The sequence below is a fragment of the Halichoerus grypus genome, chromosome 5, assembly GCF_964656455.1.
Source record: "Halichoerus grypus chromosome 5, mHalGry1.hap1.1, whole genome shotgun sequence".
NCBI lineage: Eukaryota > Metazoa > Chordata > Mammalia > Carnivora > Phocidae > Halichoerus > Halichoerus grypus.
Window position 1 is genome coordinate 109,081,670 of NC_135716.1, and position 144,077 is coordinate 109,225,746.

Sequence of the window (144,077 nt, forward strand, 5' to 3'; positions counted from 1 at the left end):
GCCTTGACATCTCACTAGCAGGATTGAAGAGTTAAAATTCCTCTCCCCTGGCCTGGACCTACTTACAGCAGGATTGAAGTGAGCGCTGGTGGGACACTCATGCACCACTTCCTCTCCAGACCACTGCTCATTGACAGAGCGGCCAATTCAAGGAGACTCTGCTTAAAATTAATTATCCACCCCTTCTTGAGTCTTCTTGGCCCAATAGAGTAGTCTCTATCCCCCAATATAACCCATTCTCCTTTCCCCTCACCACCCTCCAGACTCTTCCCTTGGGTCTTCTAGAACTCATGGCTTGTCAGGACTAACCTCTCTGAATACATTACTTTCTCACTCCAGCTGCTATCTCAAGTAGATCCCAAAGGCACTGCTTTCTCTGCAGCTCCCTCAAGTGGTGGTTGTCTGTTCTCTGATACCATTTGTCTTGAAGGAAGGGGTAGATCTCATTTCTCATTGCCACAGCCAGATGAATACTCCTGATTCTGCCCTGCAAACTTCAGCTTTACCACCCTGCACTTTTCATTTCAATGATCTACTTTCCTCTCTGCCAACTGAAAGAATTTTTCCCTTGCTCACTCTCTTTCTCTCCACTTCTATTTCTGTAATATTTTTTGGTGGTTTCAATAGCCACATAGATCCTTAATTTTTTTTTTTTTTTTTTTTTTTGCCGGCCACTGTAATATTCCATATCCCACCCCAACCACTCACTTTCATGAACACAGCCTCTCTCTTCTCATCACCAATAACTTTCACTTCAAATTTCTGGTTTCAAGTATCTCTTTCGCTAATTATAACCCATGATCTTTTCAGCTCAATTCTTCTTTTACTTCAACCCCAACGCTTTGGCTCCCTTAGGCTATCCAAATCATTGGTCTCACTGCTCTTGTACTGTCCATCAGATTCTCACTTCCCCCCATGCCCCAGCTTAAATTCCATGGTCCATGTCTAAAATCACCCCCTCATAAACTCTCCTGGCTTTCCTGCTCATCTTTCCCACCAGAGACTCAGCTGACAAAATGGCAATCCTGGCTAAATTCAGCTTTCTGCCTACTCCAGGCCTACACCCAAACCAACACTAAATGTCAGAGAAAAACCTATAACCCTTCTAACTAAGCCCACTTTAAAACCATGACCACAAACTTCAACTATGTCCTCCACAGTAACCAGGAATTCCAGCATACTGTCCTAATCAATTCATTCTTCTGCCCTCTGAGACAAGTATATCTCACATGCTCTTCTTCACTTAGAACTCCAACACATCCTGTACCTTCTTCTCTCAGGTGGTAACTTCTTATTTTACTGAAAAAAAAGAAACACCCAAAAGAGAACCTTCTCAACCTGCAGCCAATTGTACATCCTATCTCCTGCTGTGCACACATTTCACCTGCCCTCCTATAACGGTGACTAACTCTATGTCCTTTCTAAGGCCTCTCCCTCCCCTTAGGCAATGGACCCATTCCCTCTTGCCTGCTCAAGGACTTTGGCACAGCAATTATGTCCAGTCTCTCCTGAGTAAGCATGTTTGGCCACCTACCAGGTCACACACATCAGCAAACATACTGTAGTATTTTCCTTTTGAAAAAAAGAAGCCCTCCCTTGGCCCTACATCTTCCCCCTGGTCCTATTAATGCCACTCGCCATTTCTTGGCTCCCATCCACAACAAAATTATTTAAAAGAGTGTGCATGCTCTCTATACCCAATTTCTCACTTCCCATTCTTTCTCGAACCCCTTCCACTCGGGTTAACATCTCCTCCGTGTCACTAAATAAACTCCTTTTAAGGCCTCTAATGAGCTCTGTATTGCCAAACTTGGAAGTCTTTTCTTGGTCTTCATCTAATTTGGCTTTCCAGCATCCTTTGATAGTTTATCACTCTCTCTTTCTTGGAACACTTTTTTTTCCCCTTATACTTGGAACATCATGTTTCTGGCTTTCTTCTTACCTCCCCGTCTGTTACCTCCCACTTTCATTTACTGGATTCCTCACTCTTACCCAAGGCTCAGTCCTCAGACCTCTTCTCTATCAACACTCATACCTCTCAAATGATCTTCTCTCTTCTATTGCTTTCAGTACTATCTATGTGTTATGGCCCCAAATGCATATCTGCATCCTCTGGCTTCTCCCATAAACTCCACATACATCCAACTCTGTACATGACATCTCCACTTAGATGTCTAACAGAAATCTCTGCTGACTTCAGGACAATCAAAGAATCTGTGCCATTGAGGACCACTAACCATGAGAAGGTGCTTAACATCACTAGGAATCAGGTTGTGCCAAACAAAAAATAAAACACATTTTTCCCATCACATCATTATTACCAATTATGCTACCATGAATATTTATGTGTATGCCTTCAGTGCACATGTGCGTGCAATTCTGTTGGGAATTATGGGGTCACAGGGTCTGTAGAAGTTCAACTTGAGATAAAACCAAACTTTTCTAAAGTATTTATATATATATTCTCAGCCGTGTTTCAATTTCCTGTCTTTAACTTCCCTGTGGCCACTGCCAGTCATTTTTGTTTTCAACAGCCTGCTGTGTGTGTAGTGTTGTGACTTCATGTTTTTAATTTGCATTTTCTTGATTACTGGTGAGGTTCAACACCTTTTCCCTAGAGGCCAAGCAAACTCAACTATGATATTTAGGGATGCAAGCTCAGGTGGTTGAACTATAAAGAAAACCAACCAGGCAATTATCATAAAAATCAGGGGGATGGTTACCGTTGAGGGGAATGGAAGATAAACAACTAGAAGAGGGCGTGTAGCGGGTGAGGGGCCTTCAGAACGCTGGGGGTACTGGATCTCTCACCCTGCGCAGTAGTGACACAGAGTTCACTCTGTGATCAGACATTGGCCTATAAAATCTTGTCTTGTACACTCTTCTGTATTGGTTTTATTTCACAGTAAAAATTTCAAGTAAAAGGTTAAGTAACAAAATTAATATTATTTGAGTACCTACTATGTGCAGGGTCATACGACAAATATTGGGGATTCAGCGATTAATGAGGAAGGTTCTTTCCCTCGAGGTGACTGTGAATCACACAACTAATAGGTGGGCAGCATGAACTGCTCCTAGAGGACTGAGAACCTGTGAAAGATGTTGAAGAGGAGGGGGATTTGTCATGGGCTGTCAAATGTGAGTAGGATTAGATAAGCAAAGAATAGGAGGCATGATGGACACCTTTCAATTTATGACTGGAGTCAACTCTCGATCTACACACATGCGCACACACACATGCGCACGCGCACACACACACCGATACTCAGATGCCCGTAGTCATACACTACTCTCTGTATTAGTTTGCTAGGGCTGCCATAACAAAATCCCACAGACTGGGTGCCTTAAACAATGGAAACGTATTGTCTCAAAGTTGTGGAAGCTAGAATTTGGAAATCAAGGTGTGGGAAGGGTTGGTTCTTTCTGAGGTCTGAGAGGTAGAATCTGTCCTGGCCTGGAGATAGCCATCTTCCCCTTGGATCTCTTCACATTATCTTCCTTCTTTGAGTGTCACTGAGTCAAAAAGCTTCCCATTCATAAGGATACTGGTCATATTGGATTAGGGCCCACCCTAATTACCTTATTTTAATTTGATTACCTCTCTAAAGACCCTATCTCCAAATAAGGTCACATTTAATTGGGACACAATTAAACCCGTAACACTTACATATACATATATACTCACAAATTCACATATACATGTACTCCCATACACACACACAATCACACATACACAAACTCCCATTCACACAGACTCATACACATACCCTTACACACACACGTGTATGAATTGCTCCAGGAGAGCAAACTCTCCAACTTACTCATAGACACACCCACATATTCACAAAATACACTGACACACACATACACACCCAGATTATACTTTCCCACACATCCTCATACACACTCACGTGTGAGCATCACATACACACACGTACACATGTCACATCTGTAGGGGAGATGCTCTTTCTCCCACTCTGCTCCTCATGGCACCCTGTCTCCTTGGAGAAATCTACCTAAGCCAAGGAAAGCAGAGCCTTCTCCACGGGTAACTCAAATCGGAAGTAAGAGAAGACCACCTCTCTGGTGGCAAATTTGGGAAGGGTACAAGTAGGTACTCCCAGGCTGCTACTGGAAACACTACTTCCTGGTCATCTGTGGAATAAGCCTGTCCACTGGAGGGAAATGAAGGAGACCCATGTGAGAGAAGAAGAAAGGGAGCCTCAATGACCCTTATCCCCAGGTTCCAGTCACCCATCTTGGAGTGAGCTGCATCCTGACTTGCTAACAATTCAGTAACTCCCCTTTACCCCCCAAGTTAGTTTGGGTTGGGTTTCTGTCATTTGTAATGTAAAGAAACCAGATTCCCTATAAGGGCTTTCCAATGGAAGCCTAGGGAGTGTGAAGGGTACTTGACGATGGGTGAGTAACCAAAATGGAACTTGTGGCCATAGTTGGGTTTTCTTTTCTTTTTGTTCCATTTTGTTTAACTGTTCCAGAGGCATACAGTTCTCCAACCATACTGCCTTCTTTCAATACTTCACCAACCTCTCCCCCAGCAGACTTTGCAAATCTCCCTCTTGCCTTACAGCACATCTGTTTGTATGTCAGTCTCTCCAAAAGCATAGCCCTCCCACTCTATGAAAGTCATGTACTTTCATGGGATCCCCTAAATCAGAATTTCAATTGTTTTCTCCATAGCACTTTATCACGCTTTGGAATTATTTTGGGTGTTATTTACTTGGGCCTACCTTTCTTCTCCCTTACACTATAAGGCCCCTAAGGAGAGGAATTAGGGGTGTGTTGTTCCCCCTTTTATTTCTGGAACCCAGCATCCAGTGTGGTGCACTGCTGGGTGATCCAAGGCCAGTGGGAGAAACAAGGACGAGGCTGATGGATTCTCCATCACTGCAGTAACTGTGGTCTCCAATCCAGGCATTTTGAAAACACTATTTTCAATTGGCAGTTTCACCTTGGATTCCTACGCCTCTTGCTCACTGAGGTTGTGCTGCTTTCAACTCCTCCGTGACTCTTTCCCTTAGTCTCCCAGGCTTCACCCCACAGAAATCTGCCGCATGACCTGTTTGCTTAAAGGGTGTAGTGCCTGGGCCCCTTATTTTTAGCACGGCCACCAGTGGGTCACTTTGTTTTGGTTTTGGCCAAATGAGAAAACATGTTGAGAATTTTAAAGTGACTGGACAAGTTTTAATGTTTTAATTCCCGTCCCCCACCTCCATTTTTTGAATTTCTTAACCCCTAAGGCTTCCTTAGAGGGCATGCCACAGGCAATGCTGGATTTCTTGGGACGGAACAGTGAAAAGCAACGTCTTGCTGAGAAACGCGCATGGTGACGTGCAGGCAACTTTCTGCCTGGAGAGCCCTCTTTGGGGCTAAGGAGAGACGACTGCTCTAGAGTCCCTACTCACAAAATCCTGTTCGAGGGAAAACAACTGTTTTTCAAAGTAACACCCGTAAGAGAAGTGACCATGGTTTATTAACATTCCAGAGTCTTAGATACCAGAACTCTCATTTACCACAGAGAGTACTCCAGGGGAAAAAATAATTAACTGTGGTGTATTTAACACACCTGAAATCCACATTTCCTCCTCCCTTTCCTTTCAGACACTCCATCTCTGGAAAACCAAACTGACAAGTTATTGGCAATTCAGTACCGTGTTACCGCGTGTCAGAAATCAGTATGGAATGTTACACTTGCTTTGCCTGTAACTTTTTACAGCCTTCATATTGCCATCTCTCTAACTGCATTTCTTCAAACAATATTGCCATTTGAGTGGTATCAATCAGACAGGATTGCCCTTGGACATCAAAACTCTCAGAGTCGGCCCTCGTGAATAAATTCTGATTACTCCTGTATTCCAAAGAGAAAATGTATTTTTTCAGATGGCTGTGAGCTGTGAGTGGGCATTTAATAAAAAAAAATAATATTGACTTCTCATCTGTAGGTGTCTGATGCTCAAATTAGGGAATTTTTCTACCACAACCACCCCAGGCCTAGCTCCTTCTTAGCCACGGCCTTAACACTCCGTTGCTTTGCCTAATTCCTAATTCTAAGCAACTCTCATGACCTAGTTTGTTTTGTTGATTAAAAAAACACATCGGTTTAAACTTCACATTTCAAGTTTGATTGCTGTGGGACAAACTGGCTCATAAATCTTCGCTAGGCTACTAGTAACTAGGGAGAAGTCGCTTTCTTCAGTAAACATCCCCTGCTTCTCAGTAATAGGGTGCCTTCCATCACCCAGAGGTTTTTTCCTTTTAATTGAGTGTTTGTTGAAGCATGACTCTGAGATAGGAGGCCTATTCAGGAATAGAAATTGCAGCCCAAAGTGCCCATTACTTACCTGAGACAGGGCCTGAGACCAGCTACACCCTACAGAGCCAGGATGCCTGGGCATGCGGATTTGGGCTGCAGGGCCAAACAGCAACATTGCCAAACACTGTGGAGGCGCAGGGAGATCAGGGCAGCCTGGGTCTGGGTAGCCTCTCCACCTCCTGCAAAGCTGAGGGTTAAAAAATAATAATGCAATCACTCTATGTTCACTTCCTCCTCACCTCCCACCCCACCCCCCCAAAAAAATTCCTCTCCCCAAATGGAAAATTCAACTTCTCTGCACACCAGAACCACACATCTGTGTTTTTCCCACCCATTTTTCCTCTCTAGAAGTCTGGAGTCTGCTTTCAAAGCTTCCCCTACTCTTTGAAAGGAGAAGAGAATGAATGCTTTTTGAATCTCCATTTTGCGCCCGGCATTCTATTAGCTGCTTTCCAACAAGGCAATTCGCTTGGTCCACAAGTTACGGCTACTGAGAAGACATTTGCTCTCTCTTAGCTCTCCCAGTGTTGATCTCATGGGCCCCATTTTTCATAACCCAGAGTTCTTCTTACACATCAATATGGATAAGGTTTTACTTTAAACTGCTCATTCTTCCAGGAATGGCAGATGTCAGATTAAACTGCAAAACTCCCAACTTTACATTCCCTGCATTCACCTCCAATCAATAAATGCATCCTGGTGCTTCTCAGCGGGAAGAACTCCTCATTATGGCCCTCCTCAGCAATGCCAGGGAACTGCTCCTCCCAGCCCTTCAGAGCTTACACTATTTTGCTCATATACTTCTCACCCTTGATGTGAAGCTGTATAGTGTCTTCAAATGTGATTATTTGAATTCTAGCAGAAACATTTGAGGTATATCTGGGTAGCCCCCTGTCCTGAGCTGAACCTTGCCGTGCTACAGAAATGGGTTATTACGGATACCTAAGAATAGCTACAGCTTTTCTCTTGGCCGGGATAAATTACAGTGTGACCCCTCCCTGGTATCCAGCATGTTGTGAGCCCTTCGCCTTCAGACAAAATGGCGCGAAAATCACAAATATTTGCCTCACAGAAATAACCTGAAGGTTATTCTTCTCTCTACTCTCCAACATAGCAAAATCTCGGCTTTGATACTTGCTTGTCTTCGCTGCCCTATTCCTTCGCCCACACCTTCTCTGTCACTGGGCTCCTCAGAGTCTCTGTTTTCCCTCCCTATCAACTATCCACTCCTCAATAACAGCCTAAAACCCTCCCGAAGAAGGGGACTGGCTGCTGAGCTGGGTTTTCAGAGAACAGGAACATGCAGAGCACTGCAGGTGGGAGAAGCACATGCGTGCGAATGAGTATATTTAAATACTCATTGGAGATTGAGTCTTTGGGCCTCTATGATAATAAAACGTTAACATTTTATTACAATTCAATAAACAACCATCTATGACATGTGTTGGCCACCGTAGTTGTGGTCACAAATTGCAGAAACCAACCTAAACTAACTTAGGCAACAAGTGAGAATGTGTTGGGAATATATTAGAGGATACCTCATCTAAATCATGGAAAGGATAGAGATGTAAGGTGACAAAGGTCAAGAGGATTCACAGAGTCCAAAAGAAGTCTCTCATTTTCTCTCCACCTCCCTCCCTATCCGTCTCCCCCTCGCCCTCTTCTTCTCTCTGGCTTTCTCTGTGTTGGTTTTCCCTCACATTTACTCCTGATGGTTTTGACTTAACATCTTTCATCTTCCACCACTAGAGAAGACCTGACTATCTCTCTTGGTTTGACTTCTTAAATCCTGGGATAGGATACTAGTTGACTCAGTTTAGGTCAGATGCCACCTTTGAATCAATAAAGTATCTGGGGATGGGGATGAGCTGTGGAGTTTAAGAACATGGCTTTGCCTACATGTGTGGAGAAGAAAAGCACTTCCCAAAAAAGAAGATATTTAAGTTAGGGTAATGCTAATTACTGGCAAAAGATAAACCCCTATATCTCTGTGGTTTAACATGATGAAAGTTTATTTCTTGCTTATGACACAGTTCTGGTCAGATGACTCTTCTCCCCAAGGCGAACAGGAGGAAGAGGAAATGGGTTTTGGTGAAATCGTCCAGTCTCTACTATAAGACGTGTACTATCCCCTAGAAAGGGGGATCGAGGAAATGGTATTCTCGGTCTCCCAAACAATAGGCGTCCATTGTGCTGGACATAACATATCGGTGTGTAACATAGTTGCCAAGGAACAACTATTTATGAAAAAAAACTACAAACAGACAAAAAATATATAAATACACAACAAAACTGAACATGACATCATGAGAAACCTCAAGGGAAACAGGAAAAATGGAGGTTTTAAGAAAATGTGTCATACTTTCAGATGGACCTTCATGAGGAATGTTCTTGTTTGATTATCCTATGGTCTTACAGAGTACCAGGTTTCTGTTTCCTCCTCCACCGCCCCAGAAAACAATGAAGTCATTTTATTTGTATATATATCCCCACCAGAGATCTTCATTAGTGTCAGAGATTGCAATGAGCTAACACAGTAAAAGCTGGAATCAAGACCTTTCCTTGTTCCAATTCCTTGATCCTAGGCTTAACTGCGTTTCCTCATAGGATCTTTATTTGCCACAAAGAGACTGCAGCTGATTCTTTCTTTTTCCTAGCCCTGACCTCATCATTTCAATTAAGCAGCCTCTTGGAACAAAGCATACTACAATCTTCATCAGTCTCTTTTAGTTATGTCCAGGTCAAGAAGCTGCCTTTGACTCCCACCTGCAGTTTTCTATGATGCCTTTGGGCCCTGCTCCCCTTCGTTTTCTTCTTTTCCTTCTCTTCCTCCTGACAGAACATCCACCAGGTCTACCATTTCCCTATGTCACTGGTGAGATCCATCCATACCGTACCCAGGCAGGTGCCTATGGCCGCCTGTATCACCTTCTTTCTCTTACCTACGCCAAAGTAACTGTTGGGACAGTCCTTGGGGAGGGGGCAGAGTAAACAGGGCAATCATGGAGGAAGCTAAAAACTGCAGGACAGAAAGAAAATCTACCTAACTACAACGATAGCTCCAAGGAAGTCTTCAAGATGGGTGAATGGGTCCAAATCTTTGTAATTCAGGGAGAACCTCAAGTCAAACTTTAAACTCACAAAACCATCCCAAATGAATGCTTCTAAGTCATGGTTCATTTTTAGGACTCAGAACTTGAGTCCAACCTGAAATAGGGCACAACGAGCATCAAATCAGTGTTCCTCCTTTAATCTTCCACATTCCCACAATGCCTTCCCAAAAGAACCTGCCAGATATGTCATCCGCTTGCCTCTCTTTGATTGGAAACATTGAAGCAAGGCAAAGAGTGGAGTGAACCACCTACCACATGACAGAATAGTAGAGAGAGTTCAGGAAATAAAACTGAGGATTTCCTCCCTGGCGCCTACCTTAGCATGCAGCCATTCTGCTGCACATGTTTTTCATAATGGACCTCAGGGGTTTGAATTATTGCTGGGTTTTGCTTTTTTAGGTGGATAGGGAGAATTCAGGTGGAGAACACCAGTAAAATGCAAGAAGTTAAAGCATTATTGGTATAACAAATAGAGAATGTTTTGTTCCAGTTGAAAGAGCTCCAATATTTCATCCCAAAGTCATCTTCTGGGAAAACCGAAATGTAAGGAGTCTGACACACACTGAATAAGATTTAGTAGGCACATTTCCAGGGTATGCACAGAGCCCATGTTTTGCTGATTTTACACTTCCTCCGTAACCTTAGGTCTACCTGGCCAAATATCTATAGTGCCTCATGCGAGCAAACTTTCAGGGCAATGTAGTCAATAGAGCACAACATTTTTATTATATATTAGTTTCTCTTTTCACATGCTTGTATTTGCAAGACATAAGCCCTGATCATAGTCAACTTTCTCCTCAAATTATACAAAAACAGTTTCAAAGGTATTTTGTTCTATAGGAAAAAGGACTGGAAGAAAAAATTGCCCACATATTAATAATGATTGCTAGATGAAGGTATTATTAGGTGTGGGGTTTTTTTCTACTTCTATTTTCTATTATTTCTGAAATCTCTGCCAGGGGTTTAGATTGCTTTTTATTTATTTATTTTTTTTAAGATTTATTTATTTCGAGAGAGAGAGAGAGCACACAAGCGGGGGCAGAGGCAGAGGGAGAGAGAAAAACAAGCAGACTCCGTGCTGAGCCCGACAGGGGGCTGGATCCCACAACTCTGAGATCATGACCTGGGCCAAAGTCAAGAGTCCCACACTCAACCGACTGAACCACCCAGGGTTCCCCAGATTGTTTTTTTAATCAGAAATGAAACAGGGGTGCCTCAGTGGCTCAGTTGGTTGAGCATGGGACTCTTGACTTCCGCTCAGGTCAGGACCTCAGGGTCATGGGATCGAGCCCCTAGTCAGCTCCGCACTCAGCACGGAATCTGCTTGAGATTCTCTCTTTCTCTTTCCCTCTGCCCCTCCCCTTGCTCACACTCTCTAAATAAATAAATAAATAATAAAATCTAAATTAAAAAAAATGAGGGGCACCTGGGTGGCTCAGTCGTTAAGCGTCTGCCTTCGGCTCAGGTCATGATCCCAGGGTCCTGGGATCGAGCCCCACATCGGGCTCCCTGCTCAGCGGGAAGCCTGCTTCTCCCTCTCCCACTCCCCCTGCTTTGTTCCCTCTCTCGCTGCGTCTTGCTCTCTGTCAAATAAATAAAATCTTAAAAAAAAAAAAACATAAAAAATAAAAAAGAAATGAAACGAAGTTACCAGCTATGAAGGAAATGTACAGTTTCAAGTTTGCCCATGTCACCTCCAAGGACAGGCCCAAGCCCTCGAGCGGCAGGTGAGGAGCTCTTGGAGGCTGCCGTAAGAGGCACGGTGACATAGGGTCAACCTGAGCGCCTGGCTTTGAAGCCCAGCACAGCTTCTAGCTAGTTGTTTGGCCTTGGACTGACTGCATCATACCTCGGTGCTTCACGTTTCTCCTTGCTCATCTGGAAATCCATTAGAGCAGGCAGTTAGGTTCTGACAGGGTACCGGAGGTCAGCATGAGGAAGTCAGGCCAGCTATGGGGAAGGTCAGGGGTCTGTCCTGGCAGCACTTCACAAGAAGCCGCGTCAAACCAGACAGGACCAAGATGGTGGATGCCACGCCAGGAAACCCCTGACCAAATTAGGAAGAAAAAGCGCGGAAAGCCAGCTTCCCGCCCCAAGCAATGAATATTCTGCTGCCTACTTAGCAACTGTCAATAAAAGATAGAAACCAACCCCCAGGGCGCCGGGCTCTCTCGAGCTTACGGGTTCTCACATCTCCTGAGAGTGTAGTTTTCGCTTTAATAAACTTTCCCACTTGTGTCACTTGTCCACGGTGCTGCGTGTCTATCCTTGAATTCGTTCTCGTCACAAGACCAAGAACCTTCCACGACTCCTTTGGGTTTGGCTGGGTCAAGGCCCAAGGGCCCATGGTCTCCCCAGTTCACCCGGCAACAAATCAGGCTAAATAATCATAGTAACTATGAAAGGGAGAAGCCGAAGGGACCTCGTGAGAGAAAAAGCTGTGTTTTTGGGTTTGTTTGTTTGTTTCCCTTCGCTTCTTATCCGGCTTCTCTTCTTGCTAGGACCTGCACCTGCCCTCCACTCTACACAGGCCTCCGAATGCAAATAGTGTCTGTCCTTGTCAGCGACAAGGAGTTAATGGTTTCTCTAGAATAGACAACATCTGAGGAAGGACCAGGTGAGAATGACCGGTGAAGCTATCATACGTGTATTCCAGCCCCCTGTTAAACATCTCGAGGCCAAGACCCCTGGCTTCAGGGAATAAATGACTTATGGTGGACAGCTGGACCTTGTCCTCGTTCTGGCCAGTTCCTGGATGCCCAAGAGGACACGTGCACCAGATCACAATCATCAGCAAAAACCCTCAGTCCTGGAACAAAGACGAGACCCATGCTCCTTTCCTTTCCGAGTCTCCCAGACGATGGTCCATCTGTATCTGCTCTCTATGTCTTTAATAAACTCTGCTTTCACCTCCTGCTGCTTGCTTTTGACTTCCATCCAGTGTGAAGCCAAGCACCCTCGGGGCTGGTCCTGCAGGACCCCCTCTGGGTATTCGGAGCCGGCCTGCCTACATCAAAGTCTCTTTATAAGCTACGAGGCCCAGGAGCCAGCAAGCTGTAGTTTCCTCCTATGTAGGTCAGGGTTTAGAAGGGCAGGGAATAAAGTTGAAAGCAAATGGGCAAATGATTGGCATAGCTCTTATCCTTATTGCCAAGAAATAGCTCTTCAAATGCACTTCAAATTTGCTTAAAACCACATTAGGTAGTATTCCGTACTGTTACCTTTTTTAGCTTCATCCAAAGCAAACTTTGGGAATACACTAACCTCAGGGTCAGGTCCAGTGACTAGCCCCAGAGCATAGTCTTCCATCCCCACACCAAGACTCAAGCCTGTGATTCTCTTGAAGTGCTGCAAAGGACACGGACTCACTTCTGGGAGAGTGTTCGTAATGGGTTCCTGCTTTCTTCCGGTGCCCTTCAAGGCGTGCGCAACACAGACATTCTTATGCATATGGAGACTTCCTGTACTTCAGTTTCCATATCTTTGGCATGGAATACTATTACCTATCATATCCTGAAGCCCAATTTTCGCAAAGTACCTTATAAACTGTGAAGTGTTTTACACAAATGACTTCATTATCTTTTGATTCCTGTTCTTTTTGGCTACCCCATGCCACTCCTTTTACCAGGGACAACTTGGTCCTCCTGACATGTTAAAAGACATCCTGAACATGTGTCAAAAAAAGCCAGTCACCAAATAGAATAGCTTCTGCTAAATTTCCATGTGATCCCAAACCAAATCAGCCTAAGGTATGCTGATATAGAAAATGAACTTGTTCACATATTAGAGTTCTCAGCCAGCCTGACCACACAGATGCATACACGTTCAGGGTCATCTTCCAAAATATGACAATTGATGGATCTACAAGCATGCTCTTGCTATCTCAAAAGCATATTTGAGCACATTTTAAAACACAAGGTATTGAGCAAACAGAAAATCTAAGTCAACCCTGAAACAGAGTCACAAACACTGCCCCCTTATGGAATGTCTGCTCCGTGATAGGCAGAGCACAGACGTCATTTCATTTTATCTTCCCAGCATCCTGCAGGATGAGTATTATTATCCCCATTTTACTGATGGGGAAACTGAGGTTCAGAGATCTAAAGCATCTTTCGCAAGGCCATTCGGCTAAAAGTTGGACCAATAATAATGCGCTGGCATTCTACCCACTCACAGCATTGCATCCTAACAATAGAATGTGTATGTCTTCAGAGATCTCTGTTTTCCCTTCATTTCCCTGTTGGCCATGCCAAATGCAGGCTATGGCCCTGGCAGCTCCGCTCCACACCATGTGGCCCGCACACAGGAAGAGCTCCAAGCGGGCTTCCCTGACCACGACAATGCGCCCCTCAGATCTCTGCTGCTGCGGGCAAGGTGCAAAAATGAGCAATGGTCTAGCGGCTGCTCTCAGAAATCCATCACCGCATTCACACGGAAGCCATGCTTCCCACTGCCTGCTCCCAGCTCCCAGCGGACCACAGCAGGTAAAGCAGGCCATTCCTGGAAGACAGGGCACTCCTCTGACAGGCTCCCCAGTGGCCTAAGATTCTTCCACCGAACTTTCCTTCCTTCTCTCATTCACTCAGGTCAGACCAGGCTCACGGTCTGCTGGCTCTCCTGCGTGCCCACATAAACATTTCCTCCAGTCAGTCTCTGGTTTGTCCAATCCAGTCTGGGGTCTGTTCCTAAGAGGACCCAGACTAAACAGCATCTCTTACTTAGTTCTAGTTCTTTCTCTTCCCTTATGCCTCCCGGTCTCCTGTTCCAGGCCTCAGGGCCCCAGCATCCAACTTCGGCATCAGTGCACCCAGCCAATCCAACCATCCCACCCACACCGCTACTCCCAGGCCCCAAACTGGGGGAGGGACTAAACGTTTTCCCCATTTTCAATACCTCTCACTGCAAGCATCAATTCAATCCTCCTTTGCTGCTTGAATGGCCCCTCATCAGACAAGAAGAAGAATGTTATAAATCTACTGCCGCTAAGGTGTAAATATTAACAGCTTAATGTGCTATCTCCCCAGGGAGCCTACATTTTAAAGAGGCCAAATGAGAGGGCAATCACTTAACCCAAAGAAATGAATAAATCTACAGATATTTCTTGAGTACCCAAGTCAGGGAGCTCAAGAGAAGCTGAATTCAAATTTAAAGAGTGTAGCTCCTGCATGGAATTTAAATAATGCTGCCCCTTGGCTGGGAGATCTTTTTCTCACCAGAGCAACTTACCCTGCTCAACAACACTTCGAAGATCATCCTAGATAAAACCTTCTCTCCTCCAAAGTGTTTTTTTCTTAAAGGTCAACCTGGACAAGATCTTGTTCCTACAGGGGATAGAGGAGTTTCAATCCAGCCCGAGACCATCCAAACTCCAGCAGGTGAGGAGAGTCAGGATAATTTTCTACTCTTGTCTTCCCCTGGTTCCTTCAAGTTACAGCCTTTTAGTTACAACAAGCTGGAGAACTCTGCCGTGACATGTTTTATCACAGAGGGGACGCCATCCTGGGTCTTACAAAGCACTAGCCAGGCTCTTCACTGAGCACCGGGGGCAGGCTGTTTCATTTACAAAGGCTTGCTCCCCTGAACATAATAAACAACACCGTCATCTTCCTTAAAGCTGAGAGTGAAGAATAAGTTAATACTTTCGAAGTACTTTAAGATATATGACACAGTAAATAACTTCTTTTGTTGGCTAGAAGGTGTCATGGGTGCTTGAATATTAAAACAAAATAAATACCCTCAAAGCACTTAATAGGGTGAGTAATTATGCAGTCACTCAAATGAATGCCCTCAGTGTAGAGTCTCCAAGTCAAGCATATTACATGCACACAGACCTCTTTTTTCACTCAAAAAAAAAAAAAAAACCCTCACACACACATGCACATACACATAAAAGCAACAAAAAACCATGTAATGCAAATTAATGCATCATTATTTTTCTGCATTTTAAACACAGAAGGCTAGAAATTTGCAGTTATTATAAGTCAAGGTCTTTGGCTCCAGGCCAGCTAGCACAGGGTAATGGACAATGACCCCCAAGTTATTAATCTGCAGATCTGCTCCCACTTCAGTCATCAGCTTACCATGGGACACTAGCAAAGGCATTTACCCAACCTGTGTCTCCATTTTCCCATCTATAAAAGTAGAACAATACATTCAAATGATTTCAAGTTGGCTATTAGCTTCACAGGAAGGTTGTGAATATTCAAGAGATGTGGCTCAAAATTCTTTTTTACCCTTAGAACAAAAATCTCATTGTGAATTGAAGACATTCCAAAACTATAGGGATGCCATGTCCCCTGAAATAATTCTCCCTGAGTTATTGGAGTCAGACTGCTGAAGAACATTGGTTGAATAGAAAAGGACATTCCAATGGGGAAAGAAAGAACTGAGCCAAGAAACGGCTTAGGCTGATGACCACGTCCCTCCCAGTAATGGGACCCAGGGCTACAGCAGCCTGAGCTGCTCACAAGGGCCTTTGACAGTTTTAAGTAGCCTTATTCAAAAGCAAAGAGGCTGCACCTTCCCTCCCCCACCCACACCCCTACACTATAGGAGAGTTACCTCAAAATATGATCTCAATAAGAGAGAATTCTCCAGTGGACTCTCGGTGCAGTTCAATCATCACCTCCTCCTGAGAGTCTTCCCTGATCACAACTGTCCCTTTTCTAGTTCCCCCATTAGATAGCCTATGTTCCAATGATACCTTTTATATTGTGCTGTAAATACTGGCTTTGCTCATATATCTTCCTGTAAATGATGAGTTCCTTGAGAGTAAAAGGTTGTAGGGAAGGAAAAATAATTTTCCCTCTACCTCTGAGTTTTTGGCTGAAACCCCTCCAATAAAAAACAGATTAATAACAGAAAACAAGTAGACACTGATTAACAGCTATACCCCATGTTCACATGGGAGACACATAGGGGAAAATGAATAACTCAAAGAAGTGGCTTAGAATTCAGGCCTAAAAACCATCTTAATATGGAAAGGGGAGGGGAGCTTATAGGCAACTTAGAGGACAGTGAATGGTTTTTAGGGAAGAAAAATAATTAGAAAAATAATTAGAAAGGTGCGGTAGTTTGTGACAAAGTTTGTCTGGGTGTGGTGTTAACTTCCAGTCTCCTCTCCTGTGACAAGAGGCAATCTTCCCTGGTTGATGAAACTCTTAAGAGACCATTAATGACAATTGAGCTCTTTTTGGAGGTACTATCTTTGGGCAGATAAGGGATGTTCAGAGAAAGGCCCTCCCTGCATTTGCGACTTTTCAAGTATCTACAGCTCAGTATAATCAATATGCCAAAGTAGCATACTTTGGGTGGCATATTTTGGGGTGATATAACTTTTAGGATTATACTCTTTAATAGGGGCCTAGTACAGTTCCAGGCACATAGTAAGTGCTCAATAAACTTCTAATGGATAAGTGAATGAATGAGATTACAAAGGGGGATAAAGTACAGTTGTGCCCTTAAATAGCTAAAAATCCAGAAAAGGTGAATAAGACTAGAAACCAAAGATTTAGGACAAAGCAGAATATTAAAAGGTGCAACTAAAACTCAATATGAATTTAAATGAAGAAACCATCTCAGGAGTGAAGGAAAAACACAAGGCTTTAAACAGGGTCTTAAACAGGGAATGACATCTAAGAAGCGGCAGGACCCCTGCAGTCCTTACCGTGGCGCCCAAGGCCCCCAACCACATCTCCTACCAAACCCCTCACTCCCTACACACCAGCCACACTGGCCTCTTGCCTTTCTCTCAAGCTCACCGGCAATTCTCTACCTCCGGGCATTTGCACGTGTGATTCCCTCTATTTGGAATGCTTTTCCCGCAGATACTCGCATGGCAAACTCCCTCACTTCGGTCCCATCTTTGCTTAAATGTTACCTGCTCTAACCTCCCTGCTCTAAACTGAAACCTGCTAACACCCCACCCATGCTGCCAGTGCTTTTACCCTTCTCTGTTTTTGGTTTTTCTGTTTTTTAACAACAGGTCTCATTAAACGAATGCAAAGCAACTTTTTAGGCTACTTAATTGTAAACTCGGGCCCAAGTGTTATTTCAAACTTGCCACAAGGGAAAGGGCTCCTGAGAAAGCCAATTCCAAGATTTCTCTCTTGTGAGACACATTTCTAGCCAGGGAAAGTGGTTAGATAATATTGTTAGACTAGGTACAATAAAGGATGTCTGGTTAAAAGTTATTAGGCCTGTCACAAGACAGATGACTAGCCGAGCAGATAAATCTAACTTTCCAAAAGGGAACCTTAGTCTCATTCAAGTGCAGTGACATAACTAGTGTATTTAACACTCAGAGCAGATCATTTTTTCTCTCTCCTCCCTACAATAATCATAGATTAATAATAATAATCATGAGATTAATAATAATAATGACCAGAGGAGAATCAGAAACTGTGAATATTTTCTTTCATCGATCTTTCTATCTATATGCATACCAGTAATACAATTTAACAATGAACAAAGAAAAAATAAATATCACTGTACAAAAAAGGAATGAAAGCAATGGGTTAATAACTTCATCACATTTATGTACTTTGGGAAAAAAAAGAGAAAAATTATACCCACACAATGTTTCCCTCAGAAATGAATAAATTCCAGTTTAATGCAAGTGATAAGAATTTTCTAGAAAATGAGGCGGGCATTGGAAATCGCCTGGGTGCAGTGATGGTGCATCTGCAAGTGAGGGGCAGGGTGGACAACCCACACCTTCCGACCACCTGACCCAGGATTTGACCTGGATTTCCCGTCAGTCAGTGACTGAGACCAGAGCACAGGATCCTTCCCTGAACACTTTGGATCACCACACCATAAAGATGAGAGACAGAAAAAAAAAAATAAATAAGAATTTTTCTAAAAACAAATTTCTATTTTAAAGATACTATTCACACGCGGCAGAATATCTCATATATGAACTAAAGTTTTCACTTAGCAAGCAAAAACATGCCGCTTCACTACTCACACTCTGTTTCGTCGTTTTAAATTGCAAACACAGAGAAAATCTTCAAGTGGTCCTAAGGAAGGACAGAACTGATACAACCAGAGTTCTATTTCTTTGTCTCAACCATCGCTCAGCTCTTGTTGTTTATGTCAAACCTACTATTTACACACAAGCCCGTAGACTAAGCTGGGGATAGAAGATAAAAGCACACCCTAATAATTCTGCATTTCCTTGTTCAGGAGGGCAGGGCAGGACACTTTACAGGTAGGAATTGTCTACATTAATTTCCATGTTACAATACAATGTTTATTAAAGAATAGGTAGTGAGGGGCCGCTGGGCGGCTCATTTCGTTAAGCGTCTGCCTCTGGCTCAGGTCATGATCCCAGGATGCTAGGATTGAGCCCTTGCTCCAGGGGCTCCCTGCTCAGCGGGGAGTCTGCTTCACCCTCACCCTCTTGCCCAACTCCCCCCACCCCTGCTCCCCGGCTCATGCTCTCTCTCAAATAAAAAAGTAAAATCTTAAAAAAAAAGAATAGGTAGTGAGTATGTGCTCCTTGGAGCTTACATGTATATTAACACTGAACAGTAACCATATTAATTGTTTAGAACTTAGATCAACAAAAGGTTTTTCTCAAGGAAGAACATCCTGTGTTGCTGGCATTGTTTAAAAGTCCCAGTCTATGCTGATCATTAGAAGCAGACCAGCTTTTTGTCCATTCCATCACTGTTTTGTTACTCTCTGGACAGGGGTGCCCTTCTGGCTTGCCCTGCGGTGGATCTTCCCCTTGTCTCACCTTTGCTATGCCTCAGCTCTCGTCTAGCAAAGTATTCTGGAAGCATTTTATCAGAGATCTAAAAAGTTGGGTTGCAGATCATTCTCTTTCCCACGTAATAGGTAATTCACTTAATTATTTTGTTTATTGCTCATCTCCTCCATAAGGGCAGGAATACATGTCGGTTTTACTCATTGTTATGTTCCAAACATCTAGAACAGCATCTGGCACAAAGGAAGTGCTCGACATTTATTTGATTAAACTGAAAAATCTCCCCTAATTTTCAGCTACCATTAAGTTATGGATAGATTCTCATCTGTGTTGAATTAACTATCTTTCTCTCCAAAGAGCGATGCCAAAGATCCAGCAAGCAAACTGCTTCCTCAGTTTTTGGAGTATGGTGATTAAGAGTTCCTGTCCCCAATCACGCAGGCCCAGTGTCCCTTCCCAGAATTGTGGAGCTGTGTCAGCTAATCCTCCAAGTTTGTTCTGAGGACACTAATTCTGGGAGGTAGTAATGCTGTTCTGCAGGAAGGAGCAAGGGAAAGTGGCCCCAGGATCAAATTATTTTAGGAAATTTTTGAGTTAACAAAATTAAGGAAAGATTATTGTGGTGTTTTGTTTTGTTTTGTTTTTTCACTGCAACACTTTTCAGGGCTTATATTATATTGTCATTGTGACTCTCCAGTATTATATAATAAGCAGGACTTCCAAAACTTATTTGATCATAATTATGAGAATTTCTGAAAAATTCTGTACGTCACTAAAGTGATCGCCTGACCTCTTAGCACTGTGGGCTCTTACTCCAAACATGAATATGATAAAAGTGGCTGCCACACGGAACAGTTGTGAGAAAAAACAAACCCACAGGCAGCACACTGAGCCATTGAACGGTGCCTGACACATGATCAACACGCAGTGAATGTCAGCTATTGCTCATATAATTTCGTGTGGTTACCTTAATCTAAGGAACCATAGTGTTTTTCTGGTTGCGTTTTATAAATGGACAAACCAAGGCAGAGGAAAAAAATGGCTTAAAAAACAAAAAACTCAAATCTGTTGCCAGTAAGATAACTTTAAGCATAATTAATTAATTAGGCAATGGAAATCATAAACAATGACGATACGAGTGTTTCCTCAAACTTAACGTAATACTTTACAGTCTTGTTTATCACCTTAGTGTTCCCATCAACCAGCGAACTGTGACAGAATGCCAGGGTAAACAGGGTTCTTGTTCTTTGGAGTATCCATTTTGTGTCAAGATTTGGGGATAAAAAAGTGAATTAGGGGCGCCTGGGTGGCTCAGTCGGTTAAGCGTCTGCCTTCAGCGCAGGTCATGATCACAGGGTCCTGGGCTGGAGCCCCGAGTCAGACTCCCTGCTCAGTGGGAGAGTCTGCTTCTCCCTCTGCCCCTCACCCTGCTCATGATCTCTCTCTCTCTGTCTCTCTCTTTCTCTCTCACTCTCTCTCTCAAATAAATAAACCAGATTTTTCTTAAAAAGTGAATTGATTTAACTAGAAACTTTAAATATATGTATTTTTAAATAGGACTATTTCAGAATTGAATGCAAACTCGGGGGAAATTTGAAGAAAAATATGAACATGCAAGGAAATATTTCCTGCCTGCAGGAGGCGGCGTTGAGCAAAACCCCAGAGCGCTTGAGCCATCTTCCTCCCTCCTCAGACATGAGGGATACTGACTGCCACTGCAGCCCTTGGACGCACTGCCCAGTACTGAGCCCTATGCATAAACGAAGCAAAGAGAAAAGAACATATGCTATCAAATGTGATTCACGATTCAAATACATTGTAATTTCTTATTCTTTTCACACTCTGAGAAACCATCTGATAATGTGCTTGTTTTGTAAAAGAGTAAAACTCTTCGGATAATATAAAGATTTTATAGCTACTGCACAGATTTAATAAGCAAAAAACTTGCTAGCATGAACCAAGTTCAAGCCAAACCACTGTACAATTTAATTCAGCACAATATTCCTCTGTTTAAAGTGCATGTAATTGCCAATTTATATAGTCACCAAGACCAAAGGTTTGCTAAATAGAGTTCTGCAAACAAACATAGTATGGAAAGCTTTATCCCCAAGTACCATACACCAAGAATGAATGAAGCTAATCATTAATCAATCATGCATCTAATTCATTCCAAGGGCTTCTTTCAACTGCACAATTATATCAATGAATAAAATCAAACCCACCTATGTTAACATTTCTCTAGATCTTATCACCATAAAGTTTTTAAAAATCCTCACAAACTCAACAGAACATGTAAAATGAAAGTGACATTATCTTAAACAGTATTAGATCATTATTTTCCCTCCATTATAAAGATTTCCTTTATGGAGAGTTATTCTTAAATAGCACTGATCTTTCTGAAACTTAATCCACGAGCTCTCTTCTGAACTTAAATAAGTTTCAATTTAATGACTGAACAAGAAATAGTTGTGGGTGTGTATTTCAAGTAAGTACATTATACTATAAAAATTCATTCGGCAACTTTCTTTTTTGCATCAAGTTTTGATTTTTGAGATGCATAATGCTGCATGTAATAGACAGATTTATTTGCACTGACTAGAAGAAAATACTCAACATTCATGACAGAGGTTTTTTTTCTCTGGGGAGCTGGGGAGGAGAATAAGACAACAGGAATGGGAACTTTACAATTTTATTTATTGTATTAAATATTAAAGTAAATCTGACAAAATGGCAACAATGGTTAATTGTGTGTGATGTATACCTGGGTGATTTCCTTGTGCTTTTCTGCCATTTTTTGACTTCTTAAAATTAAGTAAATATATTAAGGGTTTGAAAATATATTCTTATTTTCTCACTTAAGTAAACAAAAACAAATTTTCTTCTATTTATAAGAAAATCTGGGTTTACAAGATAGCAGAGTCCTTGACTTTGCTCCCTCCTTCCCTCCTTGTCTCCATTCCTTTAGAAACTACTTTTTAAGGGCCTGCTGTATGGCGGACACTGTCCTAGACCCTGGGAATATAGTAGTGAAAAGATGACGAGCCATCCTCAGAGTTGACACTCTTACAAAAGAGCGGGTAGATAGACAATGAACAAATTAAATAAGTAATTGCCTGGTATATTACAGGGTGATAAACACTATGGAAAGTAATAGATACAGAGTGCTAGGGGTAGGAGTGGTCAGGAAGGTGTCACTGCAAAGGTGACATCTGAGCAGGTTGAAGGAAGAGAAGGTGTGAGTCACATGGCTATCTTAGGGATGAAAGCATTCCAGGCAGAAGAGAAAGCAAGTGCAAAGACCCCAAGGTAGGATCATGCATGGAGTGCTCAAAAAACAGCAAGGAGGCCAGCTCCTTGGAATGGAGTAAGCAAGGGGTGTGTAGCAGGAAATTATGTCAAATGTGTAATACGAGGCATGAGGGGGAGGTGGCTAGAAGGAGGCCCAACTGCATGGGAAATTGTAAAGTTTACTCTACCGTCTATGTCAATGCTAGTTAACATGTAATCAGCAGATCAGCAGCAGCAGCATCACCTGGGAGTTTAGAAGAAATGCAAATTCTTGGATGTCACCCAGACCTACCGAATCAAAATATGTGGGGATATTTGAACTCTCCATGTGATTCTTACTTATGATAAACCCTGAGAAACACTCTGTCATAAAAAGAAGAACCCACCAATCTTAGCTTCGAAACTCCTGAGCTGAAAATCCAATTCTGTCCCTTACGAATCATCTAGCATTAGACTAATTGCACAATCTGTCCAGACCTCAGCTTCCCCATCTGTAAAGCAGACAAATTCATGTCTGCCTCCCTTTTCATCAAGAGAGTTTCTTTTAAAAAAATTTTTTTAAATCAAATTTGATGGTAAATGTTAAAGAAATGTGATGACTGTAAATCTTTTGACAAATGTCTTTATTATTATGAACATGAGCCCCTAAGCGCATCCAGTCTCAGGGGTTTGCTCCTTCCTGTGCCCCGCAGCCCCATGCTGTTGGGCTGGTTAAGATACGTGCGTGAAAGGCCTACAGTGAGTCTGGTTTGGTTTTGTTAAACTTGGCATAGAGCCTCGACATTTGAGACCGCAGCTGGTGTGATGCCATTATGATGTATATGGTACCTGGCCTCACTTTGGCAGGCAAGACCCGCTCAGCCAAGCATTTCAGACTAGGATAATGGGACAACAGAGATGCTGTGGGATGCTTAGCCCAAAATGCTTCCATCACTCTTTCTACCCCAAAGTATTTGTTATGTTTTATGCAAACAGCACTTGTTTGCTGTGACTTGGTATATGCAGTGCAGAAGACACTGAGATTTGGAGTCCGAGGAGAATGGCTCAAGTCCCCAGGCTGACTATTTATAAGCTTGATGACCCAGAGAGCTCACATCACCATGATAGTCTGCCTTACTTCTCTGCCCCCACCCCAAGTTGGTGGGAGGTGAAGCAAGATGATGTGCATGAAAGCTCTCTGTAAAAAAATAAAGCAGCACATAGGAGAATAGGACATTGTTATCTCCAGTTTCTCAGTCAGGGAGTCAATAAACATTCAACAAACATGTACTGAGAACACAACATGCCTGGCTCTGTGCTAGGCTCCAGGATGCAGCAATGACTAAGACAGAATAAAATCACACCCCGTGTGGCACTTACATCCTAGCATGGGAACAGAGAGAACACGGGGCATGAGGGGGAGGTGGCTAGAAGGAAGAACAAATACACAGGGCAGAACAAATACACACTACAGTTTGTCAAATGGTGAGAAGTGAATTAGAGAAAACTAAAGGGAAAAAAATGGGCAGAGGGAACATTGAGAGGAGGGGGTTACAAATCAGAGAGGGTGGCCAGGGAAGGCCTCCTCAGCGAGAAGGCGAATTTGACCAAAAACCTGAAGGACGGGATAAAGTCCACCTTCCACCTTGTTCAGACCAATTCTAGAAGAAGCTGGTTTTTATGCAGCTGTGATCCAAAATACTTGCAGAAATTTCCTTCTTTGCTAATACTTCTCCCCTATTATATCACCTCTGGGGGAGTCAGCTGAGTATTAATCTGTGCCATGGGCAGCACAAAGACACAAACTTGAGCCATGTGAACATCTTATCGGAGAACATTTTGTTTACTGAGGTGTCTGGAACAGTGCACGGTTGTTGAATGAGCTCCTCTTCCGCCGACCCCAGAATCCAGCAACCTTCCCTCGATGTCAGCATAGGAACCACACACTCTGTAGACTAGAGACAAACTCCATGTCTGCCTTGTTTTTATTGTTAATATTATTGTTTTCATTCTATGATTAGCTCTCATTTTCTGAGCATCTACTGTAGGCTTCGTATTTTGCAGTTGTAATGAGTAGAGGACCAACTACTGTTTTATAGAAGAAAGGACTGCAGCACTTTTACATAGGAAAGGAAGGACAGGCCTTCATTACGGGGTAGATGGATTCCTAGGTGCATTTTTAGATTCCAGAGCCCAGTGTAAAATGGGAGTATTAAATGCACTACATAATCAAGTGAGAAAATGCTCTTGCTTTCCAGTGGCAGATGTGGAGATGGGGATTTAGGAGACCTGGAAATATGAGCATCCGAAAAAAGGTGGAAGGGACCATGGGAGTGGACCCCAAGAGATGAGGGGCTACCGAAGTTGAAGAAGCAAGACAGCAAATGGGAATTCCCTGGGCCAGAATGGGCAGGGAGTTTGAGACCAGTAAAAACAAATATTTCATTTGAAATATATTTCCTATTCCATGCTGTAGCTCTGCCCCATGACCCAAACCTTCAGTAAAATCTGGAGGCGTGTGGTATTACCTTTAGGGAAAGAAGGAGAAAGGACTATATCTGTAACAGCAGCTGTGGAAAAGAAGATGGCAGACAAGGTCTTAGCAGGAACCAGAATTGAAAGCAGGAGACAACCAGGCAAATGTGAGTCCCCACCAACCACCCCAGAGAATCCTAGGAAACATGAGAAAGGAGTTGGTCTTGCCTCAATCCAAGGGATGGTAGCTCCAGTCGTTTTCTGTTTACCTTAAAGTTAAGGTAGGTCTCGGATAACTGGAGGGTGTGGGGACCAGAATTTCATCGCACAACTCTAGAAGGCACCATTCGTATCACAGTCTGTGTCCAAGATGGCAGCCTTATTGGAGACACGTATACATCATCTCATTTAATCTTGGAAGAAAGGCATTATTATCCCTGTCTTACAGATGAGGAAACTGACACTCTAAGAAAAAGTCATTTGTCCAAGTTATCATGTGTCTAATAATTAGGTGGAATCAGTGTTGAAATTCAGTTTATTCCAACACCCAAGTTCGTTCTAATTCCATACGTCCCCTGCTTCCACGAAATGATGAATGCAAGATGGTCTTCTACACACAGTGCCTTGCTGCCACTTTAGAACTATACTCCTCAACCTAAAGTAGAGCAGCAAGGACCAAAAAAAAAAAAAAAAAATCCACAAATTTTTAATCACAGCACCCTGGCTAATGCAAATTTGTGCAACTATGTACACATAGATTTGAATAAAAAACAGGCAAAGTTAATGCCAGAAGTGTAGAGGAGTTAATAAATGAAGGGAAATTGTGGCATATGAAACACCCCACTTGGTGCTTCTACCTTATTCCTAAATCTAAACATCACTCCATTTTAAATATATAATGCAGTTTCCTAAGACAACTCCAAAGGATCAGTACATTCTCCTGTCTTCTTTTCCCCTAAGAAAGCTACTAATGCCACTTATTTTAAATGTCACCCAAGTGTTAGACTGACCTTAACCAATCAAACCCCAGCACCAGGCGAGGAGTCCTGAAAGCAAGTCAAGTCTTATTTCCCCGGAGCTTTTCCCCTTCTCCATTACCTTCTTTCACCAATAACATCCTGATAGCTTCCATTTTGCTCACAGTCAGCACGCCTGTCTCTGTACACCTCCATGCCAAGCCTTCTCTGCATTTCCATTTTCTTGGTTATATCTTCATTTTCATCCAGTCTTTAGATACCTCTCCATGTGACTCAACCTTCAATCAGACAAACTCTTCTCTGCTTCTTTGATGTTGTGAGCCCAGAGGAAATCAAGTGGCAACAGAGAAGTGTTCTACATTTGTCACTCTAGTTAGCCAACAAGAATTTAGGTTTGTGACAAGTTGATCTCTTAGGATAAATCAAATTATGTCATACTCTGGAGCACTCACTCTGCTGGACACTGTGACCCGGGTTCTGGAGAAGCTTATCATGATCCGGGAGACTTCACCAAAGGAAAAACAGGGGGCGCTATTCACGGTAACTGGGAAGGGGGCATCGCTTCTTCCTAGGCTAACTCCTGGCCGTTCCTAGCCCACTCAAATAGAAGTCTGAGATCTTACAGAAATTCTGATGCCTATCTCTGGGGCGAAAATCTGTTCTTGATAATTTAAGTTTCCCCAGCTTATTTTTTGCAGTAAGCTTTTTGCAATATTTGCAACATCAAAACAAATGTAAAAGGAAGTAACTGGGAGGACAAAAGAGATGTGTTTCTTTTCTTTCATACAACTGTTGTTGACAATCTAGGTGTTTCTGTGCTATAATAATCCAAGCCATGAAGCTCCTCCCACACCATGGGGACATATCTGCAGGGGCTGACACCTAGATCACCAGCATAGATCTTTTCTATTTTAGTTCAATTTGACAGAGAAGTCATTATATCCCTTCTCTGACTATTCTCCACTGGAGCTGCATAGTGAAAGATACAAGAAGCACTTTGGAGACTGAGAGAATGCCTGTCTCTGACATTTACTAGCCCTCTATTCTGTGAGGTGCAATGATCCCGAAGCTAATCAGGAGTCCTGGTAGGTGGATCTGTTAGCAACCAAAATGTTTGAGACAAAAAGGAAATGTATAGGTTCATGTCAGTGAAAAGCTACAAGGACTGGCAAGGCTGGATTCAGGTGCTCCAACACTGTTGTCAGAAAGCTGCCTCTTTCAATGCCATCCGCCCCGCACTGCATAGCAAGCAGCTTGTCAGCAAGTCCACATCCATTTTCTATCACCCCATAACCCACTTGGAGGGACTCCTCCAAGAAGCTCAGATGCAAACCTTAGGATTGTACATCATTGCCATAACCCAGGGGGGTAAAATGGCTAGAGCATGAGCCCACCCCCGGAGCTGACAGTGAGGTTATAAACCAAACCACATAAACTGTGAAATGGTCCCAAATGAAATCAAGTTGTTGTTACCAGAAAAAAAGTGAGCAAATACTGGACAAAGACAATAATTCCCTACAGGGAGATGGATGAAGGTGGACAATCAGCCCACCCACAGGCATTTACCCATTTCCAGCTGACCCTAGAATTTGTCAAGGATCCCATACTCAGTGTTTTGGAGGATCTGCAGAATCTGTTGGTAAAGAGAGGAAGGAAACAGTGTACACTGCCCAGCTGTGCTAGAAAAGGATAGATTTTCCTTGTTGAGGAGCACGATCACACCCTCAGCCCCAAAGACCGCCACCATTCCTAGAAAACCAAATGGAACAACTACTCTTCCTTTTCCAGCCCAACTTCCTCACCCTAAAGCTGCAGAATCGGGCTTTTTTGTTGCTACTTTCTTTTCCCTTCCAAGTTGTCCTTGATGATCATCAAATCTAATATTCTTTTAATGTAAATCCCCTCTTTATTGATGGTGGGTCAACAAGACCACAGGCAAGCTCAGCTATGCCAGTAACTAAGTGAATTTTAAATTCAGAACTACAGAATAAACATCTGAAACCAGTCATGTCAAACCAAATTCTTATATACACCAACACCAGAGCAAAGATCAAACTCAACTGATGAGCCAGAAGTCTCACTGTATAACATTGGGGAACGCGGAAAGAAACACCACAGTTTGCTGCAGATGTTATGCCTCCTTATAGAAGATTTCAGGCTCCACACTCTGGGGGGAGGGGGGGATAGCCCCAATGTCCACCACTTATTAAATAAGGATCAAAATATGATTCCAATGATATGCTTGTTGAATGGTTATTAAGAGACCCAAAGCCTAAATTGACAGAAAGTAGACTTGACAATTATGGTGAATATTCCAGGTACCTTAAGCAGTCGGGGAGGAAGAGCTATTTTGGGGGTGCTCAAGGTGATCAGGGAAGGTCTGTCACGCGGATATGGGATGGAGGTCAGTGTTACTAGTTCTATCTGACAGGATTCTTTGTTTACAAACTATTGAAAGTCACCCTGGCTAGCTCAACCAAAAAGGGGATTTATCGCAAAGCTATGGTGTGGCTCACAGAATTGAAAGAGTAGCTTAAGAATGGATGCACAAGGGCGCCTGGGTGGCTCAGTCATTAAGCGTCTGCCTTCAGCTCAGGTCATGATCCCAGGGTCCTGGGATCGAGTCCTGCATCGGGCTCCTTGCTCGGCAGGGAGCCTGCTTCTCCCTCTCCCACTCCCCCTGCTTGTGTTCCCTCTCTCACTGTGTCTCTCTCTGTCAAATAAATAAATAAAATCTTTAAAAAAAAAAAAAAAGAATGGATGCAGAAGGGGCAGAAGTAAAGGTTGCTCCAGGGATCAAGACAGCAGCAGCAAATTGATATCCTGACAAGACACAGCTCGGATAAATCATCCCCAGCTGCTTTTCCATCCAGGTACCATTCTCCCATGGTTTAGTGTCTTAAGAGAAAAACTGATTGGCCCAGACTGGTTCACACATCACTGGAGGGCTGGAGCAAGTGACAGCATGGGCGAAGGGGTAGAAGGGCCCTCGATTGACTATTTCACCAATGCTGCACCCAATGTGGGGGAAGGAATTCTGAATGCCAACAGGGAACTAACTCTTAGCTACAAAAAAGGGCAATAGTGTTTAGTAGAGAAAGAAGAGAGAGAGAGAGAGGAGGAGGAGGAGGGAGGGAGAGAAGGAAAGAGAGGAGAAAGGGAAGAAGGGAGGGGAGATGGAGAAAAAGGAAAGGGAGGGAGAAAGGAAGGAAGGGAGGGAGAAGAGAGGGGAGGAGAGACAGAACAAGAGAGTGGGGAGAAGAGAAGGAAAAAAAAAAACCCTCTGCCATACTATAGTCCTTATTCCTGCAGATCATCTCCTTGCATTTTTCCCACCTCTGTAACATAGAGATAGTCATAGTACCAACCTCCCAAAGTATTGCAGCATTAAATGAGATCATGTCTGGCATGTAGTAAGAACCCTATAAATGCTAGCTCTTTTTATACTGTCGTTACTATTAGTTATCTCTGCCACATGAAGTTCAAGCCACCAGTGAGCAAAGCCTTGGAGGAGGGGAGAATAGGGGAAGGCACGTGAAAGGGGAACCCTCGGAGCGGAGGCACGGAGGCAGGAACACAAACAGTGTGTGCGGAGAGCCAGGAGGATGGTCATCTAGCTACCGGGCAGGGGTGATCAGGGGGCCAGAATCCTTTGCCCTTCAAAGTGATGGATGCTGTTGAGCATTTTTGCCTCTATTTAAATCCTCTGGGTGACCTTAGGGGCCTCCAGAGCCATCAGACCACACATGAGGAAAACACTATCTGAATCAGGTTTTGCCTAAAATGGCTCCATTGCATCACGGTCAACAGAACGAGCTTGGGAGTCAAAGTTCAGCTTGAATCCCAGCTCTACCTCTAAATGGGTGTGCATCCTCAGAGAAATCGCCAAATGTCCCTCATCCTCAGTTACCTCAACTGTCAAATGTAAGAAAAGGAAGAATGCCTTTCCCATTGGTTATTGTGACAATTAAACGGGAGAATGCAGAAGTGACATTAGCTGTAATGACTAGATCAGCTCTCATTATGAAGAAGCTAGGAACCCCTAGCCAACCCTTAGAATGGAGCAGGGGTAGAAGAATCACAAACGTATCTAAAACCCATGTTGGGAACTCCAAGTGCCACTGAATTTGCTATTCTTCCATTTGCCCTGAGATATTATGATTCTTCACTTTAATTTGCCTTCTGGTCCATTCACCACATATTTATTACCTTCTATAAGTCACACGCAGGCCTGAGCACTGGGGATTCAAGGATAAACAAGACATACTCTTTGCCCTCAGGTAGCTCTTATTCTTTCAGAGTAGCATGTAACTGAAAAATTCGAAAGGCATGCTAAGTATTCAGACAGAAATGAAGGGAAACCCAGAGGAGGAGCAAAAATCAGGCCCAATTTGAGAAGCTCCACCATAGGAAAAGACCCCTGAGCTGAGTGTCAAGGGAAGAATGAAAGTTGGCCAGGTACAAACTCCGGGGAAAGATGTTTCAGCCAGGAGAAGCGAAGCCCAGGCCACGGAGAAGTGAAACGGCATAGGGTCTGGGGAATCACAAGCAGTTAAGCATCGCGTCAAGTGCAAAGCACTGCATCCGGAGCCAGGGGAGACCGGATGCATCCTTCCTGAAGACACTTTTATGCCTCCAAGAGATCTGTTCCTGCTCATGTCCAGCTCACATCTCTCATTGCTTCCCCTCCACTCAGTACACTCAGTGACCTGCTTTGTAGTATTGAACACAGCACATGTATTCCCCCCACATGGCCTTGGCCTTTGCAGTTCGCTCCTTCTTCCCACAAACTGGTGTGTCTGGCTCCTTCTCATTATGGTCCAAGTTCAAATGCCATCTCCTGAGAGATATCTCCTCTAACCACCCTATCTACTCATTCTCTTTCTACCAGGCACTCAAGGTTTTTATACTGGTTTTTTATACTTTCTTATTCCTATTTAAAATTATCTTGTTTGTTTGTTTGTTTGATGTCTGACCTCCCTCATACCCCTAGGATGAAAGCTCCATGAGATATTTGACCTATTTTAGGTGTAACTCTAACAGCTAAATCAGAATCCAAATATTTGTTGTGCCTGACAAATGCCCTGCCAAGGAGCTCAAGTAGGGGTTAAGAACTCAGACCCCAAGGTCAAAATGCTTAGATTTAACTCCTTCTTTACCATTCACAGCTGTGTGACCTTAAACAAGTCACTTAACCTCTCTACGGCCTAGTTTCCTTTCTGTAAATGGAGATAATCACTACATCTACTTCATAGGAGTGTTATGAGGACCATGTGAAAGGCTTAGCATAGTGCCTGAAACATAGTAAATGCTCAATAAAGTTTAAGCATGTGTTTTATATGAAAAGCCACTTAAGGAACTATTATCAAAAAGAAATAGGAAACCATCTGCTCCTCCAAAATAACTGCTAAATTCTCTGTATAGACTTAACTTACTTAAAGTAATCAAGTGATCCATCATCCAAGATAACAGCAGAGCAACGGAAAGAGACACTAATGTCCTCAAAACGGAAAAAACTCAGGAGTGCCTAGGCATGGAAGGAACGACACCTGACAGGACGCTGTCTAACCATGAAAGTGGGATAGCTATCCTTAAGGTCTGCACCTGAGTTTTCAGCAAGCATTTTAATGCAGAGGTGAAGACTCAGGCCAGGTGAAAAGTCCCAGATGACTGACATCTTGGATACATCCAATGAGCAGGTGCACGCTTCATCACCACAGCCTCTGCACCGTCCATTAGCGCACCTTCCCTCCGCTACACCAGCACACATTCCCCAGGTCTGTCACGCTTGGCTTCTGCTTCAGTCTGCTCCGAATGACGCCAATCAGGGTCCCACACTGCTTGGCAATCCCTTCTGCGCAGCTGACCCAAAGGAAACCTCCAGCAGAGTGGAGGTGTTATCAGAGTCGAACCAGCTCCCAGTCTGCTCTGTTCTTAAATGCCAATTACTCACAACCCAGAGTCAATTTTGACCAGGGGGAAAGAAAGGATATTTGAGGTAAGAACCCTGAAATAAATACAACCTCCAACGAAGCAAGCTGTCCTGCTAGGAACTGTGTCCCTATTCTGGTACATCTGCTACACAGACTGCCAACTAGCTAGCCTCTTCTCCGCACAAACATATGCATATACATAATAGCAGTGAGTTTCTGATGTGCATTTCTCAGCCAGCAAGTGTATTATTGAAAAAATAGAGATTTGGGTTGCGGGGAAATGGGAAAGGGGGAGGCATCCCCATCAGCCTGCTACGTTTTCATCGCTAGTATCAGCTGCTCTGTTCCAGCCTAAAAGGGAACTGCGCTCTTCCTCATCATCATGTCATTTTTATTATGCCAACAAATGATAAGGCAAAAACCCATCATCACAAACCAACCTGTGAAAAACCAACTAACAATATGAAGTTGAAAACGAAGAAGAAAGTCTTGCATTTCCTTTTACCTGTAGGGGGAAAAATGATGAAGCCCAAGGCCAGCCCCCATCACCATTCAGCAGTCCATCTTACTTTAAAATATACAGCACACAGGCTGAACAGGAAGATTTCTGCTATGCATGGCAATTGTTCCATTTTCTGTATTTCATAACCTGCAATTTTGAAGCCATGCTTGGTACACACGCTTGTAAAATAGTCATATCAGATAAAAGCAGAGGGATGCTAAACTATTGGAAAATAAATCAAATTCTCAGCAAGCAGTTATATCCATCATGTTGCAGCAAGCACACGTATAGTTTAAGCTCTGCGCGCACAGTCTATCCATTGTAATGATTTGGGGTCAGGATCCTGCCACATGCATTTAGCATTCACTAAGAAGTAAGCCCAGGAGTGTAGCAGGAAAGAGTGCAGAGCTGTAGCTCATGGTCCTGGAAGTTGCCCTCGGTGCATTCGTTTTGAGTACAGCCACTGTATCTAAGTAGCAAGGCAGAGAAGAATTAACACACACATAGAACTTGACCATTTACAAGGTGCTTACATGAGCATTATCTCACCTGATCCTTAAAAGAACCTCAGGAGACAAATGGAAAAAAGCATTCATGTGTTAGAGCAGCAAAAGACATTTGGGAACATCCATAAAATGTTGAGAAAGAATTCTGAAAACACATCCACCGTCACTCCCCTTCAAAATCGCGGGGGGAAGTGTGGGAAGGATATGTTTCAGCAACATCTTGTCCTGGATCCAACAGATGCACATTCAACTAAATGAATCTTCCATGGCTTTGACTTTTTTTCTTGTAATACAAATAGCTAGTTTATTAAATTAATTAAATAAGGCTAGTTTATTAGACAACCACACAGGACTTTGCAATGCCTCATTTAAGCACCAAATAGGAAAGTTATTCAGAGAGAGGATCCATAGCTTAGAAATACCATTAAAAAAAGAACCTCACATCACACAGTGTCCTATTACGGGGTCCTAAAAACTATTTCATAATGTACTAATGTAAAAAATAGAGAAATTGAAAAGCCATGGGTTTTACTTGGAAAAATGAAGCAAACATAAAGCTTCAAATTCCAAACATGAATATCACAGGAAAGCCTCATGACCTCATCTAAACCTAAGTATTGCCCAAAGGCCCCATCTCTAAATACCACCATATTGAGAGTTAGGGCTTCAACATATGAAGGGGTGGGGGTGGGGGGGGAGACACAATTCAGTCCATAGCAGCCCTATTTCTAATTCCTTTTTTTTTTAAGATTTTATTTATTTATTTGACAGAGAGAGAGACAGCAAGAGAGGGAACACAAGCAGGGAGAGTGTGAGAGGGAGAAGTAGGCTTCCCCCTGAGCAGGGAGCCCGATGTGGGGCTCGATCTCAGGACCCCGGGATCATGACCAGAGCTGAAGGCAGACGCTTAACGGCTGAGCCACCCAGGAGCCCCTGCCCTATTTCTAATTCTTGATGTACATCCTCTTCAGGACCTTCAAGGCTCAACAGGAATTCTTTTACAGATACCTATCACACCCCATCTCTTAAATTTATATATGAAACCGAAGAGTTGACCTGGTCATAGCTGAGGTTATATAAGAATAACGTACTAGCACACTTGTATAAAACCATCAAAAAACAAGAGCTGATGTATTAAAGAGCCCACATAACGAACCCTTTTAATGATCCTGAAAACCCCTTTCAGGTGTTCTTCTAAAGTTTTAAAAATTCCCTGCTAATTAAAATCCTTTTTCCCAACATGTAGCAATTAATATAAATAAATATTGGTTTCTTTTTCAATCTTTACATTTTTAGTCTTATTTGTTATTTCAGTAATTGTGTTCTTCTCTACTTTTCAATATAAATGTGCAGTATTTCAGGTGCATTATAGATGAAAATAGCTCTATGGAAAACTCACCATATTTATGATATTTCTTTGGGAAAAGTGCTTTCTGAGTTCCAAATAAGCATTTAAAAAATAAAGAAATAAACTTATATGGAAGAAATAATCTGTAAGTTGAAGACTATCCTGTAGAAGACATCACATTTATCAACATAATATTTAAGTTTGAGGCAATGGGGCGCCTGGGTGGCTCAGGCGGTTGAGTGTCTGACTCTTGGTTTTGGTGCAGGTCATGATCTCAGAGTCATGGGATCAAGTCCCACATTGGGCTCCGAACTCAGTGAGGAGTCTGCTTGGGATTCTCTCTCTCCTTCTACCCCCCCCCCCCCCCGTTCATACTTGTGTGCACTCTCTCTCTCAAATAAATAAATAAATAAAATCTTTTTTTTTTTAATTTATTTATTAGAGAGAGAGAGAATGAGAGAGAGCATGAGAAGGGGGAGGGTCAGAGGGAGAAGCAGGCTCCCCGCTGAGCAGGGAGCCCGATGTTGGACTCGATCCTAGGACTCCAGGATCATGACCTGAGCCGAAGGCAGTCGCTTAACCAACTGAGCCACCCAGGCGCCCTAAATAAATAAAATCTTTAAAAAAAAAGATTTGAGGCAATATAATAAAATTTAGAAAACATATTTTCATATTTAATGAAAGGGAGGGAAATATAGCCAAGAGTCGGTGACAGCAAGTACCAATGAATAATTATTGACTCTTATGAAAGTGATTGTAATACCAGGGTTGCCAAATATGAATTGAAGAATAAATCTGTCCAACTTATTAGAAAAGTCGACACTTGCCCAAAACAATTTAAAAAAAAAAAAAGTGTTTTAGGAACCAACATTATTTCTGCAGCATTTAGAACCAAGAAGAGCAATCAACCAAAATGAAATCAACCGGAGAGATCTAGAGATGAACTTTCCCTAAAGAGTAGATGTGGTCTGCTCGAAACTCCCCAGTTCTCAGTCTGAAACTATAAGGCAATTCCAAGGACTCCCACCCAGTCTCTTCTAGTCTTAGAGCAGACCTTCCGCTGCCCAGGGGTAGCCAAGATATGTCATGGACCCACTGGTCACATTAAGAAATTAAAGGACACATCAGGTCCTGCTGAAGAGGATGTTCAAATAAATCTATTACTGTTTCCCACACCCTACTCCTTCCAACCCCACCTTTGAGTTCTAAAAAACTACTAGCAGATCTAAGATCATCTTTGGTGGTAATGCCCAGCACTGATGAACAAGTTATACATGACCTACACGATTGCTACTTACCGTGTCTTCTGTTTCTACAAATTCAACTCCAACCTCTACAAAGAAGCAGACCCAGGGTATGGGCACCATGAACTGAATCTTCGCAGGATCCTGATGAATGTTTATCCCCCATTTTTGAAATCATCTTTCCCAAAACCCTCACATATAAATCAAACAAGGTCACTGAACTGGGAAGAGAGCAAGTTGAAAGGAAAACCCTGTGATATAGGACAAACAGGGGATGTCTAAACCCTTTGGGTTACTCCATCATTTGAAAGCACTGCCCCACTGGGATAGTTGCACTCCCCCTTCCTGGAACTTTTGATCCAGTATCTAAGAGGGTGAGAGTCACTGCTCTTTTTAAAAAGACATCAGGGGATGGCAATGTTAGTGACATTAATAAAGTAGTTTATATAGCAACTGTAGTCCAATGGGTTGTAGGATCATATTACAAGTCTTTGGATTTTAGAATTTTGGGATTTTAAATTTATCCTCTTTACAGGTTTTCATTCAAATGTGAAGTGTAATGCCTACACACTAAAAATGTGCCATATAAGTTATGTTAAAATTTACAGTAAATATTCATACTGGAAGGAAAAATCTGTTCTCCAAGAAATTAATGCCTGAAACTTAGTAGAGACTCAATAAATACATCTCAAATGGATGAATGAAGTGTTATTTAAAGGGCATTAAGTTGTGCTAAACCTAATGCTGTGTCCCTGCACATTATCCCATCAGTCAGGCATTGCTCTTATTTTATGAACGAGGAAAGAGTGTCATGCCCAAAGACACAGAGCTGATAAATGGTAACACCGGGCCTTGGGGAGACACTGGGTGTAGTTGGAAAGTCAACACAGGGCCAGGGTCCCCGAACCTAGGTTCTCGCTCTGGCCATTCCTCCAATATTCTGTGACCTTGTGTATGGGGTCTTAACTCATCTTGTCCTCAGTTTCCCTAGATGAGGTTCTCTTCCAGTTCTCAAATACTACGATTCCATAAATGCATGCCATCCTGCACCTGCATTCCAGTTAAAGATCCTTTCAGACAAGTGGCTGGATGAAACTCTCCCAGATGCGATGTGAACCCACGCAGTTCTTCTATCGTGCAACACTCTCGTGTTAGTCATGCCTTGAGTGCACTACCTCCATTTTCTAATCCATGCAAGTGCTTAATTTGTTGTATGTAATTTGTTCTCTTTCAAGTTAATATCCCTGTATTATAAAAATCAATAAACACACATTGAAAATAATTACAAAGATATAAACCTCTTACTTTGCAAAAATACGTGGTAATGCATGCATTTTTCTACTCAGCAACATTTACTATGTGTTAAAATGATGCTCGGTGCAATCTTAGGCAGAAGAAAATGTTTCCTAGGGAAATTTCAAACATCTACATGAAAAAAGAGAATACACATAATCAACATAACGATCTCAAGAATGGAATCAACAGAAATAAAATCGCCTCCTTTGGTTCTTCGGGGAGAATAGCTAGTTAAAGATAAAAATCAATGCTAGCAAGAGGGGTGGCTTCACTAGCCAGCATCAACTTACTGCTGTTCAGTGGGCACATTTGTTTATGGCTTCGCTACAAAAGCATTGCAGGATCAATGAAGTTGTTTGCGGGCCCTGGATTTCCGACTCTATAGAACTCGAGTGCCAACGCCATGTGGGCTAGCGAGGTAGGCAGCTGGGCAACACAGACCCACACGGTGGAAGCTTCTTTCCTGGGCTCTGACCGCGGAGGCTGAGGAAGCCTGGAAGCCAGACTCCAGTGGATTCGGCATTTTCAAGAGTGTGTTTCATAAGACACTCATTCAGGTCAATTAAATGTGAGGACTATTGCATCTCAATTCCTTTTTGAAGAGCCAGGAGGCACATTAGCATATTAAGGTCTCTAAGAAGTCCTTCGTAAGGACAGATGCTTACATTGGTTCAGGTCGCAATCTCCAAATTTCTTTGCCCATAGGACCCCTGCCACCCTGATATGTATTAACACCTCACGGAGCATTCCAGGGAACACACTCTTTGTAGCCACTTCTCGAGCAACCGATTCTCTGACATGAAGACTGAACAAGGGAGGGAAGAGGGACCTGATTCCTGGATAACCTACTGTGGGCCCAGTTTTCCTCTCTGGGCTTTGCCTGCCCAATTTCACTTCATCCTCACAACAATCCTGTGAAATAATATCTTAACCCCACCTGACAAATAAGGGAATGGAAAATTATATGTAAGATTGACTAAGAAGGATGCTCACAAAGAAGTTTTAAAAAAACAGATTAAAAAATACATATACATATATATATATTAAGATAGATAGAGAGAAATGGGGGAGGGGCAGAGGGACAGAGGGAGAGAGGAGAATCTTTTTGTTTGTTTTTATTTTTTTATTTAAATCCAATTAATTACCATATAGTGTATTATTAGTTTCAGAGGTAGAGGTCAGTGATTCATCAGTCCTACATAACACCAATGCTCATTACATCACATGCCCTCCTTAATGTCCATCACCCAGTTACCCCATCCCCCCAACTCCCTGCCCTCCAGCAACCCTCAGTTTGTTTCCTATGATTAACAGTCTCTTATAGTTTGTCTCCCAAGGACAGAGAATCTTAAAAAGGCTCCACACCCAACACGGAGCCTCACGTGGGGCTCCATCTCACAACCCTGAGATCATGACCTGAGCCGAAATAAGAGTCAGGTGCTCAACAGACTGAACCACCTGGGTGCCCCCAAGATATATATTGTTAAATATATGCATATATTCATTATATATAATGTAAAGATTAATTAGCATCCTATAGGGGTTTTTTTAATTAGAAAAAGATTAGAAAAAATCCAGGAGATTTCAAATTTAAGAAAAAAAACGGAATTTTTAGCAATGAGAGGCTACTTCCTCTGGGTAATGTTCTGTTGATGTAAAGTAGTAGCTGCCCCTTTAGGAAAGGCCCACAGTCTTCACTTCCCCAGATCCCACCGACTGACTTGCCTCATATATGTGAGCTATCTCGTCCATACAGACATTCAAGTATGTGATGTCTGGTCTAGAATGATATATACCAAAATGCTCTTGAATAAAACGTACCGTAGTTCGTCCTAGGTTACAACCAATCAGAACATCTCCTGCCCTCTTAAAACTCATACTCCAGCAGGAAAGACAGACAATTAAACAAGGAATTTCTTAATTGTTTGGAAAGTATTAAAAGATAAGAAAACCAAGGGGGACCTTGAGAGCTCAAGACAGGAGCACAGAGAGGAAGTGATTTTTAAGCAGAGAACTGAAAGATTAATAGGCAGTGTCCAAGAAAACAAATAGGAGGTAAAGAGTATTACAGGAAGACCCCATCAGAAAGCACCTACTGAGCCACTTCTAGGAGCTGATAATCGTGTGGGGAGATAAGACGACTAGGCCATCAAAAAGACACACAGGATGTTGATGATTGGTATCAGGGTTAAAAATTTGAGCTGGGTCCTGAGGCAAGGAGGTGTTCTTTCACAACAAAGTCACTGAGACTGGCAAGAAGAAGGCTGAGAAAAGAATATGATATGGTCATAAGAGCAGCGTGTCCCCAAGTGCATTGCAGACTCCAGTCTCTGTCACACACGGGATCCCTATATACAAGCCCCACATCCATAGGGATCCCCCAAGCTGAACTTGCACAGAAGGAATGTGTTAAGTGAGCATATACAAGGGAGGTCAAACCGCTGTGGGAACAGGGAGACCAGAGAAGTTAGATATGTCAGCAAGGGATATATCTTTCCCACTGCAGCTCCTGAAAAGTTGAATCCTCAGACTTTTCAGTCTTGCCAGGACTTATCTTCCCAACCAAAAATAAGGTTTGGGCCTTATGACCACTTATAATGTTTCAGGAAATATGCCTGGCAATTTAAATTTATATATATACACACACACACACATATACATAATTTTATTTATATATTTATACATCTATTCAAATGCTTTTATATTTATATGTGTTCTCATTTAATCCAATTTAATTACAAAATAAGTCATTAGTATCCCATTTTATAGAAGATGTAACTGAGGCTCACTGGTTATACATCTTACTGAATGTTACACAACAGTAGTGGTAAGAGGAGGGGCCAGGAATGAACTTAGGCATTCCAACCCCAAAGCTTACACCCTAAGTCAGGGTTTTGCAAACTATAGGTTAAGATCCATTACTGGGTCATAACATCTACTTAGGGGCTTGCAATAAGTGTTTTTAAGTGAAATAAGTGAAATAAAGTGAAATAAAAAACAGTCATGCTTCACACATAGTAACCCTAAGTATTGTTTCATGAAGTTTTTGTTTCTGGTTGATGTGTCTACTAGGTCCTAATGTAAAATTATTTCCTACTATATATCACGGCTAGAAGAGTTTTAAAGCCGTTGTTCTAAGATCTTACGAAGGTATATAAAAAGCAAGTCACATCTACTTTTACATTTCATAATTGACCCCTTTTGAAAGGATAAAATTACCTGAGATGGGTCTGCTCTGAAAAATTAGTGGATTTATAATCACTAAGTAGAGGAGGGGTTGGAGATAAAGATTTAAGAATTATATTAGTTGGAATGGTAGGCTATGGTGTGGTAACAAACACCCAGCTTAAAATCACAAAGGTTTACTTTTCAAAATCACTACATGCCCACGTGTTCTGTGTCATACTCCCTAGGACCCTTGGCTGAGGAAGGCTGTGCCTCAGAAAGTATTTTCACAATCCCTTTGTCACTGAGGAGGAAATGTGGAGAATAACATAAGCTCTCTTAAGCTTCTACACTGAAGTTACACATGTCACTTCTTGGATTTTATTAGCAAAGCAAGCCACATGGTCACACCTAATTTCAAAAATGCAGCAAGTGCATCCTACCATATGTCTGGGAAGCAGAAACCCAAAATATTGGATGACCAGCACTGATGACTGCCATAGGAATCACTGTCATGTAAACAATAGTTGAAACTATAAAAATGAATGAGATCTTCTACTCCCAAGAAGGAAAAAATTACAAAATATATTTTAATAATATCACCCCTAGACTCTTATTTCCAAAGACCCTACTGGTAGCTTAAGCTCAAGATGTCCTAAATCAAACTCATTATCCTCCCTACAGGGTGAGTTCCTTTTACTGGGATCTCCATTTTGATTAATATCATCACCATTCACTTAGTTGCCCAAGTGAGTCACCTTGGAGTCATCTTCAACTCTTCCTTTGCCTTCAGTGGCATAGCCAATCAATCACAGCCTTACCTCCAATAAATACTCACAAATCCACCCTTACTTCATTATTCCCTCTCTCCTGCCTTGATACCAGTCCCCATCATCTCAACTAAGGCTAGCTATCTGAATAAGGCTCTATTCCTTTTATGTAATATCAAATTGGAAATCTGTCTTTTTAAAATTGACTTGTTCTTATGCCATATAGAGTTTCTATGATTTTTCTTTTTTTTTCTTTTTGGAATTTTGCAAATATTTTTTCTTGAAAATTCCCCCTATTGTGGAAAAATCCAGGTCTGGATATGATTAAAGAAGAAGAAAACATTTAGAGAAAACTTAAAGAGAAGAAAAACAGGGAAAGAGGAATAAGAGTCAGGGATACATACATAGCTACCCTTCCTCAAAAGAAAGTCACTTTTTAAAGTTCTTCTCTTTGCCTCTAATTCGGAGGGTTTATAGTTTTAGAGAGAGAAGGTGATTCCTTGTGGAGAATCTTCTATCGTGTTCCAGGAGTTGAACTGGTGAGACTGAGTAAAATCTCCAAGGAAGAAAATGGCACAAAAGAACAGAAATATAAGGAGTAAACTTTGGGATGTGCATATGCTGATGAGTGAGAAATGAAAAGAAAGCAAAGCAGAAAAAGACAGGAAAGAAATGGACAGAAGTGGGGTAGAAATAAGATAATGAAGTGTGCACCAAAAGGATAATCAACTACTAAATGCACGTGCAGTCCAGGAGCAAGACAATTCCAAGAGCTTTTGATTTGGTCATTGGGTGATTGTGTCCTTGAAGTCAACAGATGCAGTTGGAGTGTGAAGAGGGGAGCTAGAATGCAGGCAGTAAGAAATAAGGGGATGGGCCTGTGGCGGCAAAGGTAGCACACCCCACCAAAAAGTTTGCTAGTGAGGTCAGAAGGAAAGACAGTTCCATGAGACAATGAGACGAAAGAAGGATGTTGTCCAAGACAAGGAAGACATGAACATTATGATTTTTTTTGACCAAAGGGAAAGAGAGAAGAGGATGAGATTGAAAATGGTAGAGAGAAAGGGTACCTAATGGAAAAATATTCATTTCCTCTAGTCTACCCAGCCACAACATAACCCATTAGTAGCATAGCAGCTAAGGAGGAGTAAAATAGTATTTTTATCATTCCATTTTTTTTCTGCCATAGCTGTTTAAATGTGCCCATTACTGTACATAAAATTTTTTATATAATAACTTAAAAAAAAAAAGACTTATCCACATTGATAAGAAATTTTCTAAGTGGTATTTTTGGTAAGGTTTTAAACTCTGTCCCCCTCCTGCCCCCCAAAAATCTCCACTGTTTTATGATATATAGATATGGTTTGAAATAATAATATTATTAGCTAACATTTATTTCATCCTATCTTGCATCAAGACTCTTACTAATTCTCAACACAAACTTACGAAGTGGTTACCATGCCCATTTCCTGAATGAGAAAACTGAGGTCAGAGTTGTTAAGTGACTTGCTAAGGTCATATTTACTCCACTGTCTAGGGTTTTCATCCACTGTGGTATAATGACTAAGTTAGCAATTCATCATTATACAGAAGAGCTAATAAAAACTTGGGAATTTTACTGGTTTCAAAATATTAAAAAATTCAAGAGGAAGGTATAGAGTTTCTTTTCTTAGCTATCGAGACGAGAATCAAATAGAAGTTACAATATTTGTATTCATCTTCCCCCAGCAATTGATGAGATTCCCTATGATTTCATCAACACGGTGTGTCATCGAACATATGGAATTTTGCCAGTCTGAAGTTAAGAAATGTCATCTCAGAGCAGATTTAATTTGCATTTTTCTGTGCACAAAGTCTAGGATGTTTTTATATGTTGAAGGGCCATTGGGGATTTCACTTTCTGTAGTCTACATGTATCCTTTTTCCATTTTTGACTATATCACTGGCCTGTTTCTTATCCATTTCTTACTCTTACTCTTATATATTAGAGTGATTAACCCTTTATAAGTTGAAAAATTTTGCAACTTATATTGTCTTGTGACTTTGATTATGGTGTTTTATACATGCAAAAGTTTTGTTTTTAATGTAGTCAAATTCATCATGCTTTTCTTTTCAATTTTGTGTTATTGTCAGGAAGATTTTCCATTCTAAGGACTTCAAGGAATTTCCTTCACCCTCATGTTTTCTTCTAGTACTGTCAAGACTTCCTTTCTTGACTGAAATCTTTGATCCATTTGGAATGTATTCTACCATAATGGTTGAGAAGAGCTAACTTTTTTTAAAGATGTCTATAAAGTTGAAACACTAATTTTTGAATAGTCTACTTCCACCGTGTACTACATTATCATATATATTGAGGTTTATTTTTGTGGATATCTGACTACTTTGTGATTTTCTGCTTTGTTTCATTAATCTCTTTCTATTCATTTACCTACCACACTGTTTCATCTATTTAAGCTTTAAAATATGCGTTGATATATGGTATCACCTGACTCATTTCCTCTCCCCGCCCCACCACCATTGTTCTTCCTTCTCAGAGTTTTGTTGGCAGTCTTAATTTTCAATGTGAACTTTGAAATTGAACTATCTAGTTTCAAAAACCAAATTCTTATTTTTATTAGAATTAACTTCAGAAAAAATGACATCTTTATGATGTTAAGTATTTCTATCAACTTGTTCAAGGCTTTCCAGCAGACTTGTTTCAATTTCCTGAGGAGTGTTTTAAAGCTTGTTGTTATTTTTGGGCGCCTGGGTGGCTCAGTTGGTTAAGCGACTGCCTTCGGCTCAGGTCATGATCCTGGAGTCCCGGGATCGAGTCCCGCATCAGGCTCCCTGCTCAGCGGGGAGTCTGCTTCTCCCTCTGACCCTCCTCCCTCTCATGCTCTCTGTCTCTCATTGTCTCTCTCGCAAATAAATAAAATCTTAAAAAAAAAAAAAAATTAAAAAAAAAAAAAGCTTGTTGTTATTTTTATTGTCATTTTAACATTTTAACATAGATTCTTAGGTAATTAATATTATGACTTGCTACTATATGGGGTATTTTTTTCCATCCTCTCTTCTGTTTGTATATGAAAGCTATTAATTTCTTTGTACTAATTTTGTTCCCACTAATTACTGAATTCTCTATTTGAAATATTTTTTCAGCTAATTCTGTTGGAAATTCCAGGTAAGATTATATATTATCTACAAATAATGTTAGTTTTATTTCCTTCTTTTCATGTACTTGCTTTGGCTAGTACTTCTCAAGTAATGTTAAGTAATATTAGTAATAGCTGACATCCTTAACTTTTTCTTATCTTTAAAAGGAATGCCTCTGCTGTTTGCCATTCAACTTGATTCTGGCATTTTCACTGAGCCAAATATATTTTATCATATTAAGGAAATATTAATCTATTCTTATATTATTGAGTAACTGCTTTTTTAGACTGAAATTTGAATCCTTTAACACTGTGGCAGATTTAAAACATGAGCACAAATTCTTTGATACTCCTTCCTCTACCTTCCTCTAGGGAAGTGGGGTCTCTGCCTCCTATCTTGAGTCTGGGTGGACCTGTGGCTACTTTAGCCCATAGACCACAATAGAAGTGATGCTACGTGACTCTGGGGCTAACTCAGCAAGGGCCAGGCAGCTTTCTCCTTGTTTCTGGAAACACTTGCTCTTGGATTACCAATGCAAGAAGTGTGGTGATCCCGAAGCCGCCATGCTGTACGGAAGCGCAGGCAACATGGAGATATCACACTTTGGGGCTCTGGTCGAGTCCCAGCTGAACCCAGCCTTGGATCATTTCAGCCCATAAGCCAACCATGTGAGTGAAGAATCTCCCAGATGTTTCTAGTCCCCAGCCATTCAGATGAGGCCCCAGATATTGTGCAGCAGAGATAAGTCACCTCAGCTGTTTTCTTACTCACTCTCTTTTTCTTTGTCCTCCTCCTCATTTCTCTTTCCCCTCCATCACCCAGAGATATATTATTATTTTTCTACTTGTTATCTTTGTACTGCTAAATAAGCATTTCACCTTTATTACTTTCTCTCTCAGCTTTAAATAAAATAATTTGTCAGTTATTACCCATAAAGACTCAGCAAAGTTATTCTGCATTTCAGCTCATCTTTCATGTTTTCCATTGACTCCCCACCTCCCTTCTGTGTTCTTCTATTTCTGCTTTGTGGTCTTCATTCATCAGGGTAATTGCTTCATTGAGTCTATTTTTATTTTAATTCATGGAAAATTGTTAGGACAAGATTTTTATCTACTTAGGAGTGTTCTCCATCTGCTGGTTAGTTTTGTTGCTTTTTCCCACTTTTTTTTCATTATAGGATCTTTCTATCAATGCCTTTTCCTTTTTAACTTATCATCAGTGAATGAGTTACAATTTCCCAAATCAGCTATTTTCAAGAGGTTCTTTTCCCTGGGAGGGGCCACGATGGCCTTCCAGACTTCATTATCCTTCTCTGCTGCCCTAGAATTGGGCTGTTCTCTGCAAATACAGCTCATCTTCGCATTCTTTGTTCAGCCTTTTACTGTATTTCTCAGAGCCAAAGCAGGAGAGGAGCACTCCCGCACCAGCCCTGCTAACCTGAATTCCTCAACCATTTTGTTAACCTTAGCACTTCTTCAAGTGAGCCCTTCCCCTTCAGGAAGAGTATTTTTGCCGGCACTCCCTGCATTCTGCCGTCCCTGGGATGTCTCGCCGCCATCTGTGCTGGTTCTTTTTGTTTCCTCCTCTACAGCTACTACACAGTATCAGCTTCTCTTGGCAGCTCTCACAGGTGTTGCAGTCTGTGGTTTATATTTGTCTCCCGGTTGAAAACGACAGAGGCTCTTCCTTTTCTGTTTTTTTGTTTTTTTTTTTCCTTTTGTATGATCCCTAAGACAAGAAGGGGAAAAGTGCGGCCACGCGCACAGCCGCATGCGCCCCAGAGGTCTGACAACATTATTCAGGATATACTCTTGAGAAGCTTTATGCCTCCCATTTTATCATGGTTGACTTTGGTTTTGTTGCTCTGGTTTTAATGAATTTACCCTCGATAAAAGTAGTTCACGTTCTTCTCACTCAGGGTGTGTATAAAACTTGTTTAGTCCATCGGAGGCTTTCTTAGCTAGAGTAAACCATCTCATCTGGGAAAGCATAAAAATAATGTAAAGGGGATGATAAGCCCAGATGCAATAGAATTCTTCCACTCAGTCAATCCTGAAATGGAAGCAGGATTATTGCAAACCAACTTCTGATGCCTTACCAGCTGCTGAATTGGATCCTGCTTTAACTCTGCAAAATGACAGGATGAACTTATTTTCTTTCATGTAATGAAACCGGGATCTTTCATGGTCAGTAAGAGTGTGGAAGCATCTGGATTCATTGACTGCAACAGACCTTAATAGTGTGTAACTCGCTGGGGGAAAATTGTGTGTATCATATTGTCATTTTGCATCTGTTACTCTGATTAGGATCATTGTAATACATTCAAATTCATTAATGGTGGCTACTTTGGATCCCCAAATAATTAATGGAATCATAGGTGTCTCCCTGAGCAACAACCCGATGGCACTGTGTATTAGGCAGTGCTGTGAGCTCTGAATAAACAGCCCTGACACGGCTGCATCTGTTTCTCCAGGCACCTCCTCTTGCACAGGCTTTCTCAGCCAAGCCTGCAAAAATGGGCAGAGCCAAGAGTAGGAACCAAGGGAGAAGGAGAGCAGACCCTGTGCATCCTCATGGTTTTAGACATAGGCTGCCAGGCCCCAATGCATCCAGTGACTGACTCTCTGGGATTTGGCATTTTAATAGCTACCCCAGTGATTCTTATGTGCCCTAAAGACCAAGAAGCTCTAGATAGAGATCTTTTGCCCAGGAAAAAAAAAAGTAAGCGAGATGAGGAAAACATGTTGTGAATCTTAGTCCGCTGGGCTGCTATCACATTGTACGTGATTTTTCCTTACCCCCGCCTCACAGGGTTTCAAGTCTTGAAGGAAAAGAATTTCTCCTACTTCTTACTTACAAAAAAATCTCTGCCTCCTCCACCTGATTTTGTCGTTTGCTCTCCCCAGTTCAGCCCATACTCTGAGGATAAATAGTTGACCACATGCAAAGCCATAATGTTAATATTCTGAGATTTTGTTCTGAGAGTGAATTTAAAGGCATAAAAAGAAAAGCCAATTTATTAGGCCACGATTAAAAACGCACACACAATTAACTATGGAAGTGCTTGTTTCCCAGTATCCCGAGGACAATGATTCTTCGCAGATTTTTCAATTTATCTGCATTTCATCAAAGTAGAAGACTACAAATAAATGGCCCTGGCATATCCTGGGGCTCTGCAGAGGTCATGAAAGATCTCTAATCTACACAAATTGCAAAAGTTAATAAAGATAATGCCCGAGTCGGGAACTGTGGAGTTAATGTGTATTTGTAAATGTCTCAAAGACTAGATGGAAAGAGGAGGAAGAGAGAGAGAATTGAAAGTAGAAAGTGGAGGTGGGGGAGAGGAGGGAAAGAAGGAATCAAGGAACTCTGAAGCAATTTACATGCCCCAAATCACCGTGATCCTGTGGAAGGAAGCCAGCATAGGTTAGCCTTCCTCAAGGTTGCACTTCCAGATGCCCTCCAGAAAGTAGCCAGAGATGAGCCCAGGAGCCCCACTCACGCTTACCACTAGAAAATCAAACAATTAGCAGCATATCAAAGTAGTCAAAGGGAGCCAGAAAATTCTTGCTGACTCCAGTTGTCCAAGTTACTACTCACACTGTAAAATGTCACGGGCACATGAAGCTAATACATGGCAGGCAAGAGACATCACTTGCAAATGGAAAGGAGCATTGAGAGAAGAACAAATTTTAGCAAAATGCTACTGGTTGGCCACCATTTGTCAGGCCTTAAGTGTCACGCATTAATTTATTTAAATGTCATCCTCACTGCGAACTTTCCAGATTACACTCATTTTACTGATGAGAGAACTAAATATGTAGTAAGGACATTCATCTTGTGAGTGGCGGAACCAGCCATATACAACTAACTCCAAAGCCTAGGCTTGTACCCACAATCCTACTACAGACGATGCTGGATCCCTTCAGTGGGTTAGGCTTGAAAACTGCCCTTCTGGGAAGATACACAGGAGGAAGAGTCTCCATCTATGGGTTTACACTCAATTTGGCTAGATGAGAGATGCCGAGAGAACTAGGGAAACTAACCTGGCTTTGGACGTGGGCAGCACAGCTGACTTTCTGGATGAGAACCAAGAAGAGAAGTCAAGAATTTCTGGTGCCATCGGATTACAACTTCCACGTAGTGGATATCCATTAAATAAGTTACTTTATTTTTACTTTGCCAATCTGTATTCCCAGTGCTGAACACACTATTGCCTGGCACGCGGTAAATGTCCCATAGATGCATGATGAATGAGTCAGTAAATACACGAACTGCTGAATGAATGAATCAGTGTACAAAGAACTAAACATATCCATACTTACCCGTAGGAAATCACTGCACATAGACCAACACACCAACCCTACCATCATCAGTCCTTTTTGTAGACATTGGTCCCCAAGCTCTACACAAGTGAAGTATGGTCATCGTCATAGCTGTCTATATAACAGACTGTGCCAAGAGCAGGAATAAATGAGGCTTAAGCCACTAGCATTCCCAGGCTAATGACACACACCACCAAGGTTTTTGTCCATACACATGCTTTTTTAGCATTTCCTTGCACTGCCCTTTTACACAAGAATCAATGTGGACTTTTAATCACTTGCTCTTTGACCTAAAGCGTATAGATTTACAGCATACTTTCCAGGGCTATGGGATCTTTATCTTGGATTTTCCCAGTTTAAAAATCAATCTTAGCAATCAGAGCTAATTAGAGATCAACGAAACCTTCCAATCTCTCTCTAGGACCTATGAAAGTATTTTAAAACCTATACCATTTCCAACTGAGTCGAAGTTCATTTCATGGGCAAGTACAGGAAGAACCCATATTTAGCAAATAGTTCTTTAGTTGTACAGCTTTTAATTAACAGACGCCTTCGTGATGGAAAAAGACAAAGGACAAGAAGTTAGACCTCCTAAGTTTGAAACATGTTTTCACCACTATTAGGTGTGACCTTGAACAAATCACTAAGCCACACTAGAGCTGTTTGCCCCCCTGAGAAATGAAGTGTTGATCTCTCTGCTAGTTCTATAAACACACAGTATTATTTATTATAGTCCATCTCATTCAGTAAAGTTTGCCTTGTTTCTCAACAAGATTGTGAATAACTTGAGGATGTGAAGTAAACTTTCTTCTTCCATCTCTTCCATTGCTTCCAGAACAGTTAAACACAAAAAGAGGATCAACGGTCAACTGGATTGAAGTAAGTCAAGGTTCCGCATGTTTGCCTAAAAAGAATATGAAAACCTTCCCAAGTTCATGTAAAGAAAGCACTTCAGTAATCAGAACAGTATGCTGCATTGCGGGGGGGGGGGGGGGGGTTCTTTTTTATTTCTCACATATGTGTGATCCCGTGTGTGTGTTTAAAACAATCCATGCTTTTTTTCACCCTTGTTTAAAAATTTTAATGGTTTTGTACATGATTTCCCCAAGTGAAATTTCCATAAAATGGAAAATACTCAATTTCTGTTTGCACTAAGTGGTTCAAAATGCATGACAATTAACAAATGAGTCGCAGGCAGCCTCTTCCTGTAACTAATGCGCTGCAAGCCAGATTCATCAATTACGGCAAGGATACAATATCCACCTTCCAAAACAGCCAGGTGTCTTAGACTTTGTGCCTTTCTATTTGTTTGTTTGCCTTCCTATTCTCTTTCTCTCTGCTCTATTCATAAACTGTCTCCAGCAAATTATAGCAAAGGTGTCTCTCTTCTCTATTGCCATTTTGCAATCTACACTTAACTGCGGGGTAACAGCAATGAAAGCCGTAACTAACAGCGCCAACCCCAGCCTTCTAAATCTGCAACTACAGCTTGGGAAGAATCTTGTATCAGGGTGTTACATGCTAGATTTAATGTGGATGTTGTAGTCTGAAGCGAAAATTATTTGTACAGCTGGAATATAGCATTTGCATAAGTTACAATTAAAAGCGAAAATATAATTACAAATTTTCAACTTAATTTGAATGGTTTTTAAAATGCTCATTTGGCACAGGCAACAGCTTGCAGGCAAACAGAACGCACTCTCAGAGTTGCGTCCCTTTGTCTGAGTAGCAGTAGTGAACTCATTCTGAAGGGTTTGCTTTAACCCCTGAATCCCGACATAACCAGCAATGAGAACCTCAGGTACCAGGCACTGTTTTGTTTTCAAAACAGGATTACAACATACGCAGCAATTCACAAATATTTGCATCTTTTAATTGTTTCTAAAACTGAAGTGGCAAGTGGCATCGAACAGGAATGTTCTTTCTCTTGTGGAGTGAATGAGCAGTGGAATTTTAACTAGTTTCATCTCCTTTCAGCTCTCAGATCTGAGATCTGTGGTCACATCTCCTGTGCAATGTGTTCCTCATATCACAGTCTCTTTAATGGCTCCAGTTTCTGATTTTTTTCCCCCTCCTTAATTACACGTCTTTTCCTTGTAGCTACTTCATGCTGAAGGCATGTCATTCTTCCCAGACGCAGGCTCGGGTAGGTGTCCGTGCACTGAGTCCGTTTGTTCGTTTGTTTTCAGGGTTTCTTTCTAAGAAGCAAAGGAATCCTTTTATTCTCCTCAAACATGAGAATCAAAATTTTCATAAAATCCTTTGTACAGCATGTGTACTTGAAACCCTGCTTCCCCAAAGTCATGGTAACTGTGATTATTATGTAACATGCATTGTGTCGCATCAATAGTTTTGAAAAGGAGAGAAAAAGGAGAAAATTATTCCATTCAGTCTTTCTCAGAAGAAAAAAATGCATCCAAAAAGACCTGTGAACAGGAAAAATTTGCTATTATTATGAATTACACAATTAACTATGCCTTTCTATGTTTTTGATACTAGTTTTCACAGCAATCTCCAAATAATGAGACACCAGAACATACTCTTGGAAAAAAACAAATTATAAAAACCGATCCTTTGTTCTATTTGCCCTGGAATCTGAAAAGGAAATTCTATGGCAAACAGAAAAACATAAAGTAATAATATAATCTTATTGTATCTTTTTCCTGAGGAACTACAAAGGTGCTCCATTGATTGAGAGTATTATTAAGTAGCGTGATTTTTTTTTTTAATCACAGAACCCTGTCTATTTATGGGATAACAAATACAGGACGATGAGAGGACCATCACACCACCTTCAGGACAATGAGTTGCTACGTGGAAGGACTGGCTGAAACTACCAAGGAAATTACCTAAATGATGCTCTCGTGCAGTCATCTTCTGTGCCATAGACTTGGAATAACTTTATCACTTAAAACTGGGGTACAAATTGAAAAAAATATATATACATATATATTTTATTTATGTTGAATACACGTACATTTTATTTATATTGAAAAAATTTCAGGATTTTAATAAATTTTATACTGGGTCCTATCGGTTCCTGGCAACCTCCCAGTCCACCAGCTTTACCATTTCTTTTCTCGTTGGTGCATACTGGGAAATTGTACCAGACCCCAAGTTTATATTCAAAGTCATAAGCCAGAAGCAGACCATTTACTAGAATGAATGGTATTTCCCAAATGGTAGAACATTTACCACTGGAGGGATCATTTTAGTTGCCTCACATCCAAATATTTTCATTGTTATCTATTTATTTTTCTAAACTATAACATCACATCAAATGCTTGATTTCACCTGTTTTATTACTTAGAATTATTGCCTTTTAAATTGATTTAAAGAAAAATGTGGAGAAAAATATCACAGGTGGTATGCAAGCATAGCAAAGTCATGAAAGAGAAATAGAAATGACAAGTTTAAGAAACAGTATCCTAGAAAATCACTTCTCCATCAGGGCTGAGTTCTTAATTTTTAAAAAGAAAGGCATTTCTTACAAAAATTTTCAAAGAAAATGAAAACCTCAAGAAAGGACAAACTATTTTAATTTTTACTTTTCTCCTGGATGCATGGAAAACATTTCTCAAAAAGAGGAAAAGCACCACAGCACAGTGATTTTCCTTGAATGCTGAGAGTAGATTCGGAGCAGACATTCTCAGGAAGATAGGGGAATTTTTCCAGAAGGTACCTCACAAGAAGCCAAGAAAGGCAAGGATAAAGAAGAGCCTTGGCCAAGTGGTAGACATGGTACAGGTTGTTCCTAGTAGCTCAGCAGGTCACATCAGGGCAGGATCGGGCTGATGCTGACCATGAGGTGAGGGCCACCCACAAGGAGATTCTGGATGGGGTCCCAGAGGTAGAAGCAAATGAAGGTGCCTGAACAGGCCAGCCATCCTCCTCTCCCCATGCTCCATGCACTCCACATCTTGTGCTTCCCCTCCCTGCCCTTCTACCCTCCTCCTGTCCTTTTTTCTTTTTTTAAGATTTATTTATGTATTTGAGAGGGGGCAGGGAGGGGCAGAGGGGGAGGGAGAGAGAATCCAAGCAGACTCCGCACTGAGCTGGGAGCCCAACGCAGGGCTCGATTTCACAAGCCTGAGATCAGGACCTGAGCTAAAGCCAAGAGTCAGAGGCTCAACCAACTGGGCCACCCAGGACCCCGCTCCTCCTGTCTTTCACCAACTGAACTGACTATAGCAGCATAGAAATCTATTATTTCATTATTTACTCTCTTTATATAAAGTTTTTTTGTTTTTTCTTCCAAGTTTGAAATGCAGATGATTTTAAAGCTTTATATTTCCAGTTCTCCAAAAAGGCAGGATTAGTCTAAGAATAACCCTAAGTTGGTTTTCACTTGTATATGGTTCTAGGATATATATTCTGTATGATTCAGTGCCTCTCCCACCCCCAAGATTGAAAATAGAGCAATAATTAGTGCTGGAGCAAAGGGACCCTTTCCCCCTGTTGGTGGGAAGAGTAATAAAGGTAATATAAGAATAACTAATGGACTGGAAGAAGACAAAGACCTACGGGAGGGATGCTTCTGAGAACCATTGCATTTTGGTGTTCTTTGCAGTATTTGAAAGAAGTCATGGCATTTCAAATGGTAATCAAGGGAACTCTAGAGTAATTCACTATGATGGGAAAATAGACCATTCTTAGAATGCTTCTTTAAACCCTTTTCCATGTGAGCTATACCTCCTAGAGCAAATGTTGGAATGAATGGATGGGATAGAGCTGGGATACTCACATCAAATTCTTCAGAGCCCTGCAGGAGCTGGAGGTGGGGGGGGGGGGGCGGGGAGGAGCTGTGGGGTAAGGAAAAAGGCATTATGGGACAAGCTCCCGGGACTCCACCATCTCCCCTCCTCCCCCCACCCCCACCCCCGACCACAGCAACTCCATCGTTCCCTGTTTTCTGTATATGGGAATCACTGAAGATTCCATTTTTTAAATAAAAGGATCCCCCTGTTTTTAAAACTTGGAAAATCAGGGGAATAGAAAAATTCATGTTCCTGGATTGACCCTGGGAAAACAGAACAACTCTAAGGATGGTGAATATTTCTTCAGACTGATCATTTCTTTTTGATTCCTCAAAAGCCTCATTAAGTTATATCCTGCTCCTCTGTGACCTTGGAAATCACTTCCCACTCCCCATACCCCCTGCTCCTCGCAAGGTGGAAGGGACACATAGATCAGATTGATTGGGTTACTCTCCCTACAATTTTATGTAAATTTGCCAAAGAACTAAGATCTCTGTTCTGACGAGAGTCAGGCAAGTTTAAATAGTTCTCACAGACAGAGCTGACAAAATTCACAAGTAGTTTGGGTACAAGAGACTCATTAATTTCAAATGGGCGTTTGATTCCCAAAAGGAAGACATATTTCATCAGTTGGAGCATTGTGATGTCACAGAGGAGCTTCATTAGTGTGCCAGTTAGAAGGTAGTCACGAGAGTAAGTAAAATGAAATGTAAATAACTGCCTAATTAGGTGTCCATGAAAACTGAAGAGCCTCCAAAGTCGTTAGAGATGACCGTGCAAGGCAGGCAGCTACTCAGACTAAGAATTAGTGCTTTTATAACCTTCACAGCAAGAAGGTAGCTGGGGGATTCCACATAAGTCCCCAGAAGCCTCGTTAACCTGGATGAAGCGATTCAAGGCAATCAGGTGTGACATCATCCACATGGTTGAGGTCCTCTATAGCAGTAATTCTAGAACTTCTTGGGGCCATTCTAGTAGAATAGAATACTCAGGGGCACCTGGGTGGTTCAGTCAGTTAAGCATCTGCCTTCAGCTCAGGTCATGATCCCAGGGTCCTGGGATCGAGTCCCGCATCGGGCTCCTTGATCAGCAGGGAGCCTGCTTCTCCCTCTGCCCCTCCTCCCCACTCTCTTTTGCACTCTCTCTCAAATAAATAAAAAAAATCTTTAAAAAAAAATAAAAAAAATAGAATACTCAGGAATCACCTCCATGCCTGCCAAGGCGGGGGTGGAAGCAGGAATAATGAGAGGAAATTTTATCAAAAGGAATGAGTAAAATGTAACTGATTTTGACAAAGGGCATTGCAAGTATTTAGTTCACATTAGAACCATGCAGATATAGTCTTGTGCCAATCGATATTACAAAAGTTAACCCACAGACCAAACAGACATCAAGTAGACTTTAAACCGTAAGTTGAAACCTTCCACTCAACTGGAACATTAGAGAGCTTTTTTCTCCTGCACTCGGGTGTTAAAGCTGTTGCTATTTCTCCCATCTTTCCACCCCCATCCTTGTCTACAAAATAATGTCCAAAGTTCCTAGCATGCATCGAGGCCCCTTCCAGATCTCCTCTCCCTGCCTTACCTCTCACCATGTCTTAGGCTGGTCCCTTATACATCTTGCAGTCTGTGCTTAGTCTAGTTATGCCCTTTTATCCAAAGTCTCTGAATGGCAAAATCATATTTATCTTTAAGAGTATAGTTCAAATTTCACTTCTTTCCCTGAAGAGTTCATGATTCTTCCATTGTGTTACAGACACATTTCAAGCATCTACTTTAGCATCTTATTCGACCAAGGGTGTGGGGAGAGCAGTTCTCCCTTGTGCCTATGGTCAGATGTATTGGCACAGATCTAGAAATCAACGGTGTGCACCCAGGAATTGTGCACGCGGGGCATTGAGAGGGGTCACTGAGTAGGTGGCAAGCCCCGGGATGACGGGAAGGGAGGGTCAGAGGCCAGTGTGGGGTTGGCCTCCTGCATCTGTCCCCAGCCTACGCCCATGGATACATGTCTAGGTCATATCGACTGGCCTTGAGAGTGCGAATTCTAAAGCTCAGTGCCTGCATTCAAATTTCAATTCTGTTACATACTAGTTGCCTTGAGTGAGTCAGTTAACCTCTCTAGCTTCAGTGGAGATGGTAATAATAGCATTCCTGCCTCATGGTTCTGTCATGAGAATTATACAAGTTAATGAATACAAAGCTCCCCAACAGTGCCTGTCACACAGTAAGCATCATATAATAAGCATCAGCTATTATACTTAGGAAGAGAGATGACAGTTAAGTGAGAAACTGAAAATGCTGTAAGGCCTTGGGGCACATGCAGCACTAACTTGGAACCACTGAGTTGAGAGAAAACAAAAAATAGGTGTTCTTCCCACCTCTACCATTGACCGGAAGCAGCACGGCACTTTGAAATGGTGGCCTCCAGTGGGACAGGAAGCCGAAGGCTCCAGGGCTTGACAGGGGCAGCAGCAATCAGAGAGATCGATTGTCAGCAGCGACAGCAGCAGTGACCATCAGGAGCCGTGGCCATCTCTGCGTGGCCTTTGTGGTACCCAGAGGTGAGGTGGCAAGACGTCCAAGGGGTCCAGTGAGTGCAGAGCAATGTAAGTGACAGAGGAGCCTGGTTGAAGTAAAGCCACCCGGGGGACATGGTAACTGTCAGCAAAGGCAGCGATGGCAGCATAAGAAGGGTCAGTACTCAGTGGACACCACAGGGTAAGACACCGGACTTACCCACATGCCCATGAGAAGTATTCCCCGGGTCAACCAGAAATACTCGGGAGGTGGGGTTTTGCCAGGACACAGAGGTCCTCTAGGGGTCCAACGTGCTCAATTCCTCAGATTATCATGGGTGTGACTTTATGTTTACAGAAAGGGAATACTGAGACATCATTAAAAGCACAAGCTTTGGTTTCAGACAGGCTTGTACTTCAACTCAAAGTATTTACTAGGCATCTGTCCTGTGCCTCAGGCTCTGCTCTAGTCGGTGGAAATACCACAGTGAACAAGGCAAATACGATTCCTCCTCACATGGAGCTACCTTATAGAGCGGGCACAGACAGTAAGCAAGTAAGAAAACAAATCAATGGGATCTTGCCTGTTTAAGAGCTATGAAGGCGATAAGACAGGTGATATGGTTTACAGATGGCGTAGAGAGTGCTACTTAAATATGGCAGCCAAGTTGAAGTCTCTCATTCACAGTGAGGGCTAATAGCCAGGGAAGATCTGGGAACAGAGTGTGGGACCCTAAGGTAGGAAGACTTGACATATTAGAGGAACAAAGGAAGGATAGTAACTCCAAACAATGGTCAGCAAATGATGGCGCAAGGGCCAAATCCAGCCTGCTACCTGTTTATTAAATAAAGTTTTATTAGAACACAGCCACCCTCATGCGTTTGTCTACAGCAGCTTTCATGCTATAAAGCAGAGTTCCCACAGAGACTGTATGGCCGGAAAAACCTGTGAGAGTTACTACCTGGCCCTCTATAGGGAGCGTGCCCATCTCTGGTCTAAAGCCTGGTGAGCAGGCTGGGTGAAAGCAGTAGGAACTGAGTTGATGGGGTGTTGGCAGGCCACAAACTGCAGACACTGCAAACTTGCATTATGTCCCCATGTGATGGAGAGTCCCTGGAAGGGCCCAGGCAAGGGAGACGCGTGATCTGCTTCATGTCCTCCACTCGGGGAGCCGTGTGGAGACAGGCGGCGGGGGCCAAGTGGCAGCAGGGACGCCAATTAGACAGACGCTGCTGAGCCCAGTGAGAGGCGAAGGTGCCTCGGAGGAGGATGCCATCAACGCAGATGGGGACAAGTAGTCAAGACGTAATGTCCCCAGGTATAACGGGCGTGAGAATCCCAACTCGGCCGGCAAATGGCCGGCAAGTGACTCCGACGCTCTCAGCCTCAGTTTCTCTTCAGTAAAACCCTCAGACCGCTGTTGTGTGGATTAAATGACAAACGCACCTGAGGTATCTGTCAGAAAGTAAGTGTTCAGTAGACGTTGGCTGTTACTGCTCTGCTGTCGAGTCGCTGATGTTGACTGGTGAGGCCCACGGAGCGCTAGGTCCCACCACGGCCCTCGCTGGGCTGGTTCGTGGCTCGCTTCTCTCCCTGACTAGATCCGTGAGTCCCCGGAGACAAGGAAGCTCTTATTCATCTTTCTATCCCCCAAACGGTGCCTGGCACGTGGTAGATGGTTAATAAATGTTTATTGATTAAACTATCAAGTTGTTGTGTTTTGTTGTTTTTTTTTTTTCAAAAAAAGGAAAGGTATTATTCATTCTGCCCTTTTCACCAGAAGTGTTTTGTTTTTAGGGTTGATATAGCATATTTTGATGACACAGAACATTCTGGATACAGAGGTAGTTGTCTCTAAGGAGAACTAGTACCCAGCATCCTCTCTGGTGCAACGGGAAACCCAGATACTGCTCCCCAAGAACCTCTAAGCTGACAAAGTATGTCAACGATCATAATTATATATTAAATCCGTACTAAAAAGTCACCATGCACAGGAAATTCAATCATATCAGAACATCCACATATCAAAAAATCTCTGCCACAAAGTGGACCCAACAAAAATCAAAAACCGTTGTTCTAAGTGTCAAGTTGTTTTCCGACTTTTACTTCGAACCAGTTGGACATCCCGATGCCTCGTCCAGCCATATCAAAGGAGCCCCCTTTTTACATGATTACCTTGTTTCTTGTATGGATTCATTTTTCTGCCTATAAAACTAAAAGGATCTCTCCCAAAATTGAAATTTCAGAATTTTTGGTCAACTTTCTTGTTCTTTGACACACCACTTAAAAGAAAGACTGGAAATCTACCCTCCACAAAGGAGTTAAGTTTTCCCGTCATGAAAAGATCAGTGCTGTCTAAACAATTGTTTCAAATGAAATTAAGTCTGACATACACATTTTCAGATAAAATATGATATTCATAAAGTAGATACATACTTTGTGACATTTTTATTTTTAAAAAAGGGGTCAAATACCACAATGGTTGTACAATACATATTTCAAAACCCTGAAAGGGCCAGCCCAAATTAACCATTACTAGGCATATCACACTTATTGCTCTATCTAAAAAATTAAGTAGAATTCCTTAAAAATCAAAGTGAAATGGAGAGAATGTCTCAATAATGATCACCAAATCTGGCAGTGCTGTGCAAACTTATTAATTTAGCCAACAAACTCCGAAAGTATAGGAAACTGAAAATAAGAAAAATATTTAAAATAACAGAATATTAAAATGAGAATCCCCAACAATAGTAAAGGAAAAGGTGGAATCCTTGAAACATCAGTGAGTAGCCACGAGGAGGGAGTTGTTTTTTTTTAACACGAAGCCTGGCATCTCACAAATAACGTATGTTCCATATTATGTGGCAGTTGCTATAGTAACAACCTTTATTTTCTGAAACAGTACACAGATGTGTACAACATACTAACTTGCTGGTTATAAATTACAGCTTTTCCCATAGTTCAATAACTTAAGAATTCTACGTTTTTGAAATCTCAGAAGTTCTGTTGTTATTAAATTTCTTTTATGAGATAATTTTCCTTGTACTTTCAAAATGAGAGTGTTCCCAAACAGGCCAAAAGAAAGGAGGGATGAGAAAATGGGGTATTTCAGAGAGTAGCAGCAGACTGAGGACTGTTTTCTACAGAGCCTGGATGAAACCCACTAAAATGAGAACATTATTTTAATGAATTAGGCGTCATGTACAATAGTGATGAGAAATCAGTCGCTAGCAAAATGATGTTACAAATAAAGTTATGAATTGATTTTTTATTGCAAAGGTGCCATATTTAGTTTTAAAATAAATGAAGATTATTTCTTAGAAATGTTACGAAGATTAATATAATTTTACAAGCGACAACAGTGTGGGGGAGTGAATTAGGCTGGTTACTTGACTTCAAATGAAGTTTTTTTGAATCTTAAGAAGGCCTGAGTCTGGGAAAAATGTCTATTCCTATATTTAATAACAGATTAGCATTCCTTTGTCAGGCTACAAAACAGAAGACAGAGTTTTACTGATTGGGATATTTTTCTTTTTATATTTTAACCTTAATCAACAAATATTTATCAAGTGCCTTCCATGTGCAGGGAGCTAACTGTCCATGCCTAGATGCATATAGATATGTGTAGAAACATAAATTACAGGAAAACTGAGTTCTGTAGATGTTTTTTTCCTGTTCTGAAAATTTACATATGTTTTCCATGTGCTGGATCTGAATACTTTCTTAATAGACGGTTCACATTGTAGATTTATAAACCTTGTCAAAAAGATTCATCTCTGCAGCATCAGGCTAAAGTTTATCACCTGGGAAACACATTTGAAAATAAGGTTATACATTTAGCATTTACAGTTAAAAGTCAACTTTCCAAAATGGTGTGTGTGTGTATATACACATATATATATTTCATATACATATACATTTATACATATATATACATATATGTATATACAAATATATATGTATATATATTTGTATATATGTATATACAAATATATATGTATATATACAAATATATATGTATATATATTTCTAGATATAAGGAAGGGTGCAAGTATCCTTCGTAGAAAGTAACAAAGTAACAAAGCACCCCTGATTTAGAAAGTCCCGCAATTACAATGCTAATAGATTTACCTAACAAACACAAAACACTTGGAAATGCTATTTCAAGTGACAATACAGTTACATTCAAATTCAAAATTGTCTTATAGCAGCAATGACAGGATGAGAAACAACTGAATACTGTGCAGACAAGAACAAATCATTCTGAAAAGCTTGCACCATTAAGTGGTTGTTTAAAATTTTTGCTAATGCTTTCCACACACACACTCCTTTCTGTAGCATTCTGAGATATATTAAAAACAGGACCATGACTAATCCATTCAAGTCCTTACGTTATCAGAGAGAGAGAGAGAGAAAGATTTAAGTTATCACGGAATGGGGGCTTAGAGGCTAGAACTCGGAACCCAAAAGAAAAAGAGTACTTCTGTTAGATGCATTTTAAAAGTATTACTTAAATTACATTTAAGTCATCAGATAATTATGAACTTTCTTCTCTTTTATATTTATATGGCATATTTATTGAATTGCACAGTATGCTTTTACAATAAAGTGCTTTTTACGTTGCCGCCTTTGTTCATCCAAAATAAAACTGACAGTTATCCTTTTATAAGCTATTCCGAGAACATTTTCTCTTCTTTGAAGCTGATTGATGCACTACTTTAAATGTTCCTGCAAATATCTTTTCAATTCAAGTTTTTGCATAATGTAATAAGAAGATAAAAGAATTCTATACTTCAACGAGAGACATTACAAAGCAAGTAGAGACATTATCAAGGGCATTAACATGCTCCTAATAGCAATAAAACCTTTTAACTGTCTGATGTAGAACATGCTCCCACCAAACCACCACATATTATGGTAATTGGCTCCAATTTCTGAATCTTACATTGTAAAGTTACAAAGAGTTAGGTAGAACTGAAAAACAAATCCAGGATGCTCATCTTGTTAGCGTTCCGGCTATAAGATGTTTGCCTGCTACCTTGAACGAGGACTGGTCTGGTCTGTGGAGCTGTGCTTTCCTGTGCTATCATATTTTTGCATCCTGTCTCATTTTTATTCCTCCTGACTCTGATATAAATACACATTTTTCCCGCAAATAACCCTTTTCTAACTCCAAAACATCATAGTAACACAAACAGCATTTTTCTCGGAATTTCAGTGTAACAAATGGGTTCTCTGTTCATGCCTGTGTCACCTCTCATTCACTTTATGTGTTCTCTCATCACAGGAAGATGCAATCGGGGAAAATATTCCATGAGGACGCTTTGATTTTTCTTTACGACACACTACTAAATTACGTGAGTAGCCTCTCCATTGTGGCCGAGAGGAAATATAATTTCCAACTAAAGTTGAGCCCAGATTCTGTTAAATTAAATAGCATAGAAAAAAAAAGTTCTTGGCTTTATTCCTCTTAGATGGGAAGCAGGGCAGTGGAGAATTGACACGAGTCGGTCCTTGGTGATTAACCTGCAGTTTATGGTTGTGTTTCCAGGTGACGTGCCCATCGCGCAGGAAGGTTCTCGGAGGCTGTGGAGAGCAGCCTGTCTGCTTTGAGAAGTGCAGATCTATCAGGATCCAGAATCGGGCTCTGAAAAAGCTGTCATTTCATGTCTCTAAAACAGCCTCTGATTTAATGTACAAGATGTCAAGAAGTAAAGGACAATAAAATAAAAGCCAAAAAGGAGAACTATTTCAATTAAGAGGCATTTCTATACCAATTCTTGGAAATCACGTAAAATAAAAACTGTCAGAATCAATCTGTGTTTAAAAGGTTGATTTTTGTGGTGCTTACATAGAAACTGCAAGACAGAAAAAAAAATACAAATTATTAACAGAGCAATTGAACCTTAAAAAATTCCTTTCTCACTAGATAGATATTTGGTTATTAAATTTCCCTAAGGGACCCAGGGAAAGCATTTGTATAGCAGGTGCTGGGAGTTGGGAGAGAGAAGGAAAGAAATAAACCCTCATACAGAAAAAAGTAACAAATGTAAGCTGCAGTCCTATAAGAAGGAGTTTCATGCATTTCCAAGAATTGAATATTTTGATTGTCAATAATTAGAAGTCGCATATAAGACTTTAGGAATTTACCTTTTATTGTCATGATTTTCCAATGGTGTTTGTCCTTTTCAGAGAAAGATAAATATTTCTTCAAGGACTGCCCTGCCACCCCAGTAATCAAATATCTTAAAGGTGAATTGAGAAAAAAAATCTTGATGAAATTTGGGGCAACCTTTTAGCTAAGAGTATAATAATAATAATAAAGATATAAGCATCGCCAAAAAATAAATAAAATTCTACCAAACGTGACTTCCTATGGAAGACACAAATTTATTATTTTCATTTCTTTTAAAAATATGCTGTTCAAGAAACATGCATTATAACTCCATCCTCCTCCTGTCCTTAGAATTTTTATGATGTTATCCTTTTTATTCCACATTTTCTATTGAAAGAGAGATTGGGCAGGGAAAGAAGAGGTGAATTCACTTGCTGTCCCCAGCTGATATGTACATTTCAGGGAGATGCCCCTTTCCACAGTCTATTTCTGGTTCCTTTATTTAAAAAAAAAAAAAAAAAAAAAAATCAAGTTTCTCTGAAGGGAATACTTTCCAGAAGGAAATTCACTCCCTTCTCATCAAATCAAGAACTTTTCTTAAAGTAACTCTACCACAAGCAATAAGAGGAGCAGGCTAAGTACTGCCTCCAATCACAAGAAGAAAAATAACAAAATCAGCTCACTCATGATTTCCTTAATATACTTAAAAGAGATACAATCCCACTGAAGCCTCTAAAAATAAAAATGAGGAAAGGGCAACTTTATTGATTCCCTGCAAACCAAAGAACGTGTAACTTATTGATAATACTAAACACTATCTAAGCCTTTAGTGATTTCCAACCAAAAATCTGCCTCTGAATGAAGGTTTAAATCGTCGTATTAATATATTAGGGGGGAAATTATCATGGGAGACACTTGGAAATTAATTAAAAACCCGGCACTCAGTTTGTTTGTGAGAGGAGATAAATATCACACATGGGAAATGATGCCTGACAACCGCCATAGTTTTCAGATCCAAAATTAGACCCTGACAGCTACGTCTTTGTATGACTCTCCTTGGGGTATAATATGCAGAGATATAGAATGAGAAGATTTCTGAGAGAAGTATTTATTACTGACACTTCCGAAACATTCCACGGGTGGCATCAGCAAAAGCAAAAGCACCTTAGACAGAAATGTCAGGTTTTCTTCCAAGATTTTTTTTCTATTCTTCTTCCCCCCTTCCCATCCCTCCCTCCCCATCCACCACCAACCCCCTTCTTCTCCAAAATATTATATTTTTTTAGAAGTTCAACAGCAGCCCCTGGTGGAACTCAGCAGTTGTTTCAGCCTGAGCACAGTTGTTCAAGAAACTCCATCCCTCCTGTCAATAAAAAGAAAAGTCTGTCCATGTGTAGATCACCACATCTGAATGCTGCTACTACAGGTCAGAGATCAGAATGCAACCCCGAATGTACAAAAGCTGCGCTTTGTGATGGTAATTTTGGCCAATTTCAGTAGCTGGAGTTTTGAAGAAAAAAAAAAAAATATATATATATATATACATATATATGTAACAAACAATAAACATCTGTCTCAAATGTCACATTCATTTTATGCATAAAGACCAATAATGAACTGCTCGTGAATAATGCTTACCAGGGTGCGTGGAAATGAAGAGATCCCTCACGCATGAGCCAGTGGTCACCATTTTGTTTGGCTCATGTTGTGACAGAATCAGCTTTGTCACTTAGCAAAATGAGCTATACAAAATGACAATTCTATGCAAAGAAGGGTGTTCTCTGGGTCACAGCTCAGAAAGCACCACAGAATGCCACTATCTAGCCCCATCAAAACGGCAAGCTAGACTTAACAAGAAAACCTACCAAAATGCTCTTCAGAGAGACCATGACTATTCCTTTTCCTGCTTAGTTGGCAGCAACAGATTATCAGTTGAGGACAAGGAGGGAATGTGTTGCTTTTTGCATCAGGCACAGTAAGTCTGTGCCCTTCATAAAGGTGCCTGGTGGAGGCGCTCCAATCCAGCTTCCCTGCCTATGGGGCCATCTGCCTAGAGGGCAGTCACCTCTGTCTTAGCACAAAATCATGGTTCTGTTGCTAAACCCTGTGCCTTTGGGGCTGCATCACTGCAGAGGAGTTGCTTTTTCCTCGTTCACACAAAGGTCCCATATAGGCTAGAGGTAGCCTTGGTCCTAGACAAGGAAAGAAGCTTGCTTCCCTGATCCTCAAGTGTGCCAGGGTTGGGGGACACGGTAGGCACTCACCCTCCATGAGGCTCATGCTAAGACAAAGGAACAATTGGCAATTTACTCAAAATACCCAAGGTTTACTTGAGTAAATTTACTTACCATCTTTCACTTGTGTGTTTTGACTTTCCTCTTCTTAAATGATGCAGTTTATTAAAAGGAAAAGAAAATAGAACTTTTAAAGCTCTAAATAGCTTTATGATAAATACTAGAATAGCATTTACATGTAAAAGTGTTTTTTTTTTAATTTTGCAAGTATCACACTTTACATTAGCCCTTCCCTTGCCCCTGAATTCCCTTACATCTCTTGACTAATCTCACGGGAAACCCAATCAGTGAGTTGATGTGTTGAGATCAGAGATAATCCCATGACAGGCTGCTTACTGAGCTCATAGGCACTGTATTTGACACAGGGGAATAAGAGGTATAAAAAGAAATAATACTGGTCTCCAGTGAGTTACAATCTAATGGAGGAACTATATCTATCTGGATAATTTTAATATAATGTGGTAGCGGCAAGCAGAGTCCTAACAGACACAATGAGGCCCTTAGCTGGCCTTCTGTAGGGATAACACTTGCACAGAGTCGTAAAGAAACTATAAAGGAGCTATAGAAAAGAAAGGTAGAGGGCAAGATAGGAGGAGAATCCCTAGGACCCAAGGGTGAGGGTGTAACACTATGTGGTATATCTGAAGAACTTTGGGCAGTTTGATCCTGCCAGAGCATAAAGGACAAGATGGCACATGTGAGTAGAGGCTATCGAGGTAGGTCGGGCCAGTCATGGAGAGCCCACCTGCCCTCTGAAGGAGATTGGGATTGTCCTTTACACCATGGGAGCAATGAAAATACTTCTGTTAAGGAGTGGCACAGATGGGGATGGACTGAGACTGAAGGTCAGAAGGCTGGTCAGGGTTTTTTGTGATTGTCCAAGAGAAAGAGGATAAAGGGGGATGCCTGGGTGGCTCAGTTGGTTAAACGACTGCCTTCAGCTCAGGTCATGATCCTGGAGTCCCGGGATCAAGTCTCGCATCGGGCTCCCTGCTCAGTGGGGAGTCTGTTTCACCCTCTGACCCTCCCCCTCTCATGCTCTCTCTCTATCTCATTCTCTCTCAAATAAATAAATAAAATCTTTAAAAAAAAAAAAAAAAGAAAGAAAGAAAGAGGATAAAGGCCTGAATCCTGGGGGTGGTACTGGGTTTGGAGAAGAAATGGTAGGTTTCAGAAATATTCAGAGATGAAAACCGAGAGCAGTTGGTGACTTAGTGGATATGGGCACTGAGGGGGCGGTCTTGGATAATTCCCAGGGTTCGGGTGTAGGAGACAACGTAGATTTTGATGCCATCAACTAACTTAGAGACCAAAGGGCCCAGAATAGGTGTGAGGGGAGAAGAAGACACTCTAAAGTAGTACTTCTAAAAGTATGCCCTCGGGTGCCCTCCCCTGGCCTCCGGACAGCTCCCTGGGACCCTGGTTTTTAACACCGCCCACAAATGTCACGGCCGGAGAGGGCCTCACAGAGGAAGTCCAACCACTTTCAAACTGTGTGCTGGGGGGGTCCAGGGGGTGCCAGAGCAGGCAGGGCTACAGTCTGCCTTCCTTGATTCAACCCAAGGGGTCTACTTTTCCTATTGTGTATATTAGAATTCTTCAGAAACTTCAGTTTGAAAAAGGAAAACCACAGTTTGGAAGCCACTTTCTCTCACAGAGAGGAAACTGAGGCTCACAGAAGTTAAAATATCTTGCCCACAGACACAAGTCTGTAGCAGAGGCTGAGCTAGATCTATGGCACCTAGTTTAGCCACCTGAATCTCTCTGTGCTATGGTTTCCTGCATGAAGTAATTGTTTACTTTTGCTGTGCTTTATAAAGTTGCCAGAAACCTCCTCACTTCTACCATGCTCTTAGCAATTTCCTCTGTCTTAGTCTTTCAATAAATGTTTATTGAGCAACTTCTGCATGCCAAGACTCTTTTACTGAGACCACCTGAGCATTTGGGTTTGGATCCCCGGCTGTAGTCTGTGATTCTCTGGTAGAGCTCTGAAGTCCCGCTAGTATTCCACCGTGACTGGATGCAGTATGACCCAAGAAGTAGATAGGTATACTGGGGATTATTTTAGCCCCAAGTAAACAGTATTATGAGTTTCCTAATTCACTGGAGGATATAGCTAACTTATGTTTTTTAATCTAGTTTTTAAAAATACATTTTTAAAAAAATCCATGAAGCTCCTAATGTACAATAAGGTGCTATTCATAATTTTTTAAGGAATGACTTTTCAGATGTTACATACATGTTACTGTGCTCCATACTGGAAATAATGCCCCAAAACTCAATAAGCTTAACTTTATGAAACTTAGAACTGATATCTGAAGTAATTGCAGGATACATTGCTTTCAAAAAGTGAGAATTCAGACCTTAAACTTGATAACTCTTCTTCCGCATCATATAACTCAACAGCTGTTTGTCCCAATAGGGTAATTCCTAAAACAAGGAAAAGCAAATCCCTGTTCAACCTAGAGAAATAAATAAAGAGAGAGACAAATGTGAACTGAGGGGCTTTTGATCTATCTCTCAAAGACCATCCCATCTTGAGAATCTTGTTGCAAGACTTCTAGAAGGGAATAGTGGGCTGCCGCTCTGTCAGGTGTATGAGTCAGGGTGGGGAACAAGAAGCAAGTAGGGGAAGCCCTCCTGCTTGGCCACTGCCAGAGCTGGGATCCACACAGGTCTTTCCAGGAATATTATATAACATCTTAACTACAGAAAGAAATCCATTGCTCTGTCTCTCCTCTTGGGAATTCCAATCTTCATCTTATTAAATTCCCTAAAATAAGGGACCAGGGAATCAGCCTTTCTTCAACTGCCCCTTTATACATCACCACCTCACCCCAATCAATCTCTCATTTTCTTTCTGTGCTCTTTCCATTTGCAGCTAAGTCTTAAAATCAGAAAATCTGTGTACACCAACATATATACAACCCAATTAGTTCAAAAAGGGCATTAAGAGTACACTTATCTTAATGAGCACTGAGAAATATATAGAATTATCAACTCATTATATTGTACACCTGAAACTAATATAACACTATGTTAATTATACTTGAATAAAAATAAAAAATAAATAAAAACAAGAGCACTTGAGAACTTAGGGTTTACAGGCAATTCTAATAAAGGAAAGATAGAATAAAACTGCTAGGTTAGGTACAAAACTGGTTAATGTCCTCAGGGTAATTAATTAAATCTTTGAGATTATTTTTTCCATCAGACAGAAATTTACAAGTTAATGGTGTAACTTCACAGTTTCTGGGCTCTAATCAAATAGTAAGTGGCAAAGACAAGCATAAGTATATTCTCCTAGAGATTTTATAATTTGGGGGTGAGCCAATAAAATATAAATAAAATATAAATAAAACTGTGTGGAGGTGAGTTGCAAGTAAGAGAGAAGGGGAAAGAAAGAAAAAAATCCAAGATAAAAGCTCAAAAAGATGTCAAGTCTCACCTGTGCCAACCCCATTTCCTTAGAGATGAAAAATCCAAGTCAAGTGACTTGTCTAAGATTATCCCACCCCACTATTCTCACATAGCAGTATGGCTGAGGGTAGGGGGCAAATAAGCAAACAAAAAAGTTTTAAAAATCAAACAAAAGCTTATTGGCTCCACAGGTCCCCACTTACACTAGCCTCCTTTATACTGTAAAGTGTGCTAGTGAATGGGCACACTGAATCTTGAGGGAACAAGCATTTATTTTATCACTTGTCCCCATTGCCTCTCACACTGTCCTCCTCATTTGCACAAGTAAATCCAGAGTTAACGTTCTTTTGAGATGATCATGGTTTGGTATTTTGGTCTAGTATCCTAAAAAATCTTCCTTCATAGCAATTTCTTTCATCCCCTCAACAAAAGTTAATTGGAAGCTTACTATGCACCAGCCACAGAGAGTATTGAGAAAGAGAGTGAGTTCTTCTGCTCTCTTATCTGCTTACAACTTTGTCACTGTGTGTCAGGATGCAGGAACCATATGTCTTTCCCAAATCCAATAAATTTATTTATCTATCAGCTTTTTTTATACCAAAGGTTTAAAATGGTTTAAAAATCCCTTGAAACTCATCTTCTGTGTGGTAAATAACAATATCGGTATATTACCCCTATGTTCCTCCTTTGGGTATTCCAGCATCCTCCTTTCTGTGAATTCCTCCAAAATTCTGCCCTCTAGACTGGCCTTGTCTGAATGCAATGACATTGAGTTCCAAATTAATGAAATTCCACATACCACATGAAGGCTCACTGGGAGCATTTAACAAAATGAAGTGCCTTGGTAAGCTCTTCAAATTCCTCAGAGTCCAATGACTGAAGATGTCCCAGAATGGAGAACTGAATGTGGCTTAAAGACACAAGGTAAATGGGGCATAGAATTTTCTGTCAGGTCCTTAGAAGCACCTGATGAAATGCTATTAAAAGGTCCAAAACCTTTAACATGACTATGAAAATGAACATAGCCTCACATACCTAGGATCGAAAGAAATTATGTTGGGCCTAAAATACAGTTGGTCACCTTGTTGTTGAATAAAAAAATGGAAAATGTGACCCAGCTCTGGAAGGCACTGTTCCTAAAGGTTAAGAACATGGCTCATCTAAGTAGTCAATAAATATTAGCTATTATTACTATTTCTTTTCTGAGCATTTCAACTTACTGCTTATTACTATGATTAAAAATATTGCACAATGCCTCCAATAAGTCTGTGAAAATTTGCTTTAATTATAATGTTAGATATAATTTTCTTTTTGGAAATAATAATGTACCATATGTAAAAAAAAAATTAATCTTATGCTTGCCTCCCTTGCTTTCCAGCCCTTTTATTAAATTTAGTTATGATAGGTTCAAAAGCCAGAGCAAACATCCTGTTAGTTAGCAACATTCTACTCACACCAGGAAGGTCCAACTGGCACGAGAGATCAACTACAAGTAAAGCACACTAAAGATTGCCTGAAACACATTCGGACACGATCCTTCTCTTTCAAAACAATCAAGCCGCTTTAGAATACCTAAGTGAGAAGTACTTTTCCAAGCAACAGAAATCAGTAGATTTAATCACATATTTATTAACGTAAATTTTGCACAAAATATTGTGCAAGTTGCTCTGAGAAAAGTTACGATACATGTCCCTGTCCTCAAGGAGCTTGCTGTCATGAAGTCCATATCCTCAGAAACTTTTAGTTCCACACTTCTCCCAGCCTATTCTGAATAAAGATGAAGAAAACCAAATTTTTTTTGAAACTATAAGAAACCTTTGATTCAATCACTATGTCTCACACCATAGCTTAAAGACTATATTTTCCTTTGTGTATTTGATATTTGAGAATAATGAATTAAAAAATTATTGGGGAAAGCAGGTCTGTAATTGACCTCCTAGGGAAACGACGTGAAATCCCTTCAAAATTCCCACCAGGAGCGGAAAAGAAGTGGATTCAGATACAGCATTCTGAAACCTTCCCAAGCTTTCTCCACTGGAATTCTAATTAGTAAGATCCCTTTAAGCAATTTTAAAGCTGCTTAACTTAAATACAGGAAGTGTTTCCTTGGGCTCTATAATACTTTTGCAGAGCTGATCCTATTTCCTGAGATTAAATAGAAGAAAATTCTTTCCTCAGGAGACTAAACTGCACACAATTAGATCATTCACTAGAATGTTCATATAAATTCAAAATATACCATGGTTAGAGTAAATGTATTCTTCATAAAAGGTAACACCCTAGAAATGCTAAGTGGAGCCACGACTAGTTTTACTCGAGTTTTGGCCTTTGTGGGGTAAAAGTTCTCTGAGAAGAATTACTGAGGTGCTAACTCATTTTGACAATGAAACCAAGTACAAGATAACTAAAACAAAAAAGAATTTAATCCTTTTTCCTAAATAAAAAACATCTGTCAATATTTTGCTTCTTCAGAGTTTTGCTTCCATTCATAAGAATAAAGCTGTACCTTTTTGTAATCTAATTCTTACTCTTTGTACCACTTAACACTTAGCAGTAGGAAAATTTCAAAAGCTTAATACCAAATTACTCAAAGGGCTGGTTGGTAAGGGGAGTGGAAAAGGATATGCTTCTAAAACTTTTTTATTGTCCAAGAAAACAAAGGGGAACACTTTTCAATCTCTTGCCATCCTTCTGTAAATGTACATCACCTCACTAAATTTGATAGCTAAATAGTGTTCTGACAGTGTTGTTGAGACTTGTATGTCAGATTTAGAAATGTTATTGTGGAGACTTACTTTGATGGTGAGATTTTAGAAGCTTATTTTCCTCCTAAACAAATGTATTATAGAATGATGGATAACAGAGATTCAAAGGATTACAATGAGAGATCAAGGAGTTCACCTGTAATATCTATCGCATTGACAGCCGACTTTATTGAAGTTTCACAATATTAACTGCCTCTGTGTGGACTGGCTGAGCCGGCTAGGTGATTATCAATTTATCACCAGTCAAAACACAGATTGCTTCATGTACAATGTCTGTGGCATAATCATGTACCTTAAATCCGATCAAACTAGAATGATCCTACTAGGATGATTCTTATAAAAGTGAAGAAGAAACATTAGTTGGGAAATTGTCTAATGAAATTATGTCTAATTCATGGTTGATAGAACATCTTTCCTGGAACCTACATCAAGAATGCACTACTCCAAAAGGAAGTAAAACAAAGCCCAGGAGACAGGATGCGGAGAACATTAGAAACTATTTACTCCTTCTTCCTGAGGCTTGCTTTCTCTAACCACTCACTCCCACTTCCGAGACAGCAAGCAGGAAATTGACCAGTCTTTAAAATCACCTCCACAGTGCAAGACTTGCACCTTGAAACTCCACTTAGCATTATGGGAACTAACTGAATAACATGTAGGAAATTATCTGGTTAACAATGGACGAGCACTGAGATGCTTACATTATATCTTTGACTCTATAATCAATATAGCAAAAGCTTTTAAGTGTTTTACATTTCTACCCTATTTCCTGTTCCTATCCTCTAACAAGGTCTAATCTTTCTCCACATATTGAGTTCCGTCAGTAGCCATTCCAATTAATATTTGTTAAATGCAGGAATGGAAGGAGAAGATTTTGGTCTTGGATGTTTGTTTGATCAGGGCAAGACTTACTAGCTATACTAACAAACACTTACTAACCACTTACTGTGGTACTAATCTAAGTACTTTTCATATATGAACTCATTTAATTTTCTTAACCACCCTGTGAGGAAAGTACTATTATTTTCCCTGTACTATCAATGAAAAAAGTGATGAATAGAAATATTATGTACTTGTCCAAGATTACCCAGCCTACAAGTTGAACCAAGCAGATGAATCTACAACCTTACAAATTCTGAGACCCAATTATTTTCAGTCATAGACTGATTGGATTGAGTTGCTCTGCTCTTATTCCAGCTGCCTACCATTGTATAAAGTTAACCCTCTCTAGAGAAAAATAGCACCATCCAGAGCCTTTACAATTTTTCATGCAAAGTTTCTGGCACTCAACAAAATATTAGCCGACATACCAATGAATCAGAAAAAAGAAAAAGAAAGACAATAGAAATAGGGTCACAGATAATTCAGATATCAAAGTTATCAAACATGGATAAATATATTTAAAAAATAGATGACAAGATAGCTTCACTAGAAAAAATGGAATCCATTAAAAAATAATCAAGTGGAAATTCTAGAACTGAAAGATACAATAATTAAAATTAAGAAGTCAACAGAAGGGTTTAATAGCAGATTAAACACAGGTAAAAAGAGGATTAGTACTGTAAGATAGCTCAGTAGAAGATATTTAGCCCAAAAAACAAAGAAAAAATAGAATGGAAATATAGAAAACAGTGCAAGAGACACATGAGTGATGGCAAAAGTGTAATGTAAGTATAACTGGATATCCAGAAGTACGTTCAAGAGGGAATGGGGGCCAAAGCAATATTTGAAGATACAATGTCTGAGAATTTTCTAAAACAGACAAAAGATATCAAATTCCAAGCAGGATAAATAAGCTACTAGTCACATCATAATAAAACTGCCAAATGGCAAAGACAAAAACTAAGCCATAAGAACAGCCAGATGAAAAAGCATATTACCTTCAAAGGAGCTACAACAATGACAAGTTCTGAACAGAAACCTTGGAAGCCAGAAGAAAATAGAATGTATCTTAAGTGCTGAGAGAAATTTTGACAACTTAGTAGTCTATACACAGTAAAAACATCCTTCAGATACAAAGACATCAAAAAAAAAAAAAAAAAGGATTTGTTGTCAGCAGACCCATACTAAAAGAAATACTGAAGGGGTTTTTAGACAGGAGGAACATGATCCCAGATGGAAAGACTGAAATTCAGGAAGGAATGAAGAGCAACAGAAAGGTATATATGAGTATGAATATAAATGACTATCGACTACAAAGCAGTAATAATATACTATGAAGTTTAAGATACACAATTAAAATGCATGAGAGCAATAACTCTCATAGCCAAAGGGGATAAATGGAATTAATATGTTATTAAATCCTAGCATTATCTGAGAAGTGGTAATTTGTATTAGACTCTATTAATTAAAGATGCATGCTGTTATATCCAGTAAATATAATCCCAAATATATCCTTACATTACTTACATTAAATGTAAATGGACTAAATACTTCAACTGAAAGATAAAGTTTGCTCAACTAAATGAAAAAATAAAAATTCAACTGTACATTGCTAAATAAGCACATCTGAAATTACAGAGAAAGAGTGCAGAGATATGTAAACACTATCATTAAACATAAAAAGGGACATTTCATAATGGTATTTAAAAGTTAATCTCCCAGATGTGAAGATGAAAAAATGATAAAACTAAACCATAATTTAGGGATGCTTATAATTATGATAAGACTCTTTTTAATAGCAAGAGCAATTAACAAAAAATCCAAGATAGGGATGCCTGGGTAGCTCAGTCAGTTAAGTGCTGACTCTTGGTTTCAGCTCAGGTCATGATCTCATGGGTTGTGAGATGGAGCCCCAAGTCTGGCTTGGCACTCAGTGGGGAGTCTGCTTGAAGATTCTATCCCTCTGCCCCCCCGACTCACTACTCACATGCTATCTCTCGCTCGCTCGCTCTCGTTCTCTCTCAAATAAATGAATAAATCTTTAGGAAAAAAATCCAGGATAGTGGTGTGAGAGAGAACTAGGCAGGAACATAAACAAGAACAGGGCTATCTTTAAGCTGTGTTGTGGATTCACAGACTCTTATTTTTCTATTATTCTTTAAACTATATATATGTGATACATTACCTCTCTTTTGTGTGTATGATTTATTTGACAATAAAAGAACTTTTTAAATAGTAAAAAAAAAAGTTAATCTAGAAAGATATGACAATTTTTAATTCAGTCTCTCAAAAAAGTAAAGCAAAAATTAACAGAACTAAGGAAACTTCAATAAACTTTGAAAAATTACTCACTGAACGATCAGGCTAAATAATATATTTTTTTATTAATATATAATATATTATTTGTTTCAGGGGTAGAGGTCTGTGATTCATCAGTCTTAACAATTCACAGCATTCACCATAGCAAATACCCTCCCCAATGTCCATCACCCAGCCACCCCATCCCTCCCACCCCTCTCCACTCCAGCAACCCTCAGTTTGTTTCCTGAGATTAAGGGTCTCTTATGGTTTATCTCCCTCTCTGGTTTTGTCTTGTTTCATTTTTCCCTCCCTTCCCCTATGATCCTCTGTTCTGTTTCTCAAATTCCACATATCAGTGAGATTATATAATTGTCTTTCTCTGATTGACTTACTTTGCTTAGCATAATGCCCTCTAGTTCCGTTCACGTCTTTGCAAATGGCAAGATTTCATTTTTTGATGGCTGCATAATATTCCATTATATATATATATATAATATCTTCTTCTTTATCCATTCATCTGTTGATGGACATCTAGGCTGTTTCCATAGTTTGGCTATTGTGGACATTGCTGCTATAAACATTGGGGTTCATGTGCCCCTTCAGATCACTACATTTGTATCTTTGGGGTAAATACCCAGTAGTGCAATTTTTGGGTCATAGGGTAGCTCTATTTTCAACTTTTTGAGAACCTCCATACTGTTTTCCAGAGTGGCTGCACCAGCTTGCATTCCCACCAACAGTGTAGGAGGGTTCCCCTTTCTCCACATCCTCGCCAACATCTGTCATTTCCTGACTTGTTAATAGGCTAAATAATATATTATATAAACTTGATTTAATTGACAGATATAAAATTCTCCATCTAATAAGGAAACGTGAGACATTTACCAAAACTGACCACATTCTGGGCCATAAAATGGGTTCCTAAGTCCCCCAACATTTCAAAATATTGAAACCATTAATGTATTCTTGGAACCAGTGGAATTAAGAAAGAAATCAGTAACCAGATAAAAACTAGAACATCCACCAAATATTTGGAAATTAGTCAAAGAAGAAGTCAGAATAGAAGTTAGAAAATATTTTGAACTAAATGATAATGAAAACATGACATCAAAACTTGTGAACACAGGTTAAGCTGTGCTTAGTGGGAAGAATCAGTGACAATGGTTATTCAAGGAGGGATGATGGCTGAGAAGCAGCATAGCAGGGGCTGGTAATGTTCTATGTCTTGCTGGAGGAGGTGATTACATGAGTATTGTCCCTTTGAGAAAAATGCAGCATGCTCTACACTTACGATTTGGGCATGTTTCTGTATGCATGATTATACTGCAAGGAAAAATTTACTTTAAAAAAAATCAGAAATTATTCCTGACTCTTCTTTTTTCTCACACCTCACATCCAGATCATCAACATTTCCTGTCAGCTTCAATTCAAAATTTATCCAGAATCTGGTCATTTCTCACTACCGCCATTTGCTAATCTTATATAAACCAACATCATCTCTTTCTTGATTCATTTCCTTTTCATATCTGGCCTTCCTTCTTCTACCCTTGCTCCCTATAGCTGATTGTCAACACAGTCATTAGCGTAAGCTGTTAAAGCTGAATCACATTACGTCACCACTCTCCCCTAAACTGTTCAATTGGTGTCTCATTTTACTCACAATAAAAGCTAAATAATGGTCACGACTACGTCTCTACATCATCTGGACTGCCATCCAGTCACCTACGTCATCTCCTACCCCCCACATCTTGACCACTCTACTCTATTCTTACTGCCTCCTTGCGCTTTGCAAACATGACAGGCACATTCCTGCCCCGTGACATTTGTACTCATTCTTCCACGTGCCTGGATGTTTCTTCCACCTAGATTCACATGGCTCATTCCCTCGCTTCTTCAGATCTCTGCATAAATACCACCTTCGTCCTTGACCATAATCATTGCAATTTCTTCCACTACCAACAACTTCCAATCCCTTTTCAGTTCAATTCACCAGATATTTATCCAGTGCCAATGTGAGACAGGTACTTAGGTGCTTAGGACAAATAAGTAAACAAAACAAAGATTCTTGCCTTCACGGACCCTAGATTCTAAAAGGAAGAGACAAACAATAAGCATAGACACTTTAATTATACAGTGTGTTGGAGGTGGATAAATGCTTTGGAAATAAAACTGGGGCAGGTCAAGGAGCATTTGTCAGACTGTTCAGAGGGCATGCGAAAGGAGTTTAAATTAAATTATAAATAGGGTTTTGGGAGCAAGCTTTATTGAGAGGAATGACATCTGAACAAAACTTTGAAGGTAGAAAGGAATTAGTGACTTAGATATAGGGAGAAGAATGTTCATAACAGGCAGAACAAGTGCGAAAGCCAGAGGTGGGAGTGTGCCGGGTATGTTGGAGGGACAGTAAAAAGGTACAGGGGCTAGAGTGATGGGTAGGGTGAGCAACTAACTGTCCAAGTTCACCAGGGACTCAGGGGTTTCCTGGGATGTGTGACTTTCAGGGCAACCAGGGCAAACTGAGATGGTTGGTCGGTCACCCTAGTGAGAAAGAGTTGCAGGAGTTGAGATCAAAGAGATAATGGGGCTGAATCATGAAGATCCTTGAAGACCTGGTTTTTAAAATGAGGAAAGTAGGGAGCCATTGGAATGTTTTGAAGAAAGGAATGACATAATCTGAGTTACATTTAAAAAAATCTCTTTCGGGCACCTGGGTGGCTCAGTCGTTAAGCGTCTGCCTTTGGCTCAGGTCATGATCCCAGGGTCCTGGGATCGAGTCCCACATCGGGCTCCCTCCTCGGTGGGAAGCCTGCTCTCCCTCTCCCACTCCCGCTGCTTGTGTTCCTGCTCTCGCTATCTCTGTCTCTGTCAAATAAATAAATAAAATCTTAAAAATAAATTAAATAAATAAATAAATAAATAAATAAATAAATCTCTTTCTATTGCTGTGTTGAAAATGGGGCATACAGAGACAAGGGCAGAAGAAGTGACACCATCCCAGATGCTATTGCAGTAATCCAGGTGAGAGTTGATGGTGGCTTGGACCAATGACTTCTTAGTAGAGATGGTAACAAGTGGTCAGCTTCTGGAAAGGAGAACAAATAAGATTTCCTAACAGATTGGATGAGGAGTATAACAGAAAGAGGAAAGATGACTTCCAGGGGTTTGATCTAAACAACTGTAAGAATGGAGTTGCCATCAGCTGAAGGAAGAATGAACATACAGCAAGTTTGACAAGAAGAAAAATCAGCCCTATGTTAGACATGTTATATCCCCTTTTCTGCTTCCTTTTCCTCCATAGCTCTTACCAACACTGACATGCTATGTATTTTATTTATTTATTATTTATATTCACCCACTAGAATATAACCTCCAAGAAGGCAAACACTTTTGTTTGTCTTGTTCACTGCTCTATCACTAGCTTCTAAAATAAATTCATCCACTATGTAAGGATTTACAGAGTGTCTCCTAGATGATTGGAACTGTGCTAGGCTCCAGGAATACAGTAAAACATGACATGTTCTTAGGATTGCCAGGTAAAATACAGGATGGCCAGTTACATTAGAATGGTATACAAATAATGAATAATTCTTAGTATATGTATGTCCCATATTCAAATATGTATGCCCCATATGCAAATATTCAATTATGGGACATAATTATACTAAAAAAATATTCATTGTTTATCTGAAAATCAAATTTAACTGGGCATCTTATATTTTTACCTGCTAAACCTCAAAACCATCATGCTTTCTGCATGTAAGGAGGCTAAATGATAATGGGATATACAGAAAAATAAGCAGTCTATATATAATAACTCTAGGAATACAAGATACCATGGGAGCTTGCAGGAAGGGTATCTACACATAGACTGTGGGGGAGCATTTGAGGAGCTTCCTGAAAGAAATGACATTGTAATATGGTAACAGAGTAGAGTTATCTAGTTGAAAAGGAGAAGAACATTCCAGGGTGATGGAACAGCATGGGCCAAACTTGGAGGACAGAGAGACTGTGGGATAGTTGCATAGTGGACCTGGTGTCTCAGATGCACCCCAGAGAACACAATTGTGTAAGATGGGAATTAAAAGAGTTAGTATCACCAAAAAGCACACTTGCCTGAGCAATTACTCTATCAGAGACCTGTGCAAAGGCCAGTCAGTAAACATGGGCACCTGTAGCCAGCAGCAAGAGCAGTGAGGGTGCCCATCTTCCCGCCCACTAGGCAGTTGTGGCAGCAACAAGAGGGTTCTGAGAGCCACTGCCCACCAGCTGCATTTCACTGGGCTTGACTGTCATGACCAAAGACAGAACGGAGAACAATTCTCTTCCAGTCCATCCTTGAGATAGTGACTGTGTTCCCAGTTCCCCCACAGGTAGGAACAGGCAGACAGAACAAAACCTACTTTTATATACAAAACAGGTAAACACTCCTGAAAAGTTGGGGGAGGGAAGAAATCCTGTAGGAAAGACTGGAATTTCTGTTAGCAAAATGGCTAGAAGTTGGTGCCCTTCGCAACCTCTTTTGAATCCACAGTCTGGCGACATTTGAATTCCACAAGAGGATGCATTCTCAGCAGGGGTGATCCAACTCCCAGAGAGGGGAAATTGGTTCTTGGATATTATATTGGTTTGTTTCCCTGCAGAAGGCTAGAGTACATCAACTGATCTATAGTGTATCTGTGGTTCTAAAATTACACCAGGTTTTGGTGGAGGAGAGAATGAGGAGAGTTTTTTTTAAATGTCTAAAAAGGCTACTTAAGGATGGCAAGAATGATAAAAAAAAAAAAAATTGATAAACACGGAACTAGAGCAAAGCTCTACTTAAAGGATGGAGACCAGGTGGGTGTGAAAGCTGTGTTCTTCTGGAAGAAGGGTAGGGGGCAGAGACAGAAAGGAGCAGGAAAGGAAAGCATTCTGGGTGGTGCAAACAGCATATGCACAGACTTTCAGAAAAAGTAGAAGGTAAACAACATAAAATGCAGGAGCATGGTCGAGTAAGATAAGGTCCAGGAAGGCTTTATTGGATTTAGCAATTAGGAGGTCACTGATCATTTAACCTCTTTGTGCTTCAGTTTCAATACTTGTTAAATTAAATTGAAAAATAATCTCCAAGGCAACTACAGCTCTAAAGACTCTCTCATGCGGGCTGGGTCTCTTTACACACAGAGACACACACAAAAACACATCCACACACTTATACACACTCTCAGCACACATGCTAATCTCTTTCCTTAATCTAATTTTCTTATCTCTCTGCAGCTATATTTGCCTTTGGAGAATTCCAGTTCTCTTTGTTTAATGATAACAATGCTTTTTAAAAATCAGTTATGAGAGTCTACAGTTCCCCAATAAGCTGAGCTGCTGGACAATAAACTGGTTAATATTAGTTCCTAAAAAACATTCGTAATGCCTTGTAAATACCTTTTATAATGCAATAAACTCTTCAGAATGTGACCAGATTTTTCTTTCACTTTAAAAAATGATCTTAAAGCCCAGATTCACTCAAATGGGGCAAAAAAAAAAAAAAAATTATTTCCTCCTAAACTATCACTCATTCATTAAATATTTTCTAAGTGTCTACTATGTTCCAAACAGTATAATATGTGGTTGGGAAATTAACAGCAAATAAAATAAACAGTCTGTAGCTTCCAGAATCCCAGAAGGAGGAAAGTAGGGGAATAAATGAGAAGTTGGTAATGTTAACACCAGATAGTCACTGCTATCATCTGGCCACATGGGTATCACACCTGAGCCTTGGACCTGCTCCTGAAAATAGAGCTCTGAGGAAGAAGTAAAGTATCAATTTACTGAAGAGAAAGATGGTGGCTTGGACAACAGCCACTCTAGAAAGGGGAGTTCTTAACCATTTGGGGGCCAAAGAGCCCTTCTCAGAATCATGTATTTAAATGCCTAAAACAAGAATACAAATGCAACCAATCATCTTGAAATATGGTTATCATCTTAAAAATTTGTGATATGTAGTATTTCTTTATTAACACATTAAATAACCAGACCCAGCAGCTGTCCTAATAACAACTATAATTTTGAAGCAGTGATAAGCACAAATGGCATGTTGAGCTACTTGTAACCCCATAATATGTTATAAAAATATCTGTGATTTTTATTGACGACAAAGTCACAGATACTATTAATAATTCTGTGGCCTATTGCCTACATTTATAATTGAACAGAATGTGAATTTTCAGTTAAAGCCTGATGAAAGTAAAGAATTATTTTACTATCTAAATCCACAGGCCCCCCTGAATTCCATCCAGAGAACCCTTGGTCTCTGCAGCCCCCTGTTCTAGGACATTAAACTCAATCAGGATTTTCTCCTTCAATAACATAGCTCCATAGTCACTTCTAGAGCTATAGTTCCCTCACTGGGATTTCCCAGAGATGTAGCTTGTCCATTATTTGGGGCACACTGCCATCCCATGGCTCCTCCTGAGGAGTTTAGTGTTAATAACATCCACAACAAAGCAGCCTTTTAGGGCATTAGACCAAACCTGCAAATTAATGCACTGGCTCATCACAATTCATTAATCAAACTCAGACTGGATTTAACAACAGATTATTAAAGACTCAAAATTATACCCACAGAAGAAAAAAAAAACAGGCAGCTCCCAGAGGGTCAAATGTAATGTGAATGGTTTTGCATAAAACCATAAACCTGCTATTAAATTAAAAACAGGAAAAATTATGCCCACTGCTTATCTCCAGTCATTTTTTTTTTTAAAGGAATGTTACGCTAATTTATTTCTTTGCTGTTCCTGGTTACACAGTAAAAGACTAAAAGGTTACAAAGCAGTGGTTCTTTTGATGTTTGGTTGAGCAACTTACACTAACATGTACTGACTGAGGTAAAGAAATTAATGAAATTACTCCCATAATTCATTACTAATGGAACGCTGTCAATGCTTTCAACTGACAGTTCACACAAATCCTCCGCAGACAGCGAGACACCTCATGGAGACTGTAGGGCTCACTCCTTCTGCTCAACAAAGCAGAACTCGGCTGCCTTGTGCTACAATTTTACTGATCTCTCACCTCCGTGTGTTTGCTCTTGATGAGCAGGTCTGTTCTCTCTGGGAACAAAAGCAGGAAGGGGAAACAATGATTGGAATTTTTCTTTCTCTTCAGGGAATTTAGGGAGACCCACTGGGGATTCCCAACGATGTATAAACTTCAGAATGCTGTAATTGGGCAGATCACAGAGCTACAACCGGCTGTGCAATGAATTTTGCTAAAGGTTAATATTTTAGAGCAGCAATCATAGATAAAGAGCATAATCCTAATAAGAAGTATGAAAAAAAAACTAATTTAAAGAACTGTATGATTTTGTGACATCTTTGCTCTTTCCCCATTAGGACTGAATCATTAGTTCTTTCTGTTTTTGCAGAAACAGAAGCAAAAATTACTAGCACACATGCTGATTAAGGTAGGTAAGTGACATTTCTGGAAATACAAAATGTTTTATTCAATGTAGGTACCTGTTTGATACTATAGAGTGTTTTGGTCTTAGTACTGTCTAGTTTAAACTCTAAACTCCTAAAGGGAAGGGTCTATGTCTTTCTTATATATATAAAAATAATTAATAACTTCTCTTTGAAGATAAACTCCTATCTATACGCTGATCATATCAAGTTGGTATAAAATGATGCTATGAGTGAGGCAAAATAGGCCAGTGATCATATAATATATGGATAATACAAATTATATTTAGATATAATAGAAAAAAGTCCAAAATAGTCAACATATTCAAAACACTTTATAAAAAACATTTTTTTTATTAAAAAATGACTTGGGGGGGCGCCTGGGTGGCTCAGTCGTTAAGCGTCTGCCTTCGGCTCAGGTCATGATCCCAAGGTCCTGGGATCGAGCCCCACATCGGGCTCCCTGCTCCGCAGGGAGCCTGCTTCTCCCTCTCCCACTCCCCCTGCTTGTGTTCCCTCTCTCACTGTGTGTCTCTCTGTCAAATAAATAAAATCTTTAAAAAAAAAAAAACAACAACACTTTATAAAAAAAAAAAAAAATGACTTGGGTTTGGATTTTGCTCATATTATTGTAGTTACATCATGCAGAGTAAATACATAGTCCGATTCTGTCATCCCCTTCTCTCAAACCCTGGCATACTTTCCTGCCCGCTTGGGATCCCAATCCACCTCAACACAGCATAGCAAACGGCTTCCATCAATTGCTCAGTGACTTCTTAAAATGAAATGTATTCACTCTACCCAGGCACCGTATCTGGCACATGGTAGGTACTCTGTATTTACTGAAATGAAGAAATCAAACTCCCTCTCCTCTTTCCAAATGAAAACGTCCTATGTTAGGATTGTCATTCCAAAATCAATCTAACCACTGCTAATTCCCACAAAGTGTTATAGAGATTAACTGCAAATAAGTGGCTCATAAACATATCTTGGATTTTTGCAGTGAGCCTCCAATCTCCTGCAGATGCTTATTACCTTCTCATACGGAAAAACAGAAGCAACCAGAAGAGAAAGTTATATGTATTTGAAAACACAATTGTAAAACCCATATCACAGAAACAAGGGCCATTATAAGCCACCAAGATTAACAAAAATGAGGCAGACTTTAACTTTTGAACAGGAACACTTTGGGCACAAGAGTATGACTGCAATCCCTTATCTCTCTAAGTAATAAGTGGGTAAATCCTAACAATAGTTACTGAGGATAAAGCCCTTGCTTTGAACCAGGCATCGGCCACTTGGGTGATGAGGAACAATAATACTACCATGTGGACATTAACATCACTACCTTACTGAGCAGGAAATTCAGAGAGCTTCCACAGCTCACCTGAGCTCATGCTAGGAGCTGCAGAGCCAACGTGAAAAGTCACATCTCCTAAGGCATCTGGGTGGCGCAGTCCGCTAAGCATCAGACTCTTGGTTTGGGCTCAGGTCATGATCTCAGGGTCCTGGGATTGAGCCCTGTGGTGGCTCCGTGCTCAGTACAGAGTCTGCTTGGGATTCTCTCTCCCTCTCCCTCTGCCCCTTCTGCTCATGCTCTCACTCTTTCTCTTTCTCACTCTAAAATAAATAAATAAATATTTAAAAAAATACAGTAAGAGCCACATCTCCTGCCTCCAAAGCCCTGTGACATGACTACTCCCTATTCTGCTGCTCTTCTCTCAGACCCCTTCCCATGTGTGCCCTCCTTTAGAGCTACTTCCAACCTAAAAACAGTCACAGAAGGAAAGATCTGGGCTCCATACATACCTTTGTGCTAATTCTCCGTAGACGGCCCACAGAATATTAAGTGGCAGAAGAGCAAAGTGCTGAACAGCTAGGCTACGGCATCAGGTTGCCTAGATTAGCTTCCCAGTCCTCTGACTTCCTTACACGCACAATGGGCTCTTCTTTGCGCCTCACTTTTCTCATAAGTAAAATGGGAGTGGTAACCGTACTAACCTCATGAAATTTTAGTGATAATTAAATAGGTTAGTAAATGTGAAATGCTTGGTGCCTGACATAGAAAGTGCTGAATCGGATGGAGATTTGGTCATCTACAGTTCAGAATCTTCATTGACCAGCTTCCAATCACCAGATTTTGCTGGGCATCTAATACAGTGCAACCTCAACAACAAAATAGCCTGAAAGTAGTTTTAATCTAAGACCTTAGGTTGTAGATTCTTTGCCATCACAGAAATTTGGCACTTCCTCCCTAAGTCCCAGTGGTAAAACTCAGCACTCCACCCCCCACGGGAACACTTAATCCATCCTGAGGACTGAGAGGCCCGGAGAAGTTGATCTGTGTCCACTATTCATTTTTATTTTTAAATTATTTCGTGTTTTCCCTCAATCAATCATTTTATCTTTCTGGGCTTTAATTTTTCAACTCTTGAATACCGAGGGGTAGAGATGGGCAGTTGGTGGTACAAACAGGGCAAGAAGGAATCTTCACCAGAGATGTTATCTCTGAAACCACTAGAGCTTTCAAGTTAATATAGTCTTTTAAAGTGGAAGAAAGAGGAAGCTAAAACTGAACGGAATGTGTACATTCCAGCATACAAATGTAGAAATTCAGGCCCAAGATCACCCAGCAATAATTACAATTTTGAGATTTGAACTCACAACCTAGTGTCATCAGGTGCCTACTATTTTCACTTCAGCCTGCCCTTCTAATGAAAGGAAGAATTGGAATATCCTCTTTCATTACTATTATTTCTTAGCTATAGCTAATTAAAACATATTATAGCTATTAGACTCTTATAGCTAATTATATAATAATAATGATGATGATGATATATTGACAGCATAGAAATCTCTAAATTATGAGAACAGTGAAACATCACCTTCCACTCTGGCTCCAACATACCATAAAACTAAGAATCTAAATATTTTATAATTATTGTTAGAACTGATGCAGTGCTGAGTTAAAAATCATGAGTCACATAATGTCCACACCTATATAACCTGAATTAGTCCTTTGACAGAAGACATTCACTGAATGAATGTTCAATAAACACTTGTGTTCCCTGCCAAGGGGAAACTTTTTTAAAAAATTACTACAAGGTCAAGCCAATGACCTCTGTAGATCCTGGTGGCAGAGAGTCTAGATCCTTTCCTCTTGGTTGGAGAAAGCACAGGGAGTCAGGTAGTTTACAGGAGAGGATAATAAGAAGGAAGAATACACAGTAATCGAAGGTAAACTGAGTACGGTGTAAATCCTTCTCTGAGGAACACATCCCTTCATCCCTTCATCCCCTAAAGTTATCCCCAGGTAAAAATGTCTAAGTGACAGAGACTCTCACCACAAGTCAAAAATCCATCTGACCATGGGTGAACCAGGCTGCTGAGCCTTATCCTAAACTATATTTTATAAAATCATTCTCTCTGGATCAATAAAATGCAAATGCTAAAATTATCTTGTTAGCCATTAAAATAAAAGTAACCTTGAGAATAAGGTTGTCATTCTTAATTAAAATGGGCTTTTTAATTCCTTTAACTGACTAACGTAGATACGAATATTGTAAACACTTAGCCAACTAAAGAAAGATTCTACCCATACCCCCAATTATAGAACACTTAATTTATATATGATGCAGCTTACAACTATTTAGCAGTATGGTTGGGCTAAGTCTCTTTGGCCTACTTTTTAAATGATTAAATACTCTCCATCCAAGTAAATAGACGTCTTCAGAGCTGCATTTCGCACGATAAAACATTCTTTAAACACATAAGCCTTTGCTCAAGATTTAAGAGGGAAAAAAATCTTAGTGACAGTACATTCATTATGTCTTTATTAAGACTGGATTTTTCCATACAGTTATGCGCAGCTGAAAATAAGGCTCAGTTTAATAACAAAGCAAGCTTTCCTAGTACTACAAAAATTATAAAATTTTAATGTTTAATGCATTCCTTAATTATAGAAAACTCTGCAAAGAATAACATCCTTGAAATTTACTATGCAAATGCTCTTAATTTATGACAAATTGCTCTTTAAAACACAAGTATTAAATCTCTATTAGATTGTTGAGGTAACGTACTAATATGCATCACTAAGATCTTAAATTTCTAAGTGGCAATGCTGTTTGTTAGATGCAAACAAGGATTACCTTAATTAAAATATACTATCCCCAGCCTTTCAGCAGATTTAGCTCAGTCTTTATATAGGACAGGTTCATTATCTACCTCAAGTTAATAAAAGTATGACCCACTGTGGTTATTTCCTTTAAAATTTAATTTTAATTACTATTTTGTTAATGGAAATAAAGCACTACAGAATTGTGAAGATGATCCAAAGGCAATTTTGAAAACTTAATTAAAATACCTCTTGAAAGCTTCAAAAGGAATTTAACACTTACGTGGTTTAATAACTGATGGCCTTACAAATACAGCATTAGATACCAACTCTATAAAAAAAATCACTGAATGAAACATGCTTTAGAACTCTAGCACTGCCTTAGTCTATATCTTGAACTAATGGTGCAACTAAATAGGTATAAACATAAAACTTTTCCTTCAAAATTTTAACGTTATACAAAGGTTCTTAACAAAGAAATGAAATGGGTAATCATTACATACCGCCTTCACAATACATAAACCTTAAATGCATTCAGAGTTTTTGCATAAAACCATTGGGGCTAAATCCAGATAATTGCAGATGTGTTCAGTTTGTCTTCTGATCCTTCAGGACCTGAATATAAAATTAAAAAGCTGGTAAGATGTTGTATAAAATTCAGTACCAGGGTTTTATTAGGCAGCTTCCTCTCCAATCTAAATTTCAAAGGTTTACACATATATTATTGATCTTATCTGTGAAAATATTGGTTCAGTAAATAACCTTTAAACATAACACAATCCATAGATTTTATTGAGATTCACTACTCACGAAAAAGATAAGAATATGAGAAGCAGGGTATAACAAAGAGCATGCTCCGGGGAAGAAACACAGCTCTTTGTGATATTCAAAATATATTTAGCAGCTCTTATATTACAAACCTCCCAATGTTATGGTTCATAATGCAATGTGCATTTTTGTACCAGACCACTTGAGTACTTCCAGTAAGTAAAATCCCTGCATTCATCAGCAATAATGAATTTTTCTTCTTATAGATCTATTTAATGAAAAAGGCATTTTTCCAGACACCACCCCATGCCCCTCCCTCCAAAAAACTGGTATGCCATTTCATTTAACATAAAGTCAGGGATCTATTCTTTTAAACATGGGAATTCCAACTTCAGAAATCAAAGAAATTTTACTAAAAGTGAAAAATAAACATATGACTAAAATAATGACATAACAATTAAGTTGAGGTAACACTGATTTCTGTAAATCTATATTAGCCTTGAAATGTGATTTAAATTCACACTCACAAAAATGGCCTAATTGAACTAACTAAAGAAATTTTATAAAAATAGTCCATCTTTTGGTATTTTTTTTTATTTATTTACCACACAGGAAATTGCCAATTTATGAGTGAGTTATTTTCTAAGAGTTTACTTACATGTCAGTTTTTTAAAACTTAAGATGAATATTACCCTAGCAGCAATAAATAAGGATCAGGTTCATCCTAAAAAAAAAATCTATAAAAGCCTTAATTTAGCTTTATAGTGTAGCTGAAAGACTTGCAATGAAATACAGCAGAAAGCAAAACTGTTTCAATACTAGTAATTAAAGCACATGAAAAGTTAAATTGAATAAAAGATAGTTTATTATTCTTAAATGCTCTGGGAATAATAGACTTAATTGGAAGAGAAAGCAAATGTAGATGAGACATTTGTGAGAATTCTGAAGGGGACTTCTGAGCCTTTTCAAGGTCTTTGGAGTTTGTTGTCACCAATTCTGTATCAGGTCTTAATTTTGTGTGAAAACATAACATTTATTAATTATGCAGTGGAGGTGAGTTTAAAAAATGAGTGCTTTTTTCTCTTCTCCTTGCAAGTATTCTCTAATATTCACTTGATTTTTATCAACAACGATAACAGTAATTTTTAACTGATAATTGCAATGGGAAAAGAGGGATGGTAGAAATTTTCCTGGAGACAACACACACTCACGCACGCACATACATGCACGCTTGCCGGAAGAAAGGAAAGGAGGCAGGAAGGAACAATGGAAAGGTATTGGAAAGAAGGGAGACAGGGTTAATAAGGAAGCCTGTACATGAAAGAAAATGGTAACTTGAGGTCTGTTGGTAGGAATGTTTTATTCATTTGGTTGGTTGGTTGTGTGAGTGTGTGTGCATAAAACAGAGAAGAAAGAGATGGGGAGAAACCAGCTCGATTTCCTGACACCCATCCTTCCATTTAAGTTAGTGTTTTAATCTCGGCTGTTTCTTTTGAGAGTAAAATGTACCAAAGTGGTGGATGATTCATATGATCCCTTACATTCAAAATACAGTGGCTTATGTTTCTTTTTTTTTTTTTTTTTTTTAAAGATTTTATTTATTTATTTGAGAGAGAGGATGAGAGGAGAGAGAGAGCACATGAGAGGGGGGAGGGTCAGAGGTAGAAGCAGACTCCCTGCCGAGCAGGGAGCCTGATGCGGGACTCGATCCCGGGACTCCAGGATCATGACCTGAGCTGAAGGCAGTTGCTCAACCAACTGAGCCACCCAGGCACCCAATACAGTGGCTTATGTTTCTATACTAATAAGCATTGAGAAGAGACATAATCAAGAAGCCTTGGAATAATTCAGTTTTTGCATAAAACCACAGTGGTTTAGCTATATTATTACAAAATATTTTGTTTGTATTTTGGTCCTCCAGGACCTATGGAAATTACCAAGCTGATAATGTACTATATAAAATTCAGTACCGGAGCTATATTAGGCAAAGACCAAAAAAAAAACAAAAAAAACAACCCCCCCCAAAACAAACAAACAAACAACTTAGAGCTTTTAATATGCTCATGTGCATTGGGACTCTCTAAGAATATGTAGTGCTTCCCACACCAGTCTAAACTTTTCTCAAGGGGTATGTCAGTGTTTACGTTCTGTGAAGCACACTCTGGGAAAAGTAGAGTTAGAGTCAGTGATAAGACAAAGATTCCCACTGACACCCCTGTTGTCCAAGAGTGTTCTGGAGGATCTAGCCAGTGTAGTGAAATGGGATAAAGAAATGTGGCATACATCAGAAAGGGAGAGAGAGCATTATTATTCTTTGTAAATGATATTAGAAAATCTGAGAGAATGAATTAACATCTATTAAAACTAACAGAGAGTTTAGAGGAATAACAAAATATGAAAGAAATAATTTTCACTTATACTAACAATCAATTGGAAAATATAATAGGAACAAATATTCCACTCATAATAGGAATTTAAAACAGAGAAAGAGAGATCACCCAAAAGAAAAATGGGCAAAGAATATTAACAAGCAATTAAGAGAAATATGCAAATAGCCAATTAACATATGAACAGATGTTCAAATGCAATAATAATCAAAAAAAAATATAAATTAAAACAAGATACCATTTTCCCCTTATGAGAACTGAAATGATTAAAAACGTGGGCAATATCCTATGTTGACATGAAATGTGGAAGGAAAAGACACCCTTCTGCAAGTGGTATTACTCAGAGTCCAGACAGGAAATTAAGAACACACCCAAATTGGGTAATTTGAAGAGCATTTAATAAAAGGGTTATCCATAAGGGTGTCAAGCAGGGTGGAGGGCACCCACAAGGAAGAGGGCAGTCTCCAGGGCTAGAAGCAGAAAAACAAAGTGGAGCAGAGAGAACTGTAACCTTAGGTCTGGGAAGGCAGCCAGCCCTCCGTAATACCACAGGAAGAGCCAAGGAGAAGCGGAACCTCTGAATTCTCCTTCCTTTTCATCTCCTGCCGGTAGCCCCCATCCTGGACAACCCAGCCCAACCAGAAGCCTGAAGGTAAGGGACCTATACTCCCAGCTGAGCCTCTCAGAGCACAAAACAGGGTAGAAAAGGTAGAGGGCACCCCCCTCCCCAGGGTGCAACATAAGATATCTAGCATGTAAGTGTTAGGGGAAGTATAAATTAGTAAAGCCAAATTGAATGATAATTTGGCAACATATATCATAAATTTAAATATTTACATATACCATAATATTTGTTTAGTCATTAAAAAAAGAAGAAGTAACAGTGAGAAAAATATCCAACCATTAGCAGAGGTTGTCTCCAAGGAAGGTTGGGAAGGAAGCTCAAGGTTGTAGGGTCAGCCAGATCTGGGTTGGCATCCTGACTCTAGCTGCTCATTCAGTATTTTTTTTAATGCAAAAAAAGAAGACAGGAAATCAAACTGAGTTGAGGAAGACAGTTTTGATCAAGGCTCATATCACCAAACCATGGAGAAGCTGGGGGATAGGTCTGCCTTCAGAAATACCTGGATCCAGGGACTCAAACCTCATCAGGTTCTTCTCTCTCTTCCCTCCATCCACTCTTGCTCTCCTCCCAGAGGCTACCAGCTCTGCTCCCTCTGGTTGGCTTCATTCTCTCAGGCCAGCTGTTACCGTAAGTTCAATCCATGGCCAAACACAATGATAAAGGTACTTTCTTCAAGCCACAAGGCCAGAGAGAAATGAGTTTCCCTGGTGCTTCAGTTGGAAATTCTTCCAGAAAATGCCACTGCTTGGACAAGCCTGGATCACATGGCCAACCATGACAGAAACGTATGGTAAGCCACAGGACCAAGGGCATGATGATCGGCCCTTTCTGGTACAAATGCCTGACTCTGTGGCCAAAGGACATGAGAATTTTGATTAGCCTCCACTCTACCACAACCACATGTTTGGGATAGAAGAAACACAATCTCCCCCAAATAGAAATTTTCTTCTGGACAACAAAAAGGCAAATAAATACTATATAAATGATAACTTTGGACGAATTACTTAATACCTCTGACTCCCAGTTTCCTCATATATGAAATAAAAGAGGTGATGGTGCCTATATCAGAGGATTACTGTGGAATTAACCCTATGTGTTGATCTTATTCTCTTACTGTTTTTTTATCTCTGTATTTTCCATATTACTCTTTTTTTTTTTTTTTTTTAAATAGGCTCCATGCCTCGCATGGAGCTCTATCTGGGGCTTGAACTCACAACCCTGAGATCAAGACCTGAGCTGAGGAGCACCTGGGTGGCTCAGTTTGTTAAGCGTCCAGTTCTTGGTTTCAGCTCAGGTCATGATCTGATGATCTCAGGGACATGGGATCAAGACCAGGTTGGGCTCTGCATTCAGTGGGGAATCTGCTGGAGATTCTTTCTGCCCCTCCCCCCCAACCACGTATGCACTCTCTCTCTCACACTCTAATAAATAAATAAATCTTAAAAAAAAAAAAAAAGACGAGCTGAGATCAAGAGCTGGATGCTTAACCGACTGAGCTACCCAGGCATCACATATTACTTTATTTTTTTAAAGAACATGTGTTACTTTTAATCATGATAAGAAACCTGTTTCCATTTTGAGAAAAAAAGGAGAGGCCAGCTACATTAATTTAGGAAAAGATGTCAGGTTAAGTTAATTACTAATTACTTAACAATTTGTATTACTTTTATAGTGACTATTTACAAAAAAACTACAACTAACAATTACTTCTCTGTATGTTTTGCATACCTTATCAAATTTAATGCTCACAAAGACTTCATGAAGTTGGTGCAGTCCCCATTTTACTGACAAAACTGAAACGCAGAGAAGTAAACTAATTTACCCAAGGAGACAAAGCCAGTAGCTAAGAGAGCTGCTGTGTAAACTCAGGTCTTTCTAAAGAAGAGGTCAGCACACTATAACCTGTAGGCCAAATCCCACCTGCCCCCCGTTTGTCTATGGCCCACGAGCTGAGAATGGTTTTTCCACTTTTTAACTGTGGAAACAAAGGAAAGGAATACTGTATGACACATAAAAATTATGTGCAATTCAAATCTCAGTGTCCATCAGTAATGTTTTATTGGAACACAGTCCTGCCCATTTATTTACATCTTCTCTGCAGGCTTTCGCACTACATTGGCAGAGTAGAGTTGAGAGAGATCATGTGGCCCGAGAAGCCTAAACTATTTACTATCTGGTTCTTTACAGAAAAAGTTTTGCCAACTCTGGTCTAAATCCCAAACACATTATCTGTCAAGGATCTTTCACTACCTATCCGAATACTGCCTAAAAATTATTGCATGCTGCCACTAGGACGTGTCTGGTGGCCCAAGCAAGAGTATTTCCGTGCAAGAAAATAGAAGAGCACACACAAGTTCATCTTGGGGAATGAAGAGCAATAAAGGAGCTAAAAAATGTCTGTAGCCATACCACCCTGACTGACCTGATCTTAGAAGCTGGGTAGGGTTGGACCTGGGTAGTACTGGAATGGGAGGAGAGGTAAAGAATGCACCAGTTAATGACATCTGCTCAGGACAGGGTAGGGGAAGGGAACGGTTATTGGTTCTCAGTGGCACGTGGAGTGACCATTCACTTACATAAAGTGTTGAGTTCCTGAACGCAAGATCACACATCATTCACAACACCTAGTGGGGGCAGAAAACTTTTTTTGTTATAAAAAGTTTAGAAGTAAATCCTGCATGACATTCTAAGTTTATAAAAGTAATCTAAAGAGAGGCGCCTGGGTGGCTCAGTTGGTTAAGCGTCTGCCTCCAGCTCAGGTCACGATCCCAGGATCCTGGGATAGAGCCCTGCATCGGGCGGCCTGCTCGGCGGGGAGCCTGCTTCTCCCTCATCCTCTGCCTGCCCCTCCCCCTGCTGTGCTCTCTTTCTCTCTCTGTCAAATAAATAAATAAAATCTTTAAAAAAAAAAGTAATTTGAGAAAGAAAAAAAGGATGTGGGTGAGGAGTAAAGAATGATCTATTAAAATTCTTATAACAGAAACTAAAAAACTTTGAATCTTTGTAAATATCAGAAGATAATCTGCTTTTCACTATACATAACAAATATGGACTGCCAGATTCACAGCAACCCTAGGGAGTTTCCTCGTGTATTCCCTGCTTCATTTTACCAGTACTATATTTATACCATCCTTGGAAAATAGTTATCTACTATTTTCTCAAAAATCTCTTAAGACTGTACAATCACGTGTGTTCAGAAAAAAATTTCTCATAACCTTTATACTTAAGCGATGTTTCTAATATAATCAAAATATCAACATTAAAAATAATTTCAATCAGAGAGATGGAACAGTAAATCCATACTTGTTTTATTTCATCATCGACTTACTGTGTAGCTTAGATATATATGAATGTTACCTAGGCTCTAAGTTTTTTATTTATAAATCTAAGCAAATATGGAATATTTTAAGAATTGGACTTAGACATTGTGTGAATTCCTTTATGGTTTCTGACAATAGATGTCAAGTAAGTACAGGGGATTCTCATCAAGGTATCCCTACACCCTATTTCTCAAAGTTAAAAACATGAGTTCCCCTAAGAGAACTAAGGAGCCACTGGGCCACAGAAGAACGAGTAGTAGACAAGACAGATTGTGAGTGCTAACCACAACTTAATCTCTTAGCTTCTGCTTTCTCTATTTTTTTTTTTTTTTTTTTAGATTTTATTTATTTATTTGACACAGAGAGAGAGCCCAAGCAGGGGGAGCAGCAGAGGGAAAGGGAGAAGCAGGCTTCCCGCTGAGCAGGAAGCCCAATGCAGGCTGGATCCTAGGACCCTGGGTTCATGACCTGAGCCGAAGGCAGATGCTTAACCAACTGAGCCACCCAGGTGCCCCTGCTTTATCTACTTCTGAGCAGTTGTGTGTATTTGATATATTGAAGCCCTTTATGCACTGCTAAGTGCCATGAGATGTGAGTTTGTGTTATTGTCCTCAATAATTGCCCTTAGGATCTCAAAGACAACTGATTTAGAAACACAATGCATTGCAAAGACAGAGACAGACCATCTTTAAGCAAGTTTCTGATGTCTGCTTAGGGTTAAGTAATCATGGCATATATTTCACACGCAGCATTACAAGTAGGAATTAAATAGGAAAAGGTTGATGGGTTGCAGGAAATAGAGAACATCTCGTTCTAACTAACTCACGGTTTCTTTGTCTCACTGGGTTGATAAAACTACGGTGAAGTCTTGATTGGAGATGCATATTACCTGGCAGGCAGGTTAACCTTTCTACACTACAGGATTTGGGTTCAAAAGCTGATGACAAAACCACCATGTGTCTAAAAACTGATCTTTTCCAATTCTACTGTGTAAGCAGGTTGAAACTGCTGGGCCTGTTAATTAACCCCTGAATCCCATCAAGATAATTGAAGCATAAACTTAAGATAAGATTTATATGGCAGACAAAGTAAAGAATTCCAGAGCATGAGGCTCTCCACCCTGCACCCTCTTCCTAGCTCAATCTGACAAAAAGCAGATTCCACCGCCTTTGCCCAGATCTACTGAAAGGCGCAAAGTGTGCACTTGGAAACCAAATAAAAATGTAATGCCTCAGACCATACTGTTAAACATATATTTTATAGATATCTGGTCTTACAGAATTTTCTTGTTCTCCTTGTATGTATTTTTTGTGTAGAGAAAGGATAAGCAGATTCCATTGTGGTCTCTTCTCGTTTAGTTAAATGTTGTAGTATTAGGCCAATGATAAGATATCAACTACTTTTATTTAGAAATTATTTTAGTTATAGACAATGATCTGTTTGGCTTTGTTCAAAATCAGCTCCAGGATGATCCTTCTTACATTTCCATTAACTATGAAATTAAAGAGAGGAGGCAATTTTTAAAAAGAGAAATATTGCTTTTAGCCTGAAACCCTAAGTGTTGAGTTTCTGCCTGCAGTGGGTTTTTTCAATTAAATTATAAACCATGGGTAATAGAGATTTATAATGGGAGTGCTGATACAATCTTAACTATAGGGAAACCATCCCACACGCTCTATGCGGTATATGGATGGATTATTTGCATTAAATTATCTTTAGGGAATGCAAACAAAACAAAGAAAAATGTAAAGCTTGTCGCATTATTAGCATAAAATCAAAGTCCTCGAGTGCATAATTGTTCCATACCCAAAGCGTTAACGGATTTTATTCTGAGTTCAAAGACCTCCTAATTAATATGCAAAATGGCCTCATTTTGTAAGCAAGTTTGTTGTTGTTTTTTTTTCCTTCTCAGCAAAGAGACAGTTCCTTGCTGGAGGAAAATACTATGAGGTGTAGAAAACACTAATATTGGTACAAAAGCCCACACATCCATATAGCCAAAAACAGTAACAACTAGATGCTACTAGAATATTTATTTTTCCTCAGTCTATGTATAACTATAAATTGTATGTTTAATCAAATAATACCTAGCTTTGGAAGATTAAGTGTACAAAATATAAAAAGAACGCAGTCTTTCTCTAGAAAGGATCACCTATTTGTACATTTTTTTTAACTATTAAAAAGAAAGAAAATCCAATAGAAAGAGAAATTTTGGACCTAATAATATAAATTTAAATTATGTGACTCCAAATCCAATTTTACAAAGCAGTCCTCTCCAATTTACATGCCCTCAGTCACCAGGATTGTAAAAAGAAAAAAGAATTACTAAATTACACAATTTTTTAAAAAAATGTACCAACAAATGGATGATTTTCCAGAATTCTGACTTTTCAGAATGCTATCAGAATACTATAATCCTTGGAAGTGATTTACTGGGTTATTTTCTTTAATAAATTTCTTTCCAGTATGGACAGTACAGAACAACCGATTTTTATTCTGAGTACTTATGTATTTTTAAATAATTTATGCTCTTTAGAGTATTTGACATATGTTGTAAATCAAACTATAACCACCACAACACTGTCATGTTTTAGAAAATGTAGTAATTTCTCTTAACCAAGAAATAATGTTCAATGAAAGAGATATGAGGTCTTAAAATACAGTACAGTCTCTAATGTGTCTTACTCATGTGAGCAATGGCACATCAATCTACAGGACTCAACCTCCAGCTGTCACACCAGGCTCACTGCCTGATTAGAAATAATCCTCCCCTAATAGGCAGTATTCATGAGGCCAATGTTGATTAAGAATCTGCTATGTGCCAGGGAGTGTGCTGGGCTCCCCATCATTCCCTTTATCCCATTTGGGTTTCATATTTTTATTTTGCATTTATATTTACACACATTTATATTTACCAACTGTAACCTGCTACTGCTAGTTTTGAGATTATCCCATTTAGCAGTGCATTAAACCCTTAGTCAGAATGTTCAAGATGTAAATTCATGCCATGCATTTTATTTTTTTTTTTTTTAATTTTTTTTTTTTTTTAAGATTTTATTTATTTGTGAGAGAGACAATGAGAGACAGAGAGCATGAGAGGGAGGAGGGTCAGAGGGAGCAGCAGACTCCCTGTTGAGCAGGGAGCCTGATGTGGGACTCGATCCCGAGACTCCAGGATCATGACCTGAGCCGAAGGCAGTCGCTTAACCAACTGAGCCACCCAGGCGCCCCATGCCATGCATTTTAGATAAAAAGTTATTCTTTCCAAAAGTCTCCTAGGGTTAGTGAAGAAAGAAGGATAAACAATTTATTAATGTCTTTTTCAAGTTCTTAACACATAATCAATACTCAGCAAATGAGAATGAATGGTTAGATGACAATATTAAACCATAAACCACTTTACTCAAAATTTAAAAAAGAAATGTGTAGAATGGAAGTTTAAAATTTATATTTTAAAATGGAAGAAACACAGATTGTATATTTAAAACTTTACTTTGAATGTGAAAATGCTTCCACTTATTAAAATGCCTTGTCAATAGGAGATTCTGCTTTTGTCTCATTAAATAAGTATGCACAGGTTAAAAATGACATTTATCATACACTTAAAAAAAAAAATCATGTTCCAAAGAGACTTGATTATTTAAAACTTGTTCAACCAGTACCACAACATAATGGCTAAGTTTAAAATTGTCTTCACACTTTTACCCAGGAAAAAATAGCAGCCTCTTTGCTAACTCTGTAAACCCAAAGGTTGAAATCAACGTTGTTAATGACAGGGGAAAAAAACTCTTTGATTATTTTTTGTATTTTTAAATGGAATGTAACAAAGCTTTTCATTTATAAAGCACCTTACAGTTTACTGAGTGTTTTCATATAAGCCACCTTCTTTTAAGGGACTTAGGATGCTTCCGTGAGAAATTTCTACCCACAGATCACTACCCATGACAGTTCTATTGGATTTCTAGCTAGTTAAACCACATCTATAATATAGAATTCAATTCCAGGTGCCACGTTTTAAGAGGGACTTTGACCAATTAGGATGTAATGAAAGGCAAATGTCCAGGTGAATAGGAGAAGCTATAATTTTTGATAAATTATTCAAGCAACTTGGGAAGCAAAGAATAAGAAAAGGTATAATATCTGCTTTCAAATATTTGAAGGGCTGTCATGGAGAAAATCGTATACTAATTCTGTGTTGCTCCAGAGGCCAGAACTAGGATAAAAAGCTGGAAGTTAAAGAAGGCAGATTCTGACTCAGTGCAAGAAGGAACTTCTTATGCACTCGTGCTGTCCAGTAACAGTAACAGCTGCCTCATAAGGGTGATACCGGCTCCGGAGGTTTTCAAGCAGACGTTGGCTATCTGTCAGAATTACAGCTTTTAAAAATTCCTGCACTGGGTAGGGAGTTGAGCAAAAACTCCACGTTTCTCTCTAAGTCTCAGATTCTACTTTTCTAGAGAAGGTGAAATATGCAAATGCAATGTAAAAGATTTTTATTGTATGCTCATTTCTCTAATAGCAAGATGTTTTTAAGTTTGTTTTTTTTAAATAAATATAAGACTGTGATACTCAGTGCTTATTCCCGACTAAAAAGAGTCATTTAGCTGTTAAAAACACCCAATATGTATGAAGCAAGTTTCAGGCATTGGGTCATGTACATTCTGTTCAGACATAAATAATTGCAATCATAAGAAAACAGCTTTCATTTGTGAAGAAACCCTATGATCTTACAATGTATACATGAGTATATATTTAAGGATAATTTTACAACTCAAGAATAAAGAGTCTCTCTCCTCTCTAAAGCACCAGAACAGAATGGAGCAGATATTTCCCTGGAGACTGTAGCTATTGGACAATAATTGTTTGCTTGGCTCCTTGAGGTCTCCTTGTATTATATATAGGACTAAGGAGCTAATATAATTCTCTTCCAAATGAAGATGTATAGGCCTATGTCTTAGTCCTAGTTTTGCTACCAGACGTATGAATGCTCTTAGGTAAGTTACTTACTTCAGTACCCTGCTTAAAAAAAAAAAAAAAAAAAAAAAAAAGGAATTGGATTAAACTATCTTTTTAACTCTTCCTAGAACTTCCTAGTTCTAAGGTCTATGACTTCTATATACATGATACCCCAGTCAAGCAGTCAAACACTGTCAACCTTCAGGAACAAACTATGAGCCTAAAAAGAATTTGCGAAGCCTGCAACTGTGAGTGAGTGGAAATAACAAAAAGAAAAAAAGAGTTGAAGTTTAAGAAGACACATTGTGATTGGCTGTCACTCTCATTGGATGATGATGGCTCTAAAACCTAAGCCCTGATACCCTAAAGTCATAAAATTTGGAGGAAGTGGTAAGAAAGGGAGAAAAGAGACAGCAAACGGGAAAAGGGGAAAAAAAAAAAAGAAGAGAGGAAAGAAATCAATAAGCAGCCAATCTCTGTGATGGTAGAGATTAAGGGAAGCATCAGAAATGGTGAGTAGGAAAAAGAGACAGAGGGGAAATGGAGCAGAAGGAGCAGAAAGAAAAAGGAGGAACCGACACTTGCAGGAACGTGAGGGCAATGGGGTCCATGCAGTAGAAGTGGAAGCTGAGTCTCTTTCACCTCGATAGACCAGGACCCAGCTTTCTTATATTGCAAGAGGCTGGAGTCCGGGCTGTTAGTGACGACCCCCATGCAACGAGCTTAGATCATGTTCAATCCATTCTGTTCATCAGATGAGTGCAAAACATCGTTAAAATGTTTTCATCTCTAAAATGTTTCCAAAAGAGCCTTGGAACTGACCTTTGGATCATGGGGAACCTTATTCATCCAAGTTAACTGAGATCCTCCCTGGTGCATGGAGTGGGTTCATACACAGATTTACATGGATGATTTATAAATAGATATAAAGACCTTCATACTTGAGGGCCTAGAACAAAGCTCAAGCCATAAAGAAATCAAATACATTCTGCCCTTCTTTCTATTCTCTTTCTACTTGGATTTCTTGGGAATTCACATTTATGTGGGCTGACGATGTAAATCCAGCCGTGGGCTTAAAGAAAACCAAGAAGTGAGCAAAAATTAAATCTGCAGATTTCTCTCCATTTTTTTTTCCCTGCGTGTTATTTTCATAGGAATCTGTGTCTTCTGGAAAACTCCAAACAAAAAGCTTAAGTCATTTAGGTCGACTGGAGATATTAGCACCATGTAAATTTCCAATAATTATTAGTAATAATTCTGGGAAACAGAAAGATGATAACAACAAAAACGATAGCCCACACATTGGGGCGCCTGAGTGGCTCAGTTGGTTAAGCATCTGCCTTTGGCTCGGGTCATGATCCCAGGGTGCTGGGATCGAGTCCTGCATTGGGCTCCCTGCTCAGCCGGGAGTCTGCTTCTCCCTCTGCCTGCAGCTCCCCTTGCTTGTGTGCGCACGCTCGCTCTCTCTCTAACAAGTACATAAAATCTTAAAAAAAACAAAAGCACACCAAATTGATGTGTACTTTATTAAAATGTGGGAACATAAACTACAAATGTGCCAAGGTGATATTTCCCTGAAAACAGTAAAAGCATATTTATCTATAGGAGATGATGCGGGATGGTATTTCGCACACGCGCTCCCCCTCACACGTTCCTGTGTCCCTTACCCAGCCCAAACAGCTTGGGCCTCCCACCTCCTCTAACGACAGGAAATGGCCGTTGAAGCTGAACACAGGTAAACAAAAGAATGAAATTCTTAGGCTACATGTTTTGAAATCTTACTTCGAATTAAGAAAATCTAGGTTTCTAAGAACTCCAGGCAACAAACTGAAGCCATAACTAAGGGATCTGGACTAATTCATAATCAGTCACGTTTTAGCTTCTATTATTTTACTAGGGTTCAATCTTCAGATCCTTCAGGGCTGGATTGGATGGCATATGATAGAAAACTGAAGATGGGGCCGAAAGCCAAAAAGGTATATTCTTTGACATTAAAAAAGCATTTAGAAGGTAGCTCTTATTTTCAGCTCCATTTTCACCCTCAAGCTCTCCTTGTCATCCAAGATTGCCACTGGCCTTTCAGCCACTGTGTCCACTGTCCAGGCGGCAAAGGGAGGAAGCGCCAAGGCGCGGCTCAGAGTGAGTCAGCACCTTGAAGAGCCTTCCTGGAAGTCACACAGCACTTTCCTTTACTCTGAATTTAGTCTTATGGCCATAACTAGCTTCAAGGGGAGCTGCAAAATATAATTTTTATTCTAGATAGTAATGTACCCAGGTAAAAATTACTAAGAAATTACTTACTAAGAAAAATTTATTAAGAAAGGAGGTTAAATGGAAATTAGGTAAACACCTAGTGACCTCTACCACCACTAGCTTTTCTCTTTCCCGGGGACATAATATTCTCTGGGCAGGGGAGGGGGCGACGAAAGGGATTTTAGAGGAGATAATTTTGGGAGAGAGACAGCAGAGCCTGGAGATAAGCACAACCAACCTGAAAGGACCAAGTGCACAAAAGCAAAGGTGGTATTCAGAGACCTTCCCCTCCCTGAGGGGGCCCCGGGACCCTCCAGTGGGCCCCAAGAAATAGCATAGGAACAGAATCTATGCTCTCCCACGATCCAGGCTCCGTACGAGTGAGCACTGTATCTCACCAGTGCGGAAGAACTGTGTTAGTCAGTCTGCCCACTGGTTTCTGACTAGGTCTCCCAATGGCTGCTGTTAGTGTACCAGAAAGAGCGTGCTCCTCTAGGCCCTGAGGCTTGCCATGATCTGGGTGGGCAGTGTCCCTTACAGGGGCTCTGGACATTCAGAATTCCCCTGAAACAGAAATTATGACACTAAACATCAAGATGGGTCCTGTGATCATAGGTTTGGTTTGGTTTTGAGTTTTTAAATGTATATTCATAGACACACAAATAAGTCTTTTCCAGAATCCAAAGGAGGAGTTGAAATTTCTCTAGCAACACCATCTGTATTCATTTCACATAACTCAATATTTACTGAGCTTCTAATAAGCAAGTTTCTACCCTCAGAAAACTTCCAATCTAGTAGTGGGGACAATAAAAGCACATTTAAAACTGTAACATGAAGTACAGAATATACTAGGAAAAAAGCAAGGAAGGGGTGCCTGGGTGGCTCAGTCGGTAAGCATCTGGCTTTGGCTCAGGTCATGATCCCAGGGTCCTGGGATCGAGCCCCACATCGGGCTCCTTACTCAGTCGGGAGTCTGCTTCTCTCTGTCTCTCTGTCTCTCTGTCTCTCTCTGTCAAATAAATAAATAAAATCTTTAAAAAAAGAAAAGCAGGAAGAAAAAGCAGAAGAAGAAAAAGGAAGAACTAACCTCAACTGAGTCCTACTATGGGTCTAACACCATGCTAGGTGCATTTGTAACATTATTTAATCCACTGACAAGTCTAAGGGGTAAGGAAGTGGGATCATTCTCATTTCCATATGGGAAAATTAAAGCTTGCTACAAGAATTTAGACCAAACAACAATTACTGATCAAACAGTTTATAGAGGGAAACATTCTGAAAACAGAAAAAAGATCAATAGATAGTTGGCAGAAGAATGGACAAGAGGAAAGGACATTTCAGGAAGAAGGATGAGCCTGAATATACACAGAAGAAAAAATAAGAAGTATTAACCAGTTTAGGTAGGTCAAAAGGATATGTAGAAGATAAGTGGAAGATAAAACCAGAAAACAATGCTTTGTGGTCAAATTGAGAAGATATTTGAAAATAGCAGAGTGAAGAGTTTACAACTCACCCAGTAGGAAATGGGAGTGATAGGGTTACCTGAGGAAGATTTGCCTAGTCCAGATCTACGAAGTCTTTTCCACAATTCCAAAAGCAAAAGTTCTAAAAATCAAAAATGCAGGACGTTGTTTTGGTTCTTTTTTGATACTCTGCCTGGAGGCAAAAGCCAATCTTATCTGAACTCATTTGGCATTAAAGTTTAACATCAACAATACAAGACCATTTATACTTTTTATTTATCCTGCTTAAAGTGAATATTCATACACTTCACTGCAGAAAAACAAGATTTGACTACAGGACATTACCCCAGTCCCCATTAGGGAGACTTTGTAACATAAAGTATCTTCTCCACATTACCTTTCTAAAACTCCAACAATGGAAAAGAAAAATCTGCATTCTGAAACACATCTGACCCCAAGTTTTATATGAGGGATTATCAATGTATCGGATGGGTCAGGGGGAGAACAGAGATGAGCATACTAGATTGGAGACTTCCAATAGTCCTGGCCAGAAAAAAAAAGAACCTGACATACAGTGTATCCGTGAGAATGGAAAAGATGGGAGAATATAAGAATCAGTAGGATCTAGATTTGGCAGCTAATTGGATGCAAAGAAGTGAGGAAGAAGTCAATGGAAAATCCAAGATTAATCGTGGGAGCCCAGTGACAGTTTTGGTAACAATATCAACAACAAAAATGGGATCATTTGTTTTAATCATAGTGGATTTAAGGTGTTGGCAGGACATCTAGGTTGTAACATCAGGCAGTTAGAAATGGGTGTGTAGAGTTCAGGGGAGAAGTCAGGATCTGAGGGGTAAACTTGAGCCACAGCCACAGAAAGATGATATGCAAATGGATAAAATTCCCAAGTAACAAAGAAGTGAAAAACTCCATGCATGGAAATTTGGAAATCACTAGCACTTTGCAACACAGCTTTCCTAGTTGCAATAAAGGTCTATTGCTAAAGATTAGCAGAGGCTAATCTTCCCCCCGTGATGGAGAAACAGGATTGTCAAACACATCAGCAAAAAACTAGGTTGGAGTTCACAAAAAAAGGAATACAATTCCAGAATTCCCTCCTAATAATACCTCATAACAATGAACTGAGCAAACACAAGTTTAGAGCTCTAGAAAGATGTCCCAAAGCAGGTGAGTTCACTTTAAAAAAAAAAAAAATCAATATACATCTCTGAGTCTACATTTTTTATACTCCCAGGCTAGTAGAAACGTAGCTTTTTGTGGAATTTATTACTGTGGCCAGTTCTGACTCAAGCGGAGCCATTCAGGCCAAAGAAAACTACAGTTTGTCAAGTTAACTTGTTTTGTAAACGGTATCTTTCTTACCAATGCTACTACAGATTCATATCGGTCTTTAATGTTTTGTAGCCTTGGTACATGGTAAGAAGAGACCACAGTGAGTTAAGCAGCTATGAACTGAAAGCCACATTCCTCTCCTCCAAAAGCAAAGCTACGGATGGCTTCTTGAGAGGTGTGTTGGCTAATTGTATGTGTCAACTTGGCTGCACCACATTGCCTGCATATTTGGCCAGACATCATTCTGGGTAGTCCTGTGAGGGTGAGATTTGCATTTAAATCGGGGGACTTTAAGAAAGCAGATTGCCCTCCATACTGTGGGTGGACCTCATCCAGTCATTGAAAATGGGAATAGAACAAAAGGCTGACCTCCCCCAAGCAAGAGGGAATCCTGGCAGGAGACTGCCTACAGACTTCAGCTGCATCACTGGCTCGTCCCTGGGGCTCCACGCTGACGGCCTTCGACACAAACTACAACATCCGCCCTTACTAAGTCTCAGCCTGCCAGCTCATTCCGCAGATTTGGGGTTTGCCAGCCTCCATGAGCCAATTCCTTAAAATAAGTCAATATATATACCCCATTGGCTCTGTTTCTCTGGAGAACCCTGACTACTCCAAGAGGGACGGAAGGAGAAAAGCAACATCACTTCAGGTGATCTGAAGAAATTGAAATCTATGATCCAGGTTGTTTGGAAAAAAAGCAATCTAGTCCCAAACCAAATGGTGGAAAGCAAACTGACTTAGGCATTAGATTGGCTGAAATGACAAAGTGATCAAAAATGAAGATTCCATTCCCCAACTTTTCTCATTTCTTGATCATTTTTGTACATCACAGGCAGTTTTACCATCTGTAGACATTTTTGTCTGTCATAATATGGGGGAATTGCTCCTATTTTTAATCTGTTTATTTCAAATTCATTTTTCTGTCCTACGCATTCTATAGCAGTGACACTGGAAATGCAGTTTTTCGTTTATCAAATTCAGACATCCGTGCATCAACTGACAAATTAAGCTATCGTACCACAATTCCAAAATTGTTAACATCTTCATCCTATATAGCTCTATGTGTACAAGTATTTGAATGTTGCATTTTCCCTTTTGTATAAAAATAAGTGGAAAATAGCAAATTAAGCGGTCAAAAATAATTCTCACAAGCAGAAGGCTCATAAAGTTAGCGTACCTGAAGTAAGACGGAGACCATTTGGCATGTGAAGGCAGGTGTACGGCTTCTGTTGCAGCAGCAATCTTCGCTCAGCTGAAGCCATTTCAAACAGGCCATGTGCCTTCAGGCCTCGGGTCTTCTGCACTTTAGAGTTCCTACTGCCTGGAACTCTCTGCTGCCTACTTTTCCCCGGCTTGGTCCCTTTCATTCAGGTATTGGTTCAAAGCTTAGAGAAGATTGCCCTAACAACTCTACTTAAAATAGCCTATCCTTCTGCACCTGCCTTCCAAATTTTCTATGTGGCTGAGCCAAGCTTTAAGATTGGAGAAATTGCTATTACTTACAAAGATTTAAGAATTACCTTCAATATTTTTCTTATTTACTAAAAATACTGTAAAAACTCTGGCATTTTTAAAAGCCAAGCCCACCTTTATAGAAGAAAAAATATAGAAATATACAATAAAGTAAGAGTAGAGCTTAATGAATGACTCCAAGGAAATGTCTGAGAAATGAGCACCTGGTCAGGAAGTAGAACATAGCCATCTCCCCCTGCAGAAAAAACCCCCCAAAAAAGTCTTTATATGCAACCTCAACCACAATTCCATTCTTCCCCCCTACAGGTAACTGCCACGCTGACTTGATGCAAGATCAAGCTCAAGCAAGTCCTGAAGGCTCAGGCAAGCTACATGATCAAGTGGCTCAGATGCCTATAGCAACTCTTTGCTTGTCTTTTAGTTTTAGCGGGTGAGTATGCATCTGTAATTGAGTGTCATTTGCCTGCTTTTGAACTTTTAGAATTATATGGTACATGTTCTTTTGTGTTTACTTCATTTGTGCAATCTTGCTTTTATAAAAGGAATCCACGTTGTTCTATGTGGTTATACTTCACTCACTGAGGTTGCTCTATCGTATTCCATTGCCATGAGTATACCACAATTTACTTATCCATTGTGTTGATGGATGTTTGGGTTGCTTCATTTGGGCTAGTAAAAATAATATTGTTATGGACATTCTTGTAGGGGTAACCTCACACATTTATGCACATGTTTCTGTGAGGTATATACCTAGAAGCGGAAATGCTAGGTTATAGGATATGGAATTGTCAGTTTTTCTAGATTGTATCAAACTGTTTGTTCGAAGTAGTTGGGTCAATATATACTCCTGCCAAGGGTATGTCAGTGTTGGTCTTGCTTCACCTCTTTGTCCACTCTTGTTATTATCCAACTTTTAAATTTTAGCTCGCCTAGTGGGTAGCTAGTGGTATCATTGTGGTTTTAATTTGCATTCCCCCTGATTACTAATGACATTGAGCAACTTTGCATACTGTTTTGGCCATTTGCATGTTTTCAGTTGTGAGGTATCTATTCAAGATTCTTTTGTCCATTTTTCTATCGGGTTGTGTATTTGTTAATATTCTGGAAATGAGCCCTGTATCAACTAAATGTTAAATGCCTTTTCCCATACTGTGGCTTACCCTTCCATGATCTTTAATGATATCTTTTGATGAACAGAAGTGTTTTATTTTAATGGAGTCCAATTTACCAATCTTTCCCATCAAGATGTTACTTTTGTGTCCTGTTTAACACTAGGATCTGAAGGTCAAGAAAATATGCTTCTGTATTTTCTTCTAAAATATTTTTGTCTTTCACATTTTGGTCTCTAATCCATCTGGAATTAATCTTGGTTATGATGTTAGGTAGGAGCAAAATTTAATTTTTTTTCTCCATCATTCCAGGACCATGTTCTGTCCTTTCCAAGTGCGATTCCTATAACATCCCCACTTAACTCACCAGTTGGGCTTGGCAGAAGCAGATGGGTCTCAGAGAATGGCTGTAGAATATCAAATTTAGGTAGGTAATTGACTCCAATCATAATTGCTATTCCAGATGTGGTCTTATCCTGCAGCAAATCAACATAGCCCTGAGTACTTGGTATCCAGCTCTGGATCTGGCAAATGCTTTTTCTCGATATCAATTTGTAAAGCCCACTAGAAGCAGTCTGTTTTTACCTAGCAAATACAGCCTGACACTTTTACTTCATGACTATATTTTACTTTGGGACTATGTCAGCTCTCTGGCTCTGGGTCATAATTCAGTATTCAAGGACTTCGTTCATTTTAACATCCCTCTGAACATCAGGCCGATTAGACCTGGTGAACAGAAAGTAGCAAGTACTCTAAATACCTTATCCAAAAGAGGGAGATAAAAACCCATAAAAATTCAGAAGCCCATCAGCATGATGAAGTTTTTGGGGCTCCAGTGTTTCCAGGTATATGCCAGGATATCCCATGTTGCTTCCCCTTATACGTCTGCCACTAAAGTACAATGCTTTCTAGGCATCTTTGGATCCTGGAGGCGATATATTTTGTATTTGAATGTGATTTTCTGCCCCATTTGATGATTAACCCATGGAGTTGCCTGTTCTGAGTGGGGCCCAGAGCAAGAAAAGGCTACAGATCCCAATTGCAGTACGAGCTGCCTTGCTGTGTGGACCTTGCAACCCAGAAGACCCAGTGAAGGTCAACGTAGTTATGGCCTGTGGTGATGCTATGTAGAGCCCCTCACAAGCACAATTGAACTTGGGGTTTTAAATCAAAGCCATGCTCTCTTTTACGTATAATTATCAGTCTCTTGAAAAAGAGCTCCTAGCTTGTTCCTAGATCTTGGATGAGATTGAACACTTGACTGTGGAATACCAACTGACCATGTGACCCGAGCTACCTATATCATGAAATGGGTATTATTTCATCCATGAAATCTTGAGTATGTACAATGAAGTGATGTGTACAAGATCAAGCTCAAGCAGGTCCTGAAGGCTCAGGCAAGCTACATCATCAAGTGGCTCAGATGCCTATAGCAACTATTGCACAGCTTCTTCTTGGTGTCATGGGGAGTACTCATAACTTGTTAACTGAGGAAGAAAGAACTCAGGCATGGGATATGGATGGTTCTTCAAAATATGCTTCAGCAATTACCATTCCAGTCTACAGTGTCTCTGAAAGGTGAAAGTGAAATCTTCTCAGTGGGCAGAACTTTGAGCAGTACTTCTGGCCGTCTACTTTGTCTAGGTAAAGAAATGTCCATGGTGTAGATCTACAGTATTTCATGGGCAGTGACTAATGGATTGGCCAGGAAATCAGTCACTTTGAAAGAATGAGATCAGAAGACTAATGACAAGGAGATCTGGGGCAGAGATATGTGAATGGACCCCTCGGGATGAGCACAAAATATGAGGATATTTGTGTCCCATGTGATGTTTATCAAAGGGCAACCACTGTGGAGAAAGCCTTCATTGATCAAATGGACAGGTTGACTCATTCTGTAGACATCAGTCCCTCTCTTTCCCCAGTGCTTGCTCAGTGGGCTCTTCTACAAAGCAAATATGGCAGCAGGGATGGAAGTTATACATGGGCTCAGCAACATAAAATTTCTCTCACCAATATTGACCTTGCTGTTATCACTGCCAAGAGCCTAACCTGCTATGAACAGAGATCAATGCTGAGCCACCAGTAGGGCCTCACTTCCTGGGAGATACCAGCTGCCTAGTGGCTAATCACATTGGATCTCTTCTCTAGTGGAAGGGCCAGCAATTTGTCTTCATAAAATACTTATTTTGGATATGAATTCCTATAATACTACCAACCACAATATTATAGACATTGTGAGAGCACAATATAGCTTTTTTTTTTTTGAAGATTTTATTTATTTATTTGACACAGAGAGAGAGACAGCTAGAGAGGGAACACAAGCAGGGGGAGTGGGAGAGGGAGAAGCAGCCTCCCGGCTGAGCAGGGAGCCCGATGCGGGGCTCGATCCCAGGACCCTGGGATCATGACCTGAGCCGAAGGCAGATGCTTAACGACTGAGCCACCCAGGCGCCCCCACAATATAACTTCTAAGTGAAATATTTATTTCACAATAAAAGAAATGTAGCAATGGGCTCATGACTATGAAATTCATAGGTCTTTCCATGTACCAAATCACCCAGAAGTTGACTAGCTTTATAAAGTAACATAATGACCTACAAAAGACTGTTATTTGGCCAGCTGGGAGACAAAACTCTGAAAGGTTGAGGTGCTATCATACAAGATAAAAAAAAGTACTTTGAATCAGTGATCAGTATAAGATGTATTTGTCCCACTGCCAGAATACAAGGGTCCAGAAATCAAGGAATAACAATAGGATGGATTTCTGTCCATATTATATTTAATAATCCACTCACAGAATTTTTTATTCCCATCTCTGTAAACTTGGGCTATGCTGGTTTGGCAGTCTTAGTTCCCATGGAAAGAATGTTTCTAGCAGGGCACACAAAATGGTTCAAATGAATTAGAAGTTGAGATTGACACTTGAATATATTAGGCTCCTTATGATACTAAACCAACAAGCAAAGAAAGAGGTTCCCATAATGGCTGGGGTGATTGATCCTGATTATTACAGCAAAATTGGGTTACTGATACACAATGAGGTCAACAAGAACTATGTCAGGAGCCCAGGGAATTCTCTGTTGGGTTGCCTCTTAATATTTCTTGTTCAATAGTCACAGTTAATAAGCAACTCAACTACTGAGGAGTTAGATCCTTCCAAAATGAAGTTTTGGCCACCATACTAGGTAGAGAGCCTTGACCAGTGAAAGTACCGACCAAAAGCAAAGAATGGAGTAGAGGAAGAAGTTATAAATATCAGCTGTAGTTTCATGACCAGTTATAGAAATAAGTACCAAAGTACTCATGAAAATTTGTTTCATTGCTTGTTCTGTATATCTTTGTATATATTAACTATTTTTCCTTCCCTCTTCCCTCAAGTTCTTCCCTTTCCCTCCCTCAAGTTATATAAGAGATGGTGGTGGTGGTGAACTTTACAGTTTCATCTTTAGTTTACAGAATATCCAGGGGGAATTGTGGAATTGTAACTGAACTAGAATTAACACCAGTGAGTATAATAGTAACTGATGGGACTTTAGTTCTCCCCCTTTGGGAGAAAAGGTGAAAATCTCTTCATTTGTACAAAAAATAGTTAAATCTGCATGGATGGAAGCATAATAATTGTACAGAAATTTAAATATGGGTAGGGAGTATGTGGGAATGCTTAATAGCTAAAAGGGAAGATTGTGCTGGTTACTTGCTATAGGTACTCGGGTCTCTCACCTCTCACTTCACACACACACACACACTCTCTCTCTCTCTCTCTCTCATCCTCCTATATTCTGTGGTTCTTCTGGGTTGGGATATTCAAACTAGATTTCCCAGACTTCTTTGCCAGGTGGATTCCTGTTGGGTTTGGTCAATAGGAGGAACTGCTGGAAGATCTGAAAGCAGCACAGGTACCAGCACTGTGATAGTTGTTGGCATTTGCTGTAGTGGTACCAAGTGGCAATTCCAACAGACAAAAGATAGTACCTATCAGCAGCTTTAGCTCTGGTCCGGGCAGCACCATGTGAGCAGATCTGGGACCGATTACAACAGCAGGTACACACTCTTGGCAATTTCTGAACTCTGACGGCATCACCCTCCCCTCTTTTTCTTTTCTGTCATCCAGTCCCATTCCTTTTCCTTTTTGCTCTTCCAGCTTTCTAACCAATTCCTGTTTTAAATTCAGTTTGAAATACCTAAGCTGGTTTCTAATTTCCTAATTGGGCTTTAACTCATTAACCAGTCCTTTCATTTTTATATTTTTCAGTTCTAGAATTTGTTTGTTTTGTTTTTTTGTTTTGTTGTTTTTCAAATACAAATATACCATATCACCTTTTACAGTTTCTAATACCAGTTCCAAGTTTGGCTTTTGTCTACTAGAACATACTAAGCATAACTGTTCCATGATCTATGTCTAATAATTCCAGCATGTAGCGTCCCTGTGGGTCTATTTCTATTGTCTATTATTTCTGTTGTTTCTCCCTGATAGTATCTTGTCTCTTCATGAGTCCAATTATCTCTGATTATTTGCGGGATATTGAATTTTAAAATTACTCATAGATAAAATTTGACACCTAGGATAATGTTATCTTCCTCCAAAGATTTGGAGGATATGGGAGCATTAGAATCATGGACTACTTTAATCCAAATTCAAAGTTTAAGACTTTCTGGACCTAACAGAATCCTCAAAGTTTAGCTATAGTACTAGGACAATTAGTTTATTTACATTTCAGTCTTACTCTTACAGTGTAGTCCTTCAGGGGTCCCAGCCCTTGGCCTCACCTCTTCTTTCTTCCAGAAGTCCTAATTATCTTTTCATAAGTACCTCAGGCTGAAAAGAAAGCATCAGAGTTTGAGACAAAAATATCAATGGAAACAATTCTCTTCTTCTAAAGTTAATAAAATACCAAAAAGACTCTTAAAGACTTTTTGCATATAATTTTAAATTTTCTTTTATTCAGAGATGGTCAAATTAAATTTATATAAGTCTCTAACACTGTCAAGGTTAGTTTTGCATTCTGATGTGTATATTTGTGAAAGACTCAGATGTAAACATCCAAGAAAGTAATCATAACCAATACTTTTTAAACATAATTTTAGCAAATAGAAATTTAATTAATTTGGAGAAAGTCACTACCAACATTCAGTTTTGCCTGATTCAAGTTCTTCTCTAGGGGTAGAGGGTCAAATCTGAAGACAAAAGTTTGGAGGAGAACCACAAAGCATGGTATGGAAAACACCTGAGCAGAGAAGATTCAAGGTAAAATAAAGGACTAGCAGTTCTGTTGTGATAAAATTCAGACCAGCCCCCTACTACTTCTACTATGACAGCCTCGATGGCAGTAACTTTTAATCTCCTTGCTTAGTAAATCAAATGAAGCAGTAATAATGACCAGCCCCAAATTTTCAAGCCTATTTTCAGTTTAGCATACCAGTAGCCTAGCTTCTCCTTGCCATATGCTGTTCCCATAGAACAACCTAACTACATTTACCAGTTCTCCAAGAAAAAATCATAAACACCCTGGAATGAGGTAAAAGGAACCAAAAATCCTCTCATTAGAACCCCATAAGATGATCAATAGGTAGGTATAATTTAATTATAAGGGTGCCTGAAAGTGAGACAATCAGATTGAACCACCATGATCCCAGAGAAGCACTGTCAAGAAACACTACCCACATGCTGCAACTTTTCCTCACTTATGTCTCCCATCAGTTATGATTTTATAATGATACCACTGTACTTCACAGATTGCAAGGAGAGGGATTTACGTGGCCTCTCCTCCATCACTTGGCCCCTTATTTTGGAAGCACAGTTGGCTTTATGAACACAAATATCCTTTCTCAAACATAAATGCCTCCTTACACTTTTGTTACAGATTGTAATACAAGCTTTCATTTTATGGCTTCTTCTCTCCTTGGGTCATAATAAATATATTTTAAGATTATCACACTTTAACAGATTTCCTAAGAAATAAAAAATAGTATCTCTATATCATTTCCTCCATCCAACAAGTCAAGTTCATTTTATGTGAAACATTTCTCCCCTTGTAAAACCAGAAGGTAAGTTTTCCCAAAAACTATTTTAAGGCACACCTGGGTGGCTCAGTTGGCTAAGCATCTGACTCTTGATTTTGGCTCAGGTCATGATCTTAGGGTCGTGACATCAAGCCCCACGTTGGGCTCTTACGCTGAGCATGGAGCCTGCTTAAGATTCTCTCTCTCCCTCTCCATCTGCCCCCGCAAAAAATAATAAGAATTTTCATTTAAATTAACTCTCTAATCCTACAACTAACAAGTACCATGCTATCTAGGACCCCAAAGAAAGTGATCAAAAATCACATTCTATAGAACTTCTTTGGTTTGTATTTAAACTAACAGTTTATGCACTTTCACAAGGAAATCAGTGTTATATTTTTCTTAACATTCAACTTAAAACATCAGACATAATAAGCTGAATGGGGGAAAATCGTGATCAAATGCTAAAAATGTAAACATGAAAACAAATCTTTAAAAAAAAAATTCATTTAATTACAAGAAAATTGGCCAGAAAATTGCACAGTTCCAAACAAATCCTCTATATAATCACAAGGGCTCATTTACCATCATCATTTTATATTTATCTTTCAATAACATTCCATCTATTGAACCTAGTCTTTACTGGCAAAAATTAGAATACATGGGTGTTTTTACTGTTTAATAGTCCATAAACAAAATGGGCTTTTTTTTCCTGAAGTTAGAATGGTGTCTATCATTTTGCTTCAGAGAAACTTTAAAATTGTTTTCTTATGAGGATTTCAATTAGCCATTCCCCAAACCCACTGTAAAACACAAAACAAAACAAAACACCACTGCTGTCTTACTAAGAGATTCCTGTCTTTCATTTCATTTTACCAGCCCGAGCACAAATTCAGAGAAAAGCTTCTTAAGTCCTGCAGTTTCAAATTCCTTTTGTAACTCATCCAACGATGAATACTCTTTGACTTCAAATGCCAGAAACCTGCATTATACAAGAGAAACTCATGAATATGCCTAGATTTGTCAGAGTATAATTATCGATTCAGTTACTTTTCCATCTGCAATAGTACTAAATTATACCTTTTGTGTTCTGTCTGTACTTTTGTTTCAAACAGTACACTCATCATTTTCTCTTTGCATTTCTTTCCACTTGAGTCCACATCTACTCTGGAGGTTTTCTGAAGAATCAGGTACTCCTAAATGATAAATCAGTACATTAAATACATATCTTACTCTGAATCTCCAAGTCCTAGTTTTAAAGGAGCCAAGAACCTGCAGGCTTATTTTCCTGCCTAGAGTACTCTCTTTCTGAATCCAGCAGTAAGAGGGCTACAGTGTCTTCCTATACTAGGCAGCAGAATGTGCTGGTAGAAGGTTTAAATCTGGACTTCGAGGCCTCCTAGATCTGATTCCAGGCTAAGCCCTCTGTGCCTCAGGAACCTACTCCACAAAATGGTACTCAGAACGGCACCTACCTTACGGGAAGCTGTGATGACTAAATGAGTTAATATATGCAAAGTGCTCAGAGGTCAGCCTGGCACACATTGCTATGGCACAATTAATAGTACCAGCTAGTGGCAGTATTATGACTACTTCTGTGTCTGAAAGAACTTAACAGGCACACAGCACTGACCATTCCAAATTGGATGGCATCTATAAATATGTACCTGAAATTCTCAATCCTGATATATAATCTTAAAAAATTTAACAGAGATATTTACATTAAATGGCACTTTAGGGAAAGCTCATAAAAAGGAAAAAACTCTTTAAATAAAAAGTATTAATTTTGCACATTAGCAAAGTTCTAGTCATATGAATAAGTACTTATTAATTAATTGATGGATCCAATCTGAGTAGCAACATCTGCAAAACAGCTGCACTTAGCCTAACATTCCTGAGCTGGCTTAAAGAAAAATCTGAGCCTTTTAGGGAAATATGAACAAGGAAATTAATTTGTATTCATTTTGTCAGCCAGGAGTTTACCCAAAATGTCAAATTTTATAGATATACTATAGATCACCTTGCAATATCTGGTTCTTTGGTCAGACCTCAAACCAAGATTTAAATTAAACTTTAATTATTTGTGGTATCTATATGCTACAACGCCAGCACTAATCTGGTGAACCAAATAAGTACTGTGATAAGCGCTCATCCTGAAAAAGCTAGGTAGTTATTCTACAAATCTTTCAGATTATAGGTTGTGCAAGCTAAGTCTGTTTTGAATAAATTCAATTGTAAGTATTCTTGACCCAACCCATTTGAAAGCATAAACCTATTAAGTGATTTGTAGCGCTTTCAAGATTTAAAATATTAATAAGCAGCTTTCCTCGTCTGGTCCCACATAAAACAGGTTAGATGAGTTGAGCATGCGAACTTGGAGAATCTGAAGAAGATGATGATTTTGAAAGCAGCTGCTGAGACAAGTCAGGTGGAAAGCAAAAGTTAGGTAGGAGGTGGGTGACAAGCTGACAGCCTAAGGAAGCTACTACTTCCACTAACACTAAATCCTGGTTACGAGGGACCAGCTCCGCTTTCCAGGTGTTACAGAAGCCAAATTAAAGTGTCAGGATGTGTTTTTAACTGCCAAAAAGTTAAAACTTTTACACACTACCCACAAACAGACACCTTGCTGTGCCTGAGGGATGAGATACAAATATGCACAAACTTTTAGTGCACATTTACAAAGTCGAGGCGCAAAGCTAATTAGAGAAACAAACATTCACACACCACAGAGATTTTTTTTTAATGACCTATCCCTTTCATTATGTGGAATAATTTTTAAGATATAATTTACTTATTCTTCAAGCTTTGCAAGTTTGTAGTTGTAACTAGGAAATAGAGACATTCTTTAAAAAATGGAGACCCATTAACATCTTAATGATTAATCTGTCCCATTGTCACAAAACACACTTACAGACACACCATTTTAGCAGAAAATAGCCAAATTCATATTCAACATTAAACTTTTTGGCACCTTGATATTGCTTCTGTCTCCTTGTAGTAAAATCAGTATTATTTTACCCAGGAACATCAGTCTTCCTGTCAGCTTTAAATCGGAAGCCCACTTCTCAACAGTTTTGACATATTTGGTCTTTGCTCTCATGTGATCTAAATGCACAAGAGTTAGCCACAGTCCATCATCCACAATCGTGCCTGTTGCAGAAGTACACTTTGCACTGCCACTTCCAGTGTCTGGTTGGTTGAGGACGTGCCTGAGATTCTGCTGAATCCAGAGAACCAGCCCGTGAACCATAGGTTCCGACAAAAGGTTCTCTGCTTGCTTAAGTAACTTCTCTTTCACAGTCACGGACTGGGCCCGGGTCAGGTGTTCGGAGTGAACCGAGATACCAGGTAGACACGAAGGGTAATTGAGTGGCAAATGGAACACCAATTCTAAAGGTACATCCGCACCCGTAAGTCCTTCAGCTTTTGTGAGGATTCTGAACACGGTCCCATCTGTCTCTGGAAAGCATCCAAAAATAATGATTAGCTATACATAATTCGATTTGAATGGCACACTAAGAAGTTAAAATTTTCGTTTCCGATGTCAATTTATGTTTCATGAGAAAACTGGAGTTACTTTACAAAGGAGACACATAATCCCAAGAGAGCCCTGATTTACAGATTATCTCCTTCAACCATACACATATACTCATGGATTCCTGTATCCCAGCACCCAGGGCTTCTGTGGCATTTACATTCGCCATTGCCCCATTTTTATTCAGGTTTACCAGAACGGCTTCTCATCACACGATTTTTTTCTACCCTCACTTAGTTCTAATTCTGGAAACTCAAAATAAACTCACATGAACATTCAGAGAAAGAGTGTTGCCTATCTATAAAATCAGTGATTAATTTAAAAGTTACACAGTGCGTCCAAGGAAGGTCATCGTGTTGCAAAACCAAGTCAAAGCAAACACTGGAATGCTGTGTGGCTGCAGGGCCCGAGAAACTGATGACTGTGCATGAGACAGTAACTGCCTGGCCCCGCTCTTTTCTGACTTCAAATGTATTAGTATCAGTGTAACATGAAGGTAGCAGGATGAACTAAAATGGGACGGACATCAATTCAGCCCTCTCTGGCTCCACGAGGAGGAGGAGGGAAGCACACACAGGCTAGGAGATAAAACACTGCTCCCTTTCAGATTTGCTCGACTTCACCCCTCTGATGTGTTCCACACCGCTTCACCCCACTTTTCAAAAAGTTGATAAAACGTCAGGCTGATTCATTCTGCAGGGGGCAGAAGCACACAGATCAGAAGAGCAGAGTAGAACAGAACTGGGTGCAGACGAATCTCTTTGAAGCTAACTTGCCTCTCTCTACCCCTACTTCTTTCACCACACGCCCTTGTTCCATCCTCCTTCACGAGAGAGGCAGGCAAACCTTCCTCATTTTCATACCTGGATTGCTGCTCAATAGCCTCAACAACTGGAACCTGACTGTGTCCCCCTTGAAAGAACCAAACAGAACATTAATATGGCTGTCTAGCCATCTGATTCCATTTATATAAAAGCTCTTGTTACAGATGTTGATTCACACGGGACCAAACACATATGCTACAAAAAGGTTTTTGTTGTTGTTGTTTTAATAGACTCTTTGGTATCAGATGCAAAGTACTACTATTTTAAGACACCACCCTGAAACACAGATAGCAACCATTATGAAGACCATATTAAAATGATACAACTAAAATGTGTTTACATGAGTAAAATGGGTACTGTATAAAGAAAAATTTTCCAGACCTAACTTAGTACATTCCTCTACAATCCATCATGTTTCTCAAAACCCTTCTTTCTTCCACCCAGTTCCTTATTTTTTTAATATTTTATTATTAAATAGGGTCCCTATATGTCAGTTAGATCAGTACACTTCACTATGTGAAATGGGCACCATAAATACCTACAGACAACATATGACCAATAGACTGAATAAACTCTCCAGAAATCCTTTAGGGAGCCCACTTTCTCCTTCATAGGGGAGGCATAACTTCTGAAGAACTTCATATATTCATATTATTCATCATTCAACAAACATCACATCTCTAAAATCTGTCTTATGGTTCCCATGGTACTTTGAACTTATTTCGTGGTACTTTCATACCAGAACTATTATGGTTGAACCTAATGAACTATTTTCTTCACCACTGGAATATCTCAAAATCTTCTTTTTAGACAACAACCAAGAAATAATTTTACAAGTTATAAGAAACTTTTAAATTTTACAGTTAAACAGTCTGAGCACTAGCTTGTAACCATGGGGCTCACAGGTACAGAAGTCCTTGCTACCTGTGATAGGCTAAAAAATGGCCCCAAAATGTGTATGTGCTAATCCCCAGAACATGGCAAAAGAGCCTTTGCAGATGTGATTAGGTTAAGGATCCTGAGATGGGCCCTAAACGTAATCACAAGTGTCCTTATAAGAGCAAGGCAGAGGGAAACTGTACCACAAAAGGCAATGTAATCAGTGAAGTCAGATGCCACGCTATTGGCTTTGAAGATAGAGGACCATGAGCGAAGGGGTGCAAGAATTCAGCTCTAGAAGCTGGAAAAGGCAAAGAAGTGGATTCTGCCCCTAGAGCCTCCAGAGGGAACACAGCCCTGCTGACCACATGCTTTCAGCCTGGTGAAGCTGATTTCAGACTTCTGACCTCCAGCACTACAAGAGAAAGAATGTGTGTTATTTTAAGCCACCACATTTTTGGAAATTTGTTATAGTAGCCACAGGAAACTAATATAGTACTTGTGTCCACAAGGCAAGCTTTTCCCTTCAAGCAAGAATCCCTTTCTGATCAAAACTCTGAAACCCACAGTGTTCTCCAATCTCTGCCATATAAGTACCCACCTATTCCTCCCCAGTGCAGGTAACCAACTGACAGAAACAGGCAGTCCAGGGAGAAAGTATGAAAATGCTATTGAGCTGGCCTTTCAAATCCTGACGAATTTGTATTTTTCTCTCTTAGTGATTTTCTGGTCCTAGTCAGCAAATAGAAAACAAGGGAGAGGGACACCTGGGTGGCTCAGTTGGTTGGGCGTTCAGCTCTTGATTTCAACTCAGGTCATGATCTCAGGGGGGTGGGATCAAGCCCTGTGTTGGGCTCCGTGCTGGGTGTGGAGCCTGCTTGGGACTCTCTCTCTCCCTCTCTCCACCTCACGTTCTCTCTCTCTCAAAAAAAAAAAAAAAAGCAATGGGAGAAATCTTTACTTTTGCCTTAGAAAATTGTAAAATTATTAGTTATATGGTTAGAAGAAAAGTTGCTTTGATTTTTTCAAGAATTGGGAAGGATTAACATCCTTCCTAATTGGTCTTCTCAGAGACAGCGACTCCCTGCCCATTCCCCCCCACACACAGACACACACATACTGGGGCTGCAAACTAAAATTACACAAAACGATGTTATCTCTATAGGAAAATGAAAAGCCCAACAACAACCCCACTCTGCTGATATTTACTGTGGTAATAAAATTATACATTCTTTTAAAAACTCATTTTCTCCCTAAAACTCCAGAAGTATGTATATTACCCTGCTTTCACATCTGCTTTAGTTTGTACATGCAATTAAACCGGCTCTCTCTCACATCAGAATTTTTCATATAACCACATGTACCGTCAATCTGATTTTTTCATTAAAAAAAAGATACACAAAAAAACAAAGTTGCCTCTATCTGCTTTAAGACTATTAACAGCTTAGAAAGAGTGATTAACAGAAAAATAATCTGCTCTAAATCTCATGCTAATCTTTGCCCCTCCCTGACCTCAAAAAACTCATTAAGTTTAATTCACAAATTCATCATTGTCAATAAACATCTATGCCCCAGAAAACTTATGCTTGCCCTAGAAAACTAAAATTTTCCTAAGTTCCAAGACTATTTTAATCCAAAGATCCTACCAAAAGATGTAGGCCTTGCCTCTGGTTGAAATTCACATAAAAATTCCCTAGTTGTTTTTTTTTTTTTAAGTCACCCTGCCTTATAATAAGTGTATCAATTTCATAAATAAAACACTAACTAAAATAGGTTTCAGACCTTGTTCTTCCCTATAAGTACATGAAAGAAATTATACACCTAACAACACACCAAACAACAAAGTTTCAAACTAGAGAAACTGAACTGAACCCCAAATTCCACAGCAGTGTTATTTTTAAGGATTTCCCCTATTTCATAGTCACACAATAGGAACTTAATGAATGCTGTCCAATAACAGAAGACATTGGAAAATGTAAACAATTTAATAGAATGAGTTCTTCAAGATTTATTTAGAGCCCATTAAGAAGCCATATACAACTGACTTTCCTTTTACTTGCTTTTTTTTTTTTCTCAATTTTTAGATATCCTCAAAGTAAGCCTTTGTTCAGAAAACCAAGAAGCAGCACCCAATCCCCTCTTGTACTTCCTTGCATGGGGCTTTCTTTCCTCTTCCTCCTGGGCAGCTCGCCACAAGTATGCATCCACTCGTGCTTGTTTTTATGCTACGGCTGGATTTTTATATGTGTTTAAAATGTGGTTAGAGAAAAAAAGCAAAAGGAAAACTAAAAATAAGTGAAGCTAAAAGTGGCAATCCCATCCTTTAGAAGTCAAGTTCAAGGCTGAATTGGTTTTACAGAGGTGAGCACAGTACTGACAATCAGCAGGAAACAGAGCTGAGCAGATTTAGAGGGGTCAGTGGGTGACAGTGATGATTCATTTTGCAAGAGGGCCCAATCCAATCTGAACATGAGTGTTAGCAGAAGACAAAAATTCACGCTGAAGCTACTGTGCAAACATATTATATGATATTGAGTCTTATATACCTCCCATTTTACAACTTTTTGATCCACAAGATAATTTCCAGAAATACGACTCCACATAGAATGAGCACTAACGACAGCAATATAATCTGTGACCCTTAACTATCTCATCAGGAAAATAAGGATTTATAACAATATCAATTTCATCTATCTGATAGGTGTGCACACATATGAATACCCACACACTCCCCTTCAAAATTACTCAGAACATAAGTTGGGTGAGACGCATCTCCTTTCTCTGGGTGCTCATTATTGCTCTTTCACAAGTGTTATCCTTGCTAAGAATTCTTTTCCTCATGCAGCAGCCCCATCTCTATCTAAGTGTCCATACACTCTGGTGTCTGGTGGTTACTTAACCAGCCTGAGCATCCGTTAACTTCTCTATAAAACAAAGCTAAGAGTACCCCTCACCAAGTAAGATGCATTTGAAGTATGAGGTACATGGAAGGTGACCCCATTAAACCTGGCACCTGGCCTGACTGCACTGTACGGGGAGGGGTAGAATATTTCTGATTTGGTCTACCCACAGCACTCCATAATAGACAGCAGTGTGGGGGTTTACATCATTTGCACCCGTAAGAGATAGTTATACCTGATGCCTCTTACTATGAGCTTACTATAACCACTGTAACGAGGCCATGTGCTTAAGTCCCCTGAAATTCCCAGCACAAATTAGCCCAACCTAACTGATTCCAATTAGTCAGGCTCTTCACTCTTATGGTTGACCCTTGGGTTGGCAGCCTAACCCTTCCTGGGCAACCTCATACCAGAAGTGCAATCCCACCCACAATGTCCCACAGTGTTCTCCTGATTCCAGGGGCAACAAGAAGCAGCATTATTTGCAGGGAGGCCAGAATGGAACTGATGGTGTTAAGAATGTTCTGGTATCAATCTTGTATCCTCCAACCCAGGCTGACAGTGACCGTGAGAACGACAGGCAGCAGCCCGCTGTATGTTTACTGTGGTCTATTAAAGAAGGCCTTACCTTACCCTTAATTCCCAGTTGTGAACATCAAACATCCCTATTTCAATCACTGAATTGTTCTATTCTCCAATGAACCTTTCAGCAACAAAATGTCCTAAGTTGTTACACTGAATTCTTTTATAATTCAATTACTTATTGATGCCAGAATGCTGAATTAAATTAATTAGGAGGCATGGCTTGAAAGTCATGCTCAATTTAACAGCAGATAAAGGGTTCACAGTGTTCTCGCTATTAAGAAACTGCTCTCTTTCTTTCTATGCTTACTTTTTTACGTTTTCTCTGACCCATCAGCAGTATCTTATGCACAGCAATGTACTCATGACCGGGCTCACTACCACTCCATCCTTTTTAAGGCGTGATGGGAAATCATATGTTCATTTTTCCAGGATATTTCAACTGAGCCATTATGAAAGAATTTAGAAAAACTGATGATCTCCTAAACAGCCTGCCTCAGGCAGAAGTAATTATCAGTAGAGACATGGAGACAGTGAGTAAGATGATGAAGAATTACGAATGCTATCCAATCAGAAGGGGGGGGGGGTGACAAGAAAACACTAAAAATAAATTATTTCATATGGATTGTCAACGATAGCTTCTATATAAGATGCAAGACAGGCTAGGCACTGAAAAGGAAGCAGCTCCATTACCCGAATTGGTTCACAGTGCCAGGTTCAGAACAGTGGTCACATGACCACAGGTGATGCAAGGAAGAACACATGAAAAGGCCCAGCTCTGGCTTCCTGTGTGAATAAGCAACCAAATGATACCATGAAACTCATCTTAGTCCTAGATGGTTTTCTCACAACACCCAGAATATTTTTAGACTACTTTCTTAAAGGTCAACCAATTTATGGTCAGAAAGGCAATTTTAATAGTTGCTGAAACATAACAGAAGGCTAAATCCCATGCCAAAAAATTTACATAATGTATTTAAAAGCTAAGTGAAAATTGAAAGTGCAGTTCTGGTTTATACTTAATAGAAGTCACAGACAGGGACAGAATAAGTTTTGATAACTATTATCAAAAAATAGCCAAAAGAACCTTTCTAGACTAAGTTCCCAGAGGACATGGGCGGTGTCTTTGAAACCCTGTCAGTGTTTACAGGGAATCAGTACACGTGAGTTAGATCAACGCGCCCCCAAGAGCCTCTAGTTGACAGCCACCTTTCAGCGGACTAGAAAAACGCAAAAGAAGAACTATCAACTAGGAAACCTCACTGAGAAAAGGTTCGGATAGAGCACTGGGCCAATTCAAAGATTCATTCAACAAACATTTACTAACTACCATATGCCTGGCACTGTCCTAGGTGCACGGAGTTTTGTGGTTACGTAACAGACAGGGTCCCCGCCCACCTGCAACTTGGCACACTCAATGCCCAGAGAGTTAAAACTGTGGTTGAGTGCCCTGAAGGAATAATGCACAGAGCTTACAACGGGCAAAATGCAATTTGGGGCAGTTGGGTTTAAACGGGGGGTGTCAGGACAGGCCTCTTTTCAAGGTGAGACCTGAAGTCAACACTGGCGGCCCGGGAAGCCGGGTGGAGCGCGTTCCGGGACCAGGGCTGCGGGCGCGCAGGGCCCGGCGCTTGGCCCGTGGCAGCGGGGCGGGCGCCGGCCGGAGGGGCGCGGAAGGCGGGGGCCGCCGGCGAGCCGCACCGGCCTGGGCGCTGCGGTCTCCGTCCCCTGCGGAGCGCCGCCACACGGTTCACGTTGGAGGGGGTCGCCTCACTCTCCCGCCTGCTCCCACACATCTCCAGTCCCGGTGCGTGTCGTTCCATCCTTCAACCAGCCGGGTCCGCGAGGGGGGCCCCGGGGCAGGGAGCCCAGTGCCGGTGGTGGGGAGGAAGGATGCCCGGCCCCTCCCTCGCGGGGGTAGTCACCTGAGCGACTCAGCACTTCCCACTCGTCGGGCCCGCAGAAAATCGCTGCCAGGGCCGAGAGCTCCTCCCGGGCGGGCTCCGCCATGGCTGCCCCGATGCCGCCGCCGCACCTCCCCTTCCGCCGCCGCCGCCACCGCCCCTACCGGCCCGGAGCGGCGCGGCCGGGCGGCCACTGGGGGGCGCCCCGCGTCTCCCCCGCGCACCGCCCCGGGCGGGGACGGGAGCCTAGGAGTCCGCCCAGCAGCTCCTGCTTGCAGACTCGGGACGCCCGAAATCCCCCAACTTTAGCCCAGGCTCTGAACACTCACCATTCCCGCCCAGACTTGGCCCTGGACTGCCGGGGTGGACAGACTGGAAGAAAGGAACTTGACGGTTAGGAAGACAAAAACAAGCAGGAAAGTGACCAGTGAGGAGGTGAGCCCTGGTCCGGCTCAGAACTGAACTAGGTGTTGGGGACCTTGCAGTTAGCAGGAGATACTCTGTCCCGATGAAGCTGTTAGTGACTCTGGCAGTGTGAGACACCCGGAAAAGGCCCAGGGCAGTAACAAGCCCAGATGCTGAGCTGTGACTGGCGCTGGGACTCTGGACCAGGGCCGGATTCCTGAGACCTCTTTCTCTTAACCCAGCAAAAGCCTAGGACCTGCAGGTCCTGCCATTCTAAGGATGTTACTGGGGTGGCTCTGGACCTTGTGGGGAGCTATGCGCCAGCAACGTCTTAACCTTCCCCATTTGTCTCCTGCCTTCACAGGGGGCAGCCCAGACTCCTTGGCCTTGGGGAGTACATCAAGTGTGTAAACGTAGCAAACTCTAGCTTTTCAATATTACTCATTTTGTGATATTTGATGCAATACAAAACAGTGTGGCTCTTAAAGCCTAATAATGGAATGATCGTCCTTGAATCCAGCACTTCAATTGAAGAATTTGAGCAATACCAATTGGGTAACAGAATTATCAATCCATTCTGTTCCAGCTTTGATTTAGTGAACAAGATTACAATGATCCTCTGTGATAGTTCTATCAGTCAGCGTGTTTAGCTTGTCCTTTTGTTTTTCTAAGTAACAATTTAAAATTTTGCAGCCCCAAGAAGTGGCTGGTCTAGTTCACTGAGGTTCCACAATTTCTTCTTTGTATCAGAAATAAGTTTGTAAGATAAATCAGAGAACTTAGATGGCTACACAGTGACTCCTGTCATTGACCTACAGAAGTCACAACAAACGGGGCTGATTTTAAGATTCTGAATCCATGTTACCATGCTCAACATCATTCCCACTGTTGCTAAAAAGAGATTTTAAAAAGAAAAAGATGCTGGCTTCCAAAAAAAGAAAGGAAATCTAACCAGATAGACTGCAGGAGAAATGCTTTTCGCAGGATGCCATGGGATTTCAGTGACCCCAAGTAATTAAGAGCACGGCTGTGCACATAATTGGGAAAGACAAAGGTTTATTTAAACTCATAATTATCTCTAATGTGGCCAATTTGTTTAATAATAATTTTTAAAATTTCTTTGAGTTATTTCCAAAATAGCAGTTCAGTAGGTTCATAATTAGCTTCTAAGGAATTTGGTGAACAAAAGAATAAATTTTTAATTTAAAATATCACTTAAGTTATTTGATTTTAGTTTGAAGTCCAATGTCAGTATTAAAATACAAATATTGGTTATTTGACTTACTTATTTAAGATAGTCTACAAAAAATCAAATAGTTCATATCTTATTTTTAATTTCCCAGATTCAACATAACTGATATGAGTGAAATAATATGAACAGCAAGACTCCAGTTGTCAGAAATATTAGGAGGCAATCACAAAGCTTGCTGTCAGCTAGGGTTTCATGAAATTGATGTAAGAGTCCATCAATCTATTTAAAATTTTCTTGTCAATAGGTTTCTTCTTTGCTCTTCCTTTCTCTGTTGATTTCTTAACCTGCTTTTCATCCTCCATTTAGCATGTTTAAATAAAAAAGGAGTCGATGTGAATGTCTTTTAAATTGACACTATCCTAAGGCCCTGAAATCCCACGAATGAGTTTCTACTCTCTGACATTTGGAAGAAATCATCACAGAGAAAGCATAATGTCAGCTTGATATTTCTCGCACTATGAAAATATCAGCTACGTGTCAAATATCTAAACCCTACCTTAATGTAAGAAATTTTCTTGTATTCACAGGCTACTGAAAAGTCTAAATATTTCAATGTGGAATGAACGTCTAGACATGTAGATGAATGTCTAGTTAGAGCACGGTCTCTCTGCCTCTCCCTCTCCAATTCTTCCTCAAACAGTGTGTGATTTGCTAGAATATTATTTATACATGCAACTTTTCTAAACAGTTGTTTTACCAAGACCATAAGGAGGAGAAGTTTTAAATCTCTGACCTCCAGTTAAAACCACTAGCTCAGGAAACAGTTCTTCTAGCTTTTCTGAGAAAACACTTCTACTCACTTTATCACTGGGTAGTATGTAGACCTAAATACTCACACTGTATCTGAAAATGTAAGTCAAACCCCACTTGGGCATAGAAGTAAGAATACACAATTTTAAGAGTATTAGCAGAGGTTGGTTAAATGTTAGTATCATGTCAAAAAAGCTAAGAATACTGAAGTAGTGGGACGTGATAAGGAAAATGATCATGTTAAGACTATAAGAAAAGTAAAAATACTTTTTAAGAACTACTAAGAGTATTGTATACCTGAAACTAATATAACACTGTATGTTAACGAACTGGAATTAAAAAAGAGAGAGAAAACCACTAAGAGTAAAGAACAAAAGAGGCACTGAATGCCAGCTTGTGAAATGAACCTGAACTCCAATAAGCTGTGCTACTGGTTCTCCTAAAGAGTTTCTGTATTTACTCATTTCATAAAATGTTCTTGGACACACATTGATTGTTGATTGGCCTGACCCTACAAGCTGAGTGTTTTGAGATACAGAAATGAAAGCAACAAGCCCTTGCTCTCAAAGACTTTAGATTTAGGTTAGACAAGTAAACACAACGAGCAACAATTACAAGTTCTTTCACCACATTTTCTTATTGGTGTGAAGGTCAATGTAATAGCTGAAAGCAATGGGTGGAGTAACACGCACTTCCCACAACTTCCCAGAGAAGAAATATGTTTGTAATGTATAGGAACATAGTCTGTTTCCAAAGGTACGTAAAGACCGGTGAGTTGGTCATAGTTCTTTTTGTTCTATTAAAGTGTGAAAAGTCACAAACTGATTTTTCACCAAGACAACAAAATAAAAACAAATAAAATATGAGAATTTGACCGTGACTCTGCAATCATACCATTTGGTGGCAAGATCTGCCTCCACCATGTCCAAATAGTTTGTACTCACTCCCAAAGATTGGTGACATTCTGCCTATGAGAAACATGCTTGATCCTTATGCATGAGTGATATCAAAACAGTTCCAGCTTGTTTTGTGGGAAAACATCTACATGGCCCAGGTCCAATGACATAAAAGTTCAATGCCTTATCAATATTATAAAAACAAGTCTTCAGTATCAGTAGGGTTTTAGAGTTTGTATAATTAAAATAACATCCAACACTTAATTTGGGTTATTACTGTAACTGGATTGCTTTCATTAATTATATTTTCTCACAGTATACTACTAGTATAGCCAGTTTTTATTATGGGGACAGGGGGAGGGTAGTTTGGGAACTATGTGACTTTTTAAAAATACTTCCTTTCAAACTCATAAAGGAACTATAAATGAGGAAACCCTGCCATTTTGGCAAAATAGATTCTCAGTGGTTGAAAATAGAAAGAGGTAGGTATATCAAAGAACCACATCTATGACTGGGAAAATTAGACCTGGATTTCCTTTTTTAAAAAATGTGGGGGGGGCCCCTATAGGCAAAAGATGTATTAGATACAGAAAGAGGGAGGAAGAAGGGAATGAGGGAGAAAAAAAGGAATGGGGGAGAGCACAGAGCAGGGAAATAGGAAGGTGAACACTTAAGAAGATAATATGGAAAGGATGAGTTTTATGAAGTGAAGAAAAACATGAGTTAATAATTTGGCTTTATTTCTAGAAGAAAAATGTAGCTTCATCTGCTTTTGAAGCAATAGAAAGACCTGAAACTTTATTCAGTAATAACATGAGATCTGAGATTTGCTTCAAAATAATGTAGAAAGGGTCGAGAGGCTGGAGTATGCATGTGGCTGAGTTGACCATAGATTAAAAACTGGTGTGGCAGAGTTGTGAGTGCAGAAGGATTTGGTATTTTATTCTGCCTACTTTTGTGTATTTTACCTTCTCTATAATAAGTTACTTTTAAAACATATTCAATAGAGAATAGGTCAAGATATTTGACTTTTGCATAATGCTCAATAAGGAGAAAAGAACAGAAATAAAGGGGGGAAATAGGAGGGGAAAGGAAAAGAAGAAAAGAAGCAGGATTAAGTAGAGAAAACAGAGTCGGTGAGAGGTATGAAGAGACAGAAGATAACAGGTTCGAAAGTGGTATGTCCAATAAATGTATGGTTTAGGATCCATTACAGGTGAGAAAAGCACAAAACCTAAAACTTCAGCACCTTTAACGAGATACTGGGGTTTTGTCTTAGAGGTTCAAGTGGAGGGAGGCAGGCAGAGCTGGGGTGCTCTGCAACATAGGGACCTATGGTCCTTCCCTTCCGTGGCTTTGCTCTGTACAGCATCGGGTCCCCACTGTCATGCCATACTCCAGGGTGGTCCCTGGAGCTCCAACCACCAAGTCTACATCTGGTCAGGAGAATGGGACTCAGTCTAATCCCATTGACTGGAATTTAGTCCCATGACCACTCCCAGTTTAGGGTTGGAAAATGGCATTTTTATTCTAGGAGGCCATGTACCCAGCTAAAAGTGGAAGAAAAAATGAAATATTATTATTATTCCTTTCTTATTATGGAGAAAGGGAAAATATTGGGAGGCAGCTGGTAGTCTCCACCACATCAAGTGGAGTTTTAGTCAAGAGATTAAGTTGTCACATACATAATTCTGTAGAGCTCACCTTTTCCCCATCCCTTGACTGCCACCACCCCTCACTGTTTGTCTCGTCCTGTTTTATTTTTCCCATAACATTTACCATTATCTGAAATCACCTTGTTTACATGTGTCTTGTGGTTGCTCCACAGAAAACAGGATCAGTCCCCCATCAGCACCACCAAAGTGATTCAGCTGTCCAAAGTGATGAGGACACACGTGTACCAGAAGGGTCCAAAAGGGTTTACTGCTCACATGCTGAGCTTTCTGGGAAGAATAGGGCAATTCAAAATGGCCTGACTGAAGTCAGGGGTGAATGGCTCTGGTGTTCATTGTGGTTAGGGGGTGGGGCCAGGGTTAGAATTCTAAACCCCAGCATCGCTGGGGTTTCTGTGGTCTGAACAAGGGAGGGAGTGCCCAGACTTTCTCACCCACTTGTCCAGAGGCGGGACAGAAGGGAAGAGGGAGGGCTGGGGCTTAAAAGCTGTCAGCAGTCAAACATCAAAAACAGAGTCAGACATGTTTATTGTCTGTCTCCCCCAGAATTTGACCTCCATGAAGCCAGGGGCCTTATCAGTCTTGTTCACCTCTGTATCCTCCACATCTAAAACAGTGCCTAGTGAATTAGGAATGCAATGCATATTTGTTGATACAAACAAACTCACTGCAAAGTTTATAAACTCTTTATACAACTCCTTATTCAGCAGAGTTATGGAGCACCTACTATATCCTAGTGACTTTATGAGATCTCAGGCATTCCATGACGATGACTGAATATGACACAGTCACCATCCTTCAGAAGCTCCCAATCCAGTTTGGGAGAGACATCAGCCTTTCCTGGGGCTAGCTGGTAAGTGTCTTGCCAGGTGAATGGAGGGCTGTCAGAGAAGGCCAAGGAATTCTGGTTTGGCCATCATGTTTGAGTTTCCCCATCATAGGGTACAAGGAGGAAAGCTGGAGAAAAAGATGGCTGGAAAAATAAATCTCTACTTTCATTCAACAAGCATTTATTGAACACCTTACTATGTGCCAAGTATTACACCAGGCCCCGAGGAAACTATGGCTTTTGACACAGACCTCTTGGAAGTTGTAGTGTAGTGGGAGAGACAGGTCGTAAGAGAGAACTCATTTGGTAATCAGCAGCCTGTTGAAATCATGGCAATAGATGAAATTGCCTGCCTGCATCTCAAGAATTTCGTAATGACGGTGATGTTTCCCAGCAATTGGAACAGAGAAGCACTGGTTTGCCAGTTTTTCTAACACAATCTGGATCAAGACAATAGTCCCTTTGTGGTAGGGTTTCTGTATTTCCCTGTTGTTTTCACTTTTTTGTTTCATTCTGTTTTCAGTGGAGAGAAAAATCAAGCCAAGAAAACAGAAAAAAAAAAATTCCTTTGTGGCACTTTTATCACTTGGAAGGGTCTCTGTCTCTCCCTAGGAATATAAAAACTATCTTAGAATAGAAAGGTAGATCTAGAATACTTGGTCTATTGTTTCAGATGAAATCCTGCTATATTTATGTGATTCTCATTGCTCTTTGAAACCTTGATTGGCCAGTAATTTCTTCACTGATAGCTTCATTTATTTTAAAAGGAACATTATACTTCAAGAAAAAGCAATGACCAGGGTTCCTACTATTGGGATCATATTACCAAATACTCTGTCCCATCTCCTTCTCCTTTCTTATAAGCTACTTTCCCAGCTCTTTACCTGGTGAATTCTTACTCGTTCTTTAGATCTGAATCACACCCCTCCATCTGAGTCTGAGTTGAGGACCCTTCCTACATTTCCCCACCACTTATCATATTTACACACTTGTCAAACTGTACTGTAATTGCTTATGTGTCTACAACCCCAGTAGGGTATGACTTTCATGTAGTGAGTAATAGACATTGTGCTTGTCCTCATTCTCTGGACAGTGATTGACTCCTTGTTGGGTGGACAACTTTTGAGCCCCCACTCTGTCCAAAACTGTCTTTGGTTCTGGCCTGGTTATTCTATCTTTGGTTGTACCTCCAACTTTAGCACAGTGACTGCCATATAAAAGCCACTCAATATTTGTAGAATAAATCAAGAATGAGTGAACCCACAGTTACAGTGTCAAAGTAAATAGACTGTGGTTCATTTTTTCTTATTACCTCTACTCTGATTCCGACCAGATTTTATTAGCCCTTGAACATGTTAATACACATCAACATTAAGCAAGCAGATTATTACCCATGTCTTTGCTGGAATTACATTTGGAGTAATGAAGAAAGTACAAATGGGCAAAAAGTAGTGAATTACTCCTACTAAAGTCCCATGGTTTCATACAGGGGAGTGAAAGGGAGAAGTATATTGTCACCTTACAGTAACTTTGTACATTTCAGTAATAGTCTCCCACAGTTGCCACTTCACTTTGTTATATACAAAGAAAAAATAAATTTTAAGTAATTATTTACAAAATATAAAGTTTTGAGACTGCTGGGCTAAGTCTGGAAGTCATGTGGTAGGTATATAGTGTTTATATCCTAAATTGAAATGGGACACCACATGCTACCTGATCCAGCCTGGCTAAAAATATATCATATTTCCACCTGTGTGTGTGTGTGTGTGTGTGTGTGTGTGTGTGTGTGTGTGACTAGGGTATACATTTTATTTACTATTCAGGTTAATATTAATCATTTTAAAAATAACAAAATCACTTGAAGACAGGGTAATTATATATAACAACATAGCCATAGTAATTAAGTTACAAAACAGATTTTTCACCCTGTAACTCATGATCACTTAAGAAGTTTCGTTTTTCCTTTTTTCTTTTCTTTCTTTTTTGTTGATACTTTAATATGTTGTTGACCCATGATTTAAGTTAAAAGACCACATTATGTTGAAGGGGGCCCAGGAACTTTTTTGTTATGCTAGAACTATTCTATTTCTTGATTGGGGTGGTGGTTACATGAGTTTATGCCATTTAACTGTACTGTTTTAGACCTATGCATTTTATTTTACATAGCGTATATCTCAATTAAAAAAAAAAAAGAGTACTGGGAGGAAAATACATGTTAGTAAGTTCATCATACTTTTATAAGATTCCTTTTTTTCTGATTTTGAGCTGAATGTGCCCTCAACTTAAAATTGAAGGAAGTTGTTCTTTTAAAACTCTTAAGCCTTGCTGCTGCTTGATTTTTATGTTATAACAACAAATCTTGGCAAGAAAAGGCTGCAGGTCTCAAGTATCTTCAAATGGCACCAACCTGTCTCTGTGAGTAGGATGCTAATAGAACTGAAGAAAACCATTCCGTCACTTAGTGCAAGTTGTTTTTAGCCTAAAACTCAGCCTACCATTTCCTGTTGATGTAAAAGAAAGAAAATGTGATTGATACAAGTACACTTCATTTTATACAGATTAAAGAGGGGTTATTCAAATACTCTCTAATGTGCTAAACGAGCTCACTATTTCAAATAATTTTATGGTGACTTGTTTTTTCTAAGTGAGGGACCTGTAATAATGTGGGCTGTCTATCATTTGTACATCAACCCTTAGATGCACATATTTCCACGTTTTAACAACTCTGAAACTGGGAGTCTTTATACCATTGACGGCACCTTGCATTGGCCATTGGCCAGGCAGTAGACACTGACGTGGCTTGCACATGCATTAACTTGGATGTTCTCCTTGATCACATGATTTCTGGTGAGATCATGAAAGAAGCAGTCTCAAAACTTGCAGAATGGCAGAATGAGTATTAGCAACTTGGAAAATATCCTAGAATCTCAGCATTAGTGGAGTGACTTCTTTAAAAGAAATGCTGTTTCACTGATGCTCTTGATGGAATAAAGGATGATATATATGGAAAAACACAGACACTGATGCCTCTGAGTTGAGACATTGATTCACAGCCATCAGACACAGAATGTGAGGGAGTTTCAGGAATATTTTAACCAATTTATTGTTCTATCTTCCTTTTTATGTATGTACAACAGTGGTATTTGATAATGTACCATCTAAATAAGTCTAGAAAAGCTTTTTCAAGAAGTGTAAAAAATTCCAAGTGATAAGAGACTGAACCATAGTATAACTGGCAGTATTTTGGGGCAGCATATTTCATTTTTGATGGTACCTAAAATAATGGCTTATCTTACAACTGATGGCATCTTACATGCTCTTGAAGCTGATCATCACAATTTTTGTCTGTTGGCTTTTCAGCCGGGGGGTGGGGGGGGATGAAAGAGCAGGCAGGAAAGAATCTTAAGTGTATGATAACAATAGTACTATTTATTGAGTAGCTACTATAGGCCAGTGTTAGGCTAAGTGACTTATGTATATCATTACATGTAATTCTCCTCAAAAAGTCTGAGAGAAAGTTACTACTGAACTGACTTTTATCAGTTCAGAACCATTAAATAACATGTCCTAGGTAAGTCTGCAAAGCTGAATTTGAACTTTGTTTTGGCTGACCTCCAAAGTTCTTGACCTTTTTATAATAACTTCCCCAACTCTCCCCCTGAAGAGCACTCCAACTAGTCTCTCTCTCTCTCTCTCTCTCTTTTTTTTAGCTTTACTTTTTAAGTAATCTCTACACCCAATGTGGGGCTGAAACCCACAACCCCGAAATCAAGAGTCACATGCTCTACTGACTGAGCCAGCCAGATGCCCCAGCACTCAAACTACTCTGAAGGGTTAAATTGCTTCAAGCTTATGCACTCCTTGCTTGCTGACCTAAATCCCTTGGTCTGTAGCAGAATTAACTTACTTTCCTCCAGATTTGTAGACCACTGGCCTTAAGGAGTGAAGGACCAGACTTTTCCAGAAGATAAGGCCTGACTGCATTTGAAAATAGCTGCCAAAGATGCCACCAACTCTGTTCGGGGTCATGTCAACAGACACCTAACCGTCTGGGCACCTGCTTCTCCTGCCAGCAGCCCCCTCCCTTTTCCCCTTTCAAACCCTCTGGCTTCCCCTAGACAGAGAATATGGTCTTTGAGATGTTAGTCCACTGTCTTCTCAGGTTGCCAGCTTCCTGAGTAGAGCAACCTTTTCTTTCTCACCATCACTTATCTCTCGAGTATTGATTTTGGAGCCACAAGCAGCCAAACCTGAGTTCATAACTGGTTCTCTGTTGGGTAACACTCCAACCCCGCCATCCCCGGAAGTTCAAATGAAAGCTTCAAGAAGATAAAGATAATGAGAGAGAGAGTCCTAGCAGCATTCAGTTCTGTGCAGGTTTTTCTGGAAGACAGCTCTATCTTGATTTGGGAGTGCAGGTCTTCCTTCAATTGTGTGAGCTATCCCAGAATCCTAACACCAAACCACCCTCTTTCTTGGCCTTAGCCAGTTCCCTTTGGGACTGCATCACTTGCCACAAAGAGCATACTACTATAACACTTCACAGTTCTAATACACGTACACATTTTACTAGTGATAGGAAGAAATGACTTCGCACACACTTTTATTTTTATTTTTTAATTTTATTATGTTATGTTAGTCACCATACAATACATCATTGGTTTTTGATGTGGTGATCCACGATCCATTGTTTTCGTATAACACCCAGTGCTCCATGCAGTATGTGCCCTCCTTAATACCCATCACCGGGCTACCAATCCCCCCTCCCCCCTCCCCTCTAAAACCCTGTTTGTTTCTCAGAGCCCATAGTCTCTCATGGTTCATCTCTCCCTCCAATTCCCCCCCCCATTTTTCCCTTCCTTCTCCTAATGTCCTCCATGCTATTCCTTATGTTCCACAAATAAGTGAAGCCATATGATAATTGACTTTCTCTGCTTGACTTATTTCACCTAGCATAATCTCCTCCAGTCCCATCCATGTTGATGTAAAAGTTGGGTATTCATCTTTTCTGATGGCTGAGTAATATTCCATTGTATATATGGACCACATCTTCTTTATCCATTCATCTGTTGAAGGGCATCTTGGCTCTTTCCACAGTTTGGCTATTGCGGACATCGCTGCTATGAACATTGGGGTGCATATGGCCCTTCTTTTCACTACATCTGTGTCTTTGGGGTCAATACCCAGGAGTGCAATTGCTGGGTCATAGGGTAGCTCTATTTTTAATTTGTTGAGGCACCTCCACACTGTTTTCCAAAGTGGCTGTACCAACTTGCATTCCCACCAACAGTGTAAGAGGGTTCCCCTTTCTCCACAACTTTTCCGACATTTGTTGTTTCTCTCCCTGTCCATTTTTGCCATTCCAACTGGTGTAAGGTGGTATCTCAATGTGGTTTTGATTTGAATTTCCCTGATGGCTAATGATGATGAACATTTTTTCATGTGTCTGTTACCCATTTGTATGTCTTCTTCAGAGAAGTGTCTTTTCATATCTTCTGCCCACTTTTTGACTTGATTATTTGTTTTTTGGGTGTTGAGTTTGAGAAGTTCTTTATAGATCTTGGATACCAGCCCTTTATCTGTAGTGTCATTTGCAAATATCTTCTCCCATTCTGTGGGTTGCCTCTTTGTTTTGTTGACTGTTTCCTTTGCTGTGCAGAAGCTTTTTATCTTGATGAAGTCCCAAAAGTTCATTTTTGCTTTTGTTTCACTAGCTTTTGGAGATGTATCTTGAAAGAAGTTGCTGTGGCCGATGTCAAAGAGGTTACTGCCTATGTTCTCTTCTAGGATTTTGATGGATTCCTGTCTCACATTGAGGTCTTTCATCCACTTTGAGTTTATCTTTGTGAATGGTGTTAGAGAATGGTCGAGTTTCATTCTTCTGCATGCAGCTGTCCAATTTTCCCAGCACCATTTATTGAAGAGACTGTCTTTTTTCCATTGCATGTTTTTTCCTGCTTTGTCAAAGATTATCTGACCATAGAGTTGAGGGTCCATATCTAGGTTCTCTATTCTGTTCCATTGGTCTATGTGTCTGTTTTTGTGCCAGTACCATGCTGTCTTGGTGATCACTGCTTTGTAATATAGCTTGAAATTGGGCAACGTGATGCCCCCAGCTTTGTTTTTCTTTTTCAACATTTCCTTGGCGATTCGGGGTCTTTTCTGATTCCATACAAATTTTAGGATTGTTTGTTCCAGCACTTTGAAAAATGTCATTGGAATTTTGATCGGGATGGCATTGAAGGTATAGATTGCTCTGGGTAGCATAGACATTTTAACAATGTTTATTCTTCCGATCCATGAGCATGGAATATTTTTCCATCTTTTTGTATCTTCTTCAATTTCTTTCATGAGTGTTTTGTAGTTCCTAGAGTATAGATCCTTTACCTCTTTGGTTAGGTTTATCCCGGGGTAACTTATGGTTTTTGGTGCTATTGTAAATGGAATCGTTTCTCTAATTTCTCTTTCTACAGTTGCGCACACCTTTAACACACAGTCCGAGCCCAGCTGGCTTACTTCACTGAGCCGCACAAGGGCTGAAGATGGCTGTTTCAGGGACAGCCTGCAGCCCTGGAGGCGCCTGATTCGGCTTGGGTTTAAGCTAGAGTAGTGCTCCCCGGCGGCGGCTCAGGTTTGCTCTCCCCAGCTTCACTTCCCCGGGTCAACCTCGGTGGGGAAGCACACGATCCTCCTGAAGAATCAGCAGAAGGCCAAGAGTCGCCTAACACTACGTCGCGCACCTGCGTCACTCACCTCCCTTCATCTCCTGGCGGAGGCATCTGCTCGTCTCCCACCGTCGCAAGAACACGAAGATATTTTGAGGGAGAGAGACCACATTCACATAACTTTTATTACAGGTATCTCATTATAATCGTTCTATTTTATTAGTAGTTATGTTTAATCTCTTCTTCCCTAATTGAGAAATTAAATTTTATCATAGGGATGCCCGTGTAGGGAAAACCATGGTATATAGAGGGTTCGGTGCTACCCACGGTTCCAGGCGTCCACGGGGCGGGGGAGTCTCGGAAGGCCCGCCCGCGACAAGGGGGACCTGCTGTATGGCTTCAGCAGCAGGGGCGGGGGAGCAGTGTACAGCTCAAAGAACACAGGACCGGGGCGCCAGAGTGGCTCAGTCAGTTAAGCATCTGCCACTTGGTTTCGCCTCAGGTTGTGATCTCATGGTTGTGGAATCAACGCCTGCATTGGGCTCTGCGCTCAGCGCGGAGTCCGCTTCTGCCTCTCTCTCCCTCTCCCTCCCCGCTCACAATCTCTCTCTCTCAAATAAGTAAATGAAATCTTTACCAAGAAAAAGAACACAGGACCACAAACCTACTCGGTTTCCCTGTGAGCAGCTGTTTGCCTACAAGCTGCCTAACTCTGAGAACTCAATTTCCCCAGCTGTAAGAAGATGCAAATTACGAGATGATTTCGAAGAACTTCTCTGGTGTTAAAATTCGTGGCTCCTGCACAAATGAAAGCCATCCAGATATCGCGTGAGTCACACTATGTGTAAATAAATCCGGTGGCTTTCATGGCCAGTTCCACCCTCAGTTTCTTTGATAATATGTATTTTTTTTTAGTGGAATTCAAATTCAATATTTCAAGTGATATGCTTAACAAAATTAAAAGTTTTGCTCAATGGTAAGAATTTTTTTTATACTATAAAATATTTATGGATGAAATAGAAGAAATAAATTGATGTTAAAAACCTTATCTCCAGGGCACCTGGGTGGCTCAGTCGTTAAGCATCTGCCTTCGGCTCAGGTCATGATCCCAGGGTCCTGGGATCGAGTCCCACATCAGGCTCCCTGCTCAGCGGGAAGCCTGCTTCTCCCTCTCCCACTCCCCCTGCTTGTGTTCCCTCTCTCGCTGTCTCTCTCTCTCTGTTGAAAAATAAATAAAATCTTTAAAAAAAAAAAAACCTTATCTCCAGGAACTATCTGAAGATTTTTTTTTTTTTTACCACAAGACTTGTGACTCAGGGAGGGAAACCCGCCAAGTTCTGGAATGGTGCACTGAGTTCTCATTCTTACCCCAGCATACATCCTTGAAATGGAAGTCAGATCTTTAACATTAGGCAGTAAGAAGGAGGCTGAAGTGTCCCTGTTTTTCCTTATGGACTACTGATTTCAAATTTTAATAACAAAATAGAATATATGATTACTTTTCTCCCCAAAATGATGACCTTTAAAAATACATATTAATAAATGATTTGAAATTATTAAAAAATTGTATATTCAATCTTAGGTAATTGAAACAATTTTACAAAGAAAAAACAACTCTTTAGCAAAAAATGTTGACTTGGAAAAACAAAACATGGAATGTGATTGGAAAAGTATGATATTATTATTTCTTCCAAAAGCACTAAATATCTTTTTTTCAACAGAAGTGGAATTGAGTCTATAATCTGCCTTCAATTAATAATGTATTTGAGGAGAGACTCCTGAATATTTTTGTTTGTTTGTTTACTGGTGTCATGTAATCACCTGGAGCAGCTCTTTCCTAACTCAGTATTAAATATGGCTTGGAATTTTTTATAACTTTCTATGATTTCTAACTTGCTTATACTCAGGAAATTTTTCAGGGAGTAGTCTTCCTCCTGTGTTCATTGCTTTGGGTAACATTTTAACAAAAGGAAATCAAGGGAAGGAACGAAACTGTCTTTACCGAATTCTAATTATGTCCGCTGCCTGAAATGTTCACGCCAACAGACAGGGGGCCACGGAACCACAAGCGTGAATATGTGGGCATGTCTGTCTACCTGTCTGTGCTTATACTGGGAAAGGCTTCCCAGCAGGACTTGCTGATTCAGGCATAGCAAGTACACCTTCTGCAAGAGCAAGGTTTGCCTTTCAAAATCCGTCAAGGTGAACTCTCGGCTCCCCACCTCCAGATCTCCAGTCATCAAGGCATCTTAATTAGTCACATGTAGCAAGGCCCAGATACAGCACTAGTTCCAACAGTACGTAAATTAATTGGCTGTGAGGGCCAGGAGGAAGCTGACTCTCTGCGTGTCTCGCAAGTAGCTAACAGCAGTGATGTTCAAAATACTTAGCACTGATGCAGCTTGGGCCCCAACCAATCTGATGAACGTTAGGCATAAACATACTGGCTGCAGCAGTGCACTCGGGTTGAGTGTCACCCTGAGGGCCTGGTGCAACTTTATAGGTTACAAATGCATTTTAAAATATATTATCTTCAGGGGCGCCTGGGTGGCTTAGTCATTAAGCGTCTGCCTTCAGCTCGGGTAGTGATCCCAGGGTCCTGGGATGGAGCCCCGAATCGGGCTCCCTGCTCCTCGGGAAGCCTGCTTCTCCCTCTCCCACTCCCCCTGCTTGTGTTCCTTCTCTCGCTGTGTCTCTCTCTGTCAAATAAATAAATAAAATCTTTAAAAAAAAATACAATAAAATAAAATATATTATCTTCATTCATATGTGGAATTTAAGAAACAAAACAAATCAGTAAAAGGTAAAAAAAAAAAGAGTGAGAGGCAAACCAAGAAACAGACTCAACTATAGAGAACAAACTGATGGTCACCAGAGAGGAGGTGGGGGCGGATGGGTTAAACAGGTGATGGGGATTAAGGAGGGCACTTGTGATAAAGCACTGGGTGATGTATGCAAGTGTTGAATCACTATATTGTACACCTGAGACTAATATTACACTGTATGTTAACTGGTTAAAAATATATATAAATATATATTTTCCCACTTAATCCTCAAAAATTTGTTATGTAGGCATTATTCTTTTTCTAATTTATAGGGGAGGAAATGGAGGTTTGCTTACAGAAGCTAAGTTGTAGTAGGTCCCACAACTAGTAAGTGATAGAGCCTAGATAAATTATGGCTGCTTAACACAACCAGTTTTATTCTGTAGTTTGTCTTTCATTATCAGTGCTAATTATCAGGACGTGAAACTCAATAACTTTAATGTTTTAAACAGTCTTATGTATTCAGAAACTAGAAAATTAAAACTGACAAAAGTGTTGATTCAGTATTTCAACTTGAATGGAGTATTATTCAAATCACTCCATTACAGGTCATTCCCATTAAATGACTTCTTTCTTGGCCTATGGAAATGTTAACGACTAGTAAAAGAAATAGGTGAAATATGTGAACACTTTCAGTATTTCTGGGAGGCTCTTCCATGCTCTTAATTTCTGCTACTGTCAGCATGTTAATAATCTGTATTGAAAAATATGAATCAAATAGCTGACTTCCTGGATAAAATTTATCCTACAAGTTTAATCTCAGTAAGCAAGGCATGAAGTCATTAGGTCTTTCGTAGGGGTCTAAAAATTGACTTATCCAGGAAAGAAGGGACAAAGCTCCTGTTTAGAAAATTCCAAATAATTCATATAAATACTCCACCTCGAGGAGGTGGAAGCTAGCTCCTGACTCCTTAAGTGTGGGCTTTGCATAGTAACTTCCATTGAAAGAGGACAGTATAGAAGGGGAGGGAGGGAAGTAACTTTACAGTGGAGAAATTTGACAAATACTGCCTTAGCCAGGTGATCAAGCTTCACATCAGCAGTGATTAGTCATGTGATTAAAATGACTCTCTGAGTCTTCCTCCCAGAAGCCTATAACCCCAGTCTAATCATGAGGAAAGCACCAGACAAATCCCAGTCGAGGGACATTACACAAAAAATACCTGACCAATACTCCTCAAAACTGCCAAGGTCATGGGGCACCTGGCTGGCTCAGTCAGTAGAACATGCAACTCTTGATCTCAGGGTTGTGAGTTCAGCCCCTACATAGGGCATGGAGCCTACTTAAAAACAAACAAAATTGTCAAAGTCATCTAAAACTAGGAAAGTCTGAGAAATTGTCACAGCTGAGAGGAGCCTAAGGGGCCATGATGACTAAATGTTATGTAGCCTGGATGGGATTCTGTAACAAGAAACACCAGGTCTCAGTGAACTCAAAATTCCTCAAGAAGCAGATAATACAAGTGAGACTGGAATTCCTCGAAGCTGCCCTTGTTCTGAGAAAGCCTACCTCCAACATCACCCCCCCCCACACACACACACACAGTTATCCCCTCTCATTTTGCTTTCACAGCCAAGGTTCTTAGAAGGAAAGTGCAGACTTAACAGTCTCTACTTCATCTCTAATTCATTCTTCAAACCAGTGCAATCATGTGTCTATCCAACAATGACTCAAAGTCCAAATCCAGTGGGTCCTTCTCAGTCTCCACTTATGTGACCTGATAAAAACTGAAATTGTTGATCACTCATTTTTATAAAATGCCCGGTTTCTGGGGCTCCTGGGTGGCTTAGTCCGTTAAGTGATTGCCTTCCGCTCAGGTCATGATCCCAGGGTTTCAACCCGCATGGGCTCTCTGCTCAGCAGGGAGCCTGCTTCTCCCTCTGCCACTCCCACTGCTTGTGGTCTCCTGCTCGCTCTGTGTCAAATAAATAAATAAAATCTTAAAAAAAAAAAAAATGCCGGGTTTCCTTACCACGGCCTCCCCTATTCTTCTCATAACTTTTCTTTTCCTTGCTAATATCTCAGGATATCTACCCTCCACTATTTTTATTTCTGCCTTTTTAAACTTGATAGAACTTGAGCTTCTTGGACTAGAGAAGGGTCACTTAAGTAACCCTTTAGTTATGCAAATATAGCATAAGTAGACACCCATCATTCTGGAATAAGGGACTTTTTTTTTTTTTTGGTCTTAACAAAATCTGTCTCTCCCATTGGTGTGCAGAGCTGGTCATTGGGGGAGGAGATGACTAAGTCCCTATAAGAAACGTAGGGCCTTCTTGCAGAAAAGACATCAGAGGCCCCTACTCCAACCTCCATGATTCGAATGTAGGAAAACCTGTAAAGGGTCAATCAAGGAGTCCTGACCAAAGTCTGCTAGAAAGAGAATTGACCAAGTATTCCAAGAGCTGAATGCACCAGGAAAATAAGACATGTTAACACAAAGACTCTGCTGCCCGTGCAGTGCTTGGGGGTGGTAGCCTCCCAAGAACTGTCTGATTGCCACAGTCCTGTGGGACCCAGGAATGCAAGCTCCCATGGGCACCAAAGTTGGCAATCAGGTGGTGTCCCCTGGGTAGCAGTCATTAGAACCAGGGCACCAGACATAAAAACTAGGGTGCCAGATGCATGTAAAGCTTTCCTCCGGGAGACACTGGCACTCTGGAGCACAGCACAGGGAGAGCGCGAAGATAGAATCCCTGGAAACAATTATAGTCAGCCCCTAGATGGGTGTTTAATTAGAAGCCTCCGTCCCTTCAGACTGCAGCCATGATAATTAGGTAGTTAATAGGCCTCCTTCACAGAAAGACCAAGCTCCTGGGTCTGTTGCCTCTTGCTGTGCCCTGGGAGTAGTACTGTTTAAAAAGCCTTTCTCCCTCTGTTACAGTCCTGTGGGACCCACAAGCATAAGCCCCACTGGCCACCAGAGCCAGGTGATATAGAAGTGACCCATGGTAGCAGCTGCAAAAATTGGGATACCAGAAAGGGGTATGAACTCCTTTCTGGGTGGCACCAATTACTGCAATCCCATGGGAGCAAGAACACAAGCTGCCCTGGGTTCCAGAGCCGGGTGGCCAAGGCAGCACCTGGGCTGCAGCCACAAAAAAGCTCCCTTCCAGGAGATACAAATGCTCTAGAGCATGGCAGAGGGATAGGGCAAAAGTGGCACCTGTGAGAGTCCATCCCAGAGAATGTTCCAGCAGGCTCCTACATGTCTGTGTTAAATTAGATGCCTGCCCTTCAGGCAGATACTTTAACATGAGCCTTCTTCACTTTAAGCCTGGGTGCAATTGGCTGCTTCTGACCTGAGCCTGGGGCTGGGTGAGTTTGAGTGCACAGGCCCTTTAAGAGCTGTTTCTCCTATCACTTCAGTCTTGTAGGTATTGAGACATGAGCCCCCATTGGTTTTCAAAGTTAGATGTTTGGAGGCCCATCTCTCAGGGTAGGTCTTAAAAGTTAAGTTGCCCGATACAAGGTGCAAACCCTTTGGTCTTTGGGGTGAAGAGGCTTTGAATTTTCCAGGCTTTGAGTTTTCTCCTGGTTGTGGATCAACATGCCGAGGGTGGACGGATTTATGGAGATTCTGTGCCAGGCTTTCCTATCTGCTTCAATGTGGTCTTCTCGTTTGCCCAAAATGTAATCATCACTCAGCTACACTTTAGGTTTTTTAAAGAGAAATTGTTCCATATGTAGTGTGTATGTGGGAGGAGGTGAGTTCAGGATCTTCCTACGTTGCTATCATGAACTAGAACCAGAAGCCAATTACATAGAAGAGGAGGGAACTCTTCCAAACTTATTTTATGAAGCCAGCATTACCCTGACACCAAAACCAGACAAGGACCGCAAGAACATGTACATAGATGCAAAAATTCTTAACAATATATTAGCTAACCAAATTCAACAATACATTAAAAGGATCACAAACCCTACCCTGATCAGTGTAACTTATTCCAGGGATGTAACAGTGGTTTATCATCTGGTAAATCCGTCAGTGTGATACATCACAATAAGAAAATGAAAGACAAAAATCAAATGATTATCTCAATGGATGTAGAAAAAACACTTGACAAAATTCAATATCTTTTTATGATAAAAACTCTCAACAAAGTGGGTACAGAGGGAATGTACCACAACATAATAAAGACCATATATGATAAACCCACAGCTAACATCATACTCAAAGCTTTTCCTCTAAGATCAAAAATAAGACAAGGATGCCTGCTCTCCTTATTTTTCCTTAACGTAGTATGAGAAGTCCCAGTCAGAGCAGTTAAGAGAAAGAAATAAAAGGCATCCAAATTGGAAAAGCAGAAGTAAAACCATCACTACTTGAAGATGACATATTATGTATAGAAAACCCCAAAGATTTCATCAAAAAACTGACAGAACTAATAAGTAAACTCTGTAAAGTTGTAGGATACAAAATCAAAACACAAAAATCTGTTGCATTACTATACACAAATAACAAGCTATTAAAAAGAGAAATTAAGAAAACAATCCCATTTGCAATTGTATCACAAATAATAAAATACCAGGAATAAATTTAACCAAGGAGGTGAAAGACCTGTATACTGGAAACCACAAGACATTAATGAAAGAAACTGAAGAAGGCACAAAGAATGGAAAGATATTCTGTGCTCATGGATTGGAAGAATCAGTACTGTTAAAATGTCCATACTATTCAAAGCAACCTCATATTCAATGCAGTCCATATCAAAATTCCAATGACGTTTTTCACAGAAATAGAATATTCTTGAAATTTGTATGGAACCACTAAAGACCCTGATTAGGGGCACCTGGGTGGCTCAGTCAGTTAATTGCCTGACTGGATTTCAGCTCGGATCATGAAGTCAGGGTTGTGAGTTCAAGCCCTGAGTCGGTCTCTGCACTGGGCGTGGACCCTGCTTAAGATTCTCTCTCTCAGGGAGCCAGTGGGGGGGGGGGGGGCGGTGGGGGCAGGAAGGGTGGCGCCTGGGTGGCTCAATAAGTTAAGCGTCTGCCTTCAGCTCAGATCATGATCTCCAGGTCCTGGGATGGAGCCCCAAATCGGGCTTCCTACTCAATGGGGAGTCTGCTTCTCTCTCTCTCTCCCTCTGCCCCTCCCCACTGCTCATTCTCTCTCTCTCTCTCAAATAAATAAATAAAATCTTAAAAAAAAAAAAACTCTCCCTCTCTCTCTGTCCCTTCCTACTCCCTCTCTCTGCCTCTATAAAAAGAAAAAGAAAAAAGAAAAAAAGAAATGACCCTGAATAGCCAAAACAATACTGGGAAAGAACAAAGCTGGAGGCATCATGCTCCCTGATTTCAAAGTATATTACAAAGCTATAGCAATTAAAACAGTATGGTATTGGCATAAAAAACAGACACATAGATCAATAGAACAGAATAAGGAGCTTAGAAATAAACCCACACATATATGGTCAATTAATTTATGACAAGCCAAGAATATACAATGGGGAGAGGACAGTCTCTTCAATAAATGGTGTTGGGAGAAGTGGACAGGCCACATGCAACAGAATGAAACTGGACCACTATCTTACACCACACACAAAAAATCAACTCAAAATGGATTAAAGACTTGAACTTAAGACCTGAAACCATAAAACTCCTAGAAGAAAACATAGGCAGTAAACTCCTTGACATAGATCTTGGCAATGATTTTTTTTTTTTTTGAAACTGACACCAAAAGCAAAAGCAACAAAAGCAAAAATAAACAAGTGGGACTACATCAAATTAAAAAGCTCTGTACAGCAAAGGAAACCATCAACAAAATGAAAAGACAACCTACTGGAGAAGAATTTTATAAATTATATATCTGATAAGGGGCTAATATCCAAAATACATGAAGAACTCACAAATAATAGCAAAAAATTTCAATCCAATTTAAAAATTGGCAGAATATCTGAACACATTTTCCAGAGAAGACATGGATGACCAGCAAGTACATGAAAAGATGCTCAACGTCACTAATCATCAAGGAAATGCAAGTCAAAACCACAGTGAGATACCACTTCACACTTGTTAGAGTAGCTATTACCAGAAAGACAAGAAGTAACAGGTGTTGGCAAAGATGTGGACAAAAGGGAACCCTTGTGTGCTGTTGGTGGGACTGCAAATCAGTGCAGCCACTATGAAAAACAGTATGGTGGTGCCTCAAAAAGTTAAAAATGGAACTATCTATCATACAATCCAGTAATTCCACTTCTGAGTATTTACCTGAAGAAAAGCACCAACTTGAAAAGATATATATCTGTATATATCTGTATATATATCTGTATATATCTGTAATCAGCATTATTTACAATAGCCAAGATATGGAAACAACCTAAGGGTCCACTGATGAACAAATGGATGGAGAAATTGTGGTATATATTCACACACACTGAAATATTATTCAGCCATAAAAAAGAATGAAATCTTGCCATTTGTGACAATATGGATGGACCTCAAGTGTATCATGCTAAGTGAAGTAGTCAGGCAGAGAAAGAAAAATACCATATGATTCTTCTTATCTGTGGAATCTAAAAAAATAAATAATAACTAAAACAAGCACAGAGATATAGAGAACAGATTGGTGGTTGCCAGAGGTGGGGGGCAGGAGGTAAGAGAAAGGGGTGAAGGCAGTCAAGAGGTAGAAAAAAAATTTTTAATAATAACAAAATACTATTCCAAGCTAATGGCACAACACAATCCCAGACAGAAGTGGAGTAGGGCCAGATGCAGAGCCAGAGTGAACAAGCTGTGTGTAGTCTGGTGATTGGCTTTGAAATGGAGGTAGAGCTTCTGAATAACCATTTTAAATCACTGCAGAGCCTGGTCAAAGAGTTGGGAGCAAGAAAACAGCACTGGTTGCAGTGTCAGGAATGATAAAGAGAAAGTTTTTGCTGGAGACCGGCAGGGGTAAAATGATTTAAGTTTAGCTGGGGTCCTGTGTTAGCCAGATGGTTCCAACCACTGGTGAGAAATTCATCTAACGTTTTGTCATTTGGCAGCAACGGTGGAGCTGATCTCAGTCATTAGGGGGAAAACTCATAACTCTCCTGATCTAAGGGGAGGTGAGGGAAATGCCAGGAAAGTTAGAAGGCCGACACCCCTGGCAGAGAAGCAATGTCCAATAGCATTTCTGCCTCTTTTTTTTTTTTCTTTCAAACTACAATCAGATAGAGAACCCACAGTGGAATATCTAAGAAGTACCAGGGCAATCTGTTTTACTGCTGGAAGATCAAGAATGCAGAAGGAGGAGGCCTGAACCAGAAAATTGGCGAAAAAATAAACAAAAGAGTTTATTCTCAGCCTACCTCCTTGGCTCTTTTCTTTCTCCTTGAGAATAATGTTCTACAAAGGAAATGACTGATAAGTGCTAATTGAGCAGTACTTTGAGTATCTATTTACTATAAATAGTTCAAAAGGAGCAGAGATCACAATAGGTTGGAGCCACTGAGGGAGTAGTGACTGGAGCTTGGTCTTCAAGGATGGGTAGGATTCCCACTAAGTGGAAAGGGGAGAAATAGGCAAGGCTTGCCATGTGGAGGAAGATGCCATGTACAAAGGAAGCAGAAAGCACAAGGCCATTATTACTCCTAGTTTTAGCAGATGAGAAAAGGCTCCAACAGACTAAGTAAGTTGTCTAAGGATACACAGCTTATATGTTACTATACTAGAAATTAAAGTAAAGCTACTTGATGCAAAGCCCACATTTCTTCCCTCAGAAAAAGAGAAAAAGGAAAGAAAAGAAAAAA

General features: G+C 40.3%; 1 protein-coding gene and 1 long non-coding RNA gene across 5 annotated transcripts; both read right to left on the bottom strand.

Annotated features, from left to right (window-relative positions):
• Nucleotides 1–57,814: 57,814 nt before the first annotated feature.
• LOC144381896 (uncharacterized) lies at nt 57,815–89,302 on the bottom strand. 3 transcript variants are annotated; one of them, XR_013448039.1, is made up of 5 exons: nt 88,762–89,302; nt 85,209–85,320; nt 66,154–66,252; nt 63,845–63,877; nt 57,815–61,239 (listed from the first exon to the last, which is right to left on the bottom strand). It is a non-coding gene; the product is annotated as an uncharacterized LOC144381896 (long non-coding RNA). The 3 variants fall into 3 exon arrangements; XR_013448037.1 differs by lacking the exon at nt 57,815–61,239 and adding an exon at nt 62,760–62,996; XR_013448038.1 differs by lacking the exons at nt 57,815–61,239; nt 63,845–63,877; nt 66,154–66,252 and having other exon boundaries at nt 84,408–85,320.
• Nucleotides 89,303–109,100: 19,798 nt separating this feature from the next.
• On the bottom strand, nt 109,101–121,219 carry RWDD3 (RWD domain containing 3). 2 transcript variants are annotated; one of them, XM_078072727.1, is made up of 5 exons: nt 121,067–121,219; nt 113,393–113,880; nt 111,499–111,614; nt 111,264–111,400; nt 109,101–109,234 (listed from the first exon to the last, which is right to left on the bottom strand). In XM_078072727.1, the coding sequence occupies exons 1-4, from the start codon at nt 121,149–121,151 to the stop codon at nt 111,286–111,288; spliced, it is 804 nt and encodes a 267-aa protein (XP_077928853.1). In that variant the 5' UTR covers nt 121,152–121,219; the 3' UTR covers nt 109,101–109,234; nt 111,264–111,285. The 2 variants fall into 2 exon arrangements, with proteins under 2 accessions (XP_077928853.1, XP_035978562.1); XM_036122669.2 differs by lacking the exon at nt 109,101–109,234 and having other exon boundaries at nt 110,910–111,400.
• Nucleotides 121,220–144,077: the final 22,858 nt, after the last annotated feature.

Excerpts from the sequence above, each read along its gene's own strand:
- RWDD3 (XM_078072727.1), bottom strand. The coding sequence starts at position 121,151 with ATGGCGGAGCCCGCCCGGGAGGAGCTCTCGGCCCTGGCAGCGATTTTC. Across the intron at positions 113,881-121,066 it reads GGAAGTGCTGAGTCGCTCAG|AGACAGATGGGACCGTGTTC; the intron begins GTGACTACCCCC and ends GATGCTTTCCAG. Across the intron at positions 111,401-111,498 it reads GTACAGACAGAACACAAAAG|GTTTCTGGCATTTGAAGTCA; the intron begins GTATAATTTAGT and ends TGTATAATGCAG.